General features: G+C 33.1%; 5 protein-coding genes and 1 pseudogene across 6 annotated transcripts; 4 read left to right on the plus strand and 2 right to left on the minus strand.

Annotated features, from left to right (window-relative positions):
- The first annotated feature begins 6,242 nt into the window (after positions 1-6,242).
- On the plus strand, positions 6,243-14,600 carry LOC128186186 (E3 ubiquitin-protein ligase TRIM71-like). Its single transcript, XM_052855953.1, has 3 exons — positions 6,243-6,378; positions 11,297-11,383; positions 12,083-14,600. The coding sequence occupies exon 3, from the start codon at positions 12,114-12,116 to the stop codon at positions 13,824-13,826; it is 1,713 nt and encodes a 570-aa protein (XP_052711913.1). The 5' UTR covers positions 6,243-6,378; positions 11,297-11,383; positions 12,083-12,113; the 3' UTR covers positions 13,827-14,600.
- Positions 14,601-18,050: 3,450 nt separating this feature from the next.
- Positions 18,051-21,237, plus strand: LOC128186202 (uncharacterized). Its single transcript, XM_052855987.1, has 2 exons — positions 18,051-18,489; positions 20,430-21,237. Exons 1-2 carry the CDS (start codon positions 18,153-18,155, stop codon positions 20,972-20,974), a joined length of 882 nt encoding a protein of 293 aa, XP_052711947.1. The 5' UTR covers positions 18,051-18,152; the 3' UTR covers positions 20,975-21,237.
- Positions 21,238-57,947: 36,710 nt separating this feature from the next.
- Positions 57,948-79,522, plus strand: LOC128186207 (death-associated inhibitor of apoptosis 2-like). 2 transcript variants are annotated; one of them, XM_052855993.1, is made up of 5 exons: positions 57,948-58,067; positions 63,372-63,560; positions 66,259-66,384; positions 77,348-77,512; positions 78,008-79,522. In XM_052855993.1, the coding sequence occupies exons 1-5, from the start codon at positions 57,995-57,997 to the stop codon at positions 78,184-78,186; spliced, it is 732 nt and encodes a 243-aa protein (XP_052711953.1). In that variant the 5' UTR covers positions 57,948-57,994; the 3' UTR covers positions 78,187-79,522. The 2 variants fall into 2 exon arrangements, with proteins under 2 accessions (XP_052711953.1, XP_052711954.1); XM_052855994.1 differs by lacking the exon at positions 66,259-66,384.
- Positions 79,523-88,416: 8,894 nt separating this feature from the next.
- On the plus strand, positions 88,417-91,429 carry LOC128183605 (uncharacterized; annotated as a pseudogene).
- Positions 91,430-95,232: 3,803 nt separating this feature from the next.
- On the minus strand, positions 95,233-102,733 carry LOC128186216 (protein draper-like). Its single transcript, XM_052856003.1, has 11 exons — positions 102,585-102,733; positions 102,014-102,232; positions 100,950-101,180; positions 99,733-99,861; positions 98,924-99,061; positions 98,561-98,698; positions 97,905-98,042; positions 97,475-97,612; positions 96,574-96,711; positions 96,180-96,317; positions 95,233-95,854 (listed from the first exon to the last, which is right to left on the minus strand). The coding sequence occupies exons 1-11, from the start codon at positions 102,658-102,660 to the stop codon at positions 95,562-95,564; spliced, it is 1,776 nt and encodes a 591-aa protein (XP_052711963.1). The 5' UTR covers positions 102,661-102,733; the 3' UTR covers positions 95,233-95,561.
- A 4,267-nt stretch (positions 102,734-107,000) lies between these two features.
- Positions 107,001-119,968, minus strand: LOC128186214 (multiple epidermal growth factor-like domains protein 10). Its single transcript, XM_052856002.1, has 16 exons — positions 119,815-119,968; positions 114,554-114,784; positions 113,663-113,917; positions 112,646-112,780; positions 112,195-112,332; positions 111,447-111,584; positions 111,165-111,304; positions 110,670-110,805; positions 110,239-110,376; positions 109,968-110,105; positions 109,469-109,606; positions 109,016-109,156; positions 108,525-108,659; positions 108,027-108,164; positions 107,901-107,930; positions 107,001-107,360 (listed from the first exon to the last, which is right to left on the minus strand). The coding sequence occupies exons 1-16, from the start codon at positions 119,897-119,899 to the stop codon at positions 107,092-107,094; spliced, it is 2,385 nt and encodes a 794-aa protein (XP_052711962.1). The 5' UTR covers positions 119,900-119,968; the 3' UTR covers positions 107,001-107,091.
- Positions 119,969-122,238: the final 2,270 nt, after the last annotated feature.

Here is a 122,238-nt window from a genome sequence, read left to right on the forward strand (position 1 = left end):
TATATTATTCAAATTTCTAACACTTATTTTAATCAAATGGTTTAAAAACTTACTTCTTTCGAATAAGTTTAGGTAGAGGGTGCCATTTTACTAATTCAAATCAAATGCGCAACATGTAAATAATCCTTTTGCGCTTTAAAAATCTTCGTAACTTAATTTTTAATGATGGCGTGTTTGACGCCATTTTACGATGCCTATATCGTTATTTCTTTGAAAAAGTGACTGCATGGCAAATTCTTTATAATGATTAATTTCATGAGTTCTAATTCAGGGACATATACGAGGCAACACAACAACAGGGAAAGTTTTGTTTTCCGGGATGGGGGGGGGGGGTCCAAGGCCTATTTTCCATGAACCCACCCCGACCCCCCTCTAGATCCACACAAGTGTGAAAGTATTTACAGTGCGGCCTTAGAGCAATCGCAACTTCTCGGGCCTTTCCGACAAGCTCGGAAAAACAGGTAACGCTAGTTCAAGCATTGTATGAAAAGGGACATTACCCGCGTTCATACATGGACGTTGTGCTGGGTTTGTCTGTGGCTTTATGAACACCATGCATTAGATAATACGGTTGATGTAAATATTTAACAGTACATTACATAACCAATTTAAGGAAATTTAAATGAAAAGAACATTCACAAGAATTTCATGTAAAACTATATTTAAACAATAAAATGCTTTCTGTGGCGATATGAAGGTGGCAACATTGCAGAAATAAATACTTTTTTTCCAGCAATTATCGCTACCTTCATAACCTGCATGAATCATCAAAGAAAGCATTCTATTTGTTATATTTACACTTTTTGGCAAATTAATAAATTGATTGGAAAAAGTAAGTAAAAATCACTTTATTGCATGCCAAATCGTCTCCTATGAGACTTTGAGTCTGACATCATGATTATTTCGTGCAGTCCGTGATTTTTCTTTTGTCGCTGTAGGTTTTGACCAATCTATAAACGGGGCGTGTATATTTCAGTCTGGCTGTTTCTATAGAGCTATGAATTCACGATAAGTTTCCGTAGGAAATAGAGGGATTCATACTCGGTAGATGTAAATATATTTCGATGCATTGGATATATTTCATCTCTCTGTCAACGGAAATCTCATGATTTTAAAAATCTATATTTATGAATTTTAAGACATTTCGCCAAAAAACTACAAAACGCCTGCACCAGAGTATATAACTGCTTATACCTTTAGTATATATATCAACACGTGTGATATATGTCCATAAACTTGTAATTGAATTGGTGGACACGCTTTGGCGGATCCAAGTCAGTGCGAGTTTGCATCAAAATATATGCTTGTTATGAAATTATATTGAATGGTACATTTTTTGGGGTGAATATATATTTACTGGGAACGTAGAAATTAAGATATGACAATTATTAAAATTGTTGAAAAAAATAAAACGAGTCAATTCGTTTCTTGAAGGCGCGATTTTAGGTTTGATGGATAAACGCTTGCAACGCACGACCTTATAGGTGAGAAAACCGGATACATGGGAGGAAACTTTCCAGAACGGGGTATACCATAAAACCAAGGCTAGGGCATCGCAGGCTAATATCTTGGGTTAATAAAAAAAATAATAATTCTTTTTTATCAGTTTGATGCGGTTTTTAGCTTTGATGGAATGAACTTTCCAGACGGGTGTCAAGGAATTCGGTGAGACAAAGTAACGTCCCGGTGGAGCTAGATTAAAGGAGTTAACATGCATTGGGCAAATTCTTTATATCTGACAAATTGTGTTTATATTATGTAAATAAATATGCATCCAGTAGCGTTTTTTTTTTAATTTCATACATTTTTTAACATGACAGATTGGAAGCAAGCCTTTTATACAATAATTTGCAAATAATGAACAGATTGTGCTAAAAAAAAATCAAGTATGCATAAAACGGAGAAGTTGAATGGGGGGGGGGGGGGGGGGGTCTTCAAAACAGTCTTTTATCAGATTTCTGATATACTTATTTGGAACAGTGACAAAAAATTAGAGTTAAATAGGATAAAAAAACCCCAAAATTTAGAGAAACGATGCACTAAAAACCGATTAACTGGTTTGAATTTAAATAGAAAAGTTTGCTATTTTTTCCAGTCATCTGCAACAAATTAAAACGAATGAAGACCATGTACGTATATGTATAATTCATCCATTTCAGTTTATATTTTTCATCACTGCCCGCTCCTCTATATATATCCAGCCATGCTGTTTTTTTTATTTAAATTTTAAAGAATATTATGAAAGCAATTTTCTAAAAGCAATTAAGAAAAAGTGGATACAGTATATACAAAAATGAACAAAAATATTGTTTTACATATTGTGCATTGTATCATTCTAATGAGTACAGTGTTGATTCCCGCGCTTGCGCAGGATATCATCTATATAGTGATTTCTAGAAATAATTGTAAACATCCAGAACCATTCTCTCATGCAGTATTCCATAAAATCCTCTGCATTATCTTAATGCTATATAATAATTATATATAATGTAGCTTTTTTTAAACTGAGTTGAAATTATGATTCCCAATTGCTAGGTCCCGGTGTAGCGGGTCATTTCCGAACTTTTAGCCCCACTCCCATTTTTTTTAAAAGATAAACCTTTGGGTAAAGTACACTATGCCAACAGTGTGGTTGGTACTGTCAGTGTAAATCTGGCGCCCGCACTGTAGGATGTTGCGCCCGCATCTGTGGCGTCATTTGCTATCTTGCGTACTCTCGCCATCAGTGCAATTACGCTGTTAATGCTAATAAACAATCCATTTCAAACATTAATGATGCATACGAACGCCAAACAGGTTCTGATGAATTTTCTGACTAACCATAATTTTAATCTTCGCTAGCCAAGGGTTTTCGGTTCACTTTGCTCCCCATAAACAGACCGAAAACCCTTGGCTGGCGAAGGTGAATTTTAAACTGACTTCTTGTACATTGAATATTGTGTTTAGTTTCTATATTCTTGCACGAGACATGACATAACTTTTGTACCAAACTTTACAAAATCTAAAGCCCAATAAGCGAACATTTATGAAAAGGCATTTTAAATGGCTTCTACCCCCATCTTCTTTAATTAAATCTTATGTCTATATCTGTAATGCGTGTACTAGCAACTTAGGTATTAACTGCAATACCTGCCTTAGATGACGTTTTTGATTTTATTTAAAAAGCAGCGCCCTGGTGGAGGGTTCAGGGGGGCGAAGCCCCCCGACGGAAAACAGATTTCATGTTTTATGGAACACACAGGAACAAATTTTAGGCACTTTTCGCACATAAAATTTTGATTTTTTTAAAAGATTTTTTCCGTATATATTAATCATTAGCATCATCGATGTCACATATTTGTGACCTCAAACAATCAGAGTTTTGAAATAGGGAAAAGAAAGATATTTGCTGTGTGCTTTTTTAAAAAAAAAAATTTTTTTTAATTAAATGCGATATTTTAACATTTTTAATTTTTGGTCTTAAAATGATGTGTAGGCACGTGCCATAAGTGCCTAACGGCAGCTACGCCACTGCCTACAAACAGGGACCAGGGGCACGGATACAACGTACGTAATAAAATTAGAATGCAAAAATAAACAAACATAAAATATTACTAAATTGATCAATGAAGGCATCATAATGGATCTAACACCAAATAAGACTTTCTGAAATCATTAATTTCATTATCAATAAGTTTTGAGCTCAATTAAATACGTTAAACGTCTTGGTCGATGGTCCTTTTTAAAACTGTGGGTCATGTGATAGATTGGTGTCTTCCCACTTAGCTAAAATTCTGAATTTTCTATGGGTGACTGATTTTAGCTAAGTGGGAACGGTGCACAGGTAAGGGTGTCAAAGATCAAAGGAAATTAGTTACAGGTGAACTATAGTCTGTTCAATTATTGACCTTAGGTACATTTTTGATTAAATGAAAAAATAACAGACAAATTTTCAAGATTATGTTTTAAAATAAAAAAAAATTAATTAAATACATTTAATAGATGTAAATTTTAATAATTAAAATGGTTTGTTTTATGATTCATCTTGGAGTTAATTTTATTTTATCTAAAATTACTCAATATTCATTCTTTTGAGTGATGAGAAGGTAAACAGACATAGTTGCATTAAGGTAGCTCGCGGGTTTACCTGCTTGTGAGAAAACCTACCTTGAAAATTTGTCCACGTGATCCATAGGTTTTATAGTTTTATTTCTTAAATTTATTTAAGATTTGTCTGCGCGGTAATAATGTTATTGTGTTTCAAATACAGTGTCATTAATAAAATCAAGCAACGCCATTTCAATGAAACATATAGTAAAATGCACATTTTAACCGAGAAACGCATTACAAAACTATGCTCCAAACTTTTTAACGATTCAGACGAAATTAATCATACTCAACACAAAAACAGAAGAGATAATTATGAATCAATTCACAAAAAAATATCAGTATGTGTTCTCGGCCAATTTTTGGCAAAAAAACTTTAAAGATTTAAAAGATTTCTCAAAACCTTATATTTTCATTACGACGTTAGCCTGACGTCATCATTTCCTTAATTACTTCTTAGAACACCAAAATTGAAATGCATTTATTGACAAGACTAGCTGTTTAACACATTTTAGAACATGTAAATGCTTATTAGACATTATTGTGAATCTTATCAAATGCAGTTAATGTAAGGCTCTAAAGATACAGAAAATTGCTATTTTTGTTTTTATGAAACTCTGAGTCAATCAATGCAAAAATAAAATGCTAGGCAACTACTGACATTATAAGTAAGTAATCGAATAAAACAGTTATCCCAAGCCAAAAGAAATTTAAGAATTTAATCGGTAGTACATTGTAAGAAAAAACGCGAAGTTAATGCATTCATTCTATTTTAAAACATGACTTTAAATGGAAGAGTTCTAACGCACACTCATTCTTTATCTTTATAGAACAAAATGTGGCAATGTATGTGACATCTAACAATTTTCAGCACTTGATATTATAAATCTTTGTATAAACAGTCATAAACCGCATATAAGCTTTTTAAAATATTTTCTTTTATACTTCTAAATATCTCATTTGTCATTTTAAAAAAAATTATGAGTTTATTATGACGGTCAACTCTTTACATCGATTCCTATTGTGACGTCAGCAAACCCGCGAGCTACGTTAAATGGGCATGGTCACGATTTTGGTCAAAGATGGTGTTGCACTTCCTATGCTAATTTTCCCGAAAGGAGTTGCTGATGAAATGAAAAAATCAAAGTAAATGAATTTGATGTAATTTTTTTGTTGTTGCAACATTGCATATAAAGCAGTGTAGAATTTTATCTGGAAACTTTGTACTAACTTTTATAAGAACATTTTATAAATTTGATTTTTTTAATCACATGAAAAGGGTATGTGGATAGATGATTTAAGAATGTTAGAATAAAGTTACTGAAACGCTTGATAATGTAATATTCTGCATGCGTGCTTAATTTTTTTTTCAACATTATTACTGTGTGAAGTCCCCGTTATTAACTTGCATTACAAACATTTTCTTCTTTACAATGGATTTTAAAACAATGCACGTAGCAATGTAGAAAAGTTGATTCCCCCCTTTTATGAAAAAGGATCTGTTGATTTCAAAGACACATATACAGGTTGTTATAAGCAACCCCCCCCCCCCCCCCCAAAAAAAAAAACACCAAACAAACAAACAAGCAAACAAAAAATCATTAAAAAGTATAAATTGGTGATGAAGCAATAGGTTAATGAAAATATGTACGGATAAAGTTCCACCTTTTTATCTAGGCGTTTATCTAGGGATGATTACATTTACAACTCTGACGGTTTTGGAGAGCCAGAATCATATTTATCCATGTAGCTCAAAAGAATGACAATAGAAATCAAATTAAAATATGTTAACATCAGAAATGAGAATACATAATATATGGTCATCTTCCTTTTTAATTTATTTATTTTGAATTTTATTTTATTTATTTAATTTATAAATATGAAACATTTTAATAATTGATAGTTCTTAACATTTTTATAACACTGTTAATCCATATTATCAAGAATTTCTAAAAGTATATCACAAGTGAGTTTTATACAGGTAACGTTAGTTCACACCTAAAACAGACTATACTCAGTGCTCACTCAGGTGTGAAAACCACAATTTTAGCTAGGTGGGAATAAGAATGTCAGAATTATAGCTACGTGGGAATAAACCGATAGATTTAACGTCTCGGTACAAATCCTCAGTCGGAGCGAAACGTCTCGGTACGAATTGCCCCGTAACCCAAATAGGTCTAGGTCACGGTCGGAACGCCTGCTGCAATCGCCATGTTGGACGAACTTTTGGAGGAGCTCGATCGGTCGTTTAACGCTGTTGAAATGTAAATGATATTGACGCCAAGAAACATTGTAAGTGCTAGGCCTACATGTTGTGGGTTTTTTTTCAAGGAGCATGAATGTTAGAATAGGTTATAGTTGAAAGAACATGGTTTTCGTATTTTCATTGGGCAATGAAAGTGCAGTGCATTGTTTATCGAGATATCTGCACTGGGTTTACACGTATTATTTATAGAAACAATACTCCCCAGAACAGCTAAACCAAGATCACGATATGATATTATCAAAACCGATTTGGTTTGACTTTTCCTATAGCGTCACGATCATTTCTGTCAGCTACGTCATGCATAAATTATACACGCCGCCGGTGTGAAAACTATATGATTGGTTCACTCCTATTTTTAGGCCGAGTTATCAGTATACGCTTATGCAATGCCAGAGCTGAAGGATTTCTCAGAACAGTTTATTTCCCCCCAATATTCATTCAAAATCGACTATCCCGTATGTTTAAATTCTGTGCTAAACTCTCTCTCTCTCTCTCTCTCTCTCTCTCTCTCTCTCTCTCTGTGTAAACGGGCGTTAAACCATAGCCTCAAGCTACGGTCCAGAGTACGGCGTTATAAAAAATATAATATTTAAAAGTTGCATGTGCTAAGCGTTCATTTCATGTAAATACCGTAAATGTATAATGCACATGTATTACCTACTAACTTGCCAGTCAAAGTGATAGGTATGAATTCCTCGATTTCTACACCTTTCGATCGGCAATCGACAGTCAATAAAAGTATTGAACGATGGTGTGAAAGAACGAGACGGAAGTGGAGAGTGCAAGGAGGTTTGTACATGTGCGTCTTCATTAGGCAAGTGTCTGATTCGTTTCTCTTCTGTTGCCCTATCACTTTCGGTGTAAATATATATACTTAAATATCCACAAACCATTTACTGCAGATTTCTTTATTTTACCTGTCTCTGAACCCCTGATTACCCGCTCCATACATGAACACCGGCTTGTTTACATACATAAAAAATACAGTTCTTGATCCGCTTTCCGAGTACGGTTAAAGGTTGTTTAATAGGAGAAAGTTTGGGGCGGGTAAAGCTACAATTATTAACAGTAGTAAACTAAATGAAGAATTATTTAAATGGATTATTTGCACAAAATGTGGTATGGTATGATGTAAATCTTTTTAAAAAATACTGTTATTTTTATACGCGGCAAATTGCCGTAAAGTTTTTTTGTACATGTAAGTATTGTATGACTGTAGCTTTAGATTTTCTAACCCAAAATTTATTCACAGAGCTACAGCTATATATGTTATGTACCGTATGTATTGTTTTATCACAAGTGTACACTTTCGAAAAATAGCCCAATTTCGACAGTCACGAGTACCCATGTGAATTTTTCATTCTCTGATATGTTGTTGTTCTGTCCGTGCATAATTTAGTCTTAGTTAACCAGCAGCCAATCAGCGGTAAGCTGAATCCACCAATAAAAAAACTGTGGTTAAGGTGTGGGTATTGTTTATGTATGACGTAACTGAAAAAGTTGAACGCGACGCGATCGGAAAAGTCAAACCAAATCGGTTTTAGTAATAATAGTTGTTTAACATAACATTGTAATGTTTAGGTCTGTTTCAACAGGTCGAGACCACTATATTTTGTGACGTCGGCATAAATTTGCATACTAAATTAGGCATCTGTTTACTTTTATCGACAAACCAATCAGGTGAATGAGTTGCAAGGCATTGTGGGCTACTACAAGTTTCAGTGTATACAAAGCGTATTGAAAATATATACCATTTTGAATTGTCCTTTGGAAACTCATTTTGAATGATTTTTCAGAATTTATGAAAGTAATATGGACAATTACCGGTATGTCTGAACTTCAATTTCTATGCTCACATTTAAAAAATACTGCATATGAGGACTTATATTAACCTATTTAAATACCCCATTGTCAATGTTCAAAGGAGAGGTACGTCCTATTGAATTAAAAGCAGCAAGTTTTTTTTCACGTGATACCCCATATTTGGGACAACATTAGTAGAACGCGCGTTGATGTTTTCTTCAGGGACATTCATCAGAATGCTTAACAGACAATTTATACTTTATGCTGCATATAGCTTGCGCTTCAGCGTTTGTATATTTGTGCATTTATTTTGTACTACCGTGGCTATTCACGTATGTTAAAATGTACAGTTTCCTGTATTTATTTCTAGTGCACAATGATAAAGTCACCAATACACAAATGTGATGATTTTGTCTTATCAAAATATGTTTTTACTTTTATGCGTATGTTTGTCAGTCGTTTGATACTAATCATTTTTGAAGCAACAATTAATCAACTAAAACAACAGTAATTTTAAAGGGGCATGGTCACGATTTTAGTCAAAAAAATACTTGTTCGATTTTTATCTTTATAATGCTTCAATAAGGCATTTTTAATAGGCAACCAAAATTTGATTGTCATTTGTTGAGTTATAAGCGAGTTACAGAGCTTACAATTCCTCGCTATGTAAACAAAACTTTTGTTTATATTTTGAATGTTGATGTGAAAATTGTAGTTTTAGACCTAAAATGTATGTGTTAATCTTTAAGAACTGTTTTTTAATGCTTAAAAAGAATAAGAATATAGACAAATCATCTAGAAAAAGATTTTTTACTGGTATATTGAACCTATGTAAACAAAATCAGGGCACGAGCCTTGTTTACATGACGAAGAATTGTGAGCCCTGTATCTTGCTTTAAACTCATCGACGGGCACCCAAATTTCATTTGATTATTTGAAATGCATTCATAAAGCATTGTAAATAATAAAAACAGAAAAATAAAATTTGACCAAAATCGTGACCATGCCCCTTTAATGTGAGCATGGAACAAAGTTAATGGTACATAATCTTTCCTTTTTTACCTTCTAAAGTAAAAATCAAGATGTACAAACATTCCGGCAAGCAATTAAATATTGTATATAAAACAAACAAATACCACGTGCGTTTGTTATAGACCGTCATGCATTGCAACTCATTCATTTGATTGGAGAATCTGTTTGCCGAAAATACTGTCACGTGTTAAATAATGCTATCCATATAAGGTAATGTACCCGACCTGTTCAAGATCAAATGGATTTTGTTTATTTCATTACAAGATGTTTTGGCTAAGATAGTGGTACACATGTAATACATGATCAACACAAAATATACTTAATAAAGACAGATAATTTTAGGTTATTGAATGTTCACAAATACTTTTGTAGGATGTTAACATAGCCCTTCTCTCTTTATTTTTATTACACATTCAGGTGAAAATATGTTAATTTGCTATTATTTTTAAGAAAGGAACCTTACACATTGCCCCCCCCCCCCCCCCAGTAGATTGACATGCGTTAATGCAAGGAACACTGACCCAATATCTATTGTTGGTTACTTTGGAATATCATTTGAAATTAAAGGTGTTATCAAAGAAAACAGTAGTGGAAAGTACAAAGTCTATGGGTGTAAAAGGTTTTTTACTGATTAGATACCTTATACTGTATAACCTTTGATGTGAGATTCTAAAAGCTGTACAAATTATGAAATTTGTTTTTTAAGGTCACCTGAGTCACTCAGGTGACCTATTGCAATTGGTCTTCGTCCGTCATCGTGCGTCGTGCGTTAACAATTTTACATTTTTAACTTCTTCTTGAAAACTACCTGGCCAATCATTACCATTTTTGGTGTGAAGCATCTTTATGGTAAGAAGAATCTAAATTGTGAAATTCATGGCTCTACCACCCCTGGGGTGCCACGGGCGGGGCAAAATATGCAAAAAAGCCAAATTTTCAAAAATCTTCTTCTCTACTCCCACGCATGTGAGGAAAAAACTGGTTGCATGGTTATGATGTCCATGAAGCCTTCTACAAAAATTGTGAAATTCATGACCCTTGGGTCAGGGGTTCTGGCTCTAGGGTGGGGCCAATATGGCCATATAGTAAAAATGTATTAAATCTTAGAAAATCTTCTCCTCTACTACCATATATATTTTTAAAAAACTAAATGCATGATTATGATGTCCATTAAGCCCTCTACCTAAATTGTGAAATTCATGACCCCTGGGTCAGGGGTTCAGGCTCTAGGGTGGGGCCAATATGGCCATATAGTAAAAATGTATTAAATGTTAGAAAATCTTCTCTACTCCCATATATATTTTTAAAAATTTAAATGCATGATTATGATGTCCATGAAGCCCTCTACCTAAATTGTGAAATTCATGACCCCTAGGTCAGGGGTTCAGGCTCGAGGGTTGGGCCAATATGGCCAAATAGTGAAAATGTATTAAATCTTAGAAAATCTTCTTCTCTACTCCCATATATATTTGTTAAAAACTAAATGCATGATTATGATGTCCATGAGGCCCTCTATCAAAATTGTGAAATTCATGACCCCTTTATTAGGTGTTGTTGGGGGGAGGGGGGGGGGGGCAATATAGTGTTAATGCATAATGCATATAATGCATATAATGTTTAAAAATCTTCTTCTCTATTCTCACTCATCTGTATAAAAAACTGACTAATAATTATGTTTACTAGGAAGTCCTCTACTGAAATTTTAATTTTCATGTCCCCTCAAGGATGGGTTTTGACTCTAGGGCAGGGCCAAAATGGATGTATAGATGTTAATGCATATAACGTTAAAAATTTATCTTCTTTACTCCCACACACCTGAAAGGAAAACTGAAATCATGATATCATGATTTTGTAGACCAGATCTTTTAGTTGTTCACCAAAATTATAGCTTTCACAGTTCTTTTTGAAATGTGGTGGTCATTACAAGTTTATAATTTTTCTACTCCAGTATAAAACCTAATTAATTAGATGCATATATGAGACTCCATAACAAGTTTGTGTATGGGATATATGCTACTCAGGTGACCGTTAAGGCCAGTTGGCCTCTTGTTTAAACCAAAATTTGGTAATTGATGTTATTGATTTTGATTTGTTTGTTGTTATTTATAGGCCTGTCTTTTGAGAAACTGCAGATTTCCCCAGCTGAACTTCCATTACAACATCTGTACATTGTCAACATGAACCAAAGTGTACAAGGTTTGTAGATGTCATGCGCTACAGGAATGTATCAGTAAAAATCATTATTAAGTAGACCGATAACAACAAATATTGTGGTTTCATATCTATTAAAATATTAAACTTGTTATTGATAGGCCAATCATCCATTAAGTTTCATAGCGTTTGATTAACTAAATTTGTAAAAATCAATTGCCAGCCAAAATTAATTAATTACAGACCACAATAATTGTCATATACCAGTCAACTGAAATCGGTTTTTGCCATTAAAATGGATTACTATCTTGTACAACAGGAAATCTAGAATCTTATAGTAAATGGAGTTTCAGTACATTAGAAAATTAATAGGAATGAAACTAGCATTTTCTTATAGTCTGTAATTCATTTAATTGAGATATCAAGTTTCAAAAATGGATTATAAAGAGAAATGGAATGAAATAATGAAATTTGACATGTCTGATAATTGTTTCACTGATCTTGATTTTGATAAATTGTGGATCATGAAAAATATACTTAAATCTATTTGATATGTTGTTAGTATGCTTGATTGCATAGTTAAGGAGAGAATGGCTATGCATATTACATTGAAAACTTTCGTTCACATTAATATGATAAGAAAAGCATTTTATCAGGATACAAAATTTACATAGATTAATGTATATATAAATATAATCTATTCCAATAGGATTGGAATTAATGATATATACATGTATATTACAGGGTAGATGCACCATACATAAAGGACTTGACCATGGACCCTCGAAGCAGTGCCCAGGATGTGGTGCGTTGTGATGTGTGTGATACCCCTGTCCCCCCACTACACTGTGACTTCTGTCAGACCAATCTCTGCAAAGCTTGTGTTGGAGAACACATGCTGGATTTATCCAAAAAACATCAGGTGGTACCGTTCCAAGACCGAGGATCTACTCCAAATTATCCCATTTGCACAAAACATTCCCCCAAGCAATGTGAGCTTCATTGTGAACAATGTGACATGCCTATTTGTGTCCTTTGTGTTTCCTCTGAAAGTCACAAAAATCACAAGTTAGTAGACATTTATACCAACTATGAAAAGAAAAGAGAAGATATACAAAAAGATTTGCAAGAACTAATGAAATCCCTTTCTCCCAAATACCAAGAGATTGCAAACAAAATAACAGAGCAGAAAGCTGATCTGAGTAAAAACTCAGAGAAATTGACAACAGCAATTGACAAACATGGAGAAGTCTGGCACAGAGAAATAGACACCATTATACAGAAACTGAAATCTGATCTTGATGAAATGGACGCCAAACACCTGGCTGTCTTAAACAAACAGGAAGATGAAATCACACGCACCATTTCTGAAATCACACAGAGCATTGCAGATCTGAAGTTACTGGACTCCAATGATGTCAGCCGTGTCTCTGTCTACAAATCCAGGAATGCTGAATTCAGAAAATTGCTTCCTAAACTCACAGTATCTCTACCAAACTTCACCCCTCAGAAAATTAACCCAAAACAACTTTACAAACAATTTGGTTCCCTGTCAGCATTCTCCATTACAACAGAGGAACATGGCTACACCATGGAAACCTCAGAAGCTGGATCCTCTCCTCTCAAACCACTGCTTGATGAGCCACGGATCATCTCCACCATACAGACACAGTATCCACTAACCAGTGTTACTTGTCACAGTGATGAAGAAATCTGGACGTGTAGTTATAATTATAAGACGATGAGTCTCTACAACCTGCAGGGGGAACTAGTGAAGTCAGTCCAAACCAAGTCAGGGAACAATCCACGGGACATAGCAGTGACAAGGAGTGGGGATCTAGTTTATACTGATGGCAGTGATAGAACTGTGAACATAGTGAAGAATACACAGATACAGACAGTGATCAGACTACGGGGGTCGAGACCTCGCGCTGTCTGTAGTACCTCCTCTGGTGACCTCCTGGTTGTCATGTTCAGTGATGATGAAAAACAAATAAAAGTTGTGTGTTACTCTGGCTCCACAGAGAAACAAAGTATTCAGTACGACGACAAAGGACAACCTCTCTATTCATCTGGTGACATTAAATACATCAGTGAGAACAGGAACCTAGATATCTGTGTGTCAGACTATGGAGCCCATGCAGTAGTGGTGGTCAATCAGGCCGGGAAACTCCGGTTTACCTACACTGGTCCTCCCTCTACTACCAAGGGACCATTCTATCCAGTCGGCATCACAACAGACAGCCAGGGTCGGATCCTGACAGCAGACTTCAACCACCGTATCCACATCCTGGATCAGGACGGACAGTTCCTCCGCTACATTGACAACTGTCATTTACAGGATCCATGGGGTTTATGTGTGGACACCAGAGACAACCTCTTTGTGACTGAGTGGAACACAGGTAAAGTGAAGAAAATACAATATTTGATGTTAACAAACTGTGTATGTATTATATGTAAACAAACTGTGTGTGTGTATTATATGTAAACAAACTGTGTGTGTGTACTATATGTAAACAAACTGTGTGTGTATTATATGTAAACAAACTGTGTGTGTGTATTATATGTAAACAAACTGTGTGTGTATTATATGTAAACAAACTGTGTGTGTGTACTATATGTAAACAAACTGTGTGTGTATTATATGTAAACAAACTGTGTGTGTGTATTATATGTAAACAAACTGTGTGTGTGTATTATATGTAAACAAACTGTGTGTGTATTATATGTAAACAAACTGTGTGTGTGTATTATATGTAAACAAACTGTGTGTGTGTATTATATGTAAACAAACTGTGTGTGTATTATATGTAAACAAACTGTGTGTATGTATTATATGTAAACAAACTGTGTATGTATTATATGTAAACATACTGTGTGTGTATTATATGTCAACAAACTGTGTGTGTGTATTATATGTAAACAAACTGTGTGTATGTGTATTATATGTAAACAAACTGTGTGTATATTGTATGTGTATATGTCAACAAACCATGTGCAAGTATCATATTATATATGAGAAACAAACTGTGTGTATATATCATTGTAAATAAACTATTTTGTTCTATATGTAAACAATTTATGTATATGCATTTTATTTATAAGAAAAACAGTGTATATCGGTGTACATCATATGTAAATAGAGTGAGTGTTTTATACATGTACATATATATGTTAACAAAATATGTGTATATCATCGTTAATTGTAAACTAAAGAAATAATTTAATGTACATGTGTGTATTGAATACAGTTGGAATTGGATGTATAAAATATTTCTTTATTAAATGTACAGATCTAATTATTATTTTTTTTCTTTTCTGGAACAAAAAAACAATATTTACTGTATATGCAATGAATACATATATCACCAATATAGGATCTCTCAAGATTCGTGATGGCATATGATTTGTGAGTGCCTTTAATCCTTTTCAAATTTATATCCATTAATCCTTTTTTGGGAGCCTTTACATGCAAATAGCATAAATCTTCATGTCTACAGTAATGCCTAAAGATCCTTTGGGATGTCCTTGGTAAAATTATTACAAGGGATTTTATGTCAGTCAAATATGAGATAGAGTTTTTTGCTCACCGAGACTAAGTCCGGGGGGGGGGGGGGTTAAGCTATACCGTCTGTGTCGGATGAATGGATACAAGGATGTAAATTAATATATTCGGATGTCTAAAAGACCTTAATGTTTTAATTTGTTAATTCTAATTCAAAATAAACTGAAATATTTTGTTCGTACTTTGAGGTACCTACGGTCGTGTGAATAAATTCAATAACGCCCAAAGGCCTTAACGTATTGTTCTTTGTGCATAATAATTGATACGCGACTTGGTATGACCACTATATGTAGTGACCCTTTCAGAAAAACTTCAAAGATAACACGCGATCTTTTCTTCTCATCTCAAATTTATTTCCTTGAGATCTTTTAATTGGTTGATAAAGAAAGTAAATTGAAAATAATTGTATATACTTGTGTAAAAATATTCCTTTTGTTTATAAATGTACCTCGTGTATCAGTTTATGGTTTTAGAGTGAATATAAACTGAACTGAGACAAACTTGATAGAATTACAAACAGCGCACTCAGGTAAACTGCTCAGGCGTGAGTAATTAATGCGAGTTAGCTCCCTTATACCATGAGTGATGTATGTTAATTTTTAAACGTCAACTGACCATGCTGACGGAACTTAATTCGCTTAGAAATGAATATGTAGGTTGGAATACATTTCCATTTTAATTGAGTACATGTAAAGATTGATTGCTATGATTGATCAACAGAAGCTAGGAGATGGTGCTATAGGGAATGTTAATCCTCACCTAAAAGCAGTTTGCATAGAGGACAAACAACACGAAAACAGTAGGATTTAAAGAATATTAAATAAATTCGCAATGGTGTGATGATGCGAAGATATTCCAAAAATGAAAATGAAGTTCCTGCTATCTTCTCTTTTGGCATATGATTATCTTACTTTTTTGCAGATCAATTAGGTATTCACATCATAAGAGATGGACCCCTGTAGAATTTTAGGTAAATCGATCACCGTCATAACCATAGCCTGCCCTAAGGACCCTTTTCAGATCTATATCACGTTTATTAGACCAGTTCTTGAATATGCTTCTGTAGTATGGGACGGTTGCAATATGTTTGACATGGAGAGATTAGAAAAAGTTCAATTAAGTGCTGCAAGGATTGTTACTGGTTTGCCCATTTTAGCATCTACAGAATCTCTCTACACAGAAACTGGCTGGGAATCTCTGGCCAGTCGACGAAATAAGGCTAAATTAATAACCATGTTTAAAATTCATACAAATCAAGTACCTGAGTACTTGAGCAACATTATTCCTCCCGTAACAAAAAATGTCTCAATATTTCACACAAGAAATAGCGAAAATTATAGTGTTCCAATCAGCAGATTAGAACTTAACAAAAAATCTTTTGTACCTGACACCGTTCGGAAATGTGACAATTTGTCTTACAATACAAACTGCTTTATTTTTTCAGCAGTTCAAAAGTTCATTAAAGAGTCTGGAAGATTTAATAATTAAATTCCTTTTTGCTTTTGCTTTCTATATTGTATATTAACGTTATCTACTATATATTTGCAATTACTTTGTAAATGTATGTCTATGAATTTAATTAACTATAAGTAACATGTAATATTACATGTACTATGACAATTGTATATATTGTATGTATTATCATTAGGAGAGGAACTTGTAAGTTGCAAGAACTTGTTTCCAATCCTTTTGTGTTATTTACACAATAAAATATGTTCAAATTCAGATCTTACCCTCTTCCGATATCGAAAATTAATGTAATCCTTTTTCAATTCAGAACCTATAGGAAAAAAAGCACGTTTCTATGCAGTCATGCTTACATGTATTTACCACGGTAAGGGGATTCTCCGTTATAGGCCTACTGAGACTCTTGTAGACAAGTGGAGAAACTCAGCAATGTTTTAGTTGATATCATTATGGAATGTATAGTACGTGTATATATACGTGTGCTCTGGGACTTTTTTTTTAAAAGAAAAATGATATAATCTGTGCCTGAAACATTCCCAAAAATATATATGGTTTATGCACATCTGCTTGGGGGGGGGGGGGGGTTATTATTTGCATTGTTGTTGGATCGGGAATCAGGGAAATAATTCACGGTGGCATAAACAGAGAGTTCATGCATGGTGTCTTTAATAAAGAGAGAGAGAGAGAGAGAGAGAGAGAGACAGAGAGAGAGAACGTTTCACGTAATTGCTGTTACAGCAGTATAGACCTTTAAATAAATGCTTCGGATCCATATATAGTATACCTATGACTTCAACTTCTCAATATTTCAATCTTTTCAAGATAACTTTAGGAACTGTTATCTTTGCTGCGAGAAAAAAGGGCGGGGGGGGGGGGGGGGGGGTAACCCCCTCCTCCCCCCTTCCCGGTTCCGATGCCTATGTAATATGTATATTAGCTGTGGAAAGAAATGTCGTTTTCAAAAAGGGGTGGGGCTACTTGATCATACAATTTTGAGTCTAAAAATCAATTAGTAAATAAAAACAGAAAACGGAATCGAAGAAATGCGGAGAGATCATTAATATTATATGCCTGAAATATGTGAACGTACGTACGTACGGTATCAAATTTGTATTTACCTGTCTCGCCTGTAATATATGGTAGGAACATAAATCTTCAGGTTTTTAACAGTTAAAGGAATAATTTAATGTTTTGTTTTTTGAAGTTTGAATTTTTTTATGTGTGTATATTATAAAAAAAAGTGACATTAAACATTTCGTAAGATTGTCTGACATCAATAATCTTTTCACCTTTGACCTTTAGCCTATGTAAACAGTACTTAGCAAGTTGTGGAAAAATCACCCTAGCTGTTGACTTACTTTGTGAAATGAACATCAAATATTATTGCCAGTAAATGTAAACATGAATTATTTATTAAAATGGGAACGTTCCCGATATCAAACAGGTTTCTTTGTTTTTGGAGAATTTTACAATGTACATGTGACCCAAACCAAAATATTTACTTATACGGGGTCAAAGTTCAGTTATGAATGGGAGAAAGCTGTGCATGCGATAGTGCATGCAGACTACACGTGGGAAAATAACAATAAACCGACCAATGGCAGAGATCAGTTCGAGACAAATCGTTTCTGATTGGCTGATCATAAATAATCTCTGTCAGCAATAAATACCGATACTCTGTTAATCTTACAATCATAACATAGTTTGCCACGCAAGGAGATCGATCAAGAATAAAAAGCTACCAGACTAAATCCACCCTTATTTATTTCTTAACAAGTCAAAATGCCGATCATTGAAAAAAGCCAGGTCTTTGATAGCCGTGATGAAATTGACGAATGTTTTCTGGTCAGAAGATTATCCATGTACGCCACTATCCGTCCCGAGGACATCAAATCTCTAGGCGCGGATCCAGGACTGACCAAAACCCCGCGCGGGTCTCTCAAAGATTTGTTCCGGCCCGCCCTGGATCTCCACCACGACCTGACCATCACCGAGGAGAGAAGGGGGTCCTCTTCCTCCCTGGAGAGAGTGTGTGACGACACCCCGGTCATTGACGGGCGGGGTTTCCCCATCCAGTATAAATCGGCGGGAATCAAGCCGCACGAATTTCCCGTGATCGGTAAGGTTTTACCTTTATAAAATGATTTACAACCGATTTACATTATTACGAAACTATTTCAGTAGTTACATTTACTTCAATATATTTTGTTAATCCTTGTTAAGAACACATTTTATAGCCTATATAATATGTATCAAAATAATATATATATATATTGAATTTTTACACTACTTAGTGTAATTTTACCCTTAAATGTACAGCAGGAACATTTTAATTGAGTAAAAAATATTAATTTTTATTTATTCAAAATGTTATTTTTTAACTTTGTCAAAAGTACCAAAGTAAATTGTTTAACCTTATTGATATTTATGAAAAGATGATCATCTAAGCATTGAGTATTGTAAGATAAGTTTATGATGATGAATCATTGACCGAGACTTTGTACCTTATCGACCGACAGTTACCATAGTAACGACAAGACAGCTCTTGATAAAACTGGAAAGTTCCAGCTTATGTAGCGCATCTGTAATCGATATATACCTCATTACGCATAAAGGGGTTCAAATAGGTGCACATATGCACCGCTGTTTATCATCATTAAGGAGGTTCGATACTCGTAGCTCATAGGCGTCGGACCCCCCCCCCACTGTTTTTGCAAATGTAGACTTAACCATTAGGCACATAGCATTATAGAGGGTTTAGCCCCCCCCCCACGGATTAGGAATTTCATGATTTGGGGGGGGGGGATTTGGGTAGGGAAAATTATTTGTGGATAGGCATCCCCCCCCCCCTGGATTAGGATTTTCACGATTTTGGGAAATAGGTTTTTTGGCAATATTTTTGAGGATTAGTCTAGCCCCCCCCCCCCCCCCCACTTTCAATTTGCTTCCGACGCCATCGTAGCTACTGCATAACGTTTTTATTTTATTTTCTAACACAGAAAAGTTAAAATTGTTCTGTATTTTACAAATAACTAGCGAATGAAATTGAGTTTAACAATATCGAATTATCAATATTAGTTCAGTTGACCTTAGTTTTACTTTACATTGACAATTTTGATATTTAGATATCGGTAGGGGGGGGGGGGAGGGGGTGATAACTCTACAATTTAATGTGACCTGAGACCTCTTTATCAAACAGTGACTTCTCTGACCTGTGTTGTAGACCGTATGTTGTGGTTTGAAAAGGTTTTGTCTTTTCAGTTACCTTCGATTTCTGCTGTGACGATTCGGCAGATAATTACGGATAGTTGTGTAAGTGGTAACATATTCATGTTACGTTACTGAAAACAACTGCCGAAATTTGTAGATATTAATTCTGATGTCATTTTGTCACGTGGTATATGCAGATGGAAAAAAAAGATAAAAAAAAAAAACAACTAAAAATCATACATTGGGGTTTGAGACTAGTTTACCATAGTGCATATGAAAAAACGGGGTATAATTTTTAACATTTCTTTGAACGTGGAGAAAGCCTCACCCAAGAGACAGCGATCGAGCAGTCGAGGAAAGAAGAAGAGGAAGAAAGACCTACACAACACAACAGCAATGTTCTAAATTACCCCCTATTTAATTTTATTCAAAATTATCCAACGGGGAAAAATATTTATTAGATAAACGGCATCTGCCAATGCTCATTTTATTTTTGAACAGGGCAATGAAATACCACGTGACAATTTAATTTATTTTAAATTGAAATCGCTCATACTTGCACCACAAAAACCTTTGTAATAAAAACACATGCAGATATTGATTATAATGTATTTTGATAAAGCGTTCTGTATGAATATATTATGCCAAGTGAATTTTTTCTTGATGCAGTATGTTGAAGCACTCACTAACCGTCAAAACTTCACACTGTATATTAAATGTGCATTTTCACGGTTAATCTAGTCAGTTTAAAAGTACGATGCTCTTTATTCAAATCGATGCATTGTAACGTATGAAATGTAAGACCACCGGTTTTGAAGAGTCCTAAGCATTTTGATTTTATTTCGTCAGGTTTCCATGTCGACGAAAACATCTGTCCAGGGTTCCGATACCGAGTTCGCTACATGGGATCCAAAGACTTCCTGTTCAACGGAGAACCGCGCATGCTCCAATCCATCGGCCTTGGATATGGGAAGCGACTGACTTTCTCGGGAGAAACTCTCAACAACAACGAGAACTACTTCTGGTCCGACAGCCGACCGGAAGGATACGCATTTACAGTATGCGCAGTGGAAGCTGGCGACAAATTCGTCATCTATGACGAAATGTCACATGTCGTTGGTGACGTTGATATTATTGAGGTCGAGGAGAGCCAGACAGAAGAAAAGACCGTCTACGAGCCTGATTACGTCAAAAAGATCGTCCGCGTGCGTCTTACCGCCAACATCCAGTACCATATACACCACGGTATGTTGATGGACGTCACAGACCACGTGACCAACCTCGAGGGTACTGCGGTGCTTGTACGTCACAGGGGCTCAATGGCGGCAACTCTGCAGCAAATCAGTGACGTGAACGTTCCCCGTTTCGGCAAGTGCTCGCTGTGGAAAGAATGAGGGGGTTATACTCCAGAAAAAGACTTTACCTCAATAGGAAGCGACCAGGGGCTCCAAATCCCCACACTGCCCGCGGGGTCCCATCGATGATAGTCCCTGATGCACGTGCATTACACAGTGCCGTGCAAATAACTGATACCATGTTACTTTCAGAAAAATATTTTACATATACATTTGTATACTGTTGATGTTTTTTATATACATTATTGTTTTCAATTTTTTTAAAGTTTAAAAAATAAGAATAAAAGGATATTCTTTGAGAAAATTTCTTTGTTGTTTGTCAAGTGGATTTATAAAGTAAAGTCTTTAAATTCCATATGAAACTCAACTTATATTGTATATCAATTGCACCAGAAGTGTTGACAATCAGTTTAATTGGAGGGTTCAGCCGAGTTACAAATGTGGAAAAAATAATTTTGAACGTTCTACATTGGTTTTTATGACAACAATTTCTTTTACTGAATTGTTAGAGATTTTTTTTTATTTAAACAAAGGAGAGCATGTCAAGTTAAGAAATGTAAGAAACATATATAATTCAAATTTCTAAGACTTATTTTATACAAATTTTGTTTTAAAACTTACTTTTTTTCTAATAAGTTTAGGTAGAGAGTGACATTTTACTATAATTCACACATTTAAATAATCCTTTTGCGCTTTAAAAATCTTCGTAACTAAACAAGTTTTTAATGATGGCGTTTTTGACGCCATTTTACGATGCCTATATCGCTATTTCTTTGAAAAAGTGACTCCATGGCAAATTCGTTATTTATAATTATTAATTTCATGAGTTCTAATTCAGGAACATATACGAGACAACACAACAACAGGGAAAGTTTTGTTTTCCGGGATGGGGGGGGGGGGTCCAAGGCCTATTTTCCATGAACCCCAACCCCGACCCCCTTCTAGATCCACACAAGTGTGAAAGTATATACAGTGCGGTCTTAGAGCAATCGCAACTTCTCGGGCCTTTCCGGCAAGCTCGGAAAAACACCTCGAGGTGTTTTTTTCGAGCTCTGCCGGAAAAGCCCGAGAAGTTGTGATTGGTCTTAGAGGTAACGCTAGTTCAAGCATTGTACCCGCGTTCATACATGGACGTTGTGCTGGGTTTGTCTGTGGCTTTATGAACACCATTAGATAATACGGTTGATGTAAATATTTAACAGTACATTACATAACCAATTTAAGGCAATTTAAATGAAAAGAACATTCACAAGAATTTCATGTAAAACTATATTTAAACAATAAAATGCTTTCTGTGGCGATATGAAGGTGGCAACATTGCAGAAATAAATACTTTTTTTCAGCAATTATCGCTACCTTCATAACCTGCATGAATCATCAAAGAAAGCATTCTATTTTTTATATTTACACTTTTTTGCAAATTAATAAATTGATTGGAAAAAGTAAGTAAAAATCACTTTATTGCCAAATCGTCTCCTATGAGACTTTGAGTCTGACATCATGATTATTTTGTGCAGTCCGTGATTTTTCTTTTGTCGCTGTAGGTTTTGACCAATCTATAAACGGGGCGTGTATATTTCAGTCTGGCTGTTTCTATAGAGCTATGAATTCACGATAAGTTTCCGTAGGAAATAGAGGGATTCATACTCGGTAGATGTAAATATATTTAGATGCATTGGATATATTTCATCTCTCTGTCAACGGAAATCTCATGATTTTAAAAATCTATATTTGTGAATTTTAAGACATTTCGCCAAAAAAAACTACAAAACGCCTGCACCAGAGTATATAACTGCTTATACCTTTAGTATATATATCAACACGTGTGATATGATATGTCCATAAACTTGTAATTGAATTGGTGGACACGCTTTGGCGGATCCAAGTCAGTGCGAGTTTGCATCAAAATATATGCTTGTTATGAAATTATATTGAATGGTATATTTTTTGGGGGTGAATATATATTTACTGGGAACGTAGAAATTAAGATATGACAATTATTAAAATTGTTGAAAAAAATAAAACGAGTCAATTCGTTTCTTGAAGGCGCGATTTTAGGTTTGATGGATTAACGCTTGCAAAGCACGACCTTTGGTGAGAAAACCGGATACATGGGAGGGAACTTTCCAGAACGGGGTATATAACCAAGGCTAGGGCATCGCAGGCTAATATCTTGGGTTAATCAAAACAAATTAATAATTTTTTTTTATCAATTTGATGCGGTTTTAGCTTTGATGGAAGGAACTTTCCAGACGGGTGTCAAGGAATTCGGTGAGACAAAATAACGTCCCGGTGGAGCTAGATTAAAGGAGTTAACATGCATTGGGCAAATTCTTTATATCTGACAAATTGTGTTTATATTATGTAAATAAATATGCATCCAGTAGCGTATTTTTTTAATTTCATACATTTTTTAACATGACAGATTGGAGGCAAGCCTTTTATACAATAATTTGCAAATAATGAACAGATTGTGCTAAAAAAAAATCAAGTATGCATAAAACGGAGAAGTTGAATGGGGGGGGGGGTCTTCAAAACAGTCTTTTATCAGATTTCTGATATACTTATTTGGAACAGTGACAAAAAATTAGAGTTAAATAGGATAAAAAAAACACCAAAATTTAGAGAAACGATGCACTAAAAACCGATTAACTGGTTTGAATTTAAATAGAAAAGTTTGCTATTTTTTCCAGTCATCTGCAACAAATTAAAACGAATGAAGACCATGTACGTATATGTATAAATCATCCATTTCAGTTTATATTTTTCATCACTGCCCGCTCCTCTATATATATCCAGCCATGCTGTTTTTTTTATTTAAATTTTAAAGAATATTATGAAAGCAATGTTCTCAAAGCAATTAAGAAAAAGTGGATACAGTATATACAAAAATGAACAAACATATTGTCTTACATATTGTGCATTGTATCATTCTAATGAGTACAGTGTTGATTCCCGCGCTTGCGCAGGATATCATCTGGTGATTTCTAGAAATAATTGTAAACATCCAGAACCATTCTCTCATGTAGTATTCCATAAAATCCTCTGCATTATCTTAATGCTATATAACAATTATATATAATGTAGCTTTTTTTTAAACTGAGTTCAAATAATGATCCCCAATTGCTACGTCCCAGTGTAGCGGGTCATTTCCGAACTTTTAGCCCCACTCCCATTTTTTTTTTTAAAGATAAGAAGATCCTCTTCACAATTTTTAAATACATGCAATTAAAAAAATAATAATAATGAAGATATTCTATTTTTTTTAATTGTGTCTTTATATAACACTGACTGATGTTCATATGGTGTACATAGGGTTATTGAGGTTACATGTGTAGGCCACTGCTTGAGTGTCACAGGATCCGGTTTGGTCGACTTCTAACAAACCAGGTAGCACTCATGATTCGTTCATTTGCAACAATTAATCTTTAAAACTTTTTTTTTTACAATGGCACTATCTTTTTTTGTATCGCTTGTATATGTTGAGAATTTCTTTCGAACCTCTTCCACAGTCCTGACTTGGGGTTTGTATTCACAGAGTTTACTTTATCACATATACTTTCCCAAACTCTTTTTTTCTGGTTGTTGGTGACGATATTAGACAATTTCGAAAAAATCACGGTCCTATTTTTCTCAACTTCGTTTAATAATATTTGGATTTCGGCCTCTGAGAAGTTTGGGTTTCGTGTTCCGCCCATTCTGCATGTACATGTACTACATAGCACCGACTGCACAGCCTTTTTATATGGTTTCTAAACAATGGAATTGTTCCTTGATTTTAGGTCTACTGAGTGCTGTTTATTACAATAAGGAGTGGATCAAAAATTTAGTTTTATTTGAGAGAGAGAGAGAGATGTTCTAAAAACGATGAAGTAGTGCTGAAAATTAGTTCATATCATTGATTGGTTTTGTTTTATATTTTGTATTAGATTATAATAAAACAATTTTTTGGCCATTGGTATTGACCGCTTACTTATAACGGTCTCGTTTCTCCATTATCATTTAAAATTGTACACGTAACACAGCGGCAAACTCGTTTGTTTTGTACATGAAAAAAATTAAGATGAAACTTAAGACATCTTAGCCTAATACATTTCTAAGACGCTTTCGTTTTACATCCTAAGAGATGTCATAAGAATGTCCTAAGATACGTCCTAAGATATACCCTAAGATATCTCTTAAGACGTATCATAAGAAATTTTCATAAGCATGCCTACTGCTTTCATCGTATAGGAAATAAGCATAGGCGTCGGAACTTTTTGCAAAGTTAGACCAAACAATCTGCAGGCACATAGCATCAGGGAGGGTCCACCCCCACTTTTTTCGCAGAAAATATATATTATATTTCTTATACATTAACAAAATATATCTAAGTATCAGAAAGCTATCGTCCCCCCCCCCCCCCCCCCATTAGATATCCTTACCCCCACAACAAATTAGGAATTTCCTGATTTTTGGGAAATAGCTTTTGGGATATCTCTCTTCTTTTTTTTTTTCTTTAAAGTTTAAATTTACTTTTCAGTCGTTTGTATGGTCAGTCTGAAAAATAATTAGATATTTAATTGCTTGATGATTGATAATTAACTACAGTGTATGTAACTAATATTATATATATTAACGAGATTCACCGGGGCTCGTCATGAAGTTTTTCACCCTTTTAAATATGTACCACCTCTATACAATAAAATACATTTTATTTCATTGTATAGAGGTGATACATATAAAAGGGTGAAAAAACTTCGTGACGAGCCCCTGTATATAAATCAAAGATGTTCATCCTATTCTTTAGAAATTCAAAATGATATAAAGAACTCGTTGACGTTCGTTCAAATCGATAAATTCGGAGGAAACTTTTCTTTCAACGAGATTTGTCTAGTAGTAAGAATCGGCCAATCAGAGGCCTGCTATGGTGTTTCTCTACCTAACACTATCTATATAATAACCGTGGGTTGCCCCGAACTCACCTATACATCTTCACATGTAGCTGTCAGCTTCTGGAAATCTGCACGAGCGGATTCCCGCCCTATGACGTCATGGCTACCAGGTAGCTCGTACTAGAAATGATTCCACGAACACCACACTCCCCTCCGTCTTCTTTCTGGGGAGCCAGTCCCACCTACAGGTGGGACCACCGATCTTCAGGGGGGCAATCACTCCCATCCCAGCAACAGCCGGGATAACATGAAAGGGAACCTTGTCCCACCTACAGGTGGGACCCACAATCAGGGTGGCGCTACAACGCCCATCCCAGCAACAGCCGGGATAGCAAGTCACAAGGGCAGGGCCCATCTCCACGACAAGGGCCGACACACACACACACAAAGGAAAATCCAGGGACAGTCCAAGTCGTCTTGGGTTGCTGGTTCAGTCCGGGAAGGGCAGCTCCGCTATGTCTGGTCAACAAGACATGCCGTACGCAATACTGAGGGCAAAGAGGGTCTCGGTGGTACATCCATCACTTCTATCAGGACGCCAGGACTGGAGTACTTCGAGTTTGTTGCCTCTCCTTGGTGCTGTCCTCCGGCAGGAACTTTGAAATACTCCTTCGCTACCTCAGGGCTGCTCTCCATAATTCTCGGCTTAACTGTAGTGGCAGCCTGAACATACAGATCTTCATCCCGCGAGACTGCTCCCTGAATCTGGGGCACGGAGTCATCCACCAAGTCCCCCATGGCCTCAGGGCATCTGGATTCTGTAGGGATCTCCTTACTGCGCTGCATTTGCCGCCCCGGATTACTGTCTGTCGGGGTAACTTCACCATTTCCCAAGACCGCAGCTTTCAGCCTCTTGTGTCGCACCCTTCGCCTACCACGCTTCCTCCTGCACCCGATAACGGCACCAGAGGTGTCCTGATCCACACATGGGTCACCTGCAGGGGGCTTCCTCAAACTGTTCATCTTATCCCGGGTCAGCCGGCACACAGTGCGAAGCTGCCCGCTTTCCATGGGCTGTGAACTGCCCATCTGTGTCTTTGTATCTGCAACTGCTCGACTGGCACCACGGTAAGGCAGAGGACAATCGTCTCCAGCACCTCCTTCCGTCTTCCGTCTGACATAAGTGCGACATTCTCTCCGAAAATGGCCAGACTTCCCACACTTAAAACAGTTGCTTGTCCTTGGGCCAGGATGCCTTCTGGGGAGGCCAGTCATCTGGGTCCCAAGCCGAGTTGAGTCAAGTACTTCCTTGAGAGTCTTCTCTAGCAGCTGCACTTTTCCCCTCAACTCCCGGATCTCGCTCTCAGCTTCGCCACATCCCCCACATTTAACAACCCCCATCGAGTCCTCTCCATTGCAGTCCACGACATTAGGGCACTCAGACTCGACAGCGAGTTCCTCACGTGGCCGCAAAATTGCACTCTGCACTCCAGTCTGCAGGGGCTGACACTCTGCTCCCTGGAACCTCAGATTCTCCATTGGAGAACAGATCAGGCGAAGGTGAGCTCTCAAATTGCACCTTAAGTCCACTGTGTTCCCTCCTGCTCTTCATACAGGAACGCACCTCCACCACCAGTGGGTTGGAACTTGACTTCCGGGAAGTCTGCTCCGTGGTACAACCATCCACAGGGGGTGTTTCTGTTCTGTCACTTCTATCGGGTGTCATCATGCGTACCGTTCTAATAAGCTGACTCTCGCTAGCGGCTCTGCTCCTAAACTGGGGTCCTCTGCTATAGTCCTCCGCCGGACAGGCACCTCGGTTGGACAGGGGGCTATCCCAGTCCCCACTAACACTTCCTTCCGACTTCTGTCTAGCATCCAGAGGGCAATCCCTGCAGAAGTATCCAATCTCTCTGCACTGGAAGCACAGGCTTGCTTCCTCTCTCGCAGAAGGCGGTGGGGTACCCGACCTACTGGTCGTCTCCTTGAGCGCCATCTCCAAATCGTACACCCGGCTCCACAAGTCCTGTATCTCACTATTCTCGGGCTTAACTGGGGTTCTCATCTCTTCAACAGCTTCCTCTAATTGACAAATGCGTCTGTGCCATTCTTGCATTTTCCTACTCTCCTCGTCTGCTTCTCTCCTAGATTCCACTGTCCGGTCATCTTCCGCCATCTGTCTCGCTGTTACATGCTGAGAGGGCCCTCTCCGCCGCGATTGCTGGTAAAACTGCATCCGGTCCAGTGCCTCCTCCACAGTCTTAGGGTTACCGTCCAAGGCGTACAGGCCGGCGTCCACATCCTTCGCACCATAACACAGGCGGGGTATGGCCTGAGTGTGGATATCTGGCAGCTGGGGGAAAGCTCGGGTGGCCAATACAAGTACACGATCTGCCCACTCCTTCAGGGACTCACCACTATTCTGGGTCGCCGATTGGAAATTAAGTTGATGAGTGAGGTCTGGTGCCGATGAGCCAAAGCGCTTGTCGAACTTCCGGAGTATTTCGCTGAACCTCAGGCGGGGGGTAGTCTCCAGCATCAAGGTGTAATACTCACTGGCCGGGCCCTCCAGGAAGAAACAGAATTGATCGTGTTGCTCGGTCTCATTCCAATGTTGGCTGCGCGAAAGGCGAACAAACTTATGAAGGATGGCTTTCCAGTTGGACCTGCCATCATAGCGGAGATCCTTATATCTAGGTCTATTCCGGACGGTCGGGTGGCTAGAACTGGCTGGTAGTGCGGTATAGTCTTGAGGATTGTACTGCATCGCAGGCTGCTGCACATCTCCAGGTGAGCCATAGGTCGCGACATGTTCATGGAGATCCGCGCGTACTCAGGGGGACTGCAAGACGCAGCGGGAGTCCGCGCGTGACTTGCATGTAGTCAAAATTATTGGGGAAAATAGGTCCTATGAACGTTTCTTACAGCAAAAGAACTCAGAGAGTTGTGCTATAAGCTTAGTGCCGGTGGAATAAAAATGTGACAGTTCACACCTTTAAATAACCATAGCGCTTTAAGAATATCAAAGAAATTGAAAATTGAACAAATATCAAGAAATGGAAACCTAATTAAGTTGCATTGTCATTCCTTAATTGATAAAACTGAATTTAAAAAAAAAACACAAAAAGATCGAAAGATTGTATTTGCTGACAAGGTCGTTGTATCGACCATAGAACTTAGAAAAAGATGATTTTAAACGAGACTGTTGATAGTCCTGTTTTATCAACTTGTTTGTCAGTAGCTTGCCTTGCCTTCGAAACTGTCCATCGGAAGAGTATGCCCTTGCGCATTGGACTAACTGAGAGATAAAAACACCAAATGCAGGTGATGAAGGTATAATGCTACATAAGTAAGGAAAGTTGACTATAGAAAAAATTAAAGTCAACACGTTTATCATAAAGTTTTGTTGTTAGGTTACCATCATTGTCTAATAAAATGGAGGGATTAAGCAAGTTAGAAAAAACTGATAAGCCAAAAAAGGTCAGAAAAAATTAGCAAAAAGTTTCCAGATAAATGATTGGTGCAATTTAATTTACAATCGGTATCATCGTCTGAATAAATGCGCCATTATGTCGAACAAAAGGCCGTCGAAAGTACAGTGAACAAATAGCCCCGAAACTGAAACCCTTACTTTTGAAGTCTTTAATGAATTTAAATCTATTTCGACAACTGAACAAGGACGAAGGAATCCAAAGCTCCTGTTATTATAATGGGAAGGTCTTGGCGGTAGATGAACAAGGAGTGCAACATAAATTTGACAATTTAGATTCAGCTGGAAAAAAAACTAGGTCGGAAGTGGCGGGTTGCTGTAATTCGACCGTGATCGAAGTTCTGCTGAGGCTCTGTTGAATGCTGTCCTGACATTGGAGGAGAATCCCGGGGCCCTCAATGTGTCCTCGTCACATGACCTGGGAGCCTTGGATATCCCTCCAGATATCCCCCGGATATTCCTCCAGATACCCCTCTAGATATCTCTCCACCCCCTCCTGACCCCTCACCTACCAGGACCAATCAACGTACTCCTAACTCGGGTACGTAAATTAAGTTGTCATACACAGACATATTTTTATTTTATTTCTTAATAGAATGATGTACATGTATTGATTTAGAATTCATTTTATCTTAAGGCCTAAAAAAAAAGTTGTGTGTTTAGGGTAACACTGATGAAAAAATTAGGTTAGGTAGGTAGGGATTTTTTTTATAATATTTTTTTTGCATGAATCCTAAGAATGTTTGTTTGTTTCATATTTAAAAACGTATTTTTTATCGGAAATAAGATAAAATTCACAATCGGATAAAATCAGACATCTAAAAATGGTTGGATCGGGCCATTTTTGTAGGTTAGGTCGGGTTACCCGAAACACACAACTTTTTTTTAGACCTAAGGCTGGTTTCTTTAAAAGTATTTTTAAGCATGCAATATATAGTGACATACATGTATCAGAATGTGATGGATTGTCCAACTTTTTCTGGCTAAATAAATTGCAATAAGATAAATTAAAAATTGGTTATGTTCCAATGTAATTATGGTACTGTCAGATTATGAATAAACCTATGCGGTCTTGCAAATAAAATGCTGAATCAAGATTTCAACCGATTTTAGTTTTATTTTTTTTTGGCTTGATATTATGTGAGTTAGAAGATTGATTCAATGATGGTTATTGTTGTCTTTACAGGAGGAACGTCATCTAACACTACAGTAGAACCAGGATCCAAAGGTAAAAAAAAATTGCATTCTAATTACATTCTTTAATATCATCCACTCAGATGTACTCGTCAAAAATCACATGTTCCAAACAACCAATCATTTCTTTTCAAAACATCACCAATCATACTTCAGAGTAAGATCCCCAGGTTATGTATCTTAAACATTTGTAGAAATTAGATTCATTTCCTAAATGTATGTGAATGTGTCTATCATATGATCTGTATGTGAATCTGTCAATCTGTGTGTTTAATGAAAAGTTTGATGTAAAGTTTGCCCCTTAATAGATCTAATGTAACCTTGTCTATATATAGATCAGATTTAACTGTCTATTTATATATCTAACATAACTTTGTCTATTTATAGATCTAGAGGAGGTTGTTACGTGAGCAGAAGACCTGTAAGATCTGTCTGGACGCTGAGGTGGGGATGGTGTTCCTGCCCTGTGGACACATGTGCTGCTGTGTGATGTGTGCCCCCGCCGTCCGGCAGTGTCCGATCTGTAGGGCCGAGATCCGTGGTACCGTCAGAACATTTATCCCGTAGGATATCCTAATGATGATTTTATCCATAATATTTTTTTTCTTACTCTAGTTTTTGCAAATTTGCATTTTTTTTTAGTTTAAAAAGGACTTTAATTACAATGAATATTGTTATATTTGTTTTCCTTACATATATTAAATCATTCTTTTGAATGTATTTATATTGCCAAGTTTATATTTTATCAACAATAATCAGAATATTACAGAGATCAGTGACACTGTCATCAGATTTATTCCGTAGGAAATACTATGTACTAATGAAGATTCAATCCATTTATTTTTTCTAAATTAAAATCAATGCAAAGCAGTGATTTCAGTTTGTTTAAAAGGAGTTTTCCAGTTAGCATTGTTAAATTTGTTTTTATGATTAAAACATTTTTGAAATGTCTTCATAATGCCAAGTTTATGTTTCATAAGCACTAACCAAAATATTACACTTCAGGCGTGTTTACAAAATATATTACGTGTTTTGTTCACGGAGTTAAATTAGCTTCTCTAATTAAAGCAACTCAGTTTGATTTTATATCAGATTTTGTAAACGCTTTTAAACGATGGTTATGCTATGAATATGCATAATTAAAGATATGACAGCAGTTTTCCCTGTCAATTTAGCAATATTTTAATGAAAAAAGGTTGTACAAAATTTAATAACAAAACAAACGACATAAAGACGTACCGCGATATTTCGCCTCAAATCAAAATTCGACCCGCGAAAAAATGGGACCAAGTACATGTTGCTATAAGGAGTTGGTAACATTTCTACACAGCGAAATAAATAACAGAGATTGGCAACTGATCGAAATCTCGCGAAACCTCGCGGTCCCTATATTGTAAAGTGTTCCAAGTTCTAATCAGTAGACCTTTCTAATAAACAAATTTATCGAAATATAAACAGCTAAATCCCATTACCAAAACATTCAAAAACTAATTTTATTGTAAATAAAATCATTTTTGGCAACAAATTCTGTATAATATACTTGTGTGCGTTTTATTAATATCTTTTTGTAAGTCAAGCTTGTAAAATAATGTTTGTGTGCATGTAAGGGGGATGCTCATTAACAACCATGGTCAAAATACTTGGTCATGTTACAGACGATAATTTGCATTTGTGCACAGCAGGGTCACTGGGGGTAGGTTTTAAGATTGTTAAACATAAGAGATCAATTAACATGTCCAGCATCCAATCATCTTTTGTAATAAAGTATGTTCTTATCACAACCTGGCACATGTAAATTCTCTCGTTCTTATTTTCTCTGATTTTGCTGCTGGATGTAAATTTTTCCATGAACTTTGTTTTACCCACCCACCTACAACCTTTACATATGCACACACATTATATCATAGTCAAATTTTGTTCTTACTTAATTGAGTATTTGAATTATTGTGAGTTGGCGGTTTTTAACCCCACCTTTGCTAATTAATTTGTCATTTATTCAATGATTTTTTTCATCTTTAATTAACTGTTTTCAATTTAAAGAATACAAATTGGGTTCATTGAATAAACGACCGTTAACGCAATCTGTTGTTCTATTTCATTGCAAATGAACTTGGGCTCATTGGTAGATTTTGATTCAGTTACTTGTATTGGGTAAATTACTTGTAGCAACAAAGCTCAAAGTTGGGCAAAATTAATAAAGTGTTTCTCTTGGAAATGCTTATGTAATATATTTATGGAAAAATATGGTTGAGAAAAATGATTTTATTATTATCGACTAACCGAGAGTGTTTCTGAAACCAATGTATAAAATAGTAGCTATTTCAATGACAAGACAAGAACCAGGACGTTTAGAAATCTGGTGAGTCCGGTCCTGTATTAATATGAAATTGTGAAATGAAGGAAACATTAGAAACTATGGAAAGCAGTACATATGCACATACTAATATTATAAACGATGAACCTAGGCCACCAACAGCCCATTCAAATGTACCACTGGGAAAGCAAATGCATGCTAAGCAAATACAATGTATGGGTAGAACAAATGCTTAAAAAACCTGTGATTATTGACAATAGACTCTCAAAGGTAGACGAGTTTTATGATACACTTATCGAGTTAGGTAATGAGGACCTGGTGATAATGTTTGAGAGTGACCGTACAGAAGCAAGTTAAGAAATCGTCCGGTTGTGGGTAATACAATAGGAGTGCCAACGCAAACCATAGTCTAGGTCAAAGAGCAACTAATAAAGTTGGACAAAACTCAGTCGAGCATGGAATACAACAATCATAGAAATGCCATGTTGACAAGGTTCGTGTAAATACAAAATTCACAGCACGACAACTTTTTGTATTTACACGAAGCGATACAACCTGTTGTTTTTCTGTCTAGTGGAATACACGGAGGGGGCCATAGGAAAAACCGTGTCATGCTAAAAGACAACATTTTTGAAACTAGATATCTGTAAAACAGGACAGCTGGGATGCCAATGAAGAAATAACAAGCCCCATCTTATTGTCGTCAAATTTATGTCCTTCATGGTGAGTGAAAAAAGTGCGAGTCAAAGCAAGAGCGTGCAGCAATAAGCTTTAGGATTAAATATCTGAGATAGATGCAAGATGAGCGAAAAAAAAACGAGATTGTTGATAGTCCTGTTTTATCAACTTGTTTGTCAGTAGCTTGCCTTGCCTTAGAAACTGTGCATTCGTATAGCATGCCCTTGCGTATCGAATTAACAGAGAGACAAAGACTGCAGTTTCAGGTGATGAAGGTATATTGCTTCATAAATAAGGAAATTTGACTATAAAAGAATTGAAGTTATTACATTTTATCATAAAGTTTTGTGGTTTAAGGTTACCGTCAATGTCCCTTTCCTGTAAATTATTCAAATATGAAACAGACGACGCTAGATCTTCGTATTTTTCATTTCAAGTTCACTGGGATATATCGGGTCGACGTAAGTGTAGAAATCACAATTGTTAACTGATAATACGTCCTTGATATACTAGTACCTGAATGTTTAGCTGAAGGGCACAGCAAGTGATTTATTTTTTTTCCACGTACAAGTTTTTGAATACATTCTGTTTCATATAAATAAAGAAAAAAAATGCTCACAATGGGGCACAACTGGTACCCATGCGAATTTCAACAGATTGTTGAGGACTTGATTTTCGAAAATTACATCAGAAACTCAAGAATCCTTTTAATATCCAATTTAGAGTACTTGTATGCAAAATCCGAATGGTTTTTAGCAAACTAGTAGCAAATGACCGAAAATAAGGTAAGTGAATGTACGTGATCCATTTTTATTGAAACAAAAAAAAACTTTAAAAAAACCCACTAAAAACCTATCTATGACATCAAAATGCCTGGACTTTAATTTATCGCGGGGGGGGGGGGGGGTTAGGGTGTTGTATAAACTGTAGGAAAATCGAAAGTTTTGATGCTATTGATTATAGTAAAACTTTGTGATTTCAGATTTTCTAATTGTTTCTTTGAATTCTTAAGTATTAACATTTGATTTACGTCACTTCTGAACTATACTGTTGCACAGTACTCTTGAAGTTTCTCTTAACTGTTGTTCATATCATGGCAAGGAAGAGAAAAAGACTGGAAATCGCTAAATATGCAATATTTCTTCATTTGTAAGGGCTTTTATGAAGTGAAGTATCCTATATAGGTAAAGTAATTAAAATATTTTTTAGTTCGTTGTTGTGAAAATTGAATATATTCAAAACTGACCCATGATTTTAAAGATTTTCCTCCATTGAAAGAGAGCTATGAGTTTAAGTTGGGTACTAGTTTTGATTTACGGTATTTAAAATGCAAACTTATTCACTGATATAAACCACACCGTATCAAATCTTCCTTTTTGCAATAACAACACAAAAAGTAAAGAACAACCCATTTTAATTGATATTAAAGAATCAAAAAGTTGTATCGAAAAATCAAAGACTGAATTGCATTTATAGCAATCTTTTTTAATTTTTTTTATTTTCGTTTTCTCACTTTTTTAAGATTTGACATGTACAAATTTGTTTTTAAGTCGTACGTAAAATAGATCATCAGAAAATCATCTCCTTTGCGCCAAACACAGTCAAGTTACGTGACGATACCTGTAGTAAAATGTCAGATAATTTTTTTTTTAAATCTAATATTTGTCCACAATGTTTTCGAAAATAAGATTTGTAGCTAGGCACGCATTTTTGTTATAGAGTTACCTCCCTTAGTTATATAGATTTACATCATTAAATGCTTGTTAATTATCTCTAATCATTAGTATATTATATGATCTTCTTTACAATACTATTCATTGTATACAAATACTTAGATTTAGAGATAACAGAGGTCTCTGTATAATACAGGCAGTATTATTTATTAAAAATATGGCATGGCTGAAATTAAACACCCATTTATTGTTTAGAGCAGTTTATTTATATAAGGCTCTTTCGTGTATGTGAGGGAGATTGACTACGTGGTTATAACCTGTGTACGTCTCTCTGAAACTCTTGTCTTTGAGTACTCTCTGCGAGTTAAAGTGTTGATCACTTTGATAGCGGTTACGTTCTCGACGAAGATAGGGGTGTTGGCATCCTCTATCGTTAAGCTACAGCTCGGCAGAGAACTAGTAAGGCTAAACACATAGTGAGTTCAGATAAGAAAAGTGTTGGCATCTTCTCTAGGGTATCGGGCTCTTCGAGGTGTTGGTATCTTCGGTTGAATACCCTTGTTACTGAGAAGTAACCTGGTAAAGGCTCACTAGGTAGCACGGAGACCTTGTGCTTGGGCACTTGGTTAGAGACCTTGGTTTGGGTCACAGGTCTAAGACATCTAATTGAGACGGTGCTCGGTTTCATCCATAGCCTGGTCCAGGAAGACCAAGATCTTGTAAATACGTTGTGTCAATCTGTTTTGTTCTCCGAGGTCTTATTCTACGCAGACCCTTGTCCCATAGTAACGTCAGACAGATAGTCTACCCCCTACACGTTACAGATTCATCAGTCTAAAACTAGCGCAATTTTTGTGCGCCGTAAATTGCGGTTTTGTTTTCACTATATCAGGCACTGTAGCTACCAGGTCGTCCATCCGATTTTTTTTCTGACAAGGAGCTACAGACCTGCACCTATTTTGTATGGTAACATCTTTATATGAATACTTTTCTGAAAATTTGCATTGTCTTTATATTAATAATTAAAGTAGTATCGTTTTGAATGTAGAATTTAATATTCTAACACAATTTGTTCTGCTTGGTATTAAATGCGTAATGCGCATTGCATGAGATCTACCCGCAAAAAAGCACAGTCGTCATGACAACAAAGTGTAGCATTCAAAAAATTACTACGCAAACATGAATTAGCTTTCAAAATCGAGTGTAGGTATATATTTGATGTAACTCACAAGGCAAGGCAATACATGTATAGCCAAACAATGATAATAATAACAGTAATAACTAGACACGATCTCGTTGCGAGCAACGAGGAGGTCTTCCGTCTGATTTTAGAATTTGAGATATATGTTCGATCATGATTTTGCTATTTAACAGGTAAACATTATTTAGAATAGAAAAACGGGGTCTACATTCTAAGGGCCAGATACTATTTTGTTTCAGGGATAAGAGCTTTTTTCAACAAGTGTTTAGAAATTCGTCACCGTTCTTGAGATATCTGAGAAAAAAAAGTGTTAGGGGCCAGTCCCTTACATCCTTATTGGAGCCGCTGAACCAAATTTTGGAGGTTGCATTTTGTAAAGTACATCATTTTGAGCATCTTTTCTTCTACACTGCATTTCAAAATATTTTCCTTTTTGAAATATCGGGGGTCATAGTTTATGGACTCTTGACCCCTAAAAAATCCTTATTCCATAACGCATGAATAAATCATTACATTACTTGGATACAGAACTGTAAGATAAACATATTTGCTTTTATAGCATTTCATTAAATATCCCTCAGTAAAGAGCTACAGATGAAAAATATTATAGCCCTTTAGTTCCCTAATTTTAAGGGCCAGCCCCTATTTTGATATTAAATAAAAGGTCATTTAAATCTCAACACATTTTGTTCAACAACTGTTAAGAAATTCGTTACCGTTCTTGAGATATATGGGAAAGAACCTTTATGGGGCTGATCCCTTAACTTCTTTTAGGGGCCGTTTAACGAAATTTTGAAAATTGCATATTATTTAGTACATCATTCTGAGTATCTTTTCTTCTTTACTGCATTTCAAAATATTTTTCCTTTCTGAGATATTGGTGATCAAAATTCTATAATGTTAGCCCCTAAAAACCCTTTATTATGTAACACATGATAAAATCATTACATTACTTGAATACATAACTGTAAGATGAACATATTTGCTTCTATAACCGTTCACAAAATATCCCTCAGTAAAGGGCTACAGATAAAAGGCTTTAGAGCCCTTTGGTCCCCTAATTTTAGGGGCCAGCCCCTTTGTCTTGATATCAAATAAAAGGTCATTTAAATCCCAACACATTTTGTTCAACAACTGTTTAGAAATTCGTTACCGTTCTTGAGATATATGGCAAAGAACATTTTAGGGGCCGATCCCTTAACTCCTTATAGGGACCGTTTAACGAAATTTTGAAAATTGCATAGGATTTAATACATCATTCTGAGCATCTTTTCTTCTATGCTGCATTTCAAAATAGTTTTCCTTTCTGAGATATATAATTATATGTGATCAAAATACTGGACTTTTGGCCCCTAAAATCCCCTAATTACGTAACACATGAAACAATCATTACATCGCTTGGAAAAAAACCAAGAATAATAATAATAGGGAACAAGAACCAAAGCAATAACAATAAGGTCTTCCGTTGGAAAGTGAATGAAAATGAAAACAAAAGACAAAATATAACGAACCTTAAAAATAACAATATTACTGCGCAAATAATTTGATGGGGTTTTAATCAAAGTTGATTAAAAGTGGTCAATAATACAATTTTGTCTAAATGTGCAGACAGTAAATTCGAGATGCCCAACAAAAGTATAGCTTGTGATCCAAATAAACCACATTTTTATTAGCACTTTTCTATACAGTGACAACTACCAGCTCTCATGGAACCTTTAAATTACGTTTTAAACATACCGGATTCCGATCATAGTAAATGTGTGTACTCAAACAGAACGCCCATTTACAATCGGTGGGTCACATCCGAATTGAAGAAATTTGATATTGTGTATCGCACATACTTTCAAGCGTTTAATAGCACTAAAGCGTCTGAAGCGTACCAGGGACTATTATACCGCCCCAAAGACTACAAGGCTCTACCAACTATGATCTGCCCCAAGATATTTATACAGCACATTTGGACGATATACCTGTGTAAAAAAAATTGAAATCGATGGCAGAGAAAATTTCCATGATAACTTTTTCCCTTCCTAATGATTAACAGCAACGAAAACAGAATTTCTACGGAAATCTATAAGAGGGAATGTTTACATCTTTTGTACATTCGGAAGTCACTCGGAATACCTCGACAATTTTTCAACCTTTTAATGCGGGTACCATCTTCTCTTTAGCATTAGAAAATGCCCGTAGACGTTTCATTTTTTGCCGTGTATTGAAACCTGACAAGCTAGAAGGGGCGTTGCAAAGAGGAAATCTTGGAAGAAAAAAATTATACTTGTAAATGAAAATCTTTTTTACCAAGAAGTATTTATAAATATCAAGAAAATTAAGAAGATATGTGGCAAAAATATCTTGGAACAGACTTTAAGGGGATGCTTGACTACACGCATAAATGTTATCCAAGCTAATACACTCTGCTTTTTTCAATTGTTGACTCTTTTATTTTCTTAATAATGTCAAAAGATGATTGGCCTTCTGATACTGTTAACACTGTACGTATTTGATGAATAAGAGTGTCAACTTACATAAGAAGAAATAGTTGATGCAATTGTTAAGGTATTTTTTCCCCATACGGGATCGATAATAGGCCAACCCTGAGGCGATTCTCTTGTTGTTAGACCCAGCCTCATGAAACCTTAAACAAGCCAACATGCGATTTAGTTTTCAGACTTTTATGTAGACTTTTATGTAGACTTTAAATTTTTTGCTGACAAAGTCACCCCTGCGAATGTGTTCGGGATGTTTTCTTTATTGTTGTTAAGTATGTCATAAATCCAGAGGTGCTCGAATGAAAGTTCACGAGACTTCACCGAGATTTGTTCAGTTCCTGTGAAATTTCGAGCGGAAGTATAAGTGTTCGGATAATATTCTCAAAATACGTAAGTACTGGTCGATTTTCATATCATATTCTACTTTGAATTATGTTAAAACATCAACATCTTTTAAGATGTATGTCTTATTTCACCATCTAGCGGTTTTTCAAATTAAACTTTGATATTCAGAACAGAGTTATCGTTCGTGTTCAACCACGTGTAGAGTGGTTGATAATATAAACATTGGGTTGCTTAATAAAATCATAGCCATGTTTGATGCTTGTGGTGTGTAATACGATGTTTTAAAAAAAATAATGGGTGAATGTTTTGCATATCGATACATTTTCAAGGAACATTCTGCATAGAATAGTACAATCTGTTTCACTATTGATGTTATTACTAGGTCAGGCGCGAATCGAAAATTAATTCTTAGGGGGGATCTCTACTAAGCATGTTTATTGTCGCAACAACAGAAAAAAAACATTTTTAGTATTGTCACATTTATTTCTAGAACACATTTTACCCACCAATTAATGAAGATAAAGTTTAAAATCAATAAACCTCTATAATTTATATTTGACTACAAGTACCTAGATTCTCTAAAATAGACTATAAACACGAGGCACGATATTTACTGCGAAACTAAAAGGGTCAAATAAAACCATGGTCTAAAAAGTAAATGACTATAACATTCGCAGGGGTGAAAGTAATGATACCAAAAACCAAATGCAACTTTTTTTATGAACATGATAGTTTTTACAATATATATATATATATATATATATATATATATATATATATATATATATATATATATATATATATATAGTCAGTTTGTCATTGTCACGGACAATGATTGATTTTTTAAAGTTCCTTTAGAATGTATCCTTTCTTTTAAAATGTTTTGAAAGTAAAATGCCTTTTACGACTGCAAGAAAGAAAAATGTGTACAATGGTATTATTAATGCAATGATTGTAAGATTAATTTGGCTGCATGATTAGTTTTATATATTGTCAATGTGTAAAAACCTCCCGCTATTCATCATCTTATATCATTTGATTTAATATATATTGTTAAGTGTAACTGGGACATAACATTTTGAAAGGTATTCCCATGATATATTTAAATGCAAAATTTATGATCAAAATTTAACAAGCCCGATAGTAAGTCAAAGAAAACCCCAATTTATAAAAAATGTAAACCTGTATTTGTTGTAACCGTTGTCCCTTGATTGAGAACCACCACTGCAATGAATACGGGTTTAAATCATATCAGATATTTACCTATATCAGTAAATGGATAGACGGACAAACCTGCCAATAAGTTGTTGATTATCTAAGTTCTGAACGCAAATGTAGACCGACAGTTACCGTTTTATACGGATGTTATAGAATAGGTCGTCTCTATTAAAATTATACGCACTATTTAAATAGGGTACAATTGCTGTTTACTGATGCATAATAATAACGACCCATTGAATGTTGATGGGCAAAACAGGTTTTGTTTTGTCATAACGTTCGGCCGATACTTGGTAACGATTTAAAAATTTAGCACTCTTCTTCAACTTTTTTAATGCAAGTTTCATTACCCAGCACAACAGCTTTTCTACTTTTAGTAAGATATATCTAATACCCCACTTTAAACTACCTCCAGAAAATCTTTCTCATTACATGAATCATTTATTTTTTACCTTACCTGAGCCGATGACTCAAGTGAGCTTTCCTGATCAAGTCTGTCGATCGTTGTTTGTGTTGTTCGCGTTGACGTTGTAAACTGTTCACATTTTTATTTTCTCCTCCTGAACCACTGGGGTGATTTCATTCTAACTTGGCACAAAGCATCACTGGGGAAGAGGATTCATTTTTGTTCTAATAAAGGGTCACCATCTTTGTAAAGGGAAGATTATTTAGAATTATTGGAAATATTTGTGTTTTTAAAAAAAAAAATTCTTAAAAAAAAAACAATTTGGAGAGAACACCTCAAATTTGTGTAGGAAGTATTCTCGGGTAGTGTAGATTCAATTTTTCTCAGTACATGGGTAGGATGAGACCATGATGGATGATATTACAAAGGAATACACTGTATATTGAGACTATCTATACAATCTTTTTCTCAAAACATATGACAAGAAGTGAATAATTTGTGATGGAAGCATTCTCAGGGTATGTAGATTGAATACGGCTGAAATCATGGTTCACATTGGTAGGATGGGTAGGATGGGGCAACAATAAGGGGGGGGGGGGGTTGTGAAGTTTTACATATTACCTATTTATTGAGGTCTCCCGTTCCAGAGGAAGACCTTACTATCATTGTGCAGGTGAAGATTATTCTATTTTTTCTTTTTTTTTCTTCCTAGACGTGAATTTTGAAGCTTCATATCGTGTTTATTTCTAATCAGTTTTTGTTAAATTTTTCAGGGCTAATAGACTTTACAAAACGATATCTTACTCAACTCATAAAACTTAGAAATCACTTTCCGTTAACAAGTTATTCTCCTTTCAAAATTTTGAAGGACCTTTTGTTTCCAGACAAAGGCCCCCAGACTATGATAACAGGGAATGAGAATCCAAAGAATTTGAATAACAGAGACATTATAGTTGTGCACATCAGTTTTTGTTTTTGAATTACGTTTTTTTATTTAGGAAAAGGTAGGGGAAAAAAACAGGATTTCAAAAAGTGCAAAAATTTAGACGTCTTCCTTTATATCTTTTAAACTAAAAATATTTTGTTAAAGCATGTAGAATAAAAGTTGTGCATAATATCAAGAGCTTTCATTTGACACTAATAAAAAAGGGCTGGCCCCTTAAATTAAGGGACAATACCCCGAAAAGTGTGTCGCTTAATAACTAAAAAAAAACGGTTAGGATTTTGATATGGCTGTCGCTGGAAAAGTTGTGTTTTGGGATCTTATAAAGGTCGTTACAATGTTATTTTGTAAGTGATTCGTGTAGTATGAGTGTAAAAAGCTTTACATGTTGACACGTACCTGTTTTCATTTGACAAGTTAACGAAAGTCTTTGTGCGTACAACTGGCTCAAAGTTACCACAGAAAGTATGCTGGTTTATACAGGAGGCATTAACTCATAAGAAAGTTTTGAGAATACATGCCTTTTTAGGAGTTTAAGTCATTGTTGTTAAGTACTTATTGTTCTTAAAACTGGAAATTGGAAAACAAAACATTCTTTTTCTTTTCTAGTAAAACACAAAGTATGGAATTAAAAAAATCTATGCATTACATTTTAGTAAGTAACTCCATTTCTAAAAATCTACCTTGAATCAGAGCTCTGTGTGTGTGCCATTTCGTAAGCTCTCCATCGCCCGCGGCCGAGGAAATTGGTCACCGTGGTAGCGGCTAGACTACCTAGCGGTCAGCGGTTATCTCTTATATGAGTTTATTGAGTCAGCTTATGGATGAAACGATTGAGTGTCAATTAAGAAATCGTTTAGTAAATTAATAAAAGCAATGTCATTCTCAATCAAAAGCATTATCATACATAGATCAATTGTGGGTTTTAAGTTTAAAATAACTAACTTCTATTTTAGAGTAAGATCATTATACTGCAAACTTTTCAATTCTTCATGGGTTCTGAGCTGTGCGTGTCTGTGCGTTGTATCTTAATGTAATCTATCCATCGCCCGCGGCCGAAGGAGATCAGCCACGGCTGCACTACCTAGTGGTGAGCGGTTATCTAATACACAAGGTTCGCACATTGCGACGTACACTTACCAGCTTACATGAATATGAACGTGTTTGAGTTTATATAGCTCTATATACAAGAACTGTTTTAATTTTATGTTAAAAAAAGATTGTCCATCTTTTATTTATTTAATTATACATTTGAGTGTAAATGAATTAGTATTAGTATTAAATTGGTTTAAGATAAAAAGATAGATTTATTTTACTTGTACAGTTGATTAAGCATTGATTTATACGATAGCATATCAAATCAAATTATAATCAAAGTTCCATGTTATATGTTTGCGGTAGGTGCTAGCACGATAAATCAATGTCCTGAATTGAGGCATTCGATGATTATTTAAAAGAATTTAAACAACTTTAGATTAGATTCTATCGGTCACATATTAATCACCTCTGTAGTTTTTCTACATGGTCGTTCGTTTCATTGTGGAAGCGAACTAATTGCTGCCCCCCCCTCTTTCCGCCCCGCTGAGAAGTGTTCTCGGTGGATTTTTTTTTAATTGGCGAAAAGATATCTAGATCTGTCGAAAATCATTTTCACTTCTTATGTGTACATGTAACATATTCTCCTTAAGATCAATTCTATGTAAGAATCAAAATTCGGTCGCCATGCGTAGTCACGGCTTTTCTTCATACTTAACAATTTGATAGACATTGGTGAGTAAAAAAGCCTAACACCATTTGTTTGTTGCTATGTGGTCCCGTTGTCATGGTAACCGACGGTAAAGATGTAAAAATGGCATTTTAATGCTCATTTGAGAACATATTGTGAGTAATGTGCAGAACTTGGGGTTTCTAGGGTAGAATATATTATTAAAAATAGTTGTCATTTTTCAAAAGAAAGAAAAAAAATCATGGAGAAACGCATATTTTTAGAGCGTTTCAATGGTTACTAAACAGAAATTTTAAAATCTGTTTTCTTCATCTAATTTGAATAAAAAGGCCAAATCTTGAATATTTTGGTAAACACTATTATGATTGTGCAATTAAAAATTCAAATATGAAAATTGAAAACCGTTGCTATGGTAACAAGCTTAAAAATAAGGAAAATTATAATATTTTTAGGCATCTTTAAATGGATACTACGCACTTATAATGAATAAATATATAAAATCAAATGGTAAGAAAAAAAAAGTATGTCCTTAACTTTAATGACACTTGAAAAAAATCTGTAATTTTCTAAAAATAACTGCCGTTGCTATGGACTTTTCAAAAAGTAATAATTTCTGTGTGATTTTTTACGCAACTTAATTTTCCATAGCAACAACACTTCACTATTGCATAAGAAAAGTTTTTGTGGTGTATAATAAAAATTTAGATATATTTTTACAAGTTCCAACTAAAACAATTGCAAAAAAATTCTAAAATCAGGAAGGAAAGCATATCAAAATAATTTTCAATTTCTTAGTTTTTCTTAATTTTTGGTCTTGTTGCCATAGCAACGGATGTCATTTTTCATAATAAAATATATATTGCATGGACATTGATATGGATGTAAAAATTTAACAGTTTCACATTTGGGCTTATTAAAAAACCGCAGAAAACTGATTTCAAAAATGTGTAACGGTTTCCATGGTAACATTTTAAAAGTATTGGTTTCTCCATCAATTTTCTTATATAATTAAATAATTGAAAATAGGACAAAGGCTGTTTTATGTCTTTGCTAGTTTACATTAATGGGCAAAACCTTGCAATATGGCTTCAAAGGTAAGTTTTGCTATTTTCCCATCTTTAGCCACGATTACCATGGCAACGGTAACCCCCAGCAACTAACTATTAGTGGATTTTTGCGTTTTACACCTAGGTGTGTCCATGTATGAAATATAAGGAAAATTGGTGACTATGCATGGCCAGACCCTTTTATATATCATTGATTCTTACATAGAATTGATCCCAAAGTGTTTCACAGTCCCACCCGTTTGTTTATTCGGTCAGTCTGTTTATTTAATCGCCACGTAAGACCAGAGATATAAACAACAGAGGTTGGTGACTGATCGAAATCTCGCGGTCCCTATTGTAAAGTGCTCCCAGTTTCTATCAGTATATCTTTCTAATAAACAATTATATCGAAATATAAACAGCTAAAACCTATTACCAAAACATTAAAAATATTATACTTTTATGAGTTTATGTCATATAAGCAATATTAAAAGAGGAGTTTTTGGAGGCAGTTGGATACCCGTCGTCCGAGATTTCGCAGATGTTTTTTAGCGGGCCAATATATTTTCTATATATTAATCTTATTTTTCTATTTTATGTTTCAAAAATGTCTGAAACTATGCACACTTTTCATTAAAAAATATACTTTTGGTTTAAGATCATTACCTCAGCAAAACACGCTTATGGTGGAGTTGCCAATCTCTGTTATTTATGTCTCTGGTGAGACCGAAAATCTTGTGTCGCTTCAGCACACACAGCTAAGAACATATATAACCCCAGGTCACCAATTGTTATGCAATTAAGTAACAGTTGGAAGGATGTTTTTACTACACTGGTCAATTGTTAACCAATAAGTCTATTATTCGACGATCTTCACATTAAAGGTGTGAAATCGTAACCTGAGAATGTGGCTAATAATTTTAACCTGTTGAACACGCTAAACTTCTATAGTTATGAACAGGATAATTCATAATATATTATAATTAAAAGTTAAGGGAAATTTTGGGATAAGAAGTTATGAAATACGACTATATTATGCAATGCAGTCGATCGCCATAGAAATCATCAAAGTTCTGCAAGTGTCGACAAATTTCTTATTTCTTTGAAAGACCGTTATAGTTCACTTGACTTTCAGACTATAAATATTGCGACATATCTGCCTCCAAAAAATATATGCGCTTCTCAAATGTACACTTACATGATATAGATGTGCGTTGTTGGGGATTTTATTAAGTGCTAACTGTATGAAATTTTTAAAAAAAGCTTTTAATTGAAGTTGTGTAGTATGAGGTTGTACTGCAACTTAATTTACTTACAAGGTTAGCTACAGCCAGTGGAATATTAATTTTAGGTGAACTATGAATACCCAATATAATAAAATACAAGATAAATAGTTTCCAGAACTATGATACCACGCATGTGAATCATGGAGATTGCATCCTCATTTGTATGGCTGTAGGTGAGGAGGTAAAGGTGTATCGGTGCACATACAATGTATGACTGCACATACGGCTTCCGGACCGTGGCTACATACGATATACGTTGACAGTATTTTAATACATCTATACGTAGTTTGATCTAGAAACTGACCAGTTTCATAACTTCTTCGAATTTTTTTAACACCGACTGTCTAACTCCCACCCAGAATTCCAATTTACGCAAGCGCAATTGAAGTTTAATTCAATTTAATATTTGCAAATCCACTGGATAAAAATAAGGATTTTGCATATAACTGCATTGTCGAAAGAAGTAATATTCATTTCTGTAAATAAGGTTATTTAAATCACGTTACATATCAGTGTCTCTATGAAACACTACCTTCTGGTTTAAAATTTAGTTGCTCACTTTTGTGCATAAATTCTCCCACTGATCTTTTTTTTCAGCTGAATATTATTTAGAATGTCCAAGACTACTCGTATCATTAAATAATATCAGACGACACACACATTTCCATATAGAAAAGTTCAGAAATGCCATTTTTGACCAATTACTAAATTTTGTCAGCATGCAACAATTCTAAACTTGCACATAGTCTTAAAAAAATTAGAAAGATTTTAATAAAGACGTTATTTTAGAGAAAAGGTTACGTGTTTTGTAGGCGGGTTCGGTTAAAAAAAATACAATTCCTGACATGAATCATGAGTACATACTGTTTATAACGATGCTTGCTACCCTTTGGAAATTTAACTCGCCGTTTAACATCTCATTTTTAAAAGAATTGTGTTCGACAAATAGTTTTCCTAAAACATTTTCTTCACTTCTTTTTCAAAACATGTTCTATATACAGACGTTCAATCACAACACGTTTTTATAACAAAAGCAGAACTGAAAATTGTGTCATTATAATCGTTCGACACCATATCACACATATTTTCAACTCGTAGCAACAACGGAAGACCTACTCGTGGCTTTGCCAAAGCTCTGCTCTAGTTTATATTTTATATAATTATAATACTATTATATTATATCTTTACATATATTATTACATTTTTTTTTTTACATATTTACATAAAGTTTTACCTATGACAATATTGAGGAATTCTTTAAAAATCTTTTGAAAAAGCACTAAACAAGAAATGTTCAAATTTGTAAAAAGGAATCGTCGGGTTGTGTAGATTGATATTTGTTCAAATCATGGTCCCTTATGTTATGATGAAAGCAAAAAGTTGGGGTGGATGAGTGTTAAATTTACATTTGAAGATGTAAAAAAAAATTGAAGCCTTTTTGAAAAGCATTCAGACAAAAAGGACAGAAACTTGGGTGAAAGCACAGATTGTGTATATTGAAGTTTGATCATGACTACATGTACAAAAGTGGGATCACAAAAGGGGGAGGGGAATTATACATAGGAATAAAGAAACATCTTGAAAAACGAAAGGGGCTCGCTAATATATGGAAAACAATTTCTTTTGTGAAAGGTCTACTTCACTTAATTTAATGGTCAAGATATTTTAAACTTGATACTACTATGCTCATATAATCATAGTTATGTCTACTGTTAATCATGTGAACTATTTGGCTTCTGGGCTTCTTGTTATATCTGATTGTTATTTTTAAGCTTTGTTTAGATATTCTAAGCTACATTTTAATTTAAACTTTTGGACACGAGATTTTTTGAGCAAATACATTCAGTTATTAGTAAGTTTTTTTTTTTATCTTGTCATGTTTTTGTTTTGTTGCTTTAGTTGTTTTTGTTTTAGCCTACTTGAGCTGAAAGCTCAAGTGAGCTTTTCTGATCCGTCTGTCTAAAAACTTTTTACATTTTCTACATCTTCCCCAGAACTACTAGGCCACTTTAAATTGAATCTTAGCACAAAACAGCCTTATGTATAGTAAATCAAAGTTGTGAAAATTAGAGATAATTAGGAATTATTGAACATTTTTTATATTTAAAAAAATCTTCTTTTCAAGAACCAGTTGGCCAGAAAAATTGTGTGGAAGCATCCTCCAGTAGTGTAAATTCAACGTTGTGAAAATATGAAAATCCTTACCCCCGGGGGTATACTTTTACAAAGGAGTATACAGAGAAAATCTTTAAAAATCTTCTTCTCAGAAACTACTCAGCCAGGAAAGATGAATACTCTTTGGAAGTATCTTCAGGTAGGCAGTATATTCAAAGTTGTGAAAATCATAACCCCTGGGGGTAGGAGTGGGCAACAATTAGAAGTGGAATTTTAACTTGGAAATATATGGAATAAATCTTTAAAAATATTCTTCTCAGACACGGATTTGGCAGAAAAGCTGAAACGTATGTGGAAGTATCCTTAGGTAGGATAGATTTAAAAGTTGTAAAGATAGTTGTGAAAATCATGACCCCTAAATGTAGGATGGTGTCACAACGTGGGGGGGGGGGCAAAAATATTTCATAGTAATATAAAGAGAAACATCTTTAATTTTTTAAAAACCATTTGCCTAAGAAAAAGCCGTACTTAACTAAAAGCAACCTAAGGTAATGTAGATTCAGATTCTTTCAAATCAAAATCTTTAGAATTAGGGTGGGCCACATTAAGGATTCAATTTTACAAAGGAAAATACTTTTTTACGTTTTACTCATGTTCAAGCATTTTGACATATTATCGATTCTTTAAAATTGTGTAAACTTTGGCCCTTGGGCGAATTTTGGCCTTCACAAGGGATTCAGTTTGATGTAGGTATACATTCTATATATAAACAATGGTTTAGGATCTTTTTGAGAACTGCAATGCTTAACAGGTGATATGACTATAAAATCATACTGTTAGGAAAGGGGCTTGAATAGAAGCGTAAGAAAATCCAAGGCGGAAAAAAATGGATTTCATTTATACATGATCTACATGTATTATACTATATTGTGCAGATAGTTTGTATTATGACTCCATTAGACAGAATGTATCAAATCTTTTGTTCCTTAGCTGAGCGACGTGACCCATAGTCCTCTTCTTCAAATAAACATTAATATGCATGTAACTGTTTTGTTCAAATTATCTCAAAAGAAAATAAACATTTATGATTTACCTTTAATTTCAGTAAATTATATAAACACATGATCTTTTGTTTGTATTTAGTGTAATGAATGAGGGTAGTCTGCTTAATCTTAAAAGATGGTTGTGTGTGGGGCCTATATCATGCAAAATTCAATACTGTATCCTTTAACATTTAGGTTTAAAAAAATAAGATTGGAGTTAGGATATTCAATCTAGTTTATTCGTATTAAATCAGTTTTATCACTTATTAAAAAGTTATTTCTTTCTTTCGTTAGTAAATTGGACATAACTTTACAGTCTCTTAATATTGTACAACACAACACTTAATAATAATGATATATACTAATAATAGATCTGTAAGTGATGCCATTACCTTCCAAATCAAAATATGTTAATGATACAGACCATAAACTTGTTAGAATATTGTTTTAAAAATAGAGATCATTGTTTATCTTATTCTTGGATTATATAATATATGTTCAAACGGTCTCCTTTAATCAAATGTTTTCAATATTTTGTTTTATCCAAATTTTCAAACTGGTCAGCGACAACTTATCCATTACCTTAACCATTTGAGGTATTGTTTACATATGTAATTTCTAGATTCTAGTGAAATTTTATCACGCCTCCTCCTTTTCCTCTGAAAAAAACCCCCAAACATTTCGAAAACTGTTAAAATAAAAACACCAAAAACATACCAAGAAAAGCTAGGAAAATATTTTTCAAAAGCTGCTTACAGCTTTAAAAATTTTACGTACTTTTAAAAACACTAAGCAATTTTCTTGTTTGCCTAGCATGATAATCCTAAATCGGAAGTAGTATCTGCAAAGTAATTACAAAAACCGGATTGACATTGCGGTAAAAAAAAAATTCGGAAAAAGTGCGCATTTTGATCTGTAATCTTACATGAGTATATCTAACCATATAAACCAAATAGATGATATCTGTAAAAAATGTTAGAAGAAGTCAACATATTATTTTTAACGGCATTTTTTGACGTTAAGAATGACATAAGAAAACATTGCTTTTATAGTATTTCGAGATACACAGGCTTTAAAACACTCAAAACACTGTTCGTTATCGCCCTATTTTATTCTTAACTTTTTACACAATTAAGAGGTACAAGCAAAGCGTTCAGCAGCATTAACTTTCTAATTTATTTTCAATTTGATATCCAGCCTTCTTGCTATTATACACTTATGCAACATGCTTAAATATTTAAGACAGGAAGACCCATGCTTTGATTTAAGCATATGCTAAAATGTGCAAAAGAGTTATGCAGCATACTCAGCAGTATTCTAAGTCAAACTTCAATCTGCTAGCTACAGATAATGTTCTTTAGAATATACTTAAAATGTTTTTGCATTCAACCTCTAAAGTTTTTCCACATCTTCATTTTGGAGATCTATCTCATGAACAAATATATTTCTGACTATTTTCGCTAGACCTACTTCATCAGATTATCCGTGCATTTTTCAGTGAGATCGTTCATAATAAAAATCTTTCAACGGCCGTGTCGTCAGATCTAGAATTTAATTAATTCTCTTGTGTGTTGATTCTTAACTAAAGTTTTGAAAGTCTTTTAAAGAGCCTATTCTCCTAGTCATTTTTGTGAACCTCTTCAAGCATTATTAAATACAGAGTACCGTTTGCTTACTCTTGAACCCTGGACCCTACGTTTTCACCTTTAGCATGAATTTGGGTGTCTTCCATTTCGTTTAGAGGGTTTTTTCGGGGGGGGGGGGAGTAAATAAACCATTGTCTACATAATGTAATCACTTTAAAATATCGACATCCACTTACTAAATATTAGTTTTTAATTATTATCTCGAGTACTTTTTAATTTAGAAGGTTTTGGGGGAAAATTTTCCACCGATAGAATTCTTTCTTTAATCTCGAGTCTGCACGATCAAAACTTTATCCATCCATCCATCCATCCATCCATCCTAGATTGTTGGGATTGTTATTGCTGGTGTTGTTGTATATTGAACGTGTATTTTGTGAACAATCCGGATAATCGTCAGCTGTTCTGTTATACTCTTACTGTTTCGTGCAATTATCATACCGTATATCCTGTTTGATGAGGTAAGCTGTTTTGTTTTTCTTTACCTTTCTTTTTTCAAATCATATTTTTAAAATAAAACCAGAAGCATTAAGGTGGTAGTAAAGATGTTTTATTTTCCTATGTTGAAATATTGATAGCTCGTGATACAAGTTTGTATTGTTTATATGGTACACGTATATACATGTGCCAATAGCAATCGTGTTATGATTCTATGATTTGTACTTTTTAAGTTTATGATATTATAAGACCATGGTATAACAAGATAACAAACAACACTTCAAATATTTGACATAGACAACAACATTCAATATAACTTTCGATTTGATTTATCTATAACGAACGCATGCAAAGAAAGATAACTTTAACATGAACATCACATTGCATCTCAAAAGTTAATTGATACGTATTTATTCAAATATGATATAATGTTGAACATTTTATGTATGTATGCATATAATGGCACAATATGTTAATTTGTCGAGCAATACTGTGGTTTCATCAATATTCGTTGAATACCAATTTTCGTGGATTTCGTTTTTAAGTTGATCCATGAAATTCAATGTTCATTGAAATGCAATTTCTTTTAACATTTTGTATTGATATGGTCATTGCCCACGAATTTACCTATCCTTGAAACTGTGATTTTCACTTTATCCACGAAAATTGATACCCTTGAATATTAATGAAACCACAGTATGTATTTAAACACTAGAATTAAGTAATTATGATATTTTAGAATGATATCATTTTATAGCAATATGAGTAGCAATGTTTTGGAAACAAAGCCGATACCTTGTTTTTTTACATTTACATTGATTTAATATACGGGCAAAAGGTATATTTCAAGCAAACTTTTCCGTCTCTTTATTCGTTTTGAACATAAATATACAGTTCCCATCACTTTTAAAAGTTAACAAAAACATGACCTGTGCTTTGTTGACAAAAGAAAGAATTGTGATCTCTACATCTCGCTTATAACATCACTGTAGCACTGGAAACATCAACACGGAAACATCCTTTTTGACCAAAACCGTGACCATGCCCTTTTGGTAAAAAAAAATGACAATAACATACTGTCAACCATTCCAAAGATCTCGTTTTAATCTCGTTTTTGATCTTGTTTAATTTTGTATGCATTGTGTTACACTATTATTTCAGTTTAAACATAAAATATCAATATAACAATTGCCCATGTTTTAATTCACAGTGACAAAATGTATTTGTAAATATTTTTTTAAAACATTTGTGCAATACACAATCATAGAATGTCAAATCATTCTTTCAAGCACGTTTTCTGATTTAGACCTCACCCTCTTCTGTCCTTCCTGCAACACGACTAACTACTGTTTTGGCTGATACCTTTGAGACCTTTGACTTTGATCATTTTGTGTCATCTGACTTCTATCAAAATTACATTGGCCATCTTAATTCCATTGGCCTATATAATTGTTTTCTTGAAATAAAATTAAGATTATCTACCTTAGCTTCTTCTTTAAATCGTCATTTTACACTTATGCATTTTCAACATTGCTGCCACAATGAGTGTTTTCAATTTCTGTTGATCTTCATCTTTCTGTTAAAAGTTTTAAACCTTTGAAATTCTATCAAAAGAATTTGAATATCAATTTCAATTGATAGAATCATGTCAAGTACAACTTTTTGAAAATCGACTAAAATTGTCCGTTTGTCCCTCCGAAATCACTGGTCTGGAATATTGTTTTGCTTTCTTTGGCCAAATGTGGCTCATTCACAGAGTGCTTGAAAACAATTTTCTTGGTCTAAAGTTTAAAATGATAGCAGAATTATGTATAAAACCCGTGTCTTGATCATATATTTTCTATACTAGGTGTAATATAGTTTATTTTTCTCTCTGGTCAATGGAGATGCGGCGACCTTTTCAAAAGCTTCTAGATCAAGAGTCAATAACATATTAGGCTACATCTTTTTGTTCCTTCAGTTCGTATAATTTTTCCTATACGGTGCACATTTCACAAAAACAGAGATTTTAAGGTATAAAGGTGTTTAGTGACATTGAAACGTATTTAAGGTCAAATTTGACAGTATTTAAAATTGAGTTTTGGACCATGTATTATATCGTATTGGCTAAATCTTGATGAAAATAAACAAAACGATTGTTTAAGATGTTTGCAATGACCTGCATTAAAGTTTTTAACCAACTGGAATTTTTTTTAGTCATAGATTAAGGTCATTGGAGTCCGAAATGACTTCTTTCTAATGTTGATTATTCAAACTGGGCAAAACAATTGCCTAACTGGTACAAATCATAGATTTAACAGCAATCAGATTAATGCATTTTGCACGCGCGTCGTTGTGACGTAGGAAATTTATGCTATAAGATATAGAGGGATTTGTTAGCAATAAAATCAGTAGTCAGGATTTAGATTTAATTATACAGTAATAAATATACAGTACAATTAACTTATGCCTCTAATGAAACAACATTCTTCGGAACGTTTTGTATTGAACAAACAGTCAGCTGAAGTTGATAACCTTGTTTCCAATCAATTTAATGTGTTCTTTTTAGTATGATATTACAGAGTACAAAAGAGTTAATTTATTAAATATCGAATTTTTGGGTTATACAATTACTGTCATATTAGTATTTAAGATGATAAACTTAAGATGATCAATCATTTAAGTATTCCATTTTAAACGTTTGTATTTATTTAGGTTTTTCCATCTTTCAGGTGAAATACTTTTAGTATTCTACAGGTGCTTGAGGACAGGATCGACTCCCCCTTCCACCCCATTCCCCAGTACATAGACCCCCGGGAATTTATTTTTTTTATTAAAATTATCCTTTTATGGCATATTTCTAATCTAATTTATACATTCATTGTCCAAAATAACCTAAAACAAACATTTTTTTAAAAATCATACCCTCCACATATATAATACAAGAAGGTTGCTAACTTTGTCTGCCAGCCGAGAGGCACTGCCGATGAATATTTTTTGATACGTACTATCAAACTACATCTACCTGTAAAACGGTGACCTCGTGTCGTAGCCCGATCATTCTTTTCACTGGAAATCATGCCATGCCCGCGTAAATACATTTATTAGGTAAATAGGACAATTTTCACCAACAAGTTGCAAGTTTTAAACCAATCCATCTAGAATTAACGGAAGTGAGGGTTTATCGCAAGAAAGATAACTCCGAGAGATTTACGAAATTGCATGGCAAACTCGAAAAAAGTACAATTCATAAGAAGTATGAATTCTAATCAAGCCGCGAAGAATTGAAAACTTTTTTATCGACTTGGGAACCGGAAAATCTAAAAGAATTCACCCATACTGAGTGTATTATAGTGGCTGACATAAAAGAGAAAATAAAAAAAAATAATGTTCCGAGCCACAGTACCGATCAGACCCAATCTAACAGAAAGTAAGCCCCAACTAAACGGGTTTATTTTCTGGGTTTACTCTGGGTTTACTCCAGGTTTACTAGATTGGACCCAGAGTTAACCCAGAGTAAACCCGAAGTAAACCGAGAGTAGACACAGAGAGTAAACCCAGTCAGAAGTATACCCCTGAAAGCAGACTTTACATGTGTATTGGGATATACAAGGGACAGAAACCACAGCCAGTAAGACAGATAAATAAGGAGTCTGCATCACACTTCAGTGCGTACAGTTGACACCAAAAGCAGTTCTCAAGTAAACCCTAAGTAAATTCCGAGTAAACCCAAAGTAAAGCCCAAGTGGACCCACATTTTTAAAAAGTAAACCCAGTGTAAACCCAAAGTAAATCCAGAAAGTAAAACCGGGGTTTATAAGGGGTTTACTCTGCTGTTAGGTTGGGTCTAATCGGTACTGTATCTTATTTGCGATAAACCCTTACTTCCGTTGATTCTTGATGACGAAGGAGCAACCCTCTTGTATTATATATATAGAGGGTCTGCATTTTTTATTTTTTTTATGTAAGTTTGAGCAATGGATGAATAATTGAATTATAAATATGTCATAAAAGGATAATTTAATAAAAAATAATAATTAAGTCCAGGGGGTCTATAAATTTTGGTGGAAAGGGGGTGAAGGGGGGAGGGGGGTCGATCCTGTCCTCAAGCACTTGTGTTGTATTCCTCCTGTTTTGTTCTCTAATTTTTTTTAATTTGTTTTTCTCAAAATAGTTTTTTTTTATGATATAAACATATTAAAACGTAATTAGCATTAAAAGTTATGCTTGCAACTTTAAAAAATGTGTTAAGTTTACTTAGGGGATCCTCTAATCTACATGTATTCAAACCGAAATGGTCTGAGGTCCCCTTCCAGTAGTTATTGCCCCTGAAAGTTTCTAAGGTTCTTTAAAAACACTAACAATTTTTCCTTACCGTACGTCGTAGATTCATCATCATATAATTGTAGCATCTACCTTGACCGATTAAAACAACGTAAATGTCAAAGGCCAAGATATTCACAAACATGAATATTAAAGATTTTCCATATCTTTTTTTTATGTGGCATAGAAAAAAACGTTTTAATTGATCTTGTAAACTTTTAAAGGCGTTTCGAAATATACCGTTTTTGTTCTCATCTGTAAATAGTTATAGAAATAGTGTACAAAATGATTGTTATAGCTACTCATTCTAAACCGTTAGAGGTAGAGACTTGAAAAAATTTTCAATGTCGGTTGTTGACTTTTTAATCTTTTAATTTATTTCCTCAATGATCAGATGTCTCTTTTCAGCAGTCATTGCCCTAGATTTTTTAAATTTGTGTTTAAAACACACACAACTTTCATTTTGAATTATATATCGTAGAAACATTAAACGCTTGAAAATGAAAAGTTGACTATTACCCTTTAGAATGACATAATGGTCAATGTCAAGTTAATTCAAAAGAATCATTCTAAACCTTTCGATATTTTTTTATGAAGTAACGTAGGAAAAACATTTCAACATTCATATCGAAGCAAAATTATTCTTTAAAAAGGGCGAAAGACCTCTAATTGCTTGAGAAAAAGTAGTCCACTAGCTTATATAAGTTTTATGAAATTTTATAACGAAAGAGAACGGAAGAGAGTAATAGAAAATAAAATAAAAACAGAAACATGCAGAGAGAGAGAGAGAGAGAGAGAGAGAGAGAGAGAGAGAGAGAGAGAGAGAGAGAGAAAAGAGAGAAAAGAGAGAAACACGATTATCAAAAATACTTAGAGACATTAAATAATTTTATAACGTGGCTTCAACAGTCACATATCTCACCTTTTGCTCCTAGCTGACAGGAAACATTTTGAATTTTCTTAACGCTAGCTTATAACTAGTTGTTTGAATGTCGAATTGTGAAAACACAATGCATGGATATATAGCAAAGGAAAAAAACTGCATGGACATCTTATCCGCTGTGCTCTCTATGTCATATATTAAAGAATACACAAGGGACAAATTGAAAATAGGACACGATTTGTAAACACTGTCAGAAAACAACTTACTTGACAAAGGTAACGCAAATCATCCTACATAGTATTGCAAATGTCAACAAACACGTTCACACTAAATATTTATAATAACTCAGTACATAGAGTTTTTGTCCCATCAAAACCACTTTCTTACACAGACGTTTAAATATTTTGTTTAGAAAAAAGATAACTTGGTGTTTTAAAGTGACATCACATTGCTGTGTCTAGAGCAGAATGAAATAGCAGCGTTCAGATTTGCTTAACATCTGCGGGGGGAAAGTAGTTTTAAAGGGGCATGGTCACGATTTTGGTCCAAAATCATTTTTCCGATTTTATTCTTTACAATTCTTAAGTAAGCCATTTGTAATATGAAACCAACATTTGAGCGACATTTGTTGAGTAAAAAGCGAATTACAGAGCTTACAATTCTTTACTATGTAAACAAAGCTTTTATATACATTTTGAATGTTGAAATTAAAAGCCAAATTTTAGACCTTAAATGAATGTGTTAAACGTTAGGTAACTGTTTATTTATGCTTAAAATAAATAAGAAGATAAACAAATCAGCTCGTAAAATTTTTTTTACTGGTATATTGAACCTATGTAAACAAAAACTGGACACGAACCTTGTTTATATATCAAAGAATTGTTAGCTCTGTTTCTTGCTTATAACTCAATGAATGACTCTCAAATTCATTTGATCATTTGAAATGCAATTCTAAATCATTGTAAGAAATGAAAAAAAGAAAACTAGAATTTGACTAAAATCGTGACCATGCCCCTTTAAACTGAGTAGCAAAAAACAAAGGTGCAGCGCAGATTAGCAGAGAGTATTTAAAAGGTGAGAATGAGTATTTTGGTGAGTTTGGTTGTTAAATAATGGACGAATTGTAAAACCATTTTTTAATTGTGTAGATCATCGGTTTTTGTGAATAAATGTCTCACTTGATAGTCCTCAAAAACAAAACGCATATTAAGTTTTTACTGACTTACTACTATTACTTATCAGGATTGTTACTGACTGACTACAGAAATATATCGGGTTTATCAGTCTCATAGGCGAAGACAAGCTGTTTATGAAGCTGATCAATCTTATATATTTCTGAAAAAAGTCGGTAAAAAACCTAATACGTGTGTTGTTTACTACTCCAAATTTTTAAAGAACTTAAGGAACGCTGCTTTATCTATTCAAAATTCTGAAATGTCAAGATGAGTTATATTGCAGAATATTTATTCTCTCCAGACGGACATAAAGATATATCCGGCAGACACGTGTCAAGTGTAAACCAATGAAATTGTTACATTTCAGTCGGAAGTAAGACAAAGAAATGTACAGTGTCGTTTTGATCAAATCAATCAAAGTTGGCAAAGCAAAGGCGTAGCCTCGCCGTCTATGATGTTGATCAACCGATATATCTCTGCAGTCGGTCATTTACACATCTAATAAGTAATAATAATTCATAGATATTTCAGATAAACGAGAAGAGGAAGAAAGCAACACTGTCGCTCAAAAACAGATATGGACCAACCAAACCAGGAAACTGAGAGCGAACTTTTGGTTCACCTATTAACGAGTCTGTGTTTGAGTAATGGTAAGGCAGTTTGATTTTAGCTCTGTATTCTTGTGGATTGTTTTGTTTTAACATGGTTTGTCACATTTGGAAAAGCACATTATGTACAATTAAAGTACTGAAAACACTGAACAGCCCTAAACATGAAAGAAAGTTTTAGAAATAACTGAATCTTATCAAATTATATGTGGTGAATTATAACTTAATCGGAATTTGTCCGTTATTGTTAAATGCGCTTTATAGAAATCTGAAATGAGATAGATTTTGGATATCTTTTAGTTGAAGAATATATAAATCTTTTGTAAATGATTATACTTGCTGTCGTGTTACAGTGAAAAGAAATTGCTGATTACTTTAAAGAAGAAATATCACAATCACAGCTATTTGCATTTATTGTATGTACGTTTTTATTTTTTAAGCATAGAATGCTTTCATTTGACCATTTGACTGTAAGATCAATATTTCCAACATACAATATTTCCATCATACAATATCATAATATGCCATAAAACATGTTTAAAAAATGATTGATTTACATATTTGGCAATGTCTGAAATCGAAACTATTTGTACAGTATCGATTAGACCCAACCTAATACCAGAGTAAACCCCAACTAAACCCGGGGTTAAATTTTTGGGTTTACTTGGGGTTTACTCTGGGTTTACTTTTTGAAAATTTGGGTCCACACGGGGTTAACTTTGGGTTTAATCGGGGTTTGCTTTGGGTTTACTTTTAAATTGCTTTTGAGGTCAACTGTATGCACTGGAGTGTGAAGCAGACAAGTATTTAATCTTACCATCATACTGCTTGTAATTCTTACCCTATGTATATTCCGAATACACAGTTAGCGTCTGCTTTCAGGGGTATACTTCTGACTGGGTTTACTCTCTGTGTCCACTCTGGGTTTACTTTGGGTTTACTCTGGGTTCACTCTATTAAACCCGAAGTAAAACCAGAGTAACCACAGAAAGTAAACAGAAAGTAAACCCAGGGTTAAGTTGGGGTTTACTATCTGTTAGGTTGGGCCTGATCGGTACTGCAGCAATTTTATTGCTCGTGAGTTTTAAACATATTATGCCAATCTATAAAACAAAAGATTCTAATAAAGGGAAAAAATAAGATTATCGCCAATAACAAAGATCAGATTATATTTTAATATGTTTCTTTGCTAATTTCTGTAATTACATCTGGCAATCTTAAAAGCAAATAAGTGTTCAATTACGAAACTGAAATAAAAAGTAAAAAAGGTTTCTTCAAAAGTTAGTTAGATAATAGAGAGTTAAACGCGCGGGAAAAACCCTACAAATTCATCAAGACATGTTTTGTCTACATGCTATAAAGCTTTCTTCCCGTGGTGCTATGCTCAAAATGATTACATTTAACTCGTAATTTAGCTTTGGTGAGACCCCAGAGATTTTTTTTACATGCTTATATTCCTTTGTATTGAGTCGAGATACGTAAACAAATAAATATGGATTTGAATGTGTGATGTCACAGTCATCTCGCGCTATATTTCCCGTGATAAATCTAGAGGTGGATCAAACATCTGTTATGCGTGTACTGTAGCTATTTCAGTATTAATTTTTCTCTAGTAAGAGATTATATATTATATAGAAGCAAGATCATATCGATCTAAGAACTGTATTTGATAAGATCCAGTTTCTGCCCCCATGTTTTATAAATTAAAAAACCCCAAGATTTTGGTAAAATAAATAATAAATATACTTGTTGCAGAAATTCTAAAAGTGTGTTTTTAATATCGACCATTCCTCGTGCTTCTATGTCGCCACGTATATGGACCATTTTCTGCAGTTTCTCAAAAGCATGACAATTTCATCACTTTTTCTTCAGATTCAAGAATAGGGGTATAGAGCACAAATTTGCTCCAAAACCATTTTAACATACATTATGAATCATATTATTTTGCCTGTCATATTTAAAAATGGTGTTAGAGCAAACATGCGCTTGATGTTTTCTTTAAAAAACCTGATAGGAAATTCACCATTTTTGGCTAAAATACGTACTTTTTGTGAAATGAGCTTACATGTATAATTAACATATCATTACTCTATCATAACTTCAATTAGTCAATTCATCGTTATTAACATAAACTAAATTTATATTAACTAATATTTTGGAAAATATCTAAAGCTCTATTCTTATCTTTGAATTTTGGGGCATAAAAACACTTTATCTCGACATAGTTCTTATAAGCTAAGTTTGCGTTCATGAACACTAAGTACAGGAAGGCAGGAAATAAAAAAAAACATTTTTAACCTAAAGGCACAGTTAATCGCGCGTTATATGTCGGCCATTTTTGGTATAGCACCACGGGAGAAAACATTAGAGAGTATTATTGGATGTAAAAAAAAATGTCTTGATGAATCTGTAGGTTGAGCTTGTTCTTTTTTCCACGCGTACTGGTTCTTAGAGCTCGCCAATTTCGAGATATCAAGCAATATCACTTTGGCAAGACGTTTCATTCAATATGTATCGAAAATTGGGTACAGGTGCATTGATATTTTTTATCATGAATTTGTTAAATGTATTACATATTTAACATTAGCTCGACATAGTATGCGTAAACGAAAATCTCGTGCTCAATGCCGATAATGATATTTAAGGTACTCCACTACGCCTAAACTTGTACTCTTTAAGAAACCAACTCACAAGATAGCGATTCAAAAGTTTTATATGGTTTGAAAAATTTGGTTACGGTGGACTAGGTTTTTAAAGATGATATCGTTTTAAAAAGTCACACTCAATACCTGTTCATATTATAGACCTATTTCAATTATTACTTAAACACTTAACACACAACATAATGTATAAAACTCATTTTTCTCATCAATTGAATTTGAAATAAATCAGCATGACTAATTTTATAACACCATTAATGAAATTTATTGGTTATTAAATAGTTCTGGAAAAACTGTATCTGCATGCAGGATAGTTTGAAGATAAAAAGTTCTCCGTATTACATTGTTATGAGTTCCCCAGGGTACGACTTATTCAGAGTACGACTCATTAAGCATTCGCCCGTAGGTGTTCCCGAAATGCAAAAGACAAAAGTGGAAGTAGGTTTGGATTCATAGAAGGGGGCATTATATTATCTTGATAAACAAATACCACTTTTGTTGTAAAAACTAAGATAGTAAAATATTATAAAGGCTTCAGGTATTTTTCCCATATGGATTGTAGATCATTGAACAGGTAGAGGATTTGCCATGTGATGCAAATAACTGATCCAGGTGTAATACATGTATTTCCCATAAGAAAATATTGTTGAGGGGTGGGTTGGAATTCCCTCTGACTCAGTATATTTTATTGTACTTTTTTAATTGTTTTTAAGCTTTTTATGAGTGTTTTTATTAGGCTTTTTTCGTTCATCATGCCTATGATATGATATACGTAGTTTAAAATGTAATCCAAAGAAATAAGCTAAAATCATTTTTTTTTTATTTAAAATTAATTTCTACAGGTTATACAAAAACAAAACAGTTTTCATAGTTTGGATAAATATATTTAAAGTCTAAGTATTTATGAAATTTTTATTCATATCTGACTTTTTAAGGCATATCGACCTCTAGTTACATAGTTGTGTAGTTCATGTAGTTTATATTTACTTTATTGTGCATTTTTATAATTTTTAAGTAATCCAAACATTAAGACACTCACTGCCGCCCGGGATAGTGCCATATGTATAAATCTACATATTAAACTAATCACTTATTATGTATACATGTATGTAAATTAAAGAATAATGTTAAAATATACTAGCCACACTTATCTTTACATCATTTATTCATTATTTATTCGTTTGCTGAATAGTATTAATTCTCATTCTGGGAGCAAATAATAGGTTTTATTCTATTTAACTTCCTCCTCAAGGATTAATCAATCAATTAGTTTGTCAAATTACAATTACTTTGATTTATTTTAAAATGTAAATACTATTTTTTAATTACTTTGACGAATGTAATTGAATATATTTCATTTAATTTGCGTTAGTTTTTTAATCTTCTATAAAAAAAAAATACACGTATGAACCCCATTTAGATATACACGTAGAAGGTTTTATGTATGGTAGTGTTTATATGGTTTGAGTTCATTTTAATCATCATTCATATATTTTGCTTTGAATTTCAAACTTTTAACTTTTAAGATACATTTTTATGGACATTAAATATTCATTAAGTATCATTGATTTCATGTTTGTTTTCAAACAATTTTTTTTTTTACATTAACTAATTATTGAGCTTATTATATTATAACTACTATATATCAATTTATATTTCTTTTTTCTCTTTTGTTTTAATTAAATCATTTATTACTTTTTTCTTTATAAGTTAGTGATATGTCCATGTAAAACTTAAAAAAGTGTACACTATTATATTATAAATATTAATACCTTGATTTCAGATGGGAGACATTTTATGGGCTATTTTTGCCTGCTGTTCAGTCCACATTTACGTATATACTTATATGTATATTTTTGAATTCAATATTTCTAAATTAAAACTAACAAGTGGTGTTTCTATAGTGAATTTGTATGTCATATCTTTATTTTTTTTTGTATGTGAGTAAGGAATGAATGAGAGGGCGTGAACAAAATTAGACATTTACTTATTCTCCTGGGCAGCTGTTTACCATGCTGTTTTAACATATTAAACATTATGAAACTAATTATTGTATAAACACAAGCCATTTCAAACAGGTATACCCACGTTACATTATTATTAGACTTCGGTCACATTCTCCTGTCAACCTTTTATATATGTAAATGTATTTAATATTATTGTTTATATTTACTGGTACTGAAAAGGTGCACAGCTTATAATAAGCAAAAACCTGAACATAATATACCAATGTAAACTTTTAACTTGAAAAAAATTAATTGAAATGTAACTGGAAAGTAATTGAAAATACATGGCTTTTTAAAAATGTATTTTAAAACATTAAGTTTGTAAGAAATATGACACTTTTGTAAAGTTTTAACTTGAAAAAAAAGTAATTGTAATTGGAAATTAATAAACAAAATACATGATGTTTTTTCAGATGTATTTAAAAACATTGAATTACTTGTATTTGAAAGCAGACTTTAATACAAATTACATGTACTCCCAATTATTACCAAACATATTTTGCTCAATTACATATACTTTTGTCAATTACCCCATCCCTAGTAAATTGCACTTTAATATCAGCTGTATTTCAATGAAAAATGTTTCCTTTTTGAATTTAACAAATAAAATAAATAATTACCAAAAGTACTAACAAATAATGATTGACACCCTGTAATAAATATTGTTTATGTTTCATCAGGTAACATTCGCCTTAATCATGAAAACCTTAATTCTGCACCAGTGTTTGGAGCATACCAGAATTATGAGCCTGAGTTGATAGGAATATCATCTGTACATTGCCGTTATTCTCCTGGCATCCCTGTAAGCGCCTTCATATCACCATCACGACCACCCACAAGCAGCGGTATCTTCAATATTCCCAATTCTGGTAAGGTGACAATTAAACATTTTAGCTTCATTATAATGTGATCTATGACCGAGTTATTAGTAACTTCAAGGTTCTTTGTTAATGGATGTTTGAGGTACACCAAGGAATACTGAATCATTATTTGAGTATTATGAGATAATAAAATCGGTTGGGGCATGGTCAAATCCAATAAAGCCCAAATGACTATATGATAGATTTGATCATGCCTTGACCCAAATGGTTACCTCAGTGTATTTAAAGAATGCTTTCTAATTAATTATATTTATATTGGTGTTTTTTGTACGCTTAGATATGAACATATTGACATTTTTATGTGACTGTTTCTTTTAAACTATGCAGACCCTGCATCTAGAGAAATAATCTTTAACTCTAAGTTTACGGGAAAATGCCCTAGTGTCAGCTCTTACGGCTCTTTGTTTTCTTCCCGGGGTGTAGAGCAAAAGTTAAAGCCTTTGGAAAGTAATGATTTTTTTTCAGATTCGGTAAGAAATACACTAGAAACGTTAAGTACAGAACAAACTTTAGCGCTAGAATTTCCCCCATCTGTGGCTAGAAATGCATTCCGTACAAAACATCTAGATCGGAGTCCTTTAGTTTTCTTCTAAAACAAGTTAGATTGTTTGTTCTGCTGCAAGATTTCAAACTGACAATATCACGGACGAATTTTTTCCCCCATTATTTTGAAAGTTTTTTTGCGAGGGCCACATTGTAAGTACGGATGGTTTTGTTGGCCTCCTTCACTCACACCTAAGAGTTAGTATGGGTAAGAGATAAATTAAGAGCTGTGATATTGTTTTCGTTTTGTTCTAACTTGTGATGGTCCCATGAAAGACAGAGTGACATAAGTTCTTTTAGGCATATCTTAAGGATGCTATTATATATATATAGATATAGATATAGATATATAGATATACGATATTTTGGATATTAGGGGGTAATCTTCCTCGATTTTCTGTCAATGTCTTTGAATGTCACTCCTTACAATACTACATTTTCACAGGTTAGTTTTTAAAATCTATGCATGAGAATATAGTACTCAGACAAAACAGAGTACTAGCAGTTCAAAATTTGTAAACACAAATTCACATGTAAGGAATGATGAAATAAACCAAGAAAAAATTATGTTTGAAATGATCCTCAATCTGAGTAGTCTTCATGAATTTATCAAATTTTTATGCGTTTCATAAACAGACACATCATTTCATTTTAATTTTTACAAACCTATTTTTGAAGAAAAAAGTTGTCTTTAGTTGTTTGAAAAAAGAAGAGAACTCTTATTCCAAAATTTCTATATTCAAAAATTTTTGATTTAAATTCAGGGTTTTACCATATTTTATTTATTCTATGTTTTAAATTATCTATGATTGAATATATTATTAAAAAATGATAACGAAATAAAATGACATTTAATCAACTTTAAAATGTGAAGTTTTAAATTCAATACATTTATTTAATTTTTACGTAATGTATGTCTGCATCCACATGAGCCGCCAGAAAAGTTACAGTTGAGATTAAATAGTTGAAATTTTTGTGTTGACTGGAGAATTTTTCTCTGACCATTTTTTAAGGGAATTTATTCTTAGTATTTACAAAATTACATAAAAACCTGCTTTATAGTGCAACGTATTAAATTCTCGATCGTCTGCTTGTGCACTTAACGAGGCCGAGTACAGAACGAGTACGCACGCTTTCGCGCAGCGTTTGATTTGTATTGTGACGTCATCTTTTTGCTTTGTTGACGCGTGATAGTTTCAACTGCAGATATTCAGCGAAATTTGTTGAAAATGACTCGTTTGATGCGTAAAATTGATATTATATTGTGTCGAAGTCTCGAAATATAAGCTATATTTGGGCTCGGGTCGAAAACGTGAAGAGGGTTCAGCAAGCCTAGCCCTCTCTCACGTTTTCTTTACCCGCCTAAATATCGATTAATTCATTTATTTCAAGACATAAACCATGTATTTTATATTAATGACCCTTAATATGTGATGTTATATATTTATTTATTACTTAAATATGTCTGAATGTTTTAATACATTGTAATACAATAAAGAACACCATTTCAGTCTTTGTCGAATAAAAAATAGTCATTATATGACAAACTGGGAAATTGGGCATACAAAAATAACTTGGATAAGACCCCTGGAACAAACCAGGAGATAACAGGGTTTTTTTATTTGACCATTTGATGCCTTTTAGACACACATGTTTCGAGACACTAAATTGTTAATTTACTCACTGATGACGTTATGGATGAATGTTGGGTTGAATTGATTTCAAAGCAATGTTAACAAAATCTAAAATATAACAAAATCCTAGGACTCCTATTAAATATTTTGAGCATTTTTTTAGGAATGAATTTGATCATACCTATTTCATATGATTTAGCATAACTCGGGTCAATTTACGCTTATAAATTGCAAAGTGGTTTAATTTTTTGTGTAGGATTGTCAAATATATTTGAAATTCACATTATAACCATACACAGAAAAATCAAATGAACAAAACGTGTTGAGTTGAAAATAAATCAAGTAAGCAAATAAAAAGAATTATAAAACAGAACGATATGATCAGACATGAAGACATATATTAAAATGGTATTAACTTCATGTTTTGAGTAATATCTATTATCATCTAACAATAAATGAATTATCAGTGACAAATTTTAATAGTACATATATGTCATGTACATTATTAGCTCACCAGGAGGAAACCCGTCGTGTTGACGCTTTTATGCAGTTACCTATGGTCCGAAACGTCTTGAGTACAGGTGTTGATCGAAACCTAGTGAGATACGCTATAGAGGGAATGCTTAGAGAAACAGGTACGGGGGTTCTTTATAAAGTATTTGATAAATATCACTCTGATAATGATATAAATATGTTATGAAGCTAATAATACTTCGACTGCCCTGTGCGTATATTTCAAATGTAGTTAAAGTTTAAAAAAAAAAAATAAATAAAACTTTGGAAACAAGCACAAAATTTATCCTATCAATAATATCAATTCTATTGATTATCATTTTAAAAATTTAATTCTTGTGTAAAACAAGTTTTACAAAATTAAAAAGAATATACATTATATTGCATTTTCGTTAATTTACATTGATTTATATCACGAAAGGTTATTCAATTGTGGGAATTTATTGTGTCGGTTCAGTGATTAAAACGATATTATTAAAGAGATGTGTACTAAAAAACAAGAACCAATGGGTCACATATCTCACTTAAGAAGCAGTGTGCACATGTGCACATCAATCCCTTTGCTTGTTTGCTATTTCGAATGTTAGTCTTTGCAACAATATAAAGAATGCGTTGAATATATTTCATCGGACACAAAATCAGATAAATTTGCACACCAAACGGATACATGTATTTTTAATGATTTAATTTTGTTGAAAAGACAATAGTTTTTTTTAAGGAAATCTTATGACTAAAAATTTTACCCCTGTCTTTATTCGATACTGTTATTTAAATTTAAAACTACATCATCGTGCTTCACGGAGAATAACCAAAATACCATCTTATCATAGTGTTTGTAAATTATTTGTTTCAATAACAAAAATAAAATTATTATATTAGTAAGGTCTTATTTAAAAAACAACAACAAAAACAACATGATATTTTCATGATATTTTAAACGTCTTTGTTTTCTAAATTACTTTTGTGATTTGCACTAAGCTTCATTACCAATCAGACCCGACCTAACACGAGAATAAACCTTATTTAAGCCCCGGGTTTACTTTTGAGGTTTACTTGGGATTTACTCTAGGTTTACTCTTTGAAAATTTGACTCGACTAGGGGTTTACTTTTATCTTAACATCCTACTGCCTGTAAGTCCTGCACTTTGTATATTCCGAATACAAAGTTAGCGTCTGACCTGGTTTACTCTCTGTGTCCACTCTTGGTTTACTTTCGGGTTTACTCTGGGTTAACTTTGGGTCCACTCTAGTAAACCCGGTGTAAATCCAGAGTAACCCAGAAAATAAAACTGGAGTTTAGTTAGGTTGATCTGATCGGTACTGAAGGTGCAGATATAACTTGTAAACGTAATTAAATAAATGACGTCATTTTGATTATTTTGTTCCCAATGTGCACGACACGTTGAGAGATTGTCTGAAATTGTTATTTTACAGTGAAAAAATAAATGAATTTTGCTAAGATGAAAGCTTCTAAATATCAACAATAACTTTTTTTTTTAAAATTTTTTTGATGCAGGTTTATCTCATCATGAGTTATTTTCACTAATGAATTAGTATTGGTTATCACCTGTGAACAATGAAACATCTTTCATCAACATCATTTTGCCTTTCATTAAAACCCCAAAGCAGGTTAACCACTATTAAAAGTATAATAACTATATGTGCAAGTAAAAATGTTTTTCTTGTTGAACTTTTTATTAAGGATACATTATACCCACATCATACAGACATCGAATCTTTTGTAAGAAAAAAAAACATATAACGCGTAAAATAAATAAATATCAACTTTCTTCCTTTTGATTACCTCAAATAGAATGACTTTCGTCATTTAAGTAGACGTTATTTTAACAATATCCAAACAATATTCTACGTTGACAAAATGTTACATTTGTAATTTTAAATTAGATGCATGTGAGGATTGTAACGTGGGTACATAGAAGGTATGCATTGTAGATTTTTTTGTAGTCCATTTGTCATTTTTATTTGTTTTTAGCTCACCTGAACCTAAGGTTTAAGTAAGCTTTTATGATCACCCGTTGTCCGTCCGTCCGTCCGTCCGTCCGTCTGTCTGTCCGTCCGTCTGTAAACTTTTCACATTTTCAACTTCTTCTCAAAAACCACTGGGCCAAATTTAACCAAATTTGGTACAAAGTATCCTTATTGAAATGGATTTATAAATTGTTAAAATAAAGGGCACAGCCCTTTTCAAAAGGGAGGTAATTGCGAAACAGTGAGTATATGGTGCATGTCTTTAAAAACCTTCTTCTCAAGAACCACTGCACCAGAAATGTCAATTTTTACACAAAAGCTTGCATATATAGTGAACATTCTAAATTGTAAAAATCGTGACCCCCGGACCAAAACTGGGACCCCAGGCGGGTTCAAAGTTTAACATAGAAATATATAGGAAAATGTTTAAAAGATCTTTTTCTCAAGAACCACTGCGCCAGAAATGCCAATTTTTACACAAAAGCTTGTTTGTATTGTGAATATTCTAAAATGTAAAAATCCTGACCCCCCGGACCAAAACTGGGCCCCCAGGTGGGGTTCAAAGTTTAACATAGAAATACATAGGAAACATGTTTTCATGACTTTTGTTCCATTTATTCAACTAAATTGTGCACCAAAAAACCTAACTGTGTCTCCTTGATTATTGACAACTCATTCCATAAGTATATAAGGTTGTTTAATCAAGAAATGACGGATGAATACGATAAGGTGTTAAAATTCACTAAATATGATTTCAGTTTATCGCTTACATTTAATTTAAATGGATACCGTGCGCGATAAAAATAAAAATTAATATGTAAATTGATTTGTTATCGGGCACGGTCTCCAAAATAAATGTAAGCGATAAATTTATCATTTGATTTTGTTGCAATATTGCAGCTAGTTTGGTTGAGCATTATAGAAACGGCAGATCAACGCACTTGGTGTGGATTATTTATAAACAACCATACCATAGATAATCTTGTTTTACACGGGAATTGAATTTTTTAAAAAGTATGTTTTATTATAATTAGGGAAACGCTGTTAATGTGTTTCCCTCGTATACAAATAATGAACCCGTATGCTCAAAGAGTTCAAAGTGTTTAAAGGGACATGGTCACGATTTTTAAATTATTTTTCCAATTTTAATGTTTACAATGCTTCATTTAGGCATTTTAAAAAGGCAACCAAAATTTGAATGTCATTCGTTGCGCTATAAGCGGGTTGCAGAGCTTACAATTCTTTGCTATGTAAACAAAGCTTTTGTTTACATTTTGAGTGTTGAAGAGAAAATTCTATTTTAGACTTAATAAGAATGTGTTAAACGTTAGTTACTGTTTATTTATGCTTAAAATTAATAAGAATATAGACATATCAGCTTGAAAAATATGTTTACTGGTATATTGAACCAATGTAAACAATAACAGGGCACGAGCCTTGTTTACATGACAAAGAATTGTGAGCCCTGTATCTTGCTTATAACTCCACGACTGACTCTCAAATTTCATTTTATCAATAGTAATGCATTCCTAAAACATTGTAAATAATAAAAACAGAAAAATAAATTTGACCAAAATCGTGACCATGCCCCTTTAAAGCAGAAAGAAGATTTTTTAAACTTTTGAAATTTCTTCGATTTTTGTAACCATGATGAGTTATGATTCATTGTATTACAAATGCATCACTACGTATTTTATATATACTGAGTATACAATCACATGGTAATGTTAAAAATGCATAAAAAATATAGTTGCATATTGTGGTATTAATGGACTTATTGTACGTACGACCTAACTTAGACAGCGCGTGCACGGATCTCTATCTCGCGGGATCCCTGGTCGAGGACGGTGCATGGCGAGGGCTATTGTGAAATCTTGTTGATGAACCCATGTTTTATGTGTATTTGTATCTTGTCTGCTTGGCAATAAATACTATAATATGTGCTAATATAGTTACACAAAATATTTTTAGTCTGATATTATTTGACATACGACTATTGGTACAGAAATTTAAATTAGTGATACCTATTTTAAAGAAAATGTCAGCTCAAGGCGTTCTGGCCTTTGATATGTATAATGGCGATTCTAAATTGTAAAAATCGTGACCCTCAGACAAAACTGCAGCCCCAGGCGGGGTTCAAAGTTTAACATAGAACTACATATGAAAAATGTTTAAATATTTTCTTCTCAAGGCAAAAATGCCAATATTTACACAAAATGATGTATATATAATGAAGATTCTAAATTGTAAAAATCGCGACCCCCAAACAAAAAGTGGGGCCCCTGGAGGGGTTTAGATTTTAACATAAACAGGAAAATGCTTTAAAATCTTCTTCTAAAGAACTATAATGCAACTGTTTGGGATGTTACTATGCATACATGTACATCCTTAAATAATGTAGATTCTAATTTGTAAAAATCGTAACTCCCGGACAATCGATGGGCATTAAGAGGGGTTCAAAATTTAAACATTTTAAAAAACATTAAGGGAAAGTTTAAAAATGTTCTTCTCAAAAACTACAATGTTATAGTTTGTGGAATTTCTATGCATGCATCCTTCACTTATGTAGTTTCCTAATTGGTAAAATCGTGACCCCCGGACCAATACTGAGGGCCCCAAGAGGCGGTCAAAGTTTATTATAGAAATTTAAAGGTAACATGTTGAAAAATCTTCTTCTCGAGAACTACAATGCTTCAATTCGGAGATTACCATCATGCACACAACATTGGATTATGAAGGTTCGGCAGTTTTAAAATAGTGACCCCTGGACTAATACTCGGGACCCAAGATGGGTTTAAAGTTAAATGTAGAAGTATATTTGGAAAATGTTAAAAAATCTTCTTTTCGAGAACTACAATGCATCAATTTGTCAGATAACTATGTAAGCATCCTCAAATAGTGTAGATTCAAAATTATAAAAGCCGTGACCTCAATCTAATACTAGGGCCCCAAGAGGTGTTCAAAGTTTAGCATAGAAATATATAGGGAAAATGTTGAAAAATCTTTTTTCTAGGGAAAGTCAATGCTTCAGCTTGTGATTTTACTATGCACGCGTCCTTAAATAATGTAGATTCCAAATAATTAAAAATTAAGCACTGGACTAATACTGTGACCCCAAGATGGGTTCAAAGTTTAACATAGAAAGATATATTGAAAATGTTTTTAAAAAGTTTTTCTCGAGAACTATAATGCTACATTTTGTAAGATTACTATGCAAGGATCCTCAAATTGTGTAAACTTAAATGTAGTGGAACCAAGAGTTATCTTTCTTGATGTTCTGTACAGTATGAGAGTTATTCCTCTTGAAGTGGAAATCTTCTACGTTCAGTTTTTCAGGCTGTGTACGTGCGGTCCCATCGCAGTGCTACATATTTTCATTCCTATGTTACTATTTATGTTGTTCAAGCCAACCATAAACTTTGGACCAATAATGGGTCCCCAGAAAGGGGTTCAATGTTTAAAATAGAAAAAAGCATATGCTACGAAATGTTATGTTACAAGGAACTGCTGTTCATGTGAGCGATGTGGCCCATGGGCCTCCTGTTGTTTTTTGTTGTTTTTGGGGGGGTTGAGCAAAATATTGTTCAAAAGAATATATGTTTATATCAATTTTTTGTTAAACACCTTTAACGTATGATAGAAAAGGGTAGTACAAGTATATTTGGTTTTTGTTGAATTTCCATACTCCTCTTAGCCTGAATAAATTATGACTTCTATAATACGTAATACTTCTGCAGATGGAATTTACTATAATATAGCCTAAACAGTTTTAAAAAATATGTAATATGAGCCTGAGGCTCAAGAGGGTGTCATATAGCATTACTTTATCCGAGTTCAGCGAGGCATAACATTCAAGATCTCAATTCAAAGATTTTAACAATAGAGTATATAATCATGTAACATCAATGTATATCCCACCCATATATAATCCGCTGTGAGGAATTTATAACAACCATAAAACACTGGGTTGGGAGAGATATTATAACAAAAATAGGGTGGGTATATGATACCCCCTAGAGCCTCAGACTCATATTACAAAGAATGTCTCTCATCCTTCAAATACCCAACCGTATGCTTTGATAAAGAAACATTCCATTACACATCGCCTTTCGGCTCTGCGAAGGTATCATATTGTATATTTAAAGTGTTGTCACATATAAGCAAGTAAACAGCACAAACAGTTATAAAGATTAAAAAAGGTTATTTAATCTCAACTCAGATGAAATTTATCAAGTATAACAAATCAAATAGCACAATATATGTAATCACTTAAATTGCAATTTTTCAACAGTCAAGTATATAAGCAGCAAAATCATTATTATTGACTGGCAAGTCCTTATGGTGGATCTGAATGAATGTTTTGGTAGAAGTCCAGTTAGCAGTGTCCATAATGTATTTCATTAATACACCGGACGAAAACGCTACTGACGTTGCAGTTACTCGAAAACTATAAGCCCTATACATGGTTGAATCTATTTCCAGATGATAACACAGTCTTTAACTATCGAGCTACAGTAGTCACTTTACTTTATGTTTATATGAAATTAGCAAATCAGAACACTTGCGGAAATCTTTTGTTTTATCCAAATAATGATAAACACTCATGTAATCAATTAAACAATAAATGCTTTCTTTGCTGATTCATGAGGGATATGAAGGTGGTGACATTGCAGAAAAAATACATAACCCGCGTAAGCGGGTTTCAATATATGTATTTTTTCTGCTAAGATCGCTTCTTGGAGACTTGTATCTAGTCTAAACTGCTATTTTCTGTCCAAATATATTTAAGGTATACGTTTACTCAGAATCAAAAAAAATTCCACTGATGATAACGAAACACCATCTATTGTGTGTTAAAGACCGATTATGGTAGTGCTATTTTTAACTTTCAAAAAAGTAGGTCAATGACCTACTTTTTGAGATATTGGTCATTGAATATTTTTTGAAAATTTAAGAAAAATCCCTAAAAATTTTACACTATGATTGAGATTTTCTGAATTGTGAAAATAATACAAATTGCTAAACTATTTTATAAATGAAATACAGTTTATGAATGGCAGTGACACTAAACAGACACAAACATTAAGTTTTCATTCACAATTTTTATAAATATTCCATTCCGAATTTTCTCTAACAGTTTTCAAATTCCTACCCTTTTTTGATTCAATTTAACAAAAAACTGAATGATGATAATACTAAAAGATTGATAGCATTAAACTAGGTATATTGACCTCACTCTGCAAGCATAAAACTTATATGAGGTCAATGATCAAAATTTTGGGATATGGCGTCTTTTATCTTTTTTAAGCATTTTTCAATATTTTTGTAATCTGTGTCATTCGATTATCTAAATGAAAAAGTGAGATAAAACCAGCAGAGAATATGCAAATTCATGTTGACAAACAAATTAAACCTTAACTTTGAATATTTCAGTACTACCAAAAATATTATAGTTAAAAACAAAATTTGAAAATTTTAGTCCGAATTTCCTCTGTTTTTCTAAAAGTTCAACTTTGTTTGAGCCTAATTCCATAATATAGTAAAAATATCGACTGGTATGTCAATAATATTTCGTTTCATGAATACTTTTAGTGTTTAGAACAAATTTTACTCATGACATTGAACTTTATAAGAATCCGAATTTGAGAACTCAAACCCTGAGTAAACAACATCCTTAATCGACACATTTGGACGATTTTTAAAATATACAAATCTGTAATAAAAGTGCAATTAAAATAAATGAAGGGGACATTTTCCAAGATAATTCCATTCACAGTTTATCATATATTACTCGAAAAAATATACATAACGATACTATTTAATGTTTTTATCAGTTAAAACACTTTAAATTTCACTGAATAATCCAAAAAATATAATTCTCTGTGTAGGTTCTAAGATTGATTTCTTCAAATTAATAGTAAATCCAAGTTTATCTAATTCACTCAAAATTAACTGAGTTTCATTTTTACAGTCACTATATTTCTTGTTGGATTTTGAAATGTTTTGCTTCTTTTGCTAATAATACATCCACTTCATTTTGGACAAGCACAGATTCCCTCTTAGTAAAAGATATCTGCTTTGTCTTTCAAAAAATCCTGTAACCTTTAACAGTTTCTAAAATCCACTTGTCACTAGTAAACTGTCTCCAGTATTGAGTGATAAGGGCTCTCACCTTATTATTCGCTGGTTCTGATAGCCTTTCTTCTGACTCTTGAACTGACTGGTGTATCCCGTCATTTAATATGGTCTGCCTCTACGAGGTATGTATTGTTGTACCCTTGGTAACCTTGGTATTGGTTTTGATGTTTGTAACATTGTTAAACAGCACCCAGAAAGTTTAAAGAATTTGACCTGCACTTGTGGGAATTAAATAAACTCTGACCCTTTAGAGAACTTAAAAATGTTTGTTCAGGTCACCCCTATCTTTCCGTTTGGTTGTGAGCTGCAAATTTTCCTGTATCGAAGATTTAAAGAACTCTTTAATTCATTTTTACGTTTCATTGATAAATTGTAAAATCAATACCCAAACAGACTTATGGTGTCGGACAGCATGGCCTTTGTTTTCTGAACATAAAAATCTTTGTCATTTGTCAGCTGATCTGCTAGGAAAACAATTGGAAGTAACCCATGTGTCATATATTTTTGTATTTCTTGTAAGGCGAGGTCGGATGAATGTGCTTTTTTGTTCATTACATCACAAATTTCTTTGTTGACCCTCGGAACTTAGAGGTAATTACAATTCTCTGGCCTTTTATACCGTTTAGCTATTTCACCCATGACTTCTTTGCCAGACTTAACAGAAACAGCTGCATTTACAGTCTTAGCCAAACCAGTCCCTATTTTTGGACATCCTCTGGGTTTAACTGTGGGATATCCCAATCATCAACAGAACTGATTTGCCCTGTGTTCCCAGTATTACTTGGAACTTCAAATGCATCTTTAAATGCTATTTAGGGATAAACACCTACATGGGAATCAAGATAACTAAAATCAAAACTATCTATAGCATAATCATTTGCATCATCTTGATTAAGACTCACAAACTCTGTAGGCCTCGTACTAGTTGCACTCGGTTGATTATGACTACATCTTTGTTCCGTAGCATTTTCATTATGGCTAAAACTTCCCGCCATACATTGACCTACGTTTGTCAAATTCTTAACAGATTCAGATAAGCATGAAATAGACTTTAAAATCGAGTCTATACCAAATGCTGATTTAAATGAGTCAATATCAAGACAGGGTTCCGTTTTTCGCTTCTTCTTTTTTTTTGGTGAAATGCTTTTAGACGCCTTCGAGCTCGCCTCAGATGTTTTTTTTCTTTTAATTCTTCACCATACAAGGGATTTACCCCTCGTACTTTTGGAGCTAGTCTGTATTTTGTCAGCATTATCGGGGATAACATCGCTGACAAAATTATTATACGTGTTTTCCCTTAGTGACAAAACATCATCCATATCCGACATAATTCTACCGGCCGTTAAACAACCCTATTGTCAACGTGACTGTGTATACTTGTAAAATAATACAGGAAAGAGAACCAGAACTTCGTTCTTTGTATACACAAAATAAGTTTTAATGTCTGGACTTTGTCCTAGAAAGAAGATACCTATTATAACACATGTATGTAATACACAGGTCTGAGTGAAATTTACGTTATACCCGCTCAAGAAAAAGAATAATGCCGCACGAGGCACAGCGGTTTATAAAGTGGTGGTATACACATTGCTGTCTCTTGATTATACTCTATTGTTAAAATCTTTGAATTGAGATCTTGAATATTATGCCTCGCTGAACTTGGGAAAGTAATGCTATATGATACCCTCGCAGAGCCGGAAGGCAATATGTAATAGAATATATTGATAAAGATCACTTTTTACTGATTCACACACAGCATTAATTACTCATTACACTATAACATATTGATACACTTTATTTGAATCAACAAAACATGCACACGTGTATTTCAACACATTAACACAATCCAAACAGTACACATAAACACGTTACCACTACGATATGGATCATCCAAACCATTATAGACAAAATATAACACTCATTGTGTTAATGGAATGTATGATTAAAGCTTCTACAGTTTATTCATATAAAATGTTATTAGAGATGCTTACATGTACAAATAGTTTGAAGTAACTGTAAGTAAACTAGGCAAGCTAAAATTTAAAAAAAAAATGGAAAAGGAAAACCTGAATTTATTAAAAACTTTTTTTCAAGTTGTATTTTTTTATTTTCATTTACAATAAATAACGTTCAATAAAAAAATATAATTCAAAATAAAATATATCAAAGCAATGAATACTTTCGCTTCCGACAGGAAACTCTTTTCCATATTCCAAAATCACCTATTCGGATACTATACTGTCCGTCTGTCAAAATTATCGAAAGAAGTTTTTTTTTTTATACGCGTTGAAAGACGGTCTTATTTCTTTGTTTTACGTAACCAGTTTCAAAACAGAATTGAAAGACAATAGTGATCCAGAAAATCTTATGACAGTCTGTTATTTGAAAATAACAAGAAATGTAAATCTGATAGGTATATGATAAAACGTCTGATTAAACAGAAAGTACTCAATTCGTAGGTAGCTCTCCCCCACAAATATAGATTTGAAAACTAATAATGTGCTATGATCTGGAAAATCGTATTACACTCTGTACGTTCATAAGTATCAGAATATGAATATTTGATGGGGATGAAAACAAAATATAATGATAACATACAGTATTCAAATTTAATTGTCAAATTGTTTTTAAATACTTACATGTACAAATCTCTCTCTCTCTCTCTCTCTCTCTCTCTCTCTCTCTCTCTCTCTCTCTCTCTTGTTGACTTAATTTACATGGTATTCATTAGTAACACTCATCCTCAACGGAAACAATTCAGATCTTAAATAGTTCAATAAAACTGAGAACATATTTGAAATTAGAAATATTTGAAATATTAAATATTTTGCAATTATTTTAATTTTAAAACTAAAATTCATCTTCATTTGCATGGTTAGGTAAGCGAATTATAAATATAGGCCAGATTGGTCATTGGTTCGGAATATATTAAATATGTTTTCATTAAATTTTTATCAGGTACCATGTTCCGTGATGGTGAAGCCCTGATGAATGCAGTCCTGAATTTTGAGCAAAGTCGTGAAGTGGTAAATACACCATCTTTCGTCAGGGAACCCCATCGAAACGCCTCACCATCATATTCCCAAAATGCTGAGAGTCGACGATCAAGATCTCAAAATCCAGGTAAAATGAAATACGCTAGAACATTTTTAACTATATTGATTCATATGCCCTACCTCCCAGGGTATTATTTCCAGAATTTTGAGCAGAGTCTACGCAACAAATCAATGTACATTAAGTAATTGAAATTGTTAATATGAAAGTTTCTTTTTCTACGTTCCAAAGATCAATCTAGGGTCATCTGGATTTCAATATGATGTATACAGATTTTCTGGCAAAGCTGGTAAACGGACATTTTTGAAACTCTCCTCGGACTTAATATTATTTTTATCAATTTTGTGAAAATTATCCCGAATTTCATTGTGTTCCTATTTTTGATGCCTTCAATTTTTGTATCATATGTTCAACTTTTGAGGAGGTTTGATTAAATCAATCTCAAAAAACTGAAGGCATGTGTTTATTTTATAATTTATTATTAAGCATCCTTTATATATCTCATCTAGATTTGATTTTTACGTAAGGTTTTGTGTATGTTCATATTTTTTTCTGTGGTTTTAGATCTGGAAACGGAGAATAGTAGGTTGAGGCAGTGCAACGTATGTCTGGAGGCTGATGCTTGTATCCATTTCAGGCCCTGTGGACACCTTTGTTGCTGTGAAGCATGTGCCAATCGTGTAACTACGTGTCCCTTGTGTAGAGCAAACATTCATGAGAAGTTAAAAACTTATTTTTGCTAAGTTTCTATTGAACTAAGTGCCATGTTAATAAAACGTGGGGTTTTTACCGAAAAGGAGAGGTATTTGATGATATCAACAACAAAAAGGCAAACATATCATAGCATATAAAGTAGCATTAAAAAATTTAATATCATTTGTTTAATAGTTTGGGGTTTTCACGTACAAATCGGTGCAGTTATCATAGGTTTTTTTTTATTTTGCAGAACGTTTTAATCATTATATTTTATGTAGCTTAGCTTTGTGGAATGTATTAGAATTTTGATTAATTTGACAAAAACTTCACAAAATCAATAAAAAGAAAATTAATCCTATTTCAATCTTCTAAAAAGGTTTATGTTTCTGAGTGATTTTTTATACTAAAACTTTTTAAGGTTGCTATGTGCTACTGTTATTTTGTCGAATAAGAGAAAAATAGTTTCTAGAAACATTTTTAAATTAAGACAAAAAAGATATGTTGTGCATTAAAAAGTCAACTGTATACGTATATTTCTAGGTAAACGTAAGACTCTTTTTTGGCTATCTTATAATACTTTTCCATAAGTTGATTATGTATTTTATTGTGCGTGTTCAACGTAAGGTAAATATTATCAATTCGATTTTCTAAATATTTATCTGCTAAATGGAGTTGTTCGTTCGATACAAGCAACTTTTAGTAGAATGATTACTTCTGATCGCCTAAATACATATTTACAGAATTTTTCAGCGTTGTTTTATTCAAAAATTACGTGAATGATTTACTTACTCTATGTTCGACAGCAAATCAAAAGCATATTTAAGTCTCCATTTTCTCAAACAAAATAACAAATTGAAACAAAATATGTATTTTAACTGAAATAGTGACTTGTTATTGTCAGTAAAGTTGCAAATGAGAGATCGCCCCTTAGACATAAGAAGAAACGGTTCCAAACTAATGCATGCTTGATAAGTAAATGATAGTAACCCAACTATTTTATATTCCAGATTACATGTAATTTTCTTTTTAACAACTGCGCTTATTTCACCTTACACGTATAGATTCAGCAACAAAAACTTACATTTGACACTGAAATAATAGTTATGATTTGATACTATCTCATTTTATCATATTGTCTCAACTTCTATGGTACAATCTCTTTTCAAGACTTTCTATTGATTAACGTTTCATGTAAGAGCTTAATAAAGGCATTTGATATTTTCAGAAGCTGTGTTATATGATATGTAAAAATATTTTCTGTTAGAGAAAGATGTTCTCCGACTCCACAACATGTTAGTTCGTAACTGTAACACCATTCAAAATGGAGTTTTAATAAAAGTAATTATTCTTGTAACATTCCTTATTATGTAATTCTATTGTTAAGATTGCACACGCTTATATATCTATATCTATATCTATATCTATATATATATATATATATATATATATATATATACATACATTCTTTTGGTTACACTGACATGCTTGAACGCCTTTATATGTAATCTCTTTACCTATGTTGTTCTCACAAATAAACATATTCAATATCCATTCAAAGCAGTTTTACTCTATCAACATTTCAATCGAAGTGGTTCGTAAAAACATTTAGCTCATTTTATTTAAGCAAACGACCCAGCAGTACACCGCTCATTTTATTAGCTTAACCTACATAACTCAAAATTGTTTTAACTGAACATTAAATACCAGCAAATCAGAAATTTTTGAATAGACCTAATAATAAACCACCGCAAAAGGACAACATTGATATGGTCAAATATCTGACCCCCACTTCTACTTATTTTTAAATTGAATCGTATTGAAATGAAATCTATAAAAAACTATACACAGGATGTCAATTACGTTACGGTATCCAACTCTTACTTGTAGTATCAATGATTTCTTGTGATATATATCATTTAAATCTGCATACAAAACATATCTTAAAAATAAAGAGAAAAAAAGGGGTCAATTTTCATCCCTCTAAGTGATGACCCATTTGAGTTTTGCACCTAAAATTCAATTTCAGCCCAATAAGCATCAGTTCCTCTAACTTTTAAATCAAGCAAACTTATTTCATCAAACATTGTTATAAATTATGCACAATAGTCAGAATGAATATTAAAATTACGAAAAAAAAATTGTATGAAGCTGCATAAAAAATTTGTGTGACCACATTGCACTTAAAACATACAATTTTTGTAACAGTTGCAAATTTATTTGAAATTATTTTTGGATATCAAAAATGGTATACGATTAATCCAGTTGGACTAGATATGTATTCGGCATTATTTTGAACGTAATAAACTATTTGGGTCAGTGACTTCAAATTTAAATAAAGGGCATAAATGGTAAAATTCTTGTATAATCTGTCCGAAGATATTTCAGAACTGTTCATATGATTGCATGATTTTTCTGCTAACGGCTATAACACTCTCAGGGTTAAATTTTGTAGATATCACACCGAACATTTCAAATGTTAAACATCTGTGTAATACATGAAGTATAATAATATGAAAAGTATATTGAAAAACCATGAAACTGTTTGTTGCCGTCATTTTCGTTTAACAATATTTTCACACAAAAAACAGTTTCCCTATAATCTTGTTTGTTTATAGAATTCAAATGTGTTTTCTTTATGAATTTTGTGTAATTATTAAATAATGATCTTTCTGTTATGATTTAATTAATAAAATCATATTCATTTTTGGGAGTTGATTTTTAATCAACTCTCCTATGCAGTCACTCGGACAAACCGAAAGTGAAACAGTGTTTGGGCCTCAACACAAATCATTGCTCCTGACAAGACTTAGTTCTTGAAAATAATTGATGAATTCGATGTAATGGATGCTAAAGCATTGTTTTTCAAGGAAACTAATTTACAAATACCTTTAAAATAGTCAGATTTTAAATGGTACGAACAATTTAAATATTTTTTGTAGTCGTATGTATTCCTACGCCAAAGTTCAATATAGTCTCGTTCAACTCGACGCTCGACTGTCTCCGTAAACCCTTGTCGGAGATTTACGGTGTCAACCGAGCGTTTGGTTGAACGAGACTAGAGTTCAATATTGCTTGGATCCATACAATTTTCGAGAAATATTTCTACCACTGATACATAGTTTGATTGAATTAATTTTATCTTTCAATATTATTTAACATGATTCATATGGAGGTTTCTCGACATTCTAGTCGAAAAAGTTTAAAAATTCATATTATAAAAATATGTGTAATTCAAATTAGAAACTACGTATACATGTACTTGTCATGCAAAGTAACATATCATTGATTTTAAAATAAATAAACATCGACAAAATCAACTCCCGTCAGTTCTTCAGTACTTTGATTAATTTAATGATCGTGCGCACAATGAAATCAAAACGTTAAATTGGAGAACTGAAGGGATATTTACGATGGTAGAGACTGGGAAAAAAATTGTCTTTTAATAAAGAGCCTTTTTGTCTGAATTCAAAAGTATTGGATTAATGATGGATATTGAGTCAGCCTTTTTTTGAATCGTTATTAGATTTGATGCCAGCATTGAAGAGGGAGCTCTATAGTGTCAATTCATTTCTTTATCCAATTGTTGAATAATTGAAAGTGCTATGAAAAGATGTAGGATTGAAGTATAGTTTTGTTAAATGGTGCATCTGTGTTTAGCTCACCTGAGCTGAAAGCTCAAGTTCCCTTTTTTGATAACATTTTGTCTGTCGTCTGTTTGTCCGTCTGTCTGTCCATCTGTCCGTCCGTCCGTCTGTCTGTAAACTTTTCTTCACATTTCCAACATCATCTCAAGAACTACTAGCCCAATTTTAACCAAACCTGGCACAAATCATCGTAAGGCAAAGGGAATTCAACGTTGTGAAAATTAGGGGCCACACCCTTTTTCAAGGAGAGATAATTAGAAATTAATGAAGATTTTGAGAAATGTTCAATAATTTTCTTTTCAAGAACCATTGAACCAGAAATGCTGAAACTTGTGTAGAAGCATTCTCATGTAGAGTAGATTCAAATTTGTGAAAATCATGACCCCCACGGGTAGGGTGGGGTCACAATGGTAGGTCAAAGTTGTACATAAGAAATTATAGAGAAAATCTTTTTTTTTAAATCTCAAAAACAAATCAGCCAGGAAAGCTGAAACTTGTGTGGAAGCATTCTCAGGTAGTGTAGATTCAAAGGTGTAAAAATTGTGACCCCCGGAGGTAGGGTGGGGCCACAGTGGGGGGTTGAAGTTTAACATAGGAAATTATAAATCTTTAAAAATCTTCCTCTTAGAAACTAATCAGCCAGGAAAGCTGACACTTGTGTGAAAGTATTCTCAGGTAATGTAGATTCCAAGTTGTGAAAGTCATGACCCCTGGGGTAGGGTGGGACCACAATGGGGGATCAAAGTTTAACATAGGAATATAAAGAGTACATTTTTAAAAATCTTCTTCTCAGAAACTAATCAGGCAGGAAAGCTGAAACGTGTGTGAAAGTATCCTCGGGTAATATAGATTCAAAGTTGCGTTAATCATGATCCCCGGGGGTAGGACGGGGCCACAATGGTGGGGGGGGGGGCAAAGTTTTACATAGGAAATTTTAGAGTAAATCTTTAAAAATCCTCTCAGAAACTAATCAGCCAGATGATTCTTTATAATTGTAAAGACTTTGACCCCAGGACAATTCTTTGGCTTCACAAAAAGGTCCAGAGTTTGATGTAGGTTTATATTTCATATATAAACAATTGTTAAGGATCTTTTTGAGAACTGCAATCACTACTGGCTCCAAAAAGTACTGAAAGTGCCATTTTTTACTGATAATTTCTGATATTTACTGATATTGTACTGTTAGTGCTGAGAATTGCTGATATTTACTGATAATTGTACTGCTGTTACTGATAATTGCTGTTGGTTCTGATATTTACTGATATTTACTGATGCTTTTGCTGTGAGCTCTGATAATTACTGATATTTACTGAGATTTACTGTTGGTACTGAGAATTGCTGATAATTACTGAGAATTACAGGCAGGGGATTTTTAAGAGATTAATTTTAATTACTGTAACATGCAAATCATATTTATTTAAAATTATCGGTAAACAAATACCGGGCATTTTTTTAAAAGAAATATGTAAGATCTAACTAAAGTTTTATCAACAGTAACTTCTTTTTTACAACCACAAAAATTAGATTTGATTATTCTTCTTATAATCTGCTTATTTATTTCAATGCATATTTTTTCTGTTTGTTCATGTTCTAAGTTTTATCTTAGCTGATTAACACAATTCAGCACATAAATAAATGAATGTAGAAATTGCCGAATTGCTATATATCCCATCCCCGTGCGCCAATCCACTCGATACTACAGTGTTACATTGTATATATAGAACAATCCATAGTAAAAAAAAAATTATAAAGATTTTAACCACTTTATGTAATTAATAAACATCTATTTAATGATTCTAAATTTTGAGCAATCAACTCTTTAATTGAACCGTGTTAAATATTTATAATTATAAACTTAAGATGTTTTTATCCCGGCCATAATCACTAATTTTGTTTTCAAAATAAAATCAAACACTTTTGTTTCACATTGTATTTCCCGGCCATTTATATTTGTTTATTCTGAGGTTGCAAGACATATACACAGGTGGTCAATTTTCACACCTTGCCACGGTCACTCTGTCGTGTATATATTCTGAGCACTGTCTGTTAGTTCTGAGGGTTTTCTTGATCCCAGACATACAAAAAAATCTTATCAGCGACTGCCAGACATATACACAGGTGTTCAATTTTCACACCTTGCCGTGGTCACCCTGTCGTGTGTATAGTCTGGGTGCTCTCTGTTAGTTCTGAGGTTTTTCTTAATCCCAGACATACAAAATATTTTTTTCTGCTTGCTTTTAGGCGTGGAGATTAAATATCTAAGCGTTCATAGATTAAGGGAAATCAGTTAAATTGTGTGGTTTATTTTCAAAATTATATAGCCGCTGGTCATATAACCGCATACAAGTGCATGAATAAAGTATTAATGAGAGAGAGAGAGAGAGAGAGAGAGAGAGAGAGAGAGGTTTTCAATCAAATCGCTGTTGCAATCGGTGGTTATGATACTGTAATCTGGTAATGGGACATAATCATGCTTATGCCTCTCTGCATTGACGCCTCAAAATACGTTATAATAGATTATCTGAGAGAGAGAGAGAGAGAGAGAGAGAGAGAGAGAGAGAGAGAGAGAGAGAGAGAGAGAGAATTAAAGGATGATAAGCCGTAAGACTTTTTGCGTGGACCCTGAGGTCCACGCAGAAAATATATAAGCGAGGTTAAACCGGATGCAATGGGGAAAATTCAGCCTGCGCATGAGCTAGCCTGGTTCCTGTGCGTAATGGGTAGCTCAGGGAACCAGGCTAGCACACGTTTATCTGAATCGGGATCGGGATTCCGTGCCATATGCACACTTAAGTTCAAAGGCGCTGTAATTGTACAATCGGCAATCCTCGGCTGATTCCCCTACGCTCCATACAAATGTCGAGTGCGCGAGACATCCGAGTAGTTCCGAGTGGTAATTGTAAAGTTGTCGGTAAACAGTACAGAAACAAAGTATTCCTTTTAAAAAATGATTGGCATGTGATATGAACTATCAGTATTATGAAATAAGTTAATGTTATGCCGAAACTACAACATGCATCAAATAGCATAATTTGTAATGTTTTGTTGTTTTCCGAATACACAAGTAACTTAACTTTACTTTTATAGTAGGTGAGGCTAGAGAACTTCCCGATTAAATTTTTTAAGCATTTAAGTATGATTGAATAATTATGTCACTGTATAAAAGTTTAAATCTCAAGAAAAATGCATCATATAAATATGAAGTTTTTACACAACGCTGTCACTGCATAGTTAACAAAGTAGTGCGAATCGTAATGTGTGTGTCATGTTGTAAATTTTGAATTTACTGGGTGGGTGTAAATACAAAATTTACAACATGACAACTTGACAAGTGTAAATTTTGTATTTACACCCACCCAGTAAATTCAAAATTTACAACATGACATGTGCACAAATAGTAGAATTCACCGAATGCCTGATACTGTACATGCAAACTTCATTCATAGATAGATCATAATTACTTTAGAAGTATGAATCCTTTAAATTCTGAGATAAAAAGTCAGGGCTATACAGACATGCATACGTAATACAACGTACAAATTTAGTGGTTAAAAGCAGAGGGCTAGAGTCGGTGGAATCTCTGATAATCTTTAGGCTTTCGCGTTTTCGTTGGAAACACATACAAATGGTCCACGTATTGTAGTCCTTTTTTAAAGGACAGCAACTTGTTCACTATATTAAGCTGGTGTTCTTTGTAGTCTTAGAAAAGTTTACACTCGAAATCTGTGTTTGAAATGGCGGTTGTGATGCTGAAATAGAACTTTATCGTGCTAATGCCGTTATGCCATTTTGACTCGGAAACTCAAATTTTAGGGCTAGATAATATATGCGAGCAAGAGAGAGGGAGAGAGAGAGAGAGAGAGAGAGAGAGAGCAGGGTGGGCAGAACTAGATCAAGACAACATTACCTAGCCGTGCAACAGAAGATATATTACATATGTATTAAAAGAGAAAGAGTGAAAGGTCGGACAATAAAAATTATTCTTCGCCGATTGTTACCTATTTTGATTTCAGCAAATGGTAGGAGAGAGAGAGAGAGAGAGAGAGAGAGAGAGAGAGAGAGAGAGAGAGAGAGAGAGAGAGATTATTTATCCAACATTTTTTTAATCAATTGAATGCGGAACAAATAAGATGATGAATATGAAAATCATTCTAATACGTTATTTATATTGTTGTCAATAAAAATAATACTTTTCTCTTTGAATAAATATTCTCAAGATCATGGATTCCTGTATACGGATATTACGTAATGTCATACACAAGGTGCCAGACTGACAATTTACAAGGTTGAATTGCGACATTCAAACCTCTTGATCTGCTGAAAGTATGTATACTATACACAGATACTGCCTCGCTAATCTTTCTGTGAAGTAAAACCTCATTATACATTATAAAGTCCTGACCGGGTATCTCTCTATTTTGAAAAGAAAAATAAGCATGTTAAGAATCGTGGGGTTTTTCATTGTTGAAAAAAAAATGTCCACCGCATTTAGAAATTAAATTTTTTGTGGAGTCTGCCTTAAGTTTAAGTACCAATTTTTGACCAGCTTTCTAATATTGTCTAAAATGTGATCTGTGAGTTTCCGAAGTTCAAAAGCTGAATATCAAATAAATAAAACTTAAGAATATATAATTAAATAAATTGTGTTAAATCTGAAATATGTGTTATTTAATAATTAAAAGACAATGTTTTGGGCCTTAAAATTTTCTCAGTAATTATTAGCAATTCTCAGTACCAACAGTAAATCTCAGTAAATATCAGTAATTATCAGAGCTCACAGCAAAAGCATCAGTAAATATCAGTAAATATCAGGACCAACAGCAATTATCAGTAACAGCAGTAAAATTATCAGTAAATATCAGCAATTCACTGCACTAACAGTACAATATCAGTAAATATCAGAAATTATCAGTAAAAAATGGCACTTTCAGTACTTTTTAGAGCCAGTAGTGAATACTCAACATGTGATATGACTATGAAATAATCCTGTTAGAAAAGGGTCTAAACATAAAAATATCAAGGGGGAAAATGTATTTTATTTATACGGGATCTACATGTATTCTTATACATTGTCCAGAAAGTTTGTATAATGACTCCATTAAGCTGATTTTATCATACCTATTGTTCCTAAGGTGAGCGATGTGGCCAATGAGCCTCTTGTTTAGAGCAGCTTTACTTTATGTACCATGTGTTAATCTTTCTGCAATGAAGTGGACATGCAGGTTTATTAAGATGCCTCAAGTGTTTTAAGATTTTTCCAGAAGATGTTGTTCAAAATGGAGACTATTCTGGTTTCGTTAGGCAAAATTGGAAACTACGATCAAAACAATTGGATGATTTTTATGCTAGAAAGGTTACAAATGCTAACAGTAAATATCAAACTGATGAATTATGATGTTGTCATAACAGTTTTCTTCCAGTTTAGAAAATACACAGTCGGTTTTCCTAAAAAATCACTGGCAAAAAAAAGATAGTATATGTATTTTCCGTATCCCTAGACGTATCCTAAGTAACAAGGACGAGTAGAGTAAAAAAAAATCAGTGTGTTATTAGAATTTTTAAAATTTCTTGTTTCTTAAAGAGACAGTACGGCGCATCTTATGAAAAAAAACGACTTGAAAAAATTTCCGATCGGGTTCGGTATTTTTGTACTACTCATTGATATATGAACTTTCAGGGCTAGGGTTAGGATTAGGAAATAATAAAGTTCTCCATTGAGTAAATCTAATTAGTTCATTCAAATAATTAATTACGTATAACCTATACATATTTGCATCGTAACGTGATAGGGGGTTCAACCTTCTTTACTATTACGCATGCATAATTACTGTAAGCAAAACACATATAGGGCTCGCAAAGATTCTCCTGGACATGTTTATTGATAAAGATATGTCTTTTCTACTTATCCCAGGTAATAATTGTTCAAAGTTTAAAAATAATCACAATTATAATTTTGTAATAATGTATTTTTCGTGTTTATCAAAAGAGTTGCTACAGCATAAATTTATTTTTGTAAATGAGGCCCCTCTTTGTCATGAAAATATTTGTTTTTTACAAGTACTGAAGATTTACATATTATATTCTCCCAACGTTTAAAACAAATCAACATAAGCAAAAATGAGACACCAACTATGATAGCAGCTTTTTTGTTCTAGTAATAATAACTTTTAAAATAACAGCCCTTTAAACAATTCGATTTAAATATAGTTTTTAGAATAATGCTTTTTGGTGAAAATAGACGTTTTAGAATTAAAAAGTTATGTACATGTACCGACTTCAAGTTTTAAGAGCTTTTCATCTTGATGGTTTTTAAGTCTTCCTGTTGTGCAAGATACTGTCACAGAATTAATTAGTTAGTTGTTCTAGTACTGGTTAATTCAAAAGTGTATTTTATTCTTCATTTGTCTAAGAATTCTGACACGTCAATCAAACTTATTTTATTAGCCAATCAGAATGTTCCGTATAATTAGTCAGAGAAGCGCTTCGATCGGCCGCCATGTTGTCTCACAAACAAATCTTAGACAAATTGTGGGAAGTTTAAATTTTTGTTAAAAAAAGGTATTGCCGTGTGCGTGGGGAACGTGTAATGTTGACGAGAGATATCCTGAGAGGTTACAGAACGGTGTTAAGCTTATGTTGTTCCCCAAACCGAAAACTAATCTCCAGAAATGTCTTCGATGGATTAAAGCTTGCGATCACAACATATCCATCATAAAGTATGTACTAACTACCATACTGTTAGAGTGATTTTCTAAGTACCATCAAAGGGTGAAAAAACATACCATCAGAGATAGTCGCTGCAAATAACACCAGAGACCTTTAGGTCTCAGGTGATTACATGCAGTGTGATGTACCATAATTTGTGATTATTATTTTAATCTTTTAAATTTTTAATTTTGGTAACTTCATGCACACTATATTTGCCATTATAATAAACTAGTTGATTGTGGGCATTACAAAGCAAAAGCAGAATCTTTCTTACTACATATTTTTTTATATTTTTTTATAGTACAACAGATATAGAAGAACATAGAGAAGATGTGAACTCAACAACAGAAACAACACCAACAGTGGTAACAACATATCTATACAAACAGAAGAACCTTGTAAGCATTCAAAAATTTCCAAGTTACCTAACTTAATCTTGTACTGTTTGTTTAGCAAGAAACGGCTTTGCATAGGTTTTGAAAAAAACACAATTTTTTCAGCATAGTGGTCATAAACGGAAGGTCGGGCTGTATTCTCTCCACAAAGATATCTTTCTGTGTGAAAACAACAAAATTACAAAATGCACAACCTGTGATCATGAGTTGGCCCTGAATTTGCGCATAATGTTCATGATTTTTTTTCAATGTGATTTCATTGTTTTTACACAAAAAGAAATCTCGCACATTATTGCATGCTTCCACAATTATCATATTCCTAGCAGAATATGGACATTTTATTTCAATAAGACCGCAGTGACAATTGTCGCACACCTTACCATCGGGAGTTCCCCCTAAAAAGCCAAACTCCGTGTTAATAATAGCCCACAGGTGTGGATGTGCCTAGCTGGAAAGTCTTTTAAGTATTTAGACTTTGCATCCTCTTCGTGGATTTTACCATATTCTAAGGAAGGAATCTTTTTAATGTTAAATATGCTTCCCAGAAACTTTTCATTAGGGGTCGGCTTTCTTTGCAAAATTTTCCAAAAATTAGATGCAGTCAAACGATTCTTTCTTTCATTGTACCATTGTGCTGAATCACTTTGTTCTCGTGTATGCAATTCAATTTTAATGGGGTCACAATCTTTGTATTTCATATTCAAATCCATATACTCTTGTGGCAATGGTACAGGGGCTGGGTGGAATACATCAGTATTGCCACAACCATCTGACATGGGTGGCTCAACCTCCTTAAATTTTATTTGTCTGGAAAAAAAACTCAACTATGTATAAAACTGAAATAAGTGTAAGTAAGTATCAGATTGAAATTAATCTTTTATTTTTTTTAAGGATTTCTCCATTTGAGATGTTTGCAATGGCCACTGAGCTACACGTGTTAAGAGAAAAAGAAAAGCAGTACGAAGCTACAATCTGCACTCTGAAAGAGGAAATAAAGGAACTTAAAGACAAACTATCATCTGACGATCAAAAGCCATCGTTTGTAGTCAACGATATAAGATTTGCTGGTCTTTTGGCATTTTTAGTCTCTGATGGATCATCAGTAAATTATGAAAATGGTCGAAAAGACATTAAAATGTTTTCACAGCAAGATGGACTCTTTTTAACTTTATGTAGACTGAGACATAACTTTGATTTGAAAGATTTGTCAGGTTCAAACTATCACTGCAGCCATCTGAAATGGTATTTAATACTTGGATTTCATTGATGTATTATAAGTTGGGTCAACTTTGTATTTGGCCTCATCGTGATGTAATTATTAATAACATGCCTTAAGATTTCAAAAATGATTATCCTACTACTTTGGTAATAATTAATGGTACTGAATTTAGAACACAAGCACCATGTGCACTTGGTTTGCAAAGTCAGCTTTACAGTGATTATAAATCTAGTACTACTTTGAAAGCTTTAATTGGTTGTGATCCAAATGGTTCAGTGATTTTTGCATCCAAATTGATTACAGGATGTATATCAGATAAACACATTTGTGAACTGTCCGGATTTTACAATGTTCTTGAATCACTTAAATAAGAAGGTTACTTAAAAGACGGGGATGCTATTATGCTGATAAAGGGTTTACTATTAGAGATGAATTAAGTATCTAAATTCCACCAATGGCCTCATCTACATCCCAGATGTTAGTCTCAGACACTATGCTTACTGAGAAGATTGCAAAACATCGTGTGCACATTAAGAGACTTATCGCAAAGGTTAAAACTTACAAAATGCTTTCTGTTCGCATTCCTACATCATTATTTATAAACATTAACAAAATTTGGTATGTATGTTGTCACTTGACTTTATTCCATGATGTGTTTGTCACAGACAGTAAAAATTGTAGTAAATAACATTTTTTATTTATTTAAATCTTTACAGGAAAAAATCAAATTGTGACCATCTTTCTGTTAGAACTGTTGAATAAACTGAATGCTTTATATGTATAAAGAGCAGTTTTTAGCCAATGAGAAGAAGTCTGGGTTAGCTTATATATATATATAATTACATGTATGTATAATAACATGATATTGATATTCGTGATCCCCCGATTCTGTAATCTGTGTAATCTTTCAATACATAATTATGTTTATGTAATAATTTGTGTACCTGATATGACAATATTGAGCATATCTGCACAAAGCCAAGGGTGTGCTTACAAGTGGGTGATCTGCTGATACTGTATACTCTAGAGGGGTTCCCTTTAACATACTCAGCTGCATTATGTCAGTTGTGGACACTTTGGGAAGCCTATTATTAAAATATAATAAATGAATCAAGATTTGTTTTTATTTATCTTATAATGAAAAATTATCATTCAACTTAATATTTAAATAATCTTGAATTGCATCTACATGTAAACAAGTGTAAAATGCAATGGCCAAGAAAAGAAAAAAAATTATCTAGGATTTCACATACTCTTGATCTAAGTCAATCTGGCATGTGACAGGTTTTCGTTTTCGGGATTCTGTGGGCATTGCCACCACTAAATGGTTGATTGGAACAGGCTTAATTTTAGAACCCCTGGGCACATGCCATTGCTGTGGTATACTTGTACAGCTTTGCTGTTCGGGTACATTGGAAAAGTTATGAAGTTTGAATCACTGCAAAATTTTTATGAGGCCAACTATATGAGAGCAGTGACCATTTAAGCTGTAAGAAAATATATCAGACGAGCATGAATAATTGTCAATGTCTATAAAAGAATTATGCATTTGTCTTCAAAAAAATGCTTTGGCAACAATTAAAAAAAAACTGGATTAGTCAACTGTTTCTGTTTAAAATCATGGCCTTATCACAATAAATTCGATAATATAATTACTATATATTGCACACTCGAATCAGGAAATAAATTAAGAATTAATGAGACAATAAATTGTTTTATTATGCTGTTTTACATTTAATGAATTGTTCATTCATAACGCATGAAATCTCTGTCGCAAAAGATAACGTCATTACAGTAATGCTTACATTTTTTTCAATGCACAACCGCCGTTTCATTTGCATCATGTCCTTGTGAAATACGTAAAAAGTGAGTGTTACTTTTAATTTTTATTAAACACATACCCAACTTTACAGGAACAATGCGACTCATTGATTGAATCATTTTTAATTTCCAAATGAAGTCGAAGCGGGGATTGATTTTTCCGCATCGATCTCCAGCATCGTGCTGCAGCTTGCACGGACTCATCGGAGTTAAAAATCTTAATATCATGAATGTACCATTGCGTAAAGTAATTTAAACCCTTTTGCAAGACTTTTTCCGACAAATTTGAGCTATTTGGCAAATATTTCACACAAAAATCGTCTGGAATAGACTTAAGGCTGTCAGTCGCGACATTCGCTGATCTATTCGGCATCGCCATAATGTGGGACTTAGTAACAGTTACTTAGGTGGGCGGGGCATCGGCAGACGAGTCGGAACTATGTATTCAAGGAGCAAATGCATAAAGCTTAAAAATCACTTCATAGAAATAAAAAAACATTCAAGATAAAATACCAAGTATGCAATTTAAGAGTTAACGACATCTATTTATTACGATCTGGATCAGGGATGGGGTAATCATAATCAGTAATCGTAATCAGCTGTAATCGATTACAGGTTGCTGAGTAATCATGAGTAATCAGTAATCATCTATTTTTCTGATTACAAGTAATCGTAATTTAATCGATTACTCTGTGTAAAAGTCCTTTAATCATGAATAATTTTTGATTACTTTTTTGATTACAATGGCAAAATTCAACAGGTTGAAATCATTATTCATTGAATCTTATATTTAGTGAATAAGGTTCAGTCTTAAAGTTGGCCAGTATTCCTTTATTGCCCTTAGGCATGTTTAAATTCATGTGCAGTCACGATACAATGAGTTTGCCATTCAACAGTCCTTGCTTTTAGGCGCATTAGAAAACAGTTCACATATTGTGCTTATTTAATTGGGAAAATTATTTAAAGGGTCACTTTTACTTGGACTTTGTTTAAAGAAAGATGTCTGCTGTACAACATTTTGAGTTTTCTGATGATCAACCGAAAGCCAAATGTAGAAACTGTTTTGCCTACATATCGGGGAATGCAAAAACTACTTCAAATAGTAAATAATGCAACAAATTACACTGATACCAGAATAAAGAGTACTGTCGGAAAATACACTGTTTTTTTAAATGAAACATTTAAACTATGAAAAAACTGAAAAACAAATAATGTAATCTAAAGTAATCACAAGTAATCATGATTACAATGTAAAAAAATTAATTTAATGTAATCGATTACTTTTAAAAATGGATGTAATTAGCCTGTAATCGATTACTTTTAAAACCCAAAGTAATTGCAATTTAATCGATTACTTTTGAAAGTAATCGACCCCATCCCTGATCTAGATACGCTTGTAATTTAAGTAGGCAATTAAGGTAAAGAATGTACTCAACATATTGTCAAATTCCTGTGTTGAACAAAAACCGATGCAATCAAGTTAGTGAGTTGTTTCTTTTATCAACATTTATAAAACTGGCCTGAACGAAATATACGAGTTTGTCGAGATAGATGTTCTTATATTTTATACCAAGAGTGGCAATGCACATTAGACAACTATTTTTGAAATAAGATGTCTTAACATTTCAATATCGCCAGGATTGAGTTATTGTGAGAGTATATATATATATACAACCTTGCGCACTACATGTCCTTTTAAAAAATGATAGTTAAAAAAACCATAATTGTTATGTAATAAAAGAACGCAAATTGAACGATGTTGTAAAACATTTATATTTTAAAATCAAATTCGAAGAACTTTTTATATTAGTTTTTAAAATTGTATTGGAATATTACGGCACAATTATAGTTACCGAAGCATTTCAATACAATAAATCGGTTTTATTAATTATATATCATCTACCTAGTAGCAGCAACCGGATGCTAGGACTGTTTCACTTTCAGGACGATATTTCTCTGTCTCAGCCCGTCGTCAAAAGGCTTTTTTGCCCTCACAAATTTAAAAGTCGTTAATTCTCCAATGCCTCTGATTTTATAAAGACTAGTTTGTGAAATAACGATAGAATAACAAGTAAATGATATAAATCATCACCTTACACGTCTGAATATTTTTATTTATTGCCAAAAATTGAAAAACAATAATTCAAAAATAGCACTTAAGGTGATATGTATCTAAGTAAGGAGAGGTAACCTACACAACGGTTGTGTATTTAGAACAATAGCACGCTTTATTTAATATCAATCAACATTTAAAGTATGGAGGATATAGATGAGAATGGAGCACGAGACTAAATCTTAGAAAACCAGAGTTTAGATAGTAAAAATTAATATGAATGTTCTCTAACAACTCACTAACTGAATGGAATCTGACAGGAAACTTACGAAATCCCAGTGAATGAATTTAACTCATTACGTTGAAGTTGAAAAGGATTGAAGTTTCTCTCTCCAAAATTTCAAATCTAAAAGATAGTGCTTCATCTCAGACTTCCTTCTGCTGAATACCAAACGATGACGGTTTGTCAATAAATTAGGACAACTCTTACAGTTCTGAACACATATAAAAAGGAATAAAAACGAGCGAATTTTGTATATCCGGGAAACAAATCTACAATAGCTTCTTTATTATAAAATGCTTTCCTTATTTGGAATTTAAACTTAAATAAAAATATTTGATTTTAGATATATAATATAAACAGCGTCATACTGTTTGATATCGTCCCTGGTATCAGCCCTCGGATGATATCGGCCCAAGACCGAAGGGCGCGGGCCGATACCAACCACTCGGGTTGATACCTTGGCCGAGATCAAAACAACAGTGAAATATTCTATATTTCACTGTTTTAAAGTGTGATATTTTTTCATAATATACTCATAAGTATTACTTTATAATGCTATACAACAAGTTAATAGCATTATGATTAATTAGAAAGCGTTATACTCTAAACAGTGTTGTACAAAAAATGCGTCGTTTATAAGCAAGAGACGTCATATTCAGAAGATGAGCGCAATTGGCTTCTTGTTTTTTTCAGTCGATAGGATTCATTTAAAAACGGTAAGATAAGTAATGAAACATTTCGTTCTGGATAATTCGATTTATGTCGAGAAAACCGATTCAATCGATTTCTTTGGGGGATTTTTTTCATAAATAAGTTTTGGTGTTTTTTCTTTGGATTACGTCAGCAAAATAAAACTTTATAGTTTAAAGCTTTATATTTATGTAAAATCAATAACGCATAAGTAAAAAGATGTACAACATATTAACAACACAAAATTAAACTATCCTAAATAAATTAATGAACATCTTACAAAGAAGAAAACAGCTATATAAAACAATAGCAAACGAGCATGATTTACGTAAACTATGTACAATTGCTTCAAACAATATAGATAATAAATTTGTGTTCTTTATTTACATTTTGAAACATATTTTACGTATGTATTTTCATATGAAATAAACCCTTTATTGTGTTTATATGGTATCAAGCTTTTGACCTTTAGGATGAACTATTGGAATCTTTTTTTTAAGCATTATGTTATGCTACTGGATGACACAGTGCTGTTTGGTCAATCAAAATGTCCCACACAAATGATTGAATGGTAAAGTTGCGTTGCCCTGTCTAGCTCCGGAGAGTTCTCTAATTTTGATAAATATGTTTCATTTCAACATACGTGTTGTCGGTGTTGTCTTCAGGAACATTGAAATACATCTGATTCTCCAACGGACTCTTACACTTTGTGTCGTCATATATCCGCGCCAATTGTTCACCTTCAGCTTGGAGTTTCTGTTCGGATTGTAAGATCTTTTGTTGTCCACACCTTTGTCTTTTATTACAAATTGTGGAGATTATCCAACAAATCCATGTCAGTCCCAAAATCGAACATAACGAGAAGATAAAGAAGAGAAGGGTTCTTCTAGACAGTTCGTCAACTGAAACGTTAAGTTCAGATAATGTCAACATATTTACCACAGTCAAATTAATGGAATACTGTTTATGGAAAAATAAATATAAAATATTTTTTTGATTTGTTCCACCATTATTCATTATATTACACAAGAATATCTTAATATGCAGATCATTTAAAAGATACGACAGTTTACTTTGCCAATAAGTGTGTTCTTATGTCAATATTTACAAATACTAAGAACATGTAATTTAATTAAACAGAGATTGAAAATTAAAAAAAAAAAGAACACATCATTATTCAAACAAATTATGCATGTTGTCATACACAAAATCAGTCTTTGTACTCACCTGTTTTGCATAAAGCACCCTGATAACCAGCAATACATCCAGTGAAGCATGTTCCATTGGTGTAAGAACACTTGGTAAGGTCACGACAGTGTCCACAGGTCACATTACAGTCAACTCCATACGTTCCAATCTCACAATCTGAAAGAGTTTGGTTAACATTAATATGGGTATGTTGAATATAAATCCTTCTATGCTTTTTAATGTATTATTTATACTTGTGCTTTGGATTATTTTTTAATTGACTCTTTAGTTGCATTGTCTTGTTTGTTTATTTTTTTTTTTTGCTTGCATATCAATATTTTTCTTTGCATGAAAGTAAAACGGATATATAGAAATGTTTTGATTTGCTTCGTTTGACCAACAACAAGGAGTTGATAGCGAATCATCGTCGTACGTTGTGTACAATTGTCTTGTGTATATCCGGGTTCACATCCGTTTAGACACGCCCCATCCACGTGGTTACACTGCACCATATCTTTACAATGTCCACAATCAGTCTGACAACCATCACCGTACTTCATGTATGTACATTCTGAAACACAAAATCGTCATCTTTCATTGATTTTTTAAAATATTTTTTTAAGTTACCATCATTATTTTACACTCATGGTTTTAGTATCCAGTGCTAGCAATATAATCTGTAAAGAAATATTCCAGCTCGTGTCACCAAATTAATTGTTTGTTTACTCAAAGACCATCTTAGAAGGAGGCGTTGTCAATCAGGGATGTGCACCAAAACAAAACTCCGAAGTGCTCAACCGGATAAACTATACTTTTGAAACAACACAATCAACATTAAATAATATTAATTATACGTGACAAAAGCTCAAATCAGAAAGACGCAGGCGTTTTCATAGTAGGAGAATCAAATAAAAAACACTTAAAATGCAAATTAATGGAAAATCCAAGAGCATTTGGTATCTTCTTTTCTGGATTATTCTTACAACAGGCTGTACTCAATTTAAATATTTATTTATAATTTATATACACACTCGATATTGTATTAAAGTGTTTGCAATCCGTAAAGAAATTCATTTAGAAAGAAACATAAGTTGTCAATACTGTAACTCAGCAAACTGGAAGATAATTGACGTGCAAATACGTTGTGTTTGAATGGTATATATCTTTTGGATTTTTTTCTAAATACCTCAATTAACATAAATACAAGATGTTATACTTGGTTTAAGATGTTAAAATGAAAATGATATTAATATCATGTTCAATATGCAAGTTAAAAAACATTAATTTGTCTACATGTTGAGGATATTTTTTAGCTAAAAAAATCCTCTACTCACGCGTTTTACATAAATCCCCGTAATACCCAGTCATACACCCCGTTATGCATGTTCCGTTTGTATGCAGACATTGGTTTGTATCACGACAATGACCACATTGTTCCCTGCATTGATCACCATACCATCCTTTGTCGCAGACTTTTTTTTCAATTATAACATAAAAATAATAAAATGGTGAAATGAAAAAAATAAACAAAATATTAATGTTATATGTTTATGAATGATTTAATAAGTGACAAATAAAACATCATTGTATTTTGATATTTGCATAACCTCGTGGTATATCTAGTTAGAGTGTCATTTTCTCTATTATAAAAAAGAGAAAATGTGATGCAAATAAAACAAAATTGAAATGTGCTCTAAAGAACTGCTTTCGAAAGATGAGTGCCACTGTTTAGAAACAATGTGTTCGGTAACATTTCTGATGTACCTGTTTTGCACGTATCTCCTATGAAACCTGGTTCACATCCGGTTACACACGTTCCATCCACGTGGTGGCACTGCATCATGTTTTTGCAGTGCCCGCAATCAAGCTGACAGTCCTTTCCATACTTTCCTGAAGTGCATTCTGTAAGAAATGATTTTACTCACATCAATGACGAAATACGTTTTAAGAAATACCGTCATATTTTTCATACGATTAAGAATCATAGTCATAATTGAAATAAACTTGACATACATATGCGTTTTACTATACATATCTTAGTGACTTTATTTCGAGAAATATTTAAGCTTAACTAGTTTGCGATTAATATGTAGTTTACAGTGCTGCTATCGAAAATGTTAATAAAACAATAATACTCTATTTTATATCATATATCCTGCTTCCTATCCTGAAAATAAGCTTGATCTTGTTTTATCCTATCCCATTTCATCAAAAAATAGAAATAAAAGTTAAACAAAACGAAAGTAGAGAAACAAATAATTTTATCAACTAATGTAGTACTACAAAACACTATAATGTTAACAAACAGGTAAGCGATTGTATTTTTTGTATATAAGAGAACTGTTTGTGACTAGAGGATCGCAGAACATTCTCATACCGAATCATATTTGATTTACAGCATATGAAACACATGTACTCACGTATTTTGCAGATTGCACCTTGATACCCAGCATCACACCCATTTCGACATATCCCATTGCTATTGGAACACTGGCGGACATCTAGACAGTGTCCACAGGTTTCACTGCAATCCACTCCATATGACCCGATTTCACACTCTCCAATCACGAACAATAATAATTATGATAATGTGTTTGTATCAATAAAAAAATAGTAACAATTTCTATAAATAGCATGACTGTATAAACAACGATAAAATCAAATATAGACAAATGGTAAGAACATTCAAACGGAGACAAACTCTCTTCCAATCTTTATATTAAACTTGCACAAGATTTAAATAGGTCCTTAAAAAAACTATGAATCATAATTAATATACGTACTTTGTGTACACGTTGGTTGTTTATACCCCGACTTACATCCATTTACACATGTCCCGTTAACGTGATTGCACTGGGATACATATCTGCAATGTCCACAATCAATCTGGCAATGTTCTCCATATTTCCCATTTGTGCATTCTAAAAACAATATGCCAACACTACTCAAGAACCTTACAACGAAATTGTTAACATGATGGCTATTACATTACTATCATGGGAAAATGTTTAAAAAGGTTAAGAATTTAAAAAATAACAAAGTGTGCTTTTGTATCTAAACTTTTTGTTACGTCGCACTATACATACGACAGAAGTACTTGCATGTTTATCAGAATCATAGCAATGCAACAGTTAACATAATAAATGCATCTTAAGGTGTGCAAAAATAGTTTTTTATAGAAATATTATTTTCAAAAATCATCTTACATTTTGTTATGTGTGTGCTTACTTTATCCCATTTTATGTGAAAATAACTGTTACATATGTTCACGCTTGCTCGCTGAACTCTTATTTGTACATGCAATTACGTTTCTGATTAATCAGCTAACCGCCAAAATACACGAAAACAAAGTTCAAAGTATATTTTAATAAGAAACCTAGTCATTTTCCATTTTTTTAAAGATTTTCTATCCATATAGATCGTACTTCAGATCTAATAGATTGTAAGTTTGCTAATTTGATTCTTAGTATGAGTTTGAAAGAATGTTCATGTCACAAAATTCACCTTTGGAATGTTTGAAAAAAAAATAGTAAGAAATGATTTCCTGAGGTTAACATTGAGATATATAGCAAACAAACGAGTCTATGATTACCTAATTCACACATGTCGCCTTTGTACCCAGGTTTACAGTCCAAACAGGTGCCCGTTTCCATGTAACAGTAGCGACAATTGACATTTGAGCAACAGTCTGCTCCGTAGTACAACCCAGTGTTAGGACATCCTTAAAAAAACAAATGATGGTGACCAAAGGCTTAATATTCAGAATTATTCTTTATTTCTAATCATTCGTATTTCTATACATACATAAGCTTGAGTTTATCAATGAATTAAATTCTTAACAATTAAACGTAGTTTTCTTTACAAAACAAGTCATTATATTTTTTGATGACTCTCAATGATTATTTTATATTTCAAAGCAATCAATAAATTTGGATTGCAGTGTTATAAATTTCATGTGCTATAAAATGAACGAAAAGCTCTAAATTGTGATTATTAATATAATATTTGTTTCTTATTCAAAAAGAAAAAAACATTAAAATAGATCCAGTGTTCTGTGATGTCATATTTTTTGGTGAAATTTTGATTTTTTAAAATTTGTACAGAATAGTTTTATATATTCTACGTGAATATAATCACATGGAAGTAATTAGTTCAAGATATTTTCACAGCTCAATGTTATCCTTCATTTCACATTTTTATGAATTTTATCTATGCTAAGGAGTAATATCTTTTCTTTTATTTCAGTTCCATGTCTGAATGCTTTGATTTTTTTACCCTAGCGATTAATCTTAAATTATGTTTGTAGTTTAAGTTTTCTGACACAGGTAACAATAAATCTAAACAAAATCCTGCCTTCAGAGATTTTACATTTAACAAAAAATATGGTTTTATGCTAAAAGATGCTTTAGTTTATGTTTTTTCTTACATCTCAAAAAGGTGTAAAGACATTTATATTTTTCATCAGAGAATTTTACGAGTATGGAGTTGCTTTTAGAAAAAAAGATAATGCTAATTGAAAATCCGTTCAATCTTTAAAAGTAAAATGTCGAAATTAATTTGTTTTTAAGCATTATTCCCTAAAACAATATGCATTTGATTCGAATGAGATCATTAGAAATATGATAAATTACTGTAAAGGCTTGAAAAATCAAAATGTGTAGAAAAATGAAATAAATTATAATAAACTCATCGACAATATAATTCATTTCGAAAAAGATGTCATCATGTAGGTAATGAACTGTCGGAAAAATAAATTAGAAATATTTTGACATAAATATTTGATAAGGCATAATCAATTCAATAGCTTACCATAGACTTCTACTTCACAAAGCATGTTTTTCGCATATGTAGATTTATACTCAGGATACTTAACACCTGGTCGTATCTCGTTGTAGTATATTACATATTGTGCTTTTGTCGAGCATGAAATGTTAACAATAGCAGGTACGGTGAAAACTGAATAGTTACTGTCGTTGAAGCACATAAATCCATCTGATATATTGGTTGTATTGGATACATAAACAGATGATCCAACACTGCCTGTTTTAAAAAAGCAATCATCAATAAATTATATAAGCTGTTATCATTTAATTTGTTTAATATAGTGAATAACCGACTGCTTCTAAGTGACTTACGGCGATGTCAGTATAAATCTATTACATAATGTAATTTATTTTTTAAATTATCTTAAAGGGGCATGGTCACGATTTTGGTCAAATTTTATTGTTCTGTTTTTATTATTTGCAATGCTTAAGGAATGCATTTCTAATGATCAAACGAAATTTGGGTGCAAGTCGTTGAGTTTTAAGCAAGATACAGGGCTTACAATTCTTCGTCATATAAACAAGGCTCGTGCCCTGTTTTTGCTTATATAGGTTCAATATACCATTCATTTTATGTCTAAAACTGGAATTTTCACTTTAACATTCAAAATGTAAACAAACGTTTTGTAAACAAAGCGAAGAATTGTAAGCTCTGTAACTCGCTAATAACTCATCAAATGACACTCAACTTTAGGTTGCCTATTAAAATTCCTTTACTGAAGCATTGTTAACATTAAAATCACAAAAAAAAATTTTGACCAAAATCGTGACCATGCCCCTTAAACTCTCTCGTTAATTTTGCATCACTCATATACAGCAACAAAGGAAACTTATGAAAAATTGGGGAAGTACCAACTACATAAAACGCAGAAAAAAAAACATTCCTTTAATGTACACGTACAATATAGGCCTAATTATGTTTTATCTACATACGTGTACATGTGTTCATGGCGAAATATTGTTATATTCAGATAATAGTATAATTTAGGAAACGTTTAAAAAATACAAAAAGAAAGATATGTAAAAACAGATTTAAAGTGTTAGCTTAACCCCAATGTCTATAGTACTTCATGTAGTAGACCACTATGTGATGGATTATGTGGATGCTGGTCAGGTTCGCCCACCAGGTGGCGTTCTGATCCCCATACGTTTTAGAACACTCTCCAGCTTTCCATGTTTGGTTTGATTTACGACCGTCTACGGCATTTTGAGCGTCTTCGTCATGCCATACTCTACTCTGATATGCCGGTTTATTCAGTGCAATATTGACTGCCAAAAACAACCACATACATCACTTATTCTTGATTACAATAAAATAACTTAAATGTTCGTTGGTGCTTCATGGTTGTATTCGTTACTGTTAATTTGCCATCTCTTAACTGAGAAAACGCTACAAAATATACCGTTTGCATTGATATAAATCATAAACTACGAGCCTTTACTAATGCATTTTCAAACCATGAACGCTTTCTTTCAAATAATCTCTGTTAGCTCTGAAATAACTTTAAGAGGTTAAATGTGTTTAGACTTTTAATAACCTCAAATAATTGTTTTTCTTTGGAAAAATTTTATTTCTTAAGTTAATCATACAATGTGTTAGCAATCTTTAAATAATACTCACCAAATGCACCGGATACGGCCAGGAGACTTAGGCTAACGATGATTTTATAAGAAGTGTCACCGAGCGGTAACAGCATGATTAGAATATTGTATGGTCAAAACAGTTCGTGTTAAAGCGCTTTTAGATAAAATATTTTTTTAAACTCAAAGTCAAATGAGATGCTTGGAAGTCTTAACAAATAATAAACTTTCAAATTGAAAATTCACAAACGCAATAATAACTTGTTGAGTGAAAAGGAAGTTAAAACACCAATGGCAAGGCGGGTCTACATGCATACTTGATTCTTTTAAAATATAGAGTTTGTCTGTCGCTCATTCTGTTTAGATTTTTTTACAAATTCATAAACTGATATATCATAAAGAAATCGATTAGATTTTTGAGAAGGAAAAAAGACCACGTAATGCAACCGATGCAATAACGACATAATCTTTAGGACAATGGATGCTGCATATCTCCTTTAACATGTCAGAACTATAAGCTTAATGAAATTAGGATGTAAAAAAAACTTCAAATTGTATTTTGCCCTGAAGTTTCCTCTGATTGTGGTTTATATTTCCTTTAAGAATTAAATGTGAAAGCTAAATTATATAAATGTAAATTGATATGCTTTTGAAATTATCAGACATATTTTGGTTTTGGCGATAAATGTTTAGATTATAACGTATTGTTGAGACAACAGCGTATTAATAAGGTCAAGATAGTTATTACAGTCTGTCCCAGGTAACTGTTTTCGTCACTTATCGACTAAAGTTTATGGAAATACACATACTTGTCCATGAAGTGGAGTTAAGATCCATGTAAGGAAAAATCTTTTAAATCATTTAACATGAACAAATACCTAATGGGAATCATAATGGGAAATGTATACATATTTTTCACTCAGAAATACTCAGGACATCTCGCACAATTTTTCAACGGTATCATCTGGGCACATTTTATTTGTTTGCAATGCAAATCCCCCTATACTGTCTATTGTTGGCTGTGTATTGAAACAAGAGGTGGTGGATAGGGCGTTTTAAATATGGACATTTTTGTTCTTGTTGAAAAAAGCAGTTTAGGCACAAATGCATTTATAATTGTCAAAATATTGAGCTAAACGTTGTAGAAGCAGAAACTCGGGACATATTATAGTTGTTATCTCAATTACAAGAAGGCTTGGTGTTATATATGAATAAACAAGCATATCACTCATTTTAGTTTATTCACTAAAAACCAGGTTTTTCGTATAGTAGGTACATGGTATAATATATCTGTAAATTATAAAGACATTCAAATAAACACAAAATCATAAGAAAAGGTGAAAGTACAGTCGATTTTGACAATGTTTTAAGTTTCAGATGACATAAGTGTTCATCAGCTCGTTAAATGACAGTAAATTCAGATAGAGATAAGAATTACTAAATTCGGTGTACTCTTGCATTATATAAAATTATATGTCATCACAATATATTTATCATTTCTTAACAGTACTGAATGTTTACGTAATATAGAATTACAACTTTAATAACAAATTAAGTTGGGTTAGAATAAAACAGCAACTATAGCATCAGTGATTTCGTTCTAGAATTGCTCTGAAAATACCAACCCTTCACACTATCCTATCAAATCGTAGTTTATAAATAATGCCATTCGGTCAGAATAGAGGTTATAGAATAAATATACTACTTTACAAGGGTTATGTACTGCCAATTTTCAAGTGGTTTTCATTTTGATGGTTTAAAAAACTTCCTGCTGTGTAAGATGCTGTTATAATTATTTAGTAATTGCAATTTTGGCGGGTTCAAGGGTGTAATTTATTCTTGATTTGTCAAAACATTTAACAAGCTAATACAGCCTTGTTAAAACCACTTCATTGTATTCGTAAGTTAGGCTGCATTGTCAAAATTAAATACGAATTGCTCAATTTAAAAAGTAAGGATAAGTGTTTGTTTATGAGCTGGATACGCGTGTAATTTAGTACGCAATATAGGTCAAAAGTGTACTCGACATTTTGGCGAATTCCTGTGTTGAAAAAAATACGCATGCTTAAATTAGGGTGTTGTTCCCTTTTCGACATATATAAAACTGCAATGAATGAAATATATTTAGAGAGAGATGTTACATTACTATCTCTTATATCAAGTGTGGTCATGCATTAGAGCAGTCAGAGAACACTAGGAAACCAATTATAAAATATACGAATCTAAACATTTCAATATTGCTTGCATTGACTCCTCTTAAAAGGACATGTTGGAGTCAATGCTTTTATGACACAAGAAGCAAAGTTGTGAACTAAACTTTAAGAATTTGCTTACATATAGACTAAATAACAAAGAATTTAAGTTCATAAGATATTGTCTGATCATTGTCATGATATATGTCGATAATGTTCTTATTTCACATTAAATGCGTAAAGTGCTAACACAGTTACTGTTGACAAGCCAGTCATGTAATCTGAATGATCGTTTGTGCATCCTGTGTGTTACTACGTGTACTAGAAAAAAATAGTTGCAATCTTCACCTGCGTTAGCGTGTGTGTTCGTAAACATATCTGCGTTTATTCATTTTTTATTCTTATTTGCCAAGATTTATCTAACTTAAAACAATGACGAGAAGTTTTTTTTTTCTAATGAACGGTATGCCCTTTTAACGTATCATAGAAAAATATTGATTGTTTGATTTCCCGAAGACCTAAGTTCGAACAATTTACACACACACACACACACACACACACACACACACACACACACACACACACACACACACACACACACACACACACACACACACACACACACACACACACACACACACATATATATATATATATATATATATATATATATATATATATATATATATATATATTTATAAGTCTAATTACAACATACTTTTTAAAAACAATAGCGACCGAAAAAGGACAGGAAAATACTAGTATTCTATTAACTGATATGTTTTAACTCTTGATCGGCAGATTATGGTTTGACAAATGAAAATTTTTTCCATAATTAATCTATTTAAAGCACCCTTTGTTTTGCTGTTATTGTCTTATCAATATTTAATAAATGGGCATAAGTCGGCATCGAAATGTTGTTTAGAAATATAATAAGCTCGGCTTCGCCTCGGCTTTTATATATCTAAACAAGATTTCTCGACCTCGGAGGTTATTCTGCAACATTCATGAAAACTCGTACTATATTTCTTAATAACATATTCGTGTGGTATAGTGGAACTCCACCTCTAAGGTTCACGCTTTAGAACATGGCAGGTCCTCGTCTAAAACCCCGAGATAGAATTTTCTTTTCACACACTCGTTATAAAGAATTATTCTATATTCATACATTTATATATTCTATATTTAGATTTATATATGATGTCATATAAAAGATAAAATCATTAAGTTGTTAACTGGCTTGTTTTCTTTTAACAACTTCTATAAAACATGAACACGTTCTATCTATGTCACTTTTAATGACATTAAAATATTTCTGTCGACAAACGCTGATTATTTCTATTCTAAAATGTAACAATCTTCTTTTTTAGGAGTAAAGCCCCAAAATAAAGCATGTTAGTGTTGAGCATTACATATGTACTAATGATTAATGTTTGTACATTAGAAACAATATATAACATTTTATAGTGTAAAAATGGTTAAAGAGCAAATATTGATAAGATACTTTTATTTAGTATATGTTAATAATACAACGTCTAAACATTAGGTATGTGATTATCCAAAATTGATCATTACATAAATTAATTTTCAATTCATTGCATACCAATGATGATGTCACTCGAGTAGGGATTCACCTTGATTGCTATGCAGGCACGTTTAACTAATTCATGGACATTTTCACTCCCGATATGTATTTTGATATTTTGCCAATTTTTTTTTTTTTTTGAAATCTTTAAATGTGATTTCATTTAATGCATTTAAGTCCAAATCTTTCCAATCTACAGAGACTGATTTCATTTTGAAATTAAGTCTTATTCTAAAAAAAAAAAAGGCCCACCCTTCCTGTTATTATGTGTAAAACTAAAAAAAACCACATTTCATTTACTTGGCAAATAATAGTCAAATACTTTGTTGAAATTTGTCTTTTATGGTTGCTTTTTAACACGAAATATCAAACATCAAAATCCCATCAAGCATAAAGTGCTGAATGTGTACGTATTCATTTAATGATATTAAGCAGGAAATGTCTCTTTTAAAAATTCAAAAATGATTATTCTTAAACGGTCTTTTCTTCCAAACTCGCTTTTCAATAAAGAAAATAATTTAGGAAAAAGTACCAAAAATATAATTACAAAAAGGATTCCTTTTGGCAAATTTTGTTACTGATGCAGAATCAGATCTTTAGAAAACAAAATATCATTTTCTTTTAGAACGTGGCAGCAATTTAGTCACAATGCTAATGATTGACACCATATCAAGTACAGTTAAGTTTTATCCTAAAATATGTAACTAAAATAGGTAACTAACTATTGTTAATGGAAGTGTTTGAACTTCGATGTTTATATAAATGTGATCTCATATGGTTATGTTAATGTCTTCATAATGCGACTCTTGTTTTTTCGGTTCCAATGAGAAGTAAATATTCATTCCCCCGGGTCGTTTTAAGCTGTCATAATTGTTTGAAGCGTTCTGAAGGTTTGGTTTGGCGTCGTCAGTGGGATGTTTATGGTAAGGATTTGTAGACTTCCGTCCTACCTTGAGGAAAATGACAACAATGGCTACCAATAAAAACATGGCGAGAGCACCTATGATGGCATAGAGATATAGTGTCGATATCCCTTCGCCTAAAATAAAGAACAGTAAGGATATTGATATCGTTATTTTAAAGAGACATGATCTCGATTCTGTTTTTTTTTTTGTTAAATTTTGTTTTTCTTTTTTAATCGGTTGCAATGCTTTAGTAATACATTTCCAGCTATCAACCAAATATTGGGGGTCAGCCGTAGAGTCATCAGCAAGATACAGACCTATGTAAACAAGGTTTGTGTCATGTTTTTGTTTTTTTCGTTGGTTTGATGTACAGGTCAAAGTTCCTTTTCAAGCTAATTTTTTTATCTTCTAATTCGTTTCCAAAAAAAAGTTCACAGTGTTTTTCACTTTTAAGCATTACTTAAACCCAAAATGTCCTTGACTTTGATTATATAGCAAATAAAAAAAACTAACAACTGACAATAACATTTTGGTAGACTATTAGAATTATCATTACCGAAGCACTGTAAACATTAAAATTGGAAAAATAAATTTCGACCGCAATAGAGACCTTCCCCCAAGGTGTAGAGAAACTTTGTAAGATCTTACTTTCTTGAATTGCAAATATAACTTACTTTTTGTTACTAAAATGTCTGTTGAAATCGCTACAAATATAAATATATAAAAAATTAATATATAAGATTTGTCCCAAGCCTATTTCTAACTGTTTGAAACGGAAACGATCTTACATGTACTTGTACCTGTTAAACAAAAATCATCTGTCCAACCTTGTTGACATCCATCTGCACATTTTCCAGTCATCCCGGAACATGATCTAGCATTTTTACAATGACCACAGTCCAACGAACAGTTTGGACCATACTTGTATGGCAAACATTCTAAAAGGTTTAACATTACAATTGATTTTTTCGTATAAAAAAGAAATAATTGAATTTCGATTTTTTTTTCATTAGTCTGCTTTCTAGCTTTCAGTTCCGCTCTACAAAAAGATATCAATAGTCGGTTAGGTTTTTTTATGTGCGCTTTATCTACTTTATTATTTGTTATATTTTGGCATATAAACACGTAAATTAAAACATCGGAACCCTTCTTTACAATTCTGTAATTGCCTAACAGCTAATGTAAAACCAAAAAGAAAAACATTGAAAACCATTAAAATATACAGAGATAAAAATTAAATTAGAATTAATGTTTTTATACATGTTGATAAATATATTGGTCATTATATTTATATTTACCTGTACACATAGGTCCTACCCAGTAGTTTTGGCACCCCGATGGACAAACACCAGATGACACATTACATGGTATTCCATCCACACACTGTCCACATTTCTTATTACAGTCTTCTCCATGAAAACCAACTGTGCAATCTAAACGTAAAAATACCAAAAAACACAAAAGAAAACAAAATTAAAAAATAAACATCAGAAGATATAACTTAATTTTCCTAATCATGTGTACATTATATTGCATTTATAAAAAGGGTTGATCAGATTACATGTAAACGTTTGGACTTGCTTTATTATGAAACATAAAAACTTTTTAATATATAATTTTTTGAATTTTTTTTTATCTCTATTTTTAAACAAAAACCAAGCTCTTATTTTGCAATTCAAAGATTTTTTTTAATTATAGCATAAGTAATCAAAAGTCAATTTGTGTAATAGTTTTTACTTATAAATAATATATCTTTAGAAATAAAACACAGAGGTGACAAATCGCACACCTTGACAGTATTCCCCAGTCCAATAGTTCTTACATCCGTTCGCACACACCCCTGTCAAGTTGGTGCAAGGTGAATCATCTTTGCAATTACCGAGGCAAAATACGCACTCTTCTTTTGATGTGTTGGACTTAAAATTGCACACTGAAGATTGGTAATAAAATGAAATATTTAACTGCAAAAAGCAAAAATTGTGCTTTAATATGAATAGTCGCATATGATACATAAAATACATGTTTGTTTATGTGATGAGAGACATCTTTACGTTTTTCATTTGAAATCAAAAAGAAAGTTTCCATAACATTAACGTTTATCTTTTTTACAGCATATTTTCAATTATATTTTTCTAGCGTACCGGTTGCCTAGCTGTCTAACCTAACTGTTAACCTACAATGTATTTATTCATAACTATACATCTTCTTTGCTTACAAAGCGTTACGTTTTTACACTACTCACGTGGTTTGCATAGTTTTCCTTGGTAACCAGGCTTACATCCGGTTAAGCAGGTTACGTTAATGTGAGAGCATTGGGTAACGTCGCTACAGTGTCCACAAGTTTCACTACACTGATCCCCATACCGTCCATTCTCACAGGCTGTCATATCAAACAGACATTTCCATGACAAGAATAAGTGGGAAAATATATATTTACATGTATCCCTACACAAAATTATCAAGGTTTCTTTAAATATACTGATCCCCATACCATATATTCTCACAGGCTATCATATGAAACAGACATTTCCATGACAAGAAAAAGTGGGAGAATATATATTTACATGTATCCCTTTACAAAATTAACAACGTTTCTTTCTCATTTAAATATACTGATCACCATACCGTACATTCTCATAGCCTAGCAAGTTAAAAAGACTTATACAACAACAAAAAAGCAGGACAATATACCATATATTTATATGTGGACATAAGCATGAATAACAATATCATGTACTCACGAATTTTACACAGGTCGCCTTTATAACCATCGGCACATCCATTTAAGCACGTTCCGTTTGTATTCAGACATTGGTCGTCGTTACGACAGTTCCCACAGGTTTCATTGCAATTAATTCCGTATAGGTTGCTATCACAACCTTGTGTTTATATAATCATACATATATCCTCTGATATTGCCGGATAGTAAAACAAGTATAGGTTAAACCATTTTTTATCATTATGATATTTTTATACATTTACAAACTTAAGTTTTGGTTGGATTATACTCACGTGTTTTACATAGTTCACCCTGAAATCCGGCCTCACAGCCTGTCAAACACGTTCCATTTACATGGAAGCACTTGCTCATGTCTGCACAGTTTCCACAATTTCCTGAGCAGTTAACCCCGTAACTTCCTTTGTCGCAGCCTTTAATTTGAATTTTTACATTTGATTATACTTTTATTTACATGTATATACTGTATACCCGGATTTTTATTTGCCTGTCACAAAATTTTTAAAAGTAGGATAAATAATATATTCTCATTTTTGCGTCAGTCATTTCAGCGATTCGGGTAATTTTTAGGAGCGAAAATTAGACAATACAAAATTAATCGGATATACGGTTCATCAGATATTTGCATTTGTTAACTCAATGTGTTTTAACTTTCAAGTATGGATGCCCAAACATTTAATGAATAGTTTGGTTTAAATGTACACACGTGTTTTACACAGTTCGCCCTGGAAACCATCACTACATCCGGTGAGACACGAACCGTTGCTATGGACACACTGTTTCACATCACGGCAATATCCACACTCTTCCATGCATTCATTGCCATACTTTCCGTCGGCACAACCTATCATTACCCCAAAATAGTACCCGTTATAAGATTTCACATTTTACAAATAGTAAGATACTGCAAACCAAACTATTTTTTGCATGCGAGCAATTGTCGCAAGATATGCGTTAAAATCGTCAGTGCAAACACTTATCGCCTCACACCATTCATTCAATATCTTTTGTATACTATAGTTCAAACATTTTGCTAATGTTACGTACCATGAGACAGTTTATCTCCTGAAATTGCGAAATAATGTTGTCGCAAAAATAAGTTGGTTTACAGTTAAACAAAAATATATGTCATAGTTATCCTAACAGTTGTACATGTAGATGTCCTATCTTCTTACTTGTTGTACACTGGTCCCCGGTACTTTCTTGTTGTACACAGGTCCCCGGTATAACCAGAATCACATCCACGTGGACACGACCCATTTATTGATGAACACTGGCTACCATTGAAACAGTGACCACAAGTTTCATTGCAGTGAATGCCGTAAGATCCTCTGGTACAAGCTGTCGAATTGATACTATATTCAGTTATTGTTTTGTTTAAGAATTGTTTAAAGCTGCATCAACGTCACAAAATATGGCTGAAATGATTTCTAAAAGTATATGAAATGTTGTATGAATTCTCTATCCATATAAATGTACTCACATGCTTTACATAATTCCCCTTGATAACCAGCAGAACATCCAGTCAAACACGTCCCATTTATGTTGAAACATCGGCTGACATCGAGGCAACTACCACAAGTTTCATTGCAATCAACCCCGTAGAATCCTTTGTCACACGCTACATGTGTTATAAATTGTATTAGTTATTTTTAAAAAATCAAAAGACAAGTTTGTGTGGGATTTTTTTCTACTCATGTAATGTTAACACATGTTTATATCATATTTATTGCAAAACTTAAATTGTATTCTTTTATTTTCATTGATGTACTTATATTAATTTTAAATTAACTCAAATCTTAATTCTGTATCTCTTTATAGAGGAAATAAAAGATGAATGAATGAATGAATGAATTCCTGATGCTACAAGTGTGTGTCACGTTTTGTCTTGTTCTTGTTTTTTTTAGGTTTGTTTGTGTTTTTTTTTTTGTTTTTTGTTTTTTTTTTTTTTGGGGGGGGGGTGGTCTGTTTTGCCCGATTTTCCAATACTTTTATGTACACATACATTGAGCAAGATTGTTAATAATTTATTTATTATGTTGATAAAAAGTTACTAGATAGCTTGATAATTTATTTAATTGCATTGCTACCTTTCACCTGCAGAACTTAATTTAACTGAAATATCTTTAACATTCAGTCTTCCCTTTTTGGGGAGTTGGAAGTATTGCTTATATCAACACAAAAGGTAATGCATCTTAGAATTAAAATGTTATGAGGATATTCTGACTTACGTTGTTTACAATCGAATTGTTTATATCCGGGTTCACATCCGTTTGGGCATGCTCCGTTTTCGTGGTGACAAAGTGACATGTTTCTACAATATCCGCAATCTCGGTGACAACCGTCCTCGAACCTAACATTTGAACATTCTGTGAAATTAAAATTACAAATCAAACTTTTATTAGACAGTGATATTTAAATTTAGTTTTTCTTTTCGAATAATTTAAAAACAACGTCATGAATATGTTCAGTTTCTTTCATTACTAAAGCAATTGAAATGTTTTTCTTACAACGGCTCACAAGCAGGGTTTGGTGAGCATCCATGTTGTTTTTAAATTAATCAAACGGTCATAAATGTGCAAAGCAAACGTTTGTTGATTTTTTGGTTTCACGAAAGCACATATGTAACGAAATAACATTGTGTTTGTATCGTTATTTGATGGTGACAGTGTATTAGTTTACCTAATTCACAACGTTGACCTTGATATCCAGGTTTACAGCCTTGGCAGGTGCCCGTCTCTATGTTACAGAACCGACAGTTTACGTCTGGACAGGGGATGGAGCAGTTGGATCCATAATATCCACTTGTAGGGCAACCTAAGATAGCAGTTAATATTTTATTTGATTTTTTTGATTAAGTTTACATTAATAATAAATATACTTGAATGAATAGTTGCTGATATTCACAGAGGCTGTTTAGTCAGAAAATATACCTTTTAGATAACTTTACATTGTAGGTATGATTTTACACCTAAATATAGAGTAAGAAGAAATCAAAATAGATCATCTATAAAAAGGACTATATTCGGTATGGTCAAATATCTTCCCCATTTTTTTTTTCAAATTTTTAAATACTTTCTTATAAAAATCAAATCTGTATAAATCATAGTAAGGAGGATGCCTAACATTTTAATCTTGATTTAAGTCTTTGTTGTTCATTCGCTGTGTTTTTCTATGACGTCTTAAATATGACCTAATTCCCGCAAATTTGCAAACAAATGAAAATATTGTCATTTTTTTCTTTATATTTCACATTCGAAAGTATAGAGCACAGGTCTGCTCAAGTACAAATATAACATATGATGTTTTTAATATATTTATACACATACTTAAAAATAGTGCTTGAGCAAGCCTGCGCTCGATGTTTTCCAGTCGAAAAACCATCGGAAAACACCCATATTTTGCTACAAAACATACATTTTTGCAAAATAAGACGATATTCATGACGTCATCTTTGCATTATACCGTCACTGTAGTGATAATCTTTTACACACTTTTTTTCGATTTGATTTCAACTATTTTCCACCTTATTTTTAAAGAGTTTTATCAAACTTTAATTTTGGGGGTAAAAAATGCAAAATACGGCACATAGTCCTTTGAAAAAAAATCTTATAATTTCTAAACATAACTCATTTTTAAAGTTAGGCAACTATACTGTAATGATGGCCACGACTATTTATCCCTTTAAAAACTAATTACCGAACACCTCCACTTCACAAAGATCATTGTAGGCGTTCACAGAATAGCCGTCTGGGTGAAAAACCCGTGGGAGCCTCTCGTTGTAATATATGACGTATTGTCCATGTACAGGACAGGTGACTGTTATGACAGCAGGTATTGTGTAAAGTGTAAAGTTCCTGTCCTTGAAACACAACTTCCCCTGTAGAATGTCTGTTGTGTTCGAGATATAGATCGAAAATCCCAAAAAGCTTGCCGGTAAAAATGTATTGCTACCTGGAAAAAAAATTCAACTATGAAATAGACAATTCAGAAACAATGCATGATTAAATTAATACTTTTGAAACGTAGGTTTGACAATCAAAACTATGCATCATATCGATTTTGATTTATAGCACAAAAAGAACAAATTCGGGTATATTGAATAAAAAAATCATATCCGATTAATATCAAATTATTAATCTAATAATCATTGGGGTATTTAGCGATCAATAAAAATCTCATATAATACAATATGCATAATTTTTATTAGAAATTCTTGCTGTAATCTTGTTTTATTTTTTGCAAAAACATGACTGAAATATATAAAATAGCTTACATAATAAAAACATGTTTGCTCTCGTCCGGGCAAAAAGAAATAATGCTGTAGACAAAGTATATTTAGCATGTACATTAAGCGGCAAGTGCTTTTTCAAAAAGTTTACGTGGTATGAGCTTATTTCAGAAAGCACCAATTCATGTTTATATGTTGAAGCTATTTAGAAATGTACATAACTTAGTGACAACAACTTTCCGCCGAAAATGCTACATGTATAAACAGCCAAATGTTAAACATAAAAACAGGATACAGTAAATGCTAATTAGTGTATTCCGCAGACTGCATAGGACAATATACAATGAAGTTCAGAATACCCCATGTGGTGCCTTCTGTTCTGTAGTAAATCGTGATGTGATGGATGCTGTAGATACTGGTCAGGTTGACCCACCAGGTGGCGGTATCAGAACCACGTGACACGACACACTGTTTTCCCTCCCATCTGAGGTCTGACCTGAGCCCATCTACAGCGTTACTGGCGTCATATTCGTCATAGCCAGGGTACGCCGGGTGTTGTTGGTATGCTGGTTTATACAAGGCAACATTAACTGCAAAAAGAAAATGCACTCTTTTAATAGGTTTTATTTATCACATCTTTGACTAAGCAGAGTGGGCAACAATCAACTTTGTGTGACTACATTATATAAATAGTGCCTGTTTGGGAGGGTAACAGTTGAAATTGACACCCCGAGAAAACCATTGTCAACCGACGCGAAGCGGAGGTTGACAATGGTTTTCGAGGGGTGTCAATTTCAACTGTTATCCTCCCAAACAGGCACTATTTATTTTGTTATACTGAATGTCTTTTTTAAAATTTTTAAGAAAATTTTACTGCTTTTATATAGGAATAACGTGAATTCTACAGCGAACCGTACGCGCATAATTTTCGCGCATGTAACATTTTTTAATGTTACCCGTTGCCAAGTGCGTTGCTAACGCTGAGGGTAATTGTAAATATTATTAACTGCGTCTTAACCAATCAGATTTCAGTATTTAACATGAAAGTATAACAACATATAATAATGCCTTATGGCTTTTAAATGATACTGTGGTTTTTTGGTTAAAATAGAGGTAGTCACTACTAGTATCTGTGAGATACATTTTAGTTTAGTTTAGTAGTTAAAGGGATTTTTTATCTTCATTTTTTGTGGGTTGTTAATAAATCAGCAAGGACTATTATTTATGCATTTTAACAACGCATAAATGTATCCTAAAAAGGTGGATGAATACAAATGTGAATGTTTGGCAATATGAGTTAGGGAACTGGTAGCTCAAATGCAAATGTAAGAAAAAATGAATCCACTCCTTATTTAGAAACATCTAAATATGAAGTGATTCTACGTAGAATCAAAGGTAATAGCTTTAACAAAAGAGCAATGTTTCATACAATTCGTAACTATGAATTTATCTCTCTTGTTCAACCTACGCATGTTATAAATTTTCTTTTTAGCTATCAAACCTCCCTCTCTCTCTCTCTCTCTCTCTCTCTCTCTCTCTCTCTCTCTCTCTCTCTCTCTCTCTCTCTCTCTCTCTGTTACACCTTTAATCCATACGCCATGGTGAAGATTTTTTAGAACATAACTGTTGTATCCATTTCTAAAAAAAATGTTACAATGATTACATATTAAAAAAAAGAGCAATACCATTTTTAAAAGAAGGACTTTCGAGTCACGCTTTAGCACTAGAAGCTGTTGGGCCATAACAACTACAATTATAATTGAGGCACCTTTAATCATTGAGAATATCCGTTTATGTTTTTCATTAGATATGCATATTAAAGGTACATTTTTAAATTCCATTAATTTTATAGCTAACTCCCTCTCACTCCTATTTAGGACGGCGTCGAGAAGTTTTAAGTGTCTCTCTCTATTTCATATGTATAATTCAAATAAAAAAAGATGATATATGAATCGCTAAATATTTCGATAAAATATACTGCATTTTTTAAAAAATTGCACCTTACGACTGGCAAAAATGATATCTGACTTCATTCATTGACCTCAAACAAGAAATGCGTAGTTTTAATAATTTGTACAATATGTATAAAAAGTGCGTAATAAAAATGTTAAAGATAAAATGAGTATTCAAAAGTATCAATAGATGAGTGTTGTTAAGCGTTTTTGAATTATATTGTATTTCGTGTAAAAAGAAAATACGTCCTTATAAAAATCAGATACTCTGAACTATTCCGGGTGACCATCTTAAACAAAACGTATGAGAAGCAAAGGTTTCCCCATTGCACTTGACATTACTTTCAATTAAAACTTAATGTTATGAAACTTCTTTAAACAATATTTGCGGTTTTGTTTCCTTTCACTGTGGATGTTTAACATAGCGTGCTGAATATCTCTCTGCGGAAATATTCATATTAGACAGTGCAAACGGACTTATTAAATTTCAAACCTAGCAATAGATTAACCCCTACTCATTTTTGACATTGTGCTGTAAAACAAATACAATAAATTATTTGCATGTTCGTTGTTTACCTTTTTTTTTATAAAAAAAGTAAAATAAAGTGAACCATGAGAAGTTCAAGCAATATGAATTGAAATTATTATGGAGAAAATTTATTTTGATATTTTGATTTTTTACTTAAATGATTAAAAAGAGTATTCATTAATTTCGGTCAGTCATATTTTTGTGTAAAAGGCCTTACATTATTGTCGTTCTGTATAACATTTATTTGCGAGATGTTCCTTAGTTAAATAACTTGTATTCTTAAAGTTGATGATTTCTTTTAATCTTATTTTTTGTAACATTGAATTTGTAGCATTTGTGTCATTGCTTCTAAGATAGAAAACAAGCAAAATGTTATGATATCAAAACAAAGTTCAGTTATGTATTCTGAATTGAGAATTACCAATTAGTATCTGTGATGAAGTTGAATTCACTTTATGTCAGTTTTGTATTTGTTTGTGTAAATAGTTGTAATTTTGGACCAAGTTGTGTTCCATATTTGTTAATCGAGAGTGTTCGGTATTAGGGCTATTTTTAGTATAACCGGTTTGGTGAGTTAGAGCAGTGGCTGCTTGTCAAGTGTGCGGCCACGTTGTTGAAATCGTCCTCCAGTTTGTTAATTTTGGCGAAGTCCAGAAGTTAGTCTGGTAGACGGGTAGCCTTAAATTACTGTAAATCTGATTGGGCATTTGATTTTCTCCAGCCGGTAAGTTTTTGTATATATTTTGTCAGTTTCATGGTATATTTACGAGGGTGTGGTCTTTGTTATTTTCGTTGTATAAATGAGTATGTCTATAGGTTTTAGAATAGGTTATTATTGTTTCAGTGCAGGGATAGTTATATCGGTAAAGCCGGTGGGTCAGGGTGCAACGTCAGTTGAAGGCTTGCTTAGCGTAGCATATGTGGGGCAGGACTAGGACCGAGAGTCAATAACGGAGCAGAGCGTGACGCAAGTGGGACGCACGGGAGCTCGTGTTTGATGGACGTTTGTGGTTAGGAGGCCCTGTGTGTATAGCTTTCCAGTGAGAGACCTTCGAGTCCGGGACTGGAGACGGAACGTTCTGTTTATATGTTTTGTGTGCTATGGAGGCCCAGTGGTGACTATTTTAGAGTGGCTTTTGCATTTTACCTAGTGATAAAAGTTGATTGTTTAATTACAGATAACATTCCAATTTACTTTTTCTGTGAAATTACATATAACAGTATTGGTAATTTTGATCTGTTGATTTATTCCTTTACACACTGTTATAGCTATATTTAGCCAGCGTTTAAAGCATTTATTTGATTCATATAGATACTGACAATTGAATGTGTTAAAGATTAATTCACTGTTGTTTCATTGTCAGTGTTGATTGATTAGCTTTTTTAAGTAATATTTTCTTTCTTAGTGAGAGAGTGAGGGTGTGTGTTTGTGAGTCTCTTCATATTCTCTTATTTTATTTTGTTTCGTTGATAAATAAATTCATTTCATACAAGATCATATTTTTATTTAAAATGATGTAATGCATTACCACAATGTTATACTTTCGCATCGTGTTACTAATGTATATCTTTTGAATATTCGTTTTTATACATGTACATCGTTTGACAATCTTATAATTCTCGTTTAATATGACTTAAACAATTCCAGTGTTATGCTGAACTTAAGTAATATAGAATTTTCCGTATGTTATTCGATAACAAATCTTTAAGTAAACTTTAACAATTTTTTAGACAAAACAATTTTAGACTTGGCTATAGTGATTATTTTGCTGTTTGCTTTTGTTGTATGTACAATATCATTTTGCAGACAGAGTCCAGCCATTTTACAATGGTTCAATGTCAAGTAACCATTTATGCAATCTAATATTATTTCTGCAAACGTTTTTCTGTTGTAATTGACTTATCAGCAAATACAATTTTCCAAAGGGTGGCATGCTGACTGACGTTTTTTCATACTTAATGTTGGAACACAATTTATCACTTAATTGTCTACGGATTTTTCCGTTTTTCCCGATTACGACAACCAGGGGGTGTGGACGATCAACAGAGGATGCACACTCCTCCATGGCACCTGATCCTTTCTTTAATACTTTAGTAGTCAGTGTTTGCCCTGCACCTGTTTTGCATTTCTCCTTTTAAAGGGGCATGGTCACGATTTTGGTTAAATTTTATTTTTCTGTTTTTATTATTTGGAATGCTTTAGGAATGCATTTCTAATGATTAAATGAAATTATGGTGCCAGTCGTTGAGTTTTAAGCAAGATACAGGGTTCACAATTCTTCGTCATGTAAACAACGCTCGTGCCCTGTTTTTGTTTACATAGGTTCAATATACCAGGAAAATATCTTTTTAAAGCTGCTTTGTCTATCTTACTATTCATTTAAAGCATAGATAAATATTTCCTAACGATTAACACATTTATTTTGGGTCTAAAACTGGAAATTCGATATGTAAACAAACGCTTTGTTTACATAGCGAAGAATGGTAAGCTCTGTAACTCGCTTATAACTTATCAAATGACACTAAAATTTTGGTTGTCTATTAAATATGCCTTACTAATTCATTGTAAACATTAAAATCTAAAGAAAAAAAATTGACCAAAATCGTGACCATGCCCCTTTAAATTTTGATTTTAGACACTGTTCGTTGTCATTAAATGTCATTATTTCAATGTAGATTAACTTATATTTATTCATGTATCAACAAATAACATTAGAATATTGTTTGATGCAGTGCAATGCAATCTTTTACATACAGGGTAAATTTCACCCCGTGTCATTTTCGCTCTTTTACACTTGTACACAATTTCGCCTAGAATTCGCCCAGACAGACTTCTGTTTAAAAAAATAATATGATACATTGTAATTCGTCAAGTCTTAAATTCGCTGGCAGTGAGGTTGAAAGGGGTGAAAATAAACGGTGGTGAAAATTACTCTGTACACATTACTATATATGATATAAATAGGATTATACACTACCATTTGCAGTCAAACAAATAATACGATAAACTATGTCGAATTAATTAAAAAAAGCGATACATACAATCATTAAAATAAAAGTAGGTTTAAGATATTCGTACTTAATATTTCCTACACAAAAGCCCAATGACATAATAAAAGCATATTAATTCTTCACTCACCATAGGAATGTGACGTTTCAGTCAAATGGAGAAACAAAATGACGACATTGGTATACGACAACGCGATGTTTGATAGGTAGATCATAGTCGAAACATGTATAACACATGTATGTGTACAAATAATCACTCGTATATCAGCACCGTTTTAAATAAAAACCGTATTAAACGCATATTCAAAGTTGATTAAGAACTACACTTCGAGCCGAATTAGTTGAATCTTAATAAATCAAAACGTGTTGAAGGAATACACACACAAATAAAAAGGAAATAATTGGTTGTTACTACTTTTTTATTGCGTTTTATAATGAATCAATACTTCCCTGAGCTATTAAAAAAAAGAGAAAGCATTGACTCAACAAAGCCGTAGTACTAGATTTACAAGATAAATTCAAGAAACGTTAGACTTTAAAAGTTAGTTGTAATAAGTTTGAAGTAAATTTGAATGTTGTTAGCTCTTTTAGAAAAGAAGGTTTGCATCGTAGAACTATTTGGATTCCATACAAATTGTAAATGTCGTCTTTATGGTTATATGATGCTAAAAAAAACAACCAGACTTGTCGTTCTTTTTATCAATTTTTAAATAATTCAAATAAGGCTGGATGGTTAACAATTTAACTATCAGGTCTGCCTTAAATTTTAAAATATATTTTTTTAACTATAAACTTTTGTTTGGTAAAGAAACAAATCAGATATTTCATCTTTTAAATTTGGGTATTTTTTTAATATTTTCATATAGAGTTCTTCTTTGAAAGGAGATCAACACAGTCAAAATATGGTCATGACTAACAAAACCTCTTAATGGACGTATATAATTACATCAAACATTACATATGCTTTCATTGTCATAGCATGTACAACAAAAAACACGACTTAATGCATCTTTCATTTTTCAATCACAGACCATATCTTTCTTGATAATGTTTGTACAAGAAAAGAATGCAATGCACATTGAGATGATATGTTGATTCTTACTCATATTTTCATTCATCATTATATCCTTTTAATAAACTATTATTGAAATGCTAGTTCTTAATATATTTCATTATATGAAACAATGTATCTAAAATTATTATAAACAATACCTAAATTAAATGCAATAGTCCAAGCATACAAATTAAAAGAAATAACTTTTTCTTAATCTAATCATGTCCTGATATTACTTATATCAAGTAAAACACGAAAATATATTTTTTTTTAAACAAAGTTTTATTACATTGCACTGCATTTCTCTTTGCTTTTCTCTCAAAGATCTGCAATTCTATGCAGAAATATAGCATTTTGGCCACATAGCTCGCCTGAACAAAAGTTCTTGTATCACTTTCTAAATTTTAAATAATTATACATCTTTATATTTTTTTTACAAGTTGATCCGACATACATAAAACATTATAAAAACAAAATTGTAAAATCTGCTGATGAGACATCATATCTTCAGTTCTAAGATGCATCAGCTTATATGAATTTGCTAATTTTGCCCATTGTGTGCAAGTTATTTTTCTATCCAATATGTCGACATGCAGATAAATATGTCAACATGCAACATAATTATGTCAACATGCGACAAAATTAAGTTGACATTCAAGAAAATTGCAACCAGATAAGAGTTATACAAAATCTCAAAAAATCTCAAATATCGCCCACCTCTCACATCCAAAATGCTAGAAGCTACATTTTTATGCAACTTATTTATGTTAACATGCAAGATAAGTATGCTAACAGGCAACTTATTTATGTCAACATGCAACTTATTTAAAGCTGAACACTGCTCGTAAATAGGCACTGTCCGCCATATTTCTCTTTAATCACTGCTGTCCCTACAACCCTTATATAAGGGACAGACCTCTAAACAGTTCAAAGTACTTCGCTGTAGAGGTCTCACCTGTGTGGACGTACATTTTGCCTCGCCGTGTTACCCGGTCGCGATGAAATTATCAAATTTTACACACTTTTTGAAGCCAGGAGAATACTAACATCAAATAAATTGGTCAATGCATTATTTACGAACAGAAAATGAACATAAGATAAGAAAAAAATGCATAAAATCTAAAGACCACGAAAGGAATACTACATGTCGGCCACGAGGTTCAGGTGTGCAATCGGGTGTAACGAAATCGAAGGGTTTATATACCAGGTATCTGTGTGACGGTGCCTATTTACGAGCGGTGTTCAGCTTTAACATGCAAGATAAGTATGCTAACAGGAAACTTATTTATGTCAACATGCAACTTATTTATGTCGACATGCAACTTATTTATGTTGACATGCAAAGTATTTATGTCAAAATGCAACTAACTTTTGTTCACATGCAAGCTAAATACGTAAACATGCAACTTATATATGATTACATGCGAGATAAATATGTTGACATGCAACTTATAAGTTGTGTGTCAACATAACTAAGTTGCATGTCAACATATTTATTCT

Source organism: Crassostrea angulata, chromosome 5 (genome assembly GCF_025612915.1).
Source record: "Crassostrea angulata isolate pt1a10 chromosome 5, ASM2561291v2, whole genome shotgun sequence".
NCBI classification, from domain to species: Eukaryota; Metazoa; Mollusca; class Bivalvia; order Ostreida; family Ostreidae; genus Magallana; species Magallana angulata.

Coding starts and splice junctions, on each gene's coding strand:
- LOC128186186 (XM_052855953.1), top strand. CDS start 12,114: ATGGACCCTCGAAGCAGTGCCCAGGATGTGGTGCGTTGTGATGTGTGT.
- LOC128186202 (XM_052855987.1), top strand. CDS start 18,153: ATGCCGATCATTGAAAAAAGCCAGGTCTTTGATAGCCGTGATGAAATT. Junction 18,490..20,429: donor GCACGAATTTCCCGTGATCG/GTAAGGTTTTAC, acceptor TTATTTCGTCAG/GTTTCCATGTCGACGAAAAC.
- LOC128186207 (XM_052855993.1), top strand. CDS start 57,995: ATGGACCAACCAAACCAGGAAACTGAGAGCGAACTTTTGGTTCACCTA. Junction 58,068..63,371: donor GAGTCTGTGTTTGAGTAATG/GTAAGGCAGTTT, acceptor ATGTTTCATCAG/GTAACATTCGCCTTAATCAT. Junction 63,561..66,258: donor CTTCAATATTCCCAATTCTG/GTAAGGTGACAA, acceptor GTACATTATTAG/CTCACCAGGAGGAAACCCGT.
- LOC128186216 (XM_052856003.1), bottom strand. CDS start 102,660: ATGCTGTTACCGCTCGGTGACACTTCTTATAAAATCATCGTTAGCCTA. Junction 99,862..100,949: donor TTGTGAAGTAGAAGTCTATG/GTAAGCTATTGA, acceptor TGTTTTTTTAAG/GATGTCCTAACACTGGGTTG. Junction 96,318..96,573: donor ACAAGACAATTGTACACAAC/GTACGACGATGA, acceptor AAACTCTTTCAG/ATTGTGAGATTGGAACGTAT.
- LOC128186214 (XM_052856002.1), bottom strand. CDS start 119,899: ATGATCTACCTATCAAACATCGCGTTGTCGTATACCAATGTCGTCATT. Junction 112,333..112,645: donor AGGTCAACGTTGTGAATTAG/GTAAACTAATAC, acceptor TTAATTTCACAG/AATGTTCAAATGTTAGGTTC. Junction 111,305..111,446: donor AGGGGAATTATGTAAAGCAT/GTGAGTACATTT, acceptor TCAATTCGACAG/CTTGTACCAGAGGATCTTAC.